The 144179-nt window shown below is 38.9% G+C and overlaps 3 protein-coding genes across 4 annotated transcripts; all 3 read left to right on the forward strand.

The window, feature by feature from the left end:
* The first annotated feature begins 14136 nt into the window (after positions 1 to 14136).
* RGS17 (regulator of G protein signaling 17) lies at positions 14137 to 84378 on the forward strand. The gene is made up of 5 exons (XM_059843368.1): positions 14137 to 14353; positions 56053 to 56196; positions 77452 to 77541; positions 79380 to 79614; positions 82674 to 84378. The coding sequence occupies exons 2-5, from the start codon at positions 56078 to 56080 to the stop codon at positions 82860 to 82862; spliced, it is 633 nt and encodes a 210-aa protein (XP_059699351.1). The 5' UTR covers positions 14137 to 14353; positions 56053 to 56077; the 3' UTR covers positions 82863 to 84378.
* Positions 84379 to 89304: 4926 nt separating this feature from the next.
* On the forward strand, positions 89305 to 100740 carry MTRF1L (mitochondrial translation release factor 1 like). 2 transcript variants are annotated; one of them, XM_059841956.1, is made up of 7 exons: positions 89305 to 89714; positions 91066 to 91145; positions 92316 to 92499; positions 96101 to 96264; positions 97205 to 97322; positions 99114 to 99250; positions 99846 to 100740. In XM_059841956.1, exons 1-7 carry the CDS (start codon positions 89432 to 89434, stop codon positions 100059 to 100061), a joined length of 1182 nt encoding a protein of 393 aa, XP_059697939.1. In that variant the 5' UTR covers positions 89305 to 89431; the 3' UTR covers positions 100062 to 100740. The 2 variants fall into 2 exon arrangements, with proteins under 2 accessions (XP_059697939.1, XP_059697940.1); XM_059841957.1 differs by lacking the exon at positions 89305 to 89714 and adding an exon at positions 89920 to 90022.
* Positions 100741 to 102437: 1697 nt separating this feature from the next.
* Positions 102438 to 108691, forward strand: FBXO5 (F-box protein 5). The gene is made up of 5 exons (XM_059841958.1): positions 102438 to 102495; positions 104319 to 105049; positions 105353 to 105443; positions 106575 to 106736; positions 107943 to 108691. The coding sequence occupies exons 2-5, from the start codon at positions 104334 to 104336 to the stop codon at positions 108192 to 108194; spliced, it is 1221 nt and encodes a 406-aa protein (XP_059697941.1). The 5' UTR covers positions 102438 to 102495; positions 104319 to 104333; the 3' UTR covers positions 108195 to 108691.
* Positions 108692 to 144179: the final 35488 nt, after the last annotated feature.

Below are 144179 nucleotides of genomic sequence, written 5' to 3' on the forward strand. Positions count from 1 at the left end.
TTTTTCTCATTCTGCTTTTTGGCTTGATTTCTGAAGGTACTGGGGCTCTTTCAGGGACAAAACTTTAATAGGGAGCGCATGTTTCTCCCACCTCACTGTTTTGTTAATTCATAGTGTTAAAGCTTGAGCTATTTAATAGCTCAAACGACCTCTACAAGGACTGCAGAGAACTGCAAGGATCACATCAAATACAGCATCTACTACATTATGCTTAGGAGACATCAGCTCTAATAACCAAGAAACTGAACCCTGTTTATTTCCCAGCTTCTCTCCTTAGCCCCTCAAATTACTGCAGGAGTTTAAAGAGTTTAAGGCTCTGGAGGAGGCACTTGGTACTTGCAGGATGAAACTATTAGAAGTCAATTGCCTTGCAGCAAAAATTATAAGAACATCACTATTATAATAACTGAATGGACTCTTGTATTCGCTTTCGTGGTCCAAGAAAGGTGCAGATGACAAATCTGACATTAACACCAAATCTAAATAGGTTAGAAAACGTTTTGATTTAGACTGTCCAAGGTGTTTTATATAGTTACAAAGCTTATTTTTACAATTTTTTGTCATAAAATTGGCAAAGGTCTTATAGGTCAACACATGGATATTAGAGAACAACTGGCATTTTTTCTCCGTATGCAGAAGAAGAATGAAGATATAAAACCCAAACTGAAAGCAGAAGGCATTGAATCTAGTATTTTCCCTCAAAGTTAGTGTGGCTAAATTCCAGCACAATACATACTACAAGCATACCTGGTATACCTGGAGTGATTTATTTTCCTTTACACAATTCTTTTAAAACCACTTATTGCCTTTTTTTACAAACACAACATGTGAGAGCCCAGGATTTCACAAACACATCTACCTATGAATTAACAGTGGGATTAAAATAAAGTGTAAATGTTTTTTAATGGACTCGCCACTCTTATTGTTCTTTATGTGAGCAGTGTTATCTCTTTACTATTGGTTAAGAAACTTACCTTAACGTTTTTAAAATGGAAACAACACTCATTTCCTTTCAACACATACTACCTTCATAGGATCAAGGTCACAGTCCTACTCCAATAAAGTCTAGGAGGAGGAGGATCCAAGTTAATTTTAGAAACAGTCAGACAAATTTTGCCTTCAGTTGGACCCTATGGATTTCTGTGGGAGTAAGAGGGTGGCACAAAGAGAGAATTACTCTGTTGTCCTTTCCTATTCATACTGTGCCAATCATCACAGCATCTGAACACTTTCCCAAATTAAGACTAAACAAAGAAGAATAATGTCTGTGGTGGGAAATTTCCTCTCTGTTCCTCACTCACAGAGAAAAGTTCTGTGAATGCTGTGTAGGAGGGATCTTGTGATGCTCACATAAACAAAAAAGGTAAATGTATATTATAAAAAATAAAGGTGAAAACCAGCAGACATGATTATTTACTGCCTGTTGGGAAAGAAAAGCTTACACAAATGAGCTTTAAAATTGAACCAGAAAGGCTTCTAATTTGTTGACAGACTGTTCTCTGAAACAGATTATCAAAGTCCAGACCTCACTGTAAACTTTCAGTAATGAACACTGGGGTCAAGATGAGAAGTCTGCAAATGTGGACCTAACAGTAAGTATCATTACTATATACTGAAGAGAAAAATATAAATGTAAAGTGCATCTCTTAATAATTTGAGTTATTCACGAAAATATATAGTGATAATGTTTATATTTGTTTAGTAAAGTACAAAAGATAATCACTGATCCATAGGACAGGGAAACTGCAGCATCAGTTCATTTTGGGGGCCACCAGTAACAATGCAGATGAAAATCTTGTCAGTTATATTTCAAGCCATCCATCCCAATATTTGTACTTACACAATTTTGGTCCAAATCTTCTGCTGATGTTAATTAACCCTCTGTTAATTAATCCCTTTATTTCAATGTCCCTGTGAATCCATTGACTGTTATCATGGGCACGTAGAGATTTGCAGGCAATTGATTTGCAGGCTTGCAGATATTTTGTGTGTTCAAGGGACAACATCCCACAATAAGGAGAAGACAATGCAGAGCCCAGGACGTACACCAGGCCAATACACATTATCAATCAGGTCATCTTACTGCTGCACTAAACATGGAAAATGCTGGACCTAGATTTAAATAGAATCTAGGCTTACATCTAATCACACTGAAATAGCATTGTCTTAGCGAGGCAGAAAGCAGAGATGCTACAAAGCTCCTAGAGAGAATTAAAACAGCCCTTTCCCTAGATATAAACTCTGCACTCTGCCTGGTTTCTGTGGCCACACTTACCACTGAACTGATTAGTGCTGGATGCCCTAATTTCAGTGATAACATCTCTTTCTCCACAAGACAAGCACTGATGTGCACAGCTGTCAGTCCTGATGGTCTCTGCTGGTTGGTCCTTGTGCTGGTTTCAGATTTGGACTTTTGCTGAACACAGACTGTTAATAACATGGAGATGTTTTAGTTATGGCTGAGCAGGGCTTTCACAGAGCCTTTTCTGCTTTCCATACTGCCACGCTGGTGAGGAAGTTGGGGGTGCCAGGGAGGTTGGAAGGAGACACAGCAGGGATGGGTGACCCCAACTGACCAAAGGGATATTCCAGACTGTATTACATCACCCTCAGAATATAAAGAGGGAAGAAAGAGGAAGGGTGGGACCCTTGGAGTGATGGCATTTGTCTTCCCAAGTCACCATTAAGCATGATGCAGCCCTCTCTCCCAGAGATGTCTGATCACCTGCCTGCCCATGGGAAGCAGGGAATTAATGCCTTGTTTTGCTCTGCTTGTGCGAGTGGCTTTGGCTTTCCCTATTTGTCTCTATTTCAACATATGAGTTTGGTAGCTTTTACCCCCCTGATTCTCCCCTGATACTGCTGGTGAGAGACTGAGTGAGGGGCTGCCTGGGGCTTGGCTCCTGGCTGGGCTTTAACCTTGACAGTCCTTTATACAGAAATGTTTAGCTCTCTGCCATCAGCAAAGCTTGATCCTCAGCTTTTTTCCTCTCCCTTTTTCCCACCTCATCAGCAAAATTATCCCACTCTTACAATTGTATTTCTTGTGTGTTGATCAGGTTGTTCTTTTCTTAAATTGGATGTTCTCAACCCTTGCTTTTTTATTTACCTTGAAAAGCAAACTTCATTCCCAATTCCAACACAATAGCTCTACAGAAAAACCCAGGGGAGCTCTGAGTGGGTAGGAATAAAACACCAGATTCACTTTAGACATATATATTTTATAAAGAAATCACATACAATAGCCTTTGGTTTCACAGTCAGGATTTTTTTATATTCTCCTATGTTTAGACTTGCTCCATCCCTGGAGTTGTTCAAGGCCAGGTTCCACGCGGCTCTAAACAACACAATCTAGTGAAAAATGTCATTGCCCATGGCAAAGGAGTTGGAACTAGATGATCTTTAAGGTCCCTTCCAGCTTATGATTCTATGATTTGACTCACAGAAAAGTGACAGATGGGGCCAGGGCTTAAGATTTTGTTAATTAAATTACTTCGCTGCCATTTTCTGTATGCACAAAGAGATTACATGGGGATGCAGAGATTCTAACAAATTATAGTCCAGTTGTCAGCATCACCAGAAAAGTCAGACACCTTTCCTTGTATTAAGTTTCATAATAGGATATTATCTAAAAATCTCTAAAAAATGCTGTTGAAGAAATTGCTCCCAAGCCTGGTCAGAGCTGGGGAGCTGGGGCTTTTTGTAAATTAGATGAGGTTTGGGAAGCACATGTGAGCAATCCCAGACACAAAAGCAGACTTATAGAAGGAGTTTTTTCTGTCCTATGGAACTGAACTATATCTTCATCTACTCGGCTGTGAAGCAGAATTGAATTTGGCAATTGACTCCCAGACTGAGCTTGTATAAATGAAAGGACAACTTTACCCAAGATCTAATTTATAAAGGGCTATTAAAAGAATGGTCTCAATAGTTGCTTGAGTAATTTTTTTCATCAAAATGTTTTCACAGAGAGCCCACGGCACCAAAGGCATTGTGCCTGTGCATGCATGTGCAATACCATTTCTATTATATTCTCCCACAGCCAGTGATTATGTATGTCTCTCAGAGGTTGCTACTGCATGCAAGACTGTGACAAACAGGGCAGAAATCATTTCTGAAATACACAAGCACTGCTTCTACTCCTTTCTTACTCTTGTTGCTGCTTATTGGCAATATCAATCTCTACTAAAAAAATGGGATTTTACAGTTCATTGTTGGTTTTATTGTTCTGTTTTGTTTTGTTTTTTAAGGTTGTATACCAAAGGCCCCTTTCTTGCCTTGTTCTTATCCATTAAGGATTCATATGAAACAGAAATATTTTCATATTACTGGCTACGGGACCTAAATGTCCTGTGAACTTCATCTTGATCTAAATTAAAATAGCACTACTGTTCAATAAATTCTATTAAATGTGGTGGTGTTTTTTTTAATTTATAGCCTTTTAATTAAGATCAGTCTATGACCATGATTTTTTAAAACAGTGAATTAGAGGAACCCATTTAAGATGTTTCTAGAAGGTCAGCATTACAGAAACTCAAGAGCAATCCATGCTTCTTCCCTGTCCTCTCCTTAAAAATGAGAGGCTTTGGAGTGTCTCAGGTTTTTGAGACAAAATAATTTCTGAAATATGATTATTTTTAATGTTGGCAGCTTTAACTACCTGCTTTTAACTACACATCAGCCATGAGAAATACCTGGATCTCATAAATAGCAGTTGGTCAGTATAAAAAAGGGCCTAGAGTTTAAGGTGCTTTGATGTTATTTCATTTTATGTCCTTTGATTTGATTCATAAAGTGGTGGTTAGGAATTCTTTGTAGTATTCCTTAGCTCAACTACATTTCCAGATGCTTTCCCTCCACTATAGCTCTGATTATATCTTGGGATAGATACAGTCCTTTTCGATTAGAGGGCGCCAGTTTTAGACATCCATTTTTCAAGATTAATTTGCTATTCAGGTTCTGGTCTGTTGCCTTCTGGGCTGTAACAAAAATTGCTCTCCAAAAAAGAAAAAAAAATCTTAAAAATACTCTCTTTTCTCATTTCTTGTGTCTAAAGTCTTTTATTGGGCAATATCAGCCACATGTAATTTTTCAAATTGTTAGACTCCAGAGAGACTTACCAAACAAGGATTGATCTTAAAAAGCTTGATTTTTGTACTTGCAAACAGTGATGCCATCCACAGCATGTTTATAGTTCTATCTTCTTGGTTATGAGGCAAAGTAGAGTTGAAAAGATGTTGGCTTTTATTGTGGGGAAGAAGAAACTTCTTTGACCACATACAAATTTCCCAGAGTTTATCAATTATCTTTTATTGTAGAAGATATCATGAAACCTAATTTACCACACTATCTTTCTGGATGGTGTTAAATTAAACAGTTTCTAAAGATTTACAGTAATATACCCTAAATTAGATTCTACAGTTTCAAAAGGTAGAGAAGGTTTTGGCTGTTTTCATTTTAGAGTCTTGCAGCGATTTTTCCAGGAAAAAAATAAAAGAGTGTGAATTCACATTCCTCTGTACAATGTTATTGTGTCATGTAGATTAGGTTCATCAAACTATTAAATAACTGATATAATAGCAAGCTTTTACCCTTTTATAAAGTGCTGTAGGGATATGTGTTAGAAAAAAAAGATGGAGTCTTGCTTAAGAGAAATGACATGTGATTTCAAAACAAGGGTGACAGAAGAAGAAAATAAACACAGGAAATTTTTGAGGGAGGGAGACTAAAAATGAAATAATGAGGTGATATGGCTGTCTGGTTTTAACTTCAGAATTGCTTTATCACTTTAAAATAAATAAAGACCTGTCTAAAAGTCTTTAAATAAACAGAGACTAATCCAGGGGTCTGCTTAGGGAAGTGAGTTTTGACAGACACATAACAACCATATATGAGAATAAGTATATATGAGAGTAACCTCATGAAGCCTGCTGATTTCCAATTAGGTGCTCAGCTGATTGAAACACAATGACAAATTTACAAGTCTTCTTATAATTTGGATTTATGTTGCAAAATTCAAATATAAATGCTTTCAGTTCTGCAAGTAATGCAAATACCTTTCTCCTTTACCCTCTAAATGAACAATAAGTTTAGGACATAAAATACTACTTAAAAAATTAAGAATACGTCTTCAGGACTTTGTATCATTAAAAATGATACATAGCTGAAATAAAAGCCTTCTTCCTTTTCTTGTTAGTGAGAGTGCAGTTTCCACTCTTCCAGAGTCATAAAGCTAGAGGTCCATAAGATTGCAAGAGTAATAACGAAAACAAAAATCCAAACAAGTCCAAATGGAGCCATAAAAATGCCACTTTGCACAAACCAGCATATTTTCAAATTAATCCCTGACAAATCACTGGATTTACACCCATTCCTCATTTTTCACCTGCAAATTTCCAAAAGCATTAGGATGCTGTTGGTCCAAACCTGATGCAGTTTGCAACAGTGACACTGGGCAAGCAAAGCTTGGTAAAAGTCACTACTTATCAGCTTGGGGTGGCCACACAAAGTGACTCTGGGAAAAGAAGAAATGGAACACATCCTACATACCCTGACACCTGCAATTGAGAGAAGAAACTAAATTGGGAAAAACAAGCTATATAAAAGCATTCAGAATTTATGCTAATTTTGGGCTGAGTGCAACAAAACTGCACAGGCACTGGGATGTTTCAAAAAATTTTAAATGGTCTTTAATAGGAAAGTTTGAGAAGCACAATTCTCTGATCAGCTCCGTGTGTCACTTGCAGGTCAACACCATTCCATTTTTCTGTGAGAAGGACACTGAGGTAAAAAATGTCCTGTTCTCTCAGCCTTTGGATAAAGCATTTCTTTGCAGACTAAACAATAAATTTATTATGGAAGAAAATGCATCAGGGAGAGTGTCTCTTTATTTTCAGCAGAGTATTTCAGAAGTCAGGAAATTGCCACTAAGTTTTTACTATCCTGTAGAAAACTTAAATTGTAAGGGAAAAAAAAGCTATTTTAGTGGAGATTTTACAAAAGCTTCTTTGTATTGACTTTACTACCAGTTATTCTCAGTCAAAGCAAAAAAGAAGAAAAAAGTGGGTGAGGGGGAACAAAAACCAGAAAATACAGGTCAAAATTTTTGCCTGATAACTGCCATGAAAGCCACAGTGCTTTCACATGGTATTTCCCTTCTGTGAGGGGGATTAAACTTACTGAAACTATTCTTGCTCAAGTAGGTGGAAAGCAAATTTCTGTTTTACCTGTGGCCTCCCTCCAGGTCCAATCCATGCCCATCTACAAAGTCTGTTGTTGGCTAGCTAACCTGAGGGCTGTATCTTAAGGTCAATGAAGACATTGATTTTTAAGGACTGATGGAGTTTGCTTTCATAACTTTTATTAGAAGGGTTTTTTCAAATAGAAAGGATTAGTTTTTTTGTTATGCAAACTCAAAGTTTTCTGGCTAGGGCTGTATCCAGTTCATTGTTCTTGCATCATATACAAATTTTGACAGCACAGTGTTTTTCAAATATTCAGACAAGGGATCAGAGACAGCCAAAAGCAATTAGTTAAGAAAATGACAAAGAAGAGCTTCAAATTTTCTTACGGCAGTCAGATTAAATAAGCCCTTGCAGTAGTACATTTTGAGGATTGTTCCAGTTTTATAAATATGTTCCAATCATTTTTGTCAGTCTTTATAACAAGCTCTTAAAATGCACGACATTATCTGAAATTATTTGTAGAAGTGCTTACAAGACAGAGGATTAAGTTCATATTTCCATTTATTATTGGCTTGAAGAGGGCATACCCCAAAAGGATATGTTACAGAATACATGAGGCATCCTCCACAAGGACAATTTAAAGATGTTTGCCTATTCTCTTGGCTACATCTGCTAACATTACTTACCCAAGCCACCCTGTGGGGACTCTCTGTGGCTATGTGCCATGTTACTCAGAAAAGTTTCACCTTTTACAGCGCAAAGAGGAAAAAGCCAGCACGAACCAGAGAGCGGCACCTTCATGGTTGTTTGTGTGCAAAAAGAAACACCATCAGAAAGATCTGACATCCTCTGAAGAGGAGGGTTAGAAGTAATCTACTGGGTTGAATCATGTAATGAAATTATTTGCCCCCACATGAAGGACTCTAAGTGCTCAGGTGGAGCACAGTAGCCAGGCCCCAGAGAGGGAGAGCTCTGCCTCCATCTCTTGGTGATGGAGAGGAAGGGCAGCCAGAGGAGACGTTTTCATCTGGATTCCTCATTGACCCCAAAGCCAGATGAACAGATGCTTGAAAGAAGAGCACAGCTGTGCTGTGACACACAGGGAAGCACGAGTAGAGGTTCATGCAAGCTTCTCTCCCAGGGTCTTCCACCACTGCTGGGGGACCCACCACAACTTCAGCCAGAGGTTGTGGTGCCACTCCAAGGAAGGAGGAAGGAGGCACTTAGTTTGTGGTAAGGAATCTTTTCAAATTGCTATCAGATGATGATTCCCAGCCATTAAAACCCATAGGAATTTGGCAGATTCTTTGATATGCAGTGACAAAGAAGGAATCAAGAACAGAGAAATGCCCTTGCAATTGGATATGGCATTCACTGCTGAAGGCAACAAGGCTGGCAGCAGAAGGACCAAAGCTGAATCCTGGTTGCAGTGCTGAGGGGTGCAGCAGCAGATGATAGGCACAGGAGACTTCCCAGCTGCCTGGAACCAAGGCTACCCCATGTGTCTGGAGATGTTGGGAATACACAAACCCCTGGCACCCGCCTGTGACTGGCACCAGAGCCAAGTAGGAAAGTTGCCTCTCTGATGCCTCTTGTTGGCTCTGGGCTGAGTTAAAAAACTCCTGTTAAACCTAGTGGGGATGACTGAGAGAGTGATGCACCATCCATAACACAGGAAGCTGCTCAGCCCCGCTCCTTTGAGTGTATAATAAAACTTCTGAGGTTGAGAGCTGTAAAACCTGCCTTACAGAGTGCTGAGGAAAGTCTCAGCCACAGATCAGACCCACAGCACCTCACCCCAGCTGCATAGTACAGGCAGAAATGTACAGGATTAAAACCACATAAACTTCAAAAGCTTCATATTAAACAACTTTTAAAGATATGCCATGACCCTTTATTTCCATAACATGAATCATTGCTATGGCATATCATGGTTTTATTCCTTGAAAAAAAATTCTTGCTTCTCTCAGAAACTCTGAGGGTTCACCTATATGCACTCCAAATCCCAAGTCTTGCTGCTACCAACTTTGAAAAAGGAATTAAATACATTTCAAAATTACAAATTAAAAGAAATGGGCTCACTTATTTAATAGACATAAAATTCATTTCTTCACGTTATACTGAGCACATTGGCTGTACTTCCAACAGAGAAGAAACACAACCCAAACTCACAAATAGGATGACCAATTTTATTGCCACACATCTACCTTGTTCTATATTTACTTACAATTCTCCACCTGAAATATTTGCTTCTTTTGAAAGGTGGGCTTATATTTACCCATACTCTGTGGTTTCAAATGCTCAGAGGTTTTAAGCCAAACCATACCATATTGAATTTCAGCAATATAAGCTTCTATAGGCACTCTTGTGCTATGAGGTGCAGGGGATTTGGGACTTTTTAACTACTATTATTTAGATTTTTTTCAAACAAATATGAAGTAGACTAATTAAGTAAAAAAAAATTATAAAGCACAAGTCCTTGTGATTTCATTTTACCTTCAGAAAAATATATGACATTATAAACTAAGTAAAACACAAAGAAAATTACAAACTTCTACTTGAGAAAGCAATCAATGTGCTATTTTTACAAAACTTCATAAGTATGGAATTACCACTAAATCTCGACATAAGTCTCATTTATTGAGAACAAGCATGTGCTCAAAGGCTTTCTTGACTCAGGATCAATTTTTAAAAGTAATTATTTACTGATAAAAACCAAAGTTTTAGGGACATCGCATTACAAGAAACCCATGACTTATAAGGGTAGGGATGATACCATAGATGTCAACATTAAAAATAAACATTAAATAAAGAGTTTGTGAATCAGCAAGCTAAGTAAAATCTAGCATGTCATTGTTTAACCTTAATCTTGATAATTTATTGTGAATTTGTCAAGATTCATAACCTTGGGATTACCAATCACTAGAAACAGACATGTTCCAAATACTTAATGCTAAATGTCATTTCTTGAGAGATACAAGTGGGGTTTATGACTCCTAGTCTTAAAATCTTACTATTGGTCCTTTCCGTTCAGTGCTGCTTAAAGAAATGTTTTCCTGCAGAGTGCAAAGATCAGCTGGTTACTGAAGCAAATCTCCATCTCCTGCTTCTGTGCAATGAAACATTTTAAAATCTATTCACTCTAGCTGTTAAAGAAGAGGAATGACATACATTTAGCTGTATGAATGGTGGCTAGGAATCTTTTCCTAGCTTGCAATGAAGGAATATATTTGGTGAAATGATAAAATGATACCACTTCACTACTGAGCTGTGATGAAGAGACCACCAGGGCAGCCCAAGCCCACATGAAGCCATCTCAAGCAGCAGAGCAATAGCTCAGTTTGGTTTAGTAGCAGTGACATTTTTCTTCTGAGTCAACAGACTTTTGTTTTTGGTGGCTTTTGGCACATAATACCAGCCTTTGAAACACTGATTGCTCAGCCAAAGTTAACAGAAACAGCTGCAAAACAAGATGCCATTATCTCTGGGTCTTGCTCTGAGTGAGCTACAAGAGCACTGCCATCTGTAAAGAGCAGTTCTTTAATAAGGGGACTTCTGAAGCTTTTGTTTCTGCATACAAACAAGCCAAATTATAAACGTCGCTTGGGGAAATCTGAAAGTGGACTGTCAGAGACAGACTCTGTGTTTGCTCAATTTGCTGCTACTGAAAAAAAAAAATCTCCCTACGACTGAGATGCTGTAGCTCTAATCACTTTTACAAGGGAGCTTTCCATCCAAAGAACCAACTGAAGATGATGATTTCTTCAACTCATTTGCTTTGGGACAAAGAAGAGTTAGGTGTTGATGTTGGTGGTTGTTCAGGCTTTTTTAATTTTCATGGTTTTTTGTATAGCAGCACAGAAAGGTCTATTTAATTCTTTATATGTTTCTTAATAGTGTCAAGTAGGTTTAGATAGCCTGATAGTTATAAAAAAACTCGACAGCTGAAAAAGGACCATGGTATTGCACAGACATAATGAAGAGGGATTCAAGATTCACTAATTTGCATGAAGTAGACAATAAATACACATAAATACATCTCTGTAACTGCAGGATATTTTTCTGACTCATTTACCAGCTGATACTACAAATATAAGTGTTTTTAAGCTGTTACAGTACTGCTGCTTACAGAGAAAAAAATATGTATATGATCTCTGTTTCAAACACATTTTAAATATTTCATTTTGTATCACACGGAAGTTATGCTGGGGTCACAAAAGAAGATCATGGCTTTATGATCAATATTAGGTCTTCAACTATTGAGTTGTTTTAATGTTAGCCTTTGATTTCTTTTGTGTTGAAGATATGCAGATACTATTACCTGACTGCCATCCTGAAGAGTTCATGACCATAACAAGTTTTAAATGCCTGGATTTCTACAGGTAAAATATGAGGTTGACTGAAATTATATAGTCAACTATCAATAGTGTAGACTTAAAACTGGAAAATAAGGAACCTAGCTTCACACCCATTAAATTCAGTAGGAATTTTACAGACATTTAACCTCAAAATGTAAAATGATTTTATTCTATTTATTTGGACTCTTTGTTCCAGAAGACCTTACCAAGTACATGTTATAGATTTTCACATGTTCTTTTATAATACATTTCTCTATTTTTTCCTTTTCTCAAAAGACAGTGAAAATTCTTTGGAAAAACAATGCAAATAGGTTTTAATTGATAAAAACAAAAAAGGAAAAAAAATGTTAATAAGAAAACCATTTGGATTAAGAAATGCAAAGAAGCATGGAACAAAACCCATAAACCAGGGAGACAGTATTGAAAGGCCTGGAAGAAAAAGTCTTTGAGAGCAATTACAGGGCTCTAAAATGGGCACAAGGATTAGGCAGTGGCCAGAACAGAGCAGCTGAACAGCTATTGAAAGGAAGTGGGTTTATAAACAGGAGTTCAAGCAACAACAAGGAATGGCTTCAGTGCAGGAAACTATGGTAAATAGGAATGGCTGGGCTTGTTCAGAGCTGTGGGAAACATCAAGAGAGTAATAAAAAGCACAAGTCTTTTATTCATTTAAAATTTCAAGCATAGCATTTTCAAATTTGTAGTATTTGGTATTTTTCTGATATATGGATAAAATTATTTTCCTTCAATTACTCAGTTTCCCATTACTGTCTCCCTTATAAGTAGAACATTTCAGTCTAGATACTAAATCTGTGGGAGAAGACGCTTGCTTTGACTGGTTTCATAGCTTTTGTCAGAGTGGAGCTGTCTTCCTAATATTAAGCAGGTATGAAGGCTCACATTCTTTACTGTGAAGTCATTAAGCTTCAACATATGAGTTTAAAGTTAAACAGCTCTTGAGATTATTTCCTAAATATTGAGGTTTTTCCTAATTGAGGTCTTAGAATAGCACTGGTGCTCTTTAAAGCTGTGGAAAGATAGTCAAGAAAGATTGTAAGCATTGCAATTAACTAATAAAAACACTGTTAATGCTTCAGAGATACATTTTATCCTTTACAATACTCTTTTGACCACTGTTTCTAGTGTTAGGGAATATAACTTAGATTTCCATAAAGACTACCAAATTGCCATGCCAATAACCTTTGGTAATCGGACTGAGTTGTGGCTTCAAGTTGAAGGACTTTTTCTTCACAAGGATTAAGATCAAAAGAAAACAGAAGTCATGGTTTTATGGGGAGAACCTTTCAGGGAGATTAACTGACTTTGGTCCTTGTGAGATTCAGAATCTGAAGCTTCTATCCCAGAAGACAAAAAGTAAGCCAGACAACCATGGCAGCTACTGTCATGTTTTAAATTAGTTGTGCTTTCAGTACAGATTCCCTAGAGCTGAGCTTGTTTTGATGTGCCTATGCTCTTACAGCTCTCATGGAAGCTAGCCCTTCTGGACTGCTTTAAATGCAATTAATTTCAGCCCTACTAACCTACGTGTGATTTTGGCTTCAGTTTTTGTAGCACTCCACTTTGGGCTCTAGATGAGATACAAAGGTGTGTTGACCCCTTTTGCAAAGAGAATTGGTACACATTGCTGGCAAGACACAGAACCACCTTAATGCAGCCTTGTGCCTTTTGTACCACCTTGCCAGGCTGTTTTAGTGAAGTGGTAAATGTAGTAATGCATCCTTTCCTGAGTTATTAACATTTCTGGATTCATGGCATGATTCAGTAGGATCCAGATGCCAAATATGTATTTTTCCAGTGCTGTTACCTGGATCCAGATTTCTAAAGTGCAGAAGGAAAGCTAAACAACATTCTCTATTAAGCCAAAATTTGGAAACTGGAGCTTGGAAACTTGGAAACATGGGACAAACTAATTGGCAAAACCTGTCAGGGTTCTGGATTCACAGTCAGATTTTCAGAGCATCCTGATCTTGATTCTCATGGTTGACACCAACAGATCCATGCAGATCCACTCTGGTTCCTTATTCCGAAATTGTGCTTCAGATGCCCAACATAAAAAAGTTACTTGGCCTCTAAATCCCTGCCTGTCCCTTGGCTTCAGAGGAGAATAAAGCGTCGGATAGCTGTTTATGGACTTTTTATTTTTTTAGATCGATTCGGACATACCGATGTGGGGACCGAAATAAAAACAACCCCGCAGCCTAGCACCTCTAGCGCTTCACTGCTGAGCGGTGCCGCGGCGTGCCGCTCCCGCCGTCACACGCTGCCGGCCCACGAGCGGGGATGCTGCCGCTCCGCCGGCGGAGTCCCCCCGCCCCTGCCTGCTGGGGAAGCGTCCTTGCGACCGGCGGCGGCGCCCGGCCGAGCAGCCCGGGGCGGGCGAGAGGCGCTGCCGGGCCGGGGCGGGCCGTGACTCCCCCGCCGGGCCGAGCCGGGAAACTCCCGCTGCCGCCGGGCTCCGCCGCCGCCGGCAGAGCGCATGTGCGGGGGCTCCCCGCTCCGCGCCGCTCCTCGCACCCTCCCGCCCTCCCTTCCTCTCGGCCGCCCTCCCTCCCTCCCAACCTCTCTCTCCCTCCCAACCTCTCTCTCCCTCTCTCTCGTTCTTTCTCGCTGCCCCTCTCCCTCCCTCCCTCCCTCCCTGCCTGCCCGCCTGCCTGCCGCCGCCTCCCTCCCTCTCCCCGCCGGCTGGGTGCTGAAGTTGGGCGGATGGCAGCGAAGCAGCTGCGCTAGGGGACGAGCCGCACCAGCCCTTCCCGGGATCGCTCAGCGCCAACTGCACGCAGCCGGGCGGGGGTGGGTAAGGCGCTCCGCGCTTATTTCAGCCTGAACCGTGATAAACGACACCAAAATGTCTGCTTTATAGCGATGCAAAGGGTGTGTGTGGGGGGAAAACCACACCGACCAAAGGGAGGGATGTGGGGGGGGAAGAGGAAAAGGAAGGAGGGAGACCATAGGGAGGATGGATGGATGGATGGATGGATGGATGGACGGACGGACGGACGGATGGATGGATGGATGGATGGATGGATGGATGGATGGATGGCGGGCGGTAGAGTGCAACAGAAAATGTATTCTCGGGGTGACAGGGTGTGTGTAAGCGTGCCTCTGTGCGTGTGTAACAACGGGCGGCTTCGGCGCCGAGGTTGCAAGGTGGAGTGTGTGTGTGTGTGTGTGTGTGTGTGTGTGTGTGTGTTTCTGTGCGTGCGTCGTGCCCGCGATGCACAAAGGGGTGGGGAGAGGTGTCGCCGGGCTCTACCCGCGCCCCCCATCTCGGCCGCCCCCCGGTTTGTGTTGGGGATGCCGCGGGGCATTCGCCGCGCCGGGCGATGCTGCCCAGCCCGGGCAGGGGGAGGGACTGGGCCGCCCCCGGGGAAGCCGGGGACACGGGCTGACGGTGTGACAGCCGCCAGATCGGAGGCGAGGCAGCGCTTCTCCTGTCTTTCCTCTTGACCTTCCCCTGCCTGTAACGTGGGTCTTCTTCGCGCCAGGAGAGGTGGTGTAATTTTTATTAATATTATCGTTGTTGTTGTTATTTCAATTCGAGGAGCCGGCGGAAGGTGAGGGTGAACAAGCGAGTCGTTGCTCTAAGATCAGGAGTTGCTTTCCCATCCCTCCCTCCGCCCCCTTTCTCGCTGTCCCCTCTGGCTGGACCGGACCGGGGTCGGGGAACCCCCGCGGGCAGTGGCCGCGGAGCCCCGGGCGGCACCCAGCCTCCCCCGCCCGCCGAACCCTGCGGCACCGCCATCCCTCTGCCCCGGCCTCCTTCCCGCCCCTCCCCTGGAAATGTCGGCGGGAGGCGGGCGGAGGCCGCGGGAGGAGCAGGTGGCCGGGCGCGGCCGGCGGGCAGGGATGCTCCCGGTGCGCTGTGCCCGGCTCCGAGCAGCGCGGGACGGCGGCGCGGCCCCGGGCGGAGCGGGGCTTCCCTGCGCCGCTGGGAAACACCCGCCGCCGCGGCGCCCGGTGCGGCGGGGATGCGGTGCCGCTGCCCGGCGCCCGAGACCCGCCGTGTGCTGCTCCTGCGGGGCTGCGCCTCTCCTCGGGATGGAACCGCCCGCAATTAGGAATGCCGAGGTTGCCTCGCTTGCTCGGCTTCCAGCCTAACGTTCATCTCTATCTCTTCTCGTTGATGTAGAAGGAAACCTTACTGGTGCTGTCAGGCTTAGAAACAGCAGGGGTGAAATTTATGGTTTTCGGTATTCGGTTTCTTCACTTCTGTATCTGGATTTTCACTAACGTGTGTCATAGGTTTGCAGCCAGATGCTTTTGCAAAATGGATGAAATCTAAAATACCCTTCTAGGTAAATATAAATAAGTTACATATTGGCTGGCAATACTACTATGGGTAACAGGTGAAAAATAGCTTCTTACAAATGTAATATTCAGGCATTACAAATGTGGGGAGTTCTATAAAGGAAGTTGCTTCTTTTTCACATCAGTTGATGCTAGTGTCATCATCCTTATATAAATCACTGGGAAATTTACCTGTGGCACAAGCCATTTACGCAAACAAACTATTCAACCTTTATAGAAAAACGGTGTTACGCACTGCTATCAGTGTTGTCAGATACATGTTTTTTCTAGCTCATACCCAGAAAAAGCAAAGTCCTGTTAAAAGATGAGTGAGCCCCACCCCAGTAAGTTTATGGCCTAAAATGCAAATGCTATGATACACTCCAGTAATTGCCTCCCTGAAATAATGTGAGCATTAAAGCATTTAAATGCCTTTCTCCATCAAGGCCTTAGATCCTTTTAAGTAGCCAAAATAAGAACAGAATTTAATTAAAAGAATACGATCAAATAAATTGCTATAGTGAGTTGAACATCTAGTCCAATATCCTGGCTCTGACTACAGTCATTAGCAGATGCTGAAGGAGAAAAATGGAAGAAACAGGACTGGCATACAGGGATCTTTTCCTTGCATATCCTTTCAAGTTTCAGCAACACACAGAACATGGATTTCTTAAACTGGAGGTTGCTCTCAGACCATCATATATAATAAACTTTGAGTTTCCCTACTCCCTTTTAAAAAATCTGTTTATGCTTTGGTCTCAACCCCGTTCTGTGGCAATGAGCACCACAATTTAATTATGATTTGTGTGAAAAAGTACTTCCTTTTGCTTGCTATGAACCTGCTGCCTGGTAATTTCACTCAGTGCTCCCTAGCTGACAAGGAGCACATATTCTGTCTATGTACGGTGCCAGGAGTGTCCTCTCAAAGCAGAGCAGGTACAGCACTGGCAGGTCAGGTCCCTTCATTTTACCCATCACCAAGCTGAGAGGCCTGCCCAGGAGTGTAAAGCTGTACTCAGCCCTTGGTCTTTATCTTGAAATCTACAGATAAGAATAGTTCTTCTTCTTCTTCTTCTTCTTGTTATGCAACATGGACACTTATGCACAAAGAATTGCCCTGAACCCTTGAACTTGTTTTAGGAAGGCTGCTGAAAAGCCGTCTGTTGAAAAATATTCCCTGCACTATTGATTTGAATTGAAATCTGACTGACAGCTTGGTGAGAAATTCCCTATCCCAATGCAGTTTTCTACCTACCCTGTATAGAAGATGAAGTATTTTATTCTTAACTGCAATTCTTATTTTTTAACAACTATATTAAATACAAAATGCAAGCTATATGTCAAGGCACACAAATATATACATATATATATATATATATGTATATGAACTCTGTACATTTGAAGTAGCATCATTTTCCAATTGTTCATTATAAGGATGTGCATTGGCATGCACAGTTTCAAAGGGAAAGTTTAAATGTGCCATAAAATGTAGCTGATTTGTAAGGAGCTGTAACACATGTTCTTCTTCAGAAGAGTGCTCCTGAGTTCAGTCCTGCTTGAGGAGGTATTGATCAGATTAACATTGCAGAATACTTCCCTGATCTCAGTGGTAGCCCCTCTTTGATTTTGTCATAAGAATAATAAAGGAACAAGAGACCAGAGAACTACAAAAGCACAACCCGGACCCAAAGACACAGAAGTTCTCACAGTTTTAATTTGTCAGCAGACACAACTTGGAGCAACACAATCACAGCAGAACGTGATACAGTAGAGAAGGGCAGAAACCCATGAGTTGTGAAATTCTTCACGAAAGATAAAATGCTGGAAACCTCAGATGTGTTAATCCCCATCTCCCAAAAGACTAAAAGAAGGAGAGGGTGAGTGGTATTGTTATGGGGACAGGATACGAGGAATGTCAGCTGCCAGTCTCAGACATGATTTTCCACTTAAAAGTGGTGTATATGTGTCTGTGTGTGTATATGTAGCAAAACACATATATATGTAGAGACATATATATATGGTATATACACGTTTGTCCACCAAAAATACATTACCCTAAATAAATGTTACAATCCTGCTTTTAAATAGCACTTTCTTACTTGTATGCTTCACATGCATGTCTTTAATTATGAACATATGGAGATTCTTAGGAACACACCAGAAGTGCACTAAGTAAAGCAGTATTAGGTCTTACAGAGATGTTCATCACTGTTCCTTTAGCTCCCTCCTGATCATGGCTTCATGGTGTTAGGGATTTATTTTGCACTCGTACCAGGATTTCAGCTTTTACAGTGAAAAATATATCCCTACCATACTAGTAGTGCTTATTCTGTGAATTTAGGATGAGTTTTCTAAGAACATAAAATTCATGTGCTAATTTGCTTCAGCTAAAATTCATTAAAAACTAAATCCTTCACAAAACTTAGGATTTCTGTTGACATACTCTTTTGTTCTAGGTAGTTTTTATAATGAAATAATGCAATCAAACTTTACATATCATTAATTAATTAAAAGCTTATGCATAGGGTATAAAAACAAATGAATAGATTAAGTTGTAATTAAGTTTATCTATTCGTGGGTATAGCTAATGGCTATGGCTATACAGGCTGTGAGTAGAGTTGTGTGAATAGCTTTGCTGCTGAATCCTCCAAAGAAGCCCAGCACTTCAGCTTGGCATTTCTGCAGGTCTTGGCTACAGAAGGTCTGAGGAAGTGAGCTGCTTGTGTGTCTCACTGTGATTCTCTGGAAAGTTAACCATTTCAGAGAGGTCTTTTCTGAGATTTTGTGTCTCTACCTGAAGTCGGGTATTTGCTCTCCAAAGGTTTCCCTTGGCATGGCTGCTGTCTCTAGCACGCACTGAGCAAGCAGCTAGGCAGTGTGACTGTGGCAGGGACCTTGGGGAATGCTTAAAGCACACAAACAGATGAACTGGGGGTCTGCTCTGCTCCTTCTGCCCAGCCACCATGTAACCTGTGCCTTGACCAAACTGACATAAGGACTCGATTCCCTAGTGTGCTTTCTCTCATTTGCACTGCTCCAGTGATGCAAAATAGATGTAAACTCGATTTAAATGACTTGTGTGCTTTGAAAAACTTTTGCTCTTCTGATATATTAATGAATCTGGACTTAAATAAGAGTATTTTAATCAATTTAAGGTTGATTCTATCATAGCATCATAAAAAAATTTGAATCATAGCTTTGTCTTTAAGTTCTTTGCTTATAAAATATAAATGAAATGCATCTTAACTTCCATACAATAGAAATATTCATACATTATTTACTTTGTAAGCAAATAGCAGCAAGTTCTTAGAAATTAGTAAATATCTAAATAGAATGTATGTGGGAAATACAGGTAGGGAGATAGAGCAGAAATAAAATTTAATGAAATCTTAAATCCAGCAGCCAAGCATTAAAAACATGCACACACCATAAACACTACATCTGCGCTGTGTAATCTTTCTTCAAACAAAACCAGTATATAGCTAGCCTAGGTTCTTCAGTGAGAAAGGGGTAAATCAGACAGTGAGGCATTAACACTGCTGTGTGGCCTCTGCTACCAAAGCAGCTTCATTTGGCTGTTCTCTCCAGAGATGCCAGCTCTGTGCTTGCTGGAATATGAGAGATCACAAGCTGAACCACAGTATATAGCCAGCCCATCTCTGTCCATACTGACTAGCACAGAGAATGTCACAGTAGCACTGCCTTTAAAGGATACAGCCACTCTGTCTCAGACTCGTGATTGATTATGCCACCTTGCTAAGCAAGACTTGAGGGGGTTTTTTTGGGGTTTTGTTTTTTTTTTTTTTTTTAGGGAGGCTGAAAATGGTTTGGGCAGTTTTGCTGTACTATGTTTTGCTGTTGTGGTATGCTGTAACAATGTCTTCATTTATCAGCAGCTCATGTAAGTTAAAGTAAAATAATCCTGTGAGAGAAAGCAATTAAACCCCAGGAAGCGTGGATGGAGGGTGTCACGGTATCCTTAGCACAGCACTTTTATACCTGCTTCCAAGGCCAAGTTGGACACGGCTTTGAGCAATCTGGCAGGGGAGTTGGAGCTAGGTGATATTAAGGGTCTGTTCCAACCCAAACCACTCAGTGATTCTGTGGTTCTCTGATACTGTAGTTCAGACAGCTTTCAAGAGAGAGACTTCAGAACAGCGAGCACCCTTAGAGGCAGCGTGTCCTAGGCACGTCGCAGCTGTGGCAAGGAGCTGCAGGAAGCCCTGACATTTCTCACAGTACCACTGCCTGATTAGTATCAGTATATATGCTGCTCTCACAGAAACTTCAATTAGAGAATCATAGAATGTCTGGGCTGGAAGGGCCCCTACATATATTTCAGTTGCAATTCCCCTTTCCATGGACCGGGACACCTTCCACTAGGCTGAGTTGCTCAAAGGCTCACCCAACCTGACCTTGAACACTTCCAAGGATGGGGCATCCCCAGCTTCTTGGGACAACCTGTTCCAATGCCTCACTGGCCTCATACTGTAAGTTTTTAACACCATCGTTACTCTTTCTGCTTAATGGGAAGAACCTTCTGAAGCAAGGAATTTCTTATCCATTTTGCTTTGTTTTGACAGTACTGCAGACAGCACATGCTCTCTGATATTCACATTGCACCAGACCTTTGGGTAGTGTAGATTCTGCTCTCAATGATTTGCATCATATGAAAATTGAGAACAGTGAATAATAACTTCCTGTACAAGAGCTTCACAAGTAGCCTTGATTTAATGAATGTAGGTGGGAAGTGTCATCCTAATTAGTCAGTGTCCAAAAGGTACTTTTATTTCCAAGTCTTATTATCTTCAGAAATTACAAAGTCCTAAAATATTAATCAGATGCTTCATAGCTTTCAAGATGGGTTTGGGAAGAGTGAGATGTAAAAGGGTTTTTTTTTATCATTCATGTAGAATGGTTTGAAAATATATCTACTGTGTTGTAATGCAGTTGTCTTACAATGGTCTGATAATCTAATGGATACAGTTTGATATATCTGATAACCTGGTAACTGGGATCTCGTGTGTAGAATTTTTTCACTATTACATGTATTATATTTGTCCAAGTATTTTTATAAACACTTACTGACCCTTACAATTTAAAAACCCCCAGATGATGATAAACAGAATCTCACCTGTATGGTAAGCATTGTGCTGACCAGAGTAGACAAGGCTGCTTTCAAATTTTTGATTATTTGATATGTAAAATTAAGTCACAGAGTAACCACAAAAGAAATAAGTACTTGTGTGGTGACAATCTTGAAAGGATAGAGGGAATACTTATAACCAGTGAATGCAGCCACTTCATAAACTATGAAGTTGTGAAGGCAGCAGCTTTGAGCTGGGACTGGGCACTGGTCAGTGATTCAGAACACAGAAATCTGACTGTTTATTGGATTTGTCCTCAGCTCTCTCTGCAGAAGGACCATCCCATATCCAGCATCTGTCTCAAAGCCTATGCCTACACTGCTGATTGCAGACTAGGATAGAGATAGCTGACTAAGTTCAGACACTTGAAAAATCTAGTGTAAAGCAGAACTAACAAGAAAGTTACCTTATTTTACCTCTATTATCTATCATCTTGCATCCTACAGTACAGACTACTCAGAAACTGAGAAATATACTCCTAAATTTTTTTCTATTTTTAAACTAAATAGCTCCTGAAGACATTTACCACCAAATATGTTCCATACTCCTTCAACCATTGTCTTAGCTCTTTTTAACCTGCTTCAATTGATCAGTAACAATCCAAGGAAATCACAGCTGTTGTTTCAATAGCAGTCAGTGCTAAAATACAGCAGTAACATGGTGTTCATGTGGCTGTCTAAGATTCTTGCTTTATGTAGTAGCCAAGGCAGCACAACTCCTGTGGGTGCATGATTGCACTGAGCACTTCTTTTAGTTGCCAAGACTCTCCGTTTTTATTAAGAGTCCCAGATTTTTTCTCTGCGAACTAACAGAAGCCTGAGCTTTTGCACCAGAACTTGATTGTCTGTGTACTGAGTTCTTAGGATGGTCCCAGACCTGATTGGAAAGTCACCACATTCCAGGGATCATTCCCAATAAAGTGCTAATGTGAGACTGTCCTGTTATGCAGAGCAGGTCACTCTAATTGTACGAATGAAACTGAATTGGGCATTTAGCCTCAGAGCCAGAGAACAAGCCCAGGAACTGTTTCTTTACAGTACAGGCCCCTCACCTCTCTCTGCCTCTGGCCTGAATTCTTCCTTCTCAGGAATATGGTATTGACCAAAGGAAACAGTGTTTGCTGAGATTTTTGAGCTTATGTTGTTCCCTTGCTATTCACCTACCACAAACAAGAACACTGCAGATTTTTATAGCTCCTTCTATTTTGTTCCCAACAGAGCGGTGTGTTGACAGGTTGTGCAAATGAACATATGCTTGAAGGATCCAGTTAGTAACACACCTGCTTAATAGTTATTCCCCATGTTTAATTTCAGATTGAGATTTATCAGCTTCTAATACATTTAATGTTTATCATGCTGACTTTTACCATGTTTATTCTAGAATCACAATGTTGTGTTCACTAACAAAAGTCAATATATTTATATTGACAATACCATCAATTTGGAAAATTTAATATATAAAATATTAATAGAACCATCTCAAATATATATTGTTTTAAAAATTACATTTAACATAACTCAGATTGAATTTCTTTAACTATACTGAGTTCACTCAAATCCTTCATGTGTTTATTACTCTTAATATTCTATCAACCTGTGGGACAAGGAGGTTATGATTTATAACCTTCAATATTTATTTTTTTCATACATAACAGGATAGAGAATTGTTTGAACATACTTTTAAAGAAAGAGTAAAGTTTAGGAAAGGTGAGGTGCTCATATCTGTATGTGCATGAGGTAATAGGAAAGTTATATATCTTGTATGACCTTACTTCTGCTGAGCGTTTTTCTTGGTCAGGCATATAATGCTGTGGCAGATACAGTGTCCTGGTTTCATACAATGTGACATTTCAGGAGCTTTTAAGAAAATAGAGAATCTAGAAAGATGAAAATAGTAAAAGAGGAGGTGACTACTCATCATCATATTATTGTTATTCTGAGAATCCAGCAATTTAGCAAGCACTAAGAATAAATAAAGAGCGCATTATGAAAAGACTATTCCTGTCATTCCAGATTTTGGTCATTTAGACCTAATAAGTGCTTTTTAATCATTCCATCATGCTGCCTTTTTTACAAGCTCACCTTTCAAACAACCACTAAATTACCTTTGCATGCTAAGACAGCAGCACTGCTTTGCACAGAACAGAAATGAAGATACATATCAATTAAGCAATTAGAGGATCCCACAGTATAATGGTGGCAGATGCAGAAATTAAACATACAGGGCAAAATTCTTGTTGATTTCAAGGGTTAAAATCTAACATTAAGAATTTTGTCTCCTACTCCAGCTTCCTTATTACCAAAGTAATGCTTGTATATAAACATCAGAGAGAGCTTAAGATCCAGAAAATCTTCATATCCAGACAATTTCCAGGATAAAATTGGGAATTTGCAGCTGAATGAGACGTCAGTCTTTCTGATCAAGTATTCTTACTCATTTGAAGATGACCAGAGTAAAATCTCTCCAATTTGCTCCTTTGAATATGTAATACATGAAAAATATGTTAAAAAAAAAAATGCTCAGTAAGCAAAACACTACAAAAACGTGAAGACTTTGGATGGTTGAACAATGTAAACCTGCATTTAAAAAATGAAAAAGAGAGAATGGAAGCATATGGCAAGTAGCATGGGATGTCTTCTGCATATACATATCCCATAACTTTCAGCTCATCAGTTCTTTAAAAAGATATGGGATTTTGGGGATCCATTAAACTGCTACCTCTAGATCTGTCATCCTCATAGAATGACTTAACTCCAGTATAGTCAACTCAGTCCTGTTCATAACAGAAAAAAAACCTGTTCTAACTTTTCCAATTTATACATTAAAAAAGAAAAATCTATGCACATTTTTTTTAGCTTGATTGTTTTCATGACAGAAGTTCCAGTAATATCATAGAAAATATTTTTACAGGTAACAAAAGGGAGTGGACAACTAGTCAGTGGATACCTAATTCTAATAATTAATGCAGCATATGACTTCTAAGCCCAAATTACTCTGAATTTTAACAACACTTCAATCTTGGATGCAATCAGAACTAGGAGAGATGATTTACTCAGTCCACATCAGCATATACTTAATATATGCTTATGTATATTCATTTGTAATTTAGCCTCAGAAACTTTTAATAAATTGCCATCTGTTTATCACTGTGAGAGGACAAACCCATGGGCTGTGGCATGACCTACCACCAATCAACTTCTCCAGGAAACTTCCCATGAAGTAGGTTGATGGCCCAAGTAAGTGCAATTTAGTTTATTTTTTAAAGAAAAGAAGTGAGTTACTGCATGTCCCTTGAAAGATGGGGGAGAGGCCTCCTTGAATTCAAGAAAATATGGTCTGAAAGAGCTTTAATGTACAAAGACTAAATTTGTCAGAAAGCGCAATTTATTGCAGATCCAGCTGTAGATGGGATGCAGTTCTTAGGGGTTTCAAGACTCCAAATAATTGAATTGCTATTAATGTTCAAGACATTTTTCCATTAAATTGAGTGGACATCTATGGCAGAAACTATTCTTACATGTAATGCTAGTCATCATTCACATTTTAAACATAGGATTGTAAGTCTCTGTTTAGGCTCTGGTAAGTAGAAATTGTTCTGATGGGCAGTGAGATCATACGCAAGGGCACTGAATGCCAGAGACACCTTGATTTTGACTGCTTAATATTCAGTGAGATACTATCTAGAATACCCTAAAGACTGTATTTTATGTTTTAAAACCAAGTTGGGTACTATTCATATAGCAGACTGACTTTTGTTCATTTGTTTGTACATTAGACCCTGAGTGATTTAGAAACTGTTTAAAACTGTGCTACAGTTCTGTTCTCTGAGGTAGAGAGTGTGTCCAGCAGGGTGCCAAGAAAATCAGCTGCTATTGAACCAGGCAGGCAGTGCATGCTCAGCAGCACTCTGGATTAGGCTGCTGTTCAGTAGCATGGCTGATTCCAGCAGGTGCCTCAGTAGCAACTTTAGGAACATTGGAAAATAGAAAAGTATGCTGAGGGAAAAACCCTAGCTAATTTAATCTCAAACTCTGTCTGTTTCCATCAACCAGTTCTTACTTTTTCTTTCCTTCTCTTGATTGAGTTGATATAAAGAGCAGGAAGTGGTTTTTGTTTTGTTTTGTTGTTGGTTTGGGTTCATTGGGCTTTTTGGGGGGAGAGGGGAGAAAGTTGTTTGGGTTTTCTTATTTCATTTGGTTTGGTGGGTGTTTTTTGGTTGTTTGGTTGTTTTTTTTTTCATCTATTCTTACCCAGAGGCTGTTCCAGATCTTCTGTTGAAAACCTTTTTCTTGTTTCCAGCCACATTCACTCAAAGACAGCTTATTCTTCATTTGCTCTTGTGCAATGATCCATATTAAATTTTTCTTCCTCCCTTCCATTTGTTCACCTGACACGTTCATATCCCTCCCCTTTAAACATTTGTCCCAGAAACTCTCTTTAGATCAAACGGACATGAAAAAATGAAGAGAACACTCAGAATGCAGAATCCATATCTTGTGAAACAAGGGGGCTCAAATGCCCTGGCCACAGCTCTCCTCCTAATCACAAAACCCCTCCTCCAGCCTTTTCCCTTCATAACTCATCTGTGGAGCTCCCTGGAGCAGGAAGACAATAAAGCCTGTGTGACTGCTCCATGAGTATTCTCTTCTGATTATGTTAGGGGGATCCCTTGATAAGGAATATTCAAGGTGCAGCTCACGCCTGAAGCAATTTTAGAAGTGTCCTGCTTGTATTTCAGTGCTGTGTGACCCAGTAGGATGCTCACTGTGGACAGTGGCAGCAAAAGACATAAGGTCATGTGTATAAGAGAAGATTCACCTACATGCCTGCATAAACTTCAGGGCAACCTAAAGGTTGTTGGGTTTTGGTTTTTTCTTAGTCCATTGTCAAAATTCATTTCTATGTTGATTTGGATACAAAATAGCTTCCATATTAGTATAATTTCTCTTCTCAGACACTTTCTCCTTCAGGAAACTTTTCTGTATGTTACTTAAAAGTGTTTCACAATCTTGATATCCTGTGGAACTAGATAAAGATGTAAATTTTTAGTGTAAACATGTACTGGTCTGGAAGAGAAGGGTTCCAGCAATAGCAAATGTATTGCAAATGCACTGGTTCACCTACATGAGATTGCACAGGACAAACAAAAATGTCAGCATTTTGATTTGTTGTGCATGACTCACCTTCTAAAGAAAAGTTAGATCACAAGAGAAAATTAAACATTTGTCAAGGAAATGAAGAATCTGGGCCACTAAGATGAACTGGTGATTGTTGATGATTGTTCTCAGACTTCAGTTCTGTTATGTTGACCCCACTTGCAAACTTGAATGGAAACTGATCATTCTTCTTTATAAGGGTTTCAGAGTCATATCTAAAAAGTTATTTTTTAGAGCCAAGGAGAAGTTTGAAGTTACAATAACCACACCGTGTCCTTTATTCGACTTGTTAACATCCTACCTGTTATTATGCACTGAAAAAATAACACTATCTCAGGACAGGCACTTAAATAGAAAAAAAAAAGAAAAATTGGCTGCACCCAAGCCTTTGGTGGCTGAATAAGGATCAAACATTTAATGCAATGAGCAGGCAGCTCAGCCTCCCACACTCTCCTGCAATTATAACATTCAGTTTACTTTTTCTATTTAAAAATTATTTTATTGTTCAAACAAAAATAGAACCATTGAGAAAATGTCTAAATTTGGCTTTCAGACTCAGATTTTGAATGCCTGGTCACTGCTTCTGAGTGATGTGTGATGGAAATGGAAAGGTCAGTGCTGTTAGTGCATGGAAAACATTTTCATCCACATCTCCTTCCTAAGGAGATGTGGATGAAAACACATGTATTATCTATGGCTGTTCCCTGATCAGAAGGAGCAACTACTCCAAGGTTGTGAGTATGCATACACTGTTTCATAAAGGCATTATGAAACTCAGAGACTCCCAACAAGCATGTTAGGACAACACTGAGATGGCCTGGCTGCCCAAAATTAGCCCTTATCTTTTGAGTGTCCAGTGAATGGTCCTCCATCAGGCGGTGCACATCCCACCCATGTGCCTGGGCCTCCCTGCTCCTGCTGCTGTTGTGATGCCACAAACAGGCCCAAGTAATCTTGTCATCTTGTTCCCCAGAGAGCAAAGGGTTCCTCAGCACATGCTTATTCTCTAATCTGCAACTCCCCCAAAAGAAAATTTCAGGTGTGTATTTAAACAGAATACTGTTGGCAAGGATATCTAACCTCTCATAGCAGGTATGTCATACCATCATCCAGAAGTCATGGGTCGTAGCACAATTATGGCAATAAAGCTGTAACTTAAAGTGAAGCCAGAGAAAGAAACTTTCAGGAGTTTTGAGACATTTAGATTGTCTTTGAGAAGCATTTAAAAATATTCTTCATGAAAGTATCACAATACTTGCCTACAGGTCTGCCCCAGTGAGAAAACATGTTAGTCCAAATCAGTAATTGTAGGGCAAAATTCCTTCCTACATTTCCCCCCATGAAACAATAAACATGAACACAGGCATTCACCCTAGCAGAAAAATCTGCAAAATCTTACTTTGTGACCAGACATGCAGGTGGTTCACTTTAATTCTCACCAATTCTTTCCGCAAAACTAAAAAAATTCCCCAAAGGAAGAAGTGCTTGAGTCAGCTCCACAGAGAACAGAAGTTTATCCTATTCACTAACTGGGATGAATCTTCTATTGAGATGCTAAGTGTTGTTTCATTGCTTTCCATACAGCCTTTCTATAAGATATAAAGAACTTTTTATGCCACATTTGTATTCATTGTGAGATTTTTGCCCCCGGCTCTCCAGCTGTTTCCTTGCTTACATCCTGAGGCAAGAACTGCTGAACTTGGGGAGCAGGAAGACTTAATTGTTGGCAGGGACAGACAGTTTTAGAGTGTGTAGACCTCAGAATTGATTATCCAGATGTTCCAGGTGAAGGGAAAAATCTCAAGAGCGGAAGTAATAACCACCACAGACTGAGAGAACACCGAGAAGTTGAACAGGACCTTTAAAATCTGAAGAAGCAAGAAACAGGCATAATGGACAGTGAGACTGGAATCTCAGTAGATAGCACTGAAGGATACTGAATGTAACATGGGTCTGGATGCTAGGTAGTAAGAAAGAAGGAAATTAGTAGAGAACTGGTGAATTTAAAGGCTACAGTGATAAAGTCTGGAAGTATGGAATAGCAGAAATGGATGCTGAAAAATAAATATATTAGAGCCACTTTTTAACATATAAGCTGATTTCTAATAGTTTTTGATTATTAGAATATGTTTGCAGCATTTGAGGAATTCAGTCTTATAAGAAGTTTTTTCAACCTGATTATTAAGAAAGGTATTACAGAAATCCTGCCTTAAAAAAGTGTTAAAATTGAAATAGTTCCTTTATGTGCAATAAATAATGACATATGGGCAACAACAACAGCAAAAAACCCACACTAAACCCAGGTTGGTTTATTTTCCTATCTGCTACTACAATTTGCTCCTGAAACACTCAAAACTGTGTGCTGTTCAGATAAATTTCCTTGATCTAGAGACAGGAGATAGGAGCCAACAATTAGATGATGCTTCTATACCTGCTTCCTCTTTGTGATCCTACACCATGGTTTAGCCTCTGGCTAAGCAAGAACAGACGATCTTGAAAAGAAAGGAGATCAGCTTTCCCAATGCTGTGTGTTCCTTGGATCTGGAGATCTGCACGTGAGGAGGAAAGAAGGCAGAAAATTTTTGATGGCAGTGAAAGGTCACACTATTTGCCAGGTGTGGCAAATCTACTGGAGGCCTTTCTTACCTGCATCACACTTTCTAGCACAAGACTATGGTCCTAATGAAGAAGATACTGTTGAGTCAACAGCAAGTCTCCAAAATATTTTATTGCTGTTACAGATAATTTGAAATTTCATTGTATCTTGATCAGTACCCTTAGCATTTAAAAACTAATTTGTTTTTTTGTTTTTGTCTTTTTTAAAAAAGAGGCAATTTTCTACTATCCCAAGTTTCCCTAAAATTATTTTCAGCAATTCTGTTTATAGAAGATGCATAAATATTAGAGTAGCATACTTATTGGCACCACTGGTGCCAAAAAAAACCCCCAAAAAACCACAAAAACCAGCCTGGTAAACAGAAAGTGGCCATTTCAGAAATGCCATAAATATACATTCAGGGATCAAATCTAAGAACTGCATAATTCAGAGGATACAGGCATTTCTAATAGCCATCTTCTTGAAGGAAGCACTTGGCTTAGATGAGAATTAAAACATGTGATTAAAATATTTCGCTTAATTTAAACATTTTCTGTAGCTCCTTCTTCCATGCAGCCTTCCAGAGAGAGGTATTTGTGCTCAAGTGGAACTGGCCTAGCATAGAGATGGACAAGGAGGAATTTATCTTCTCTACTGGGATGACAGTAGCTGCTGTGTGGCCCTCCACCCCAAACTGCTGTATATACTAGGCATCCAAACTAGGACTTAGTTGGCTTTAGTCCTCTAAAAGGACTCTGAGTTTTTAAGAGCACACAACATCCCAGTCCCCTCCCACCCTTAGGTACCCAAATTTCCCCAGTTGAGTGCATTGAGTGCCTATTACTCATGCTTGAAACTGCATCCTGCTAACTAGGTCACAACCAGCTCTCAGCAGGACGTGTTGTCTGCCAGAGATCTCAGAGGAGCTTGGTCTAGAAGGCACACTGAGAGTGTGCTTCTCATTTTCTAAAAGAGCTGAACTCATCACAAAACACTAGACACAAATGGACTGTCAGTCCAAAACACAGCCAGAAAAGGAGGCTGGTCAGACGTAAGGTTTGGGGTTATTTCATCCCTCCTGCCCTCATCAAAACTCTTTCAATTTTCTCAATTTTTCTTTCATAAAATAAAGGAGGAGGGTCAAGTTCAATCAGGACGTGATACACCTGGGTTCATCCAATTTGAAGCTGAGGGAATTCAGAACTTCCCCTTCCCACCACAAAAAGTCTGCCCTAATGACCAGTTTTGAAGATACTCCAAGGCAGAGATAGTCTCCATTTTTACCACTGACACTGTGCTGTTTTGCAAAAAAACCTACCCAAAACCCCATCAAACAATTAAAGAGAAATTAGCCAGGGAGACAGCAGAGCATCCACCATTACAATGTTCACTGGGGAGCAGGAACACCTTGATTTCTGCCTTTTTCTAAGTGCTAAAGGGTATAGGGACCCCATCATTTAATCTTTGCAATATTGAATAAAAGCAAGAGAGCACATCCACAGTCTAATTTTACAGAGCATGTTCTAGTCCATAATTTGGTTTTTTTTGAGGAATGGCTCGAGGTGCTATAATCTAGGTGAGGGCCATGGCTGCAAATCTCAGTCATTCTGCAGTCCAGGCTGGGTTTCTCCATCCTGGGAAGGGACAAGGGCCAAGCACTCTCTTGGTCACCAATCCTTCGCTCCAAGCTGTGCGGCATTTTATGCCAGTCTAAGCCAGACCTGCTGCCCCTCTCTCCCTGCCCCTTAGAAGTGACTGCAGTGGATCAGTTCAGACAGTTAATCCTCCTGACAGCCAATGATTGCTTCTGGAGCTAGCTTTCTGCCACAACACCTACTTGATTTGTGTTACCACATGGTAAAAACACATCAACCAAAAAGCAGGTGTTGAAGGACTGATGGCTTGAACTTAATTTGACCAAAGTTGCCAAGGAACTTCATGCTTAGGATGCTGCTTTCAGAATTCATTCTGAGGTCTCTCATGGTGTCAAGGTATTGCAGATGCCCAGGTACTTTACACAAGGCTGTTCTCTTCTACAAGAGGGAAAAAAATACAAATCCAACAAAAGACCTATAAAAATATGCACACACACACGCACACACACACCCCCAAACCCCACAAAAACCACTCTAAAAGCAAATGGCACATAGCCTCTCTGGACCCAGAGCTGTCTGGTCTGAGTGGGAACAGCTTTGGGGAACCCAGAATCCTGCACAGTGCACACTAGAAGCAGAACGGGCATCAGACTGGCTTTCTTATTTCCTCTTTTTGGTAAAAGTTTGCATGTAAACTGATTTTTTTTTTTCCTTCTTGTGTTCTATTTCTTGGGCTCCAGTTATAACTTTCATGGTTATGCTTGTATTTAATATTTTTTATCTTACAAAAATATGATCATATGCAATAGGACTAACTTATAATAAACTGAATCAAAAGCTAAAAAACTGAATCAAAAGCTTAAAAAAGTGTTCAACTTACCAAATAAATAGAAAAACATAATTAGGGTTCACATTAAAACCAGCACAGGTGCCTACAAGGGATAAAGAATAAACCTACAGTACAAGTTGTTTAGAACAGACAGGCTGCCAAGTTCTCTTCAAAGAACTGGACATCCTAAAAAGTGTTTATCCTTGCATAGAAGTTTGGCAGCTCTGTGATAATCCTACACCTGTTATCCCATAGCTTCTTTCTCTTTTCTGTTTACTAGTTATACTATAATCATGTCTCCTTAAGCTTCATCTGGGTGAAAATACTCACCAAACCTGGATGCTGGGGGAACTGAAGGCAGACTTTTTCTAAGCATTTCATCTAACACAGCTTTTGGTCAGGGCAAAGAAAAACTCTCCTGGGAGTTGTGTCAGACAATTTTGAAATTGTTTCTTCCTGTAAAAAAAGTACCTTTTGTTTTAATCTCTCAAGTGCCATGGGAACATCAAACAAAATTGTAAGGAAATCACTTCCTGGGGTCAAGACCCATGCTGATGCAAGTAGAGTGTAGATGGATTTAGAAAACTCCATTTAGCATTTCTGAATTATCTGTCAGTCCCTGGTTCCAGAGACCCATGGAAGAGGAAAGAGAATGTTCCCCTAGTCCATGAAATTATCAGTATGACGGGTGTCATATGTGGGAGATAAAAGCTGTTGTTTAAAAATTATTGTAGGAGTGAAACAAATAATGTACATCAGTTTTGGTAATTCCAGACAGGGCTCCTTAATACAGGCAGGTACCTCCCACACAGCAGCTTAGAGAAATGCTAATAAAAAATTTATACAAGCTAAAGTTTTTCTCTTGCTATTTACATTTCTTTTGTATCTGTCATTATCATCTTGTCCAAGTGCCTCAGAATCTTAAAGATTTTCTGCTCAAGTCCAAGCTCAACTTTTTGATTATCTAATCAAAAAGAAAATCTCCTTTCTCCTCATCATCAGTCACTGATTCTTCCACCTAGTTTTAGAAAGCAAGGTTCATGATGAGCAGAAAAGGTACTTACACCTGCATCTCTTGCATCCCCTGTTAGCTTTGGGTCTGCCAACAGCTACATCCCCTGTGATGCAGCCTACACACAAGGGAGAATTCTGGAGCCACTCACCTCAAACCTGGAAAGATTAGATATTTAAATCATATATATGTCCTTTTCATGACATATATATGTTTCATGAAAAAAAAAAATTAAGTTTTGTCAGAATACCTGAAATAAATGATTTAACAAGCTCTAGTGTCCAACTCCTATTGAAAGAAGTAGCTTACCAAAAGACAATAAGCAACAATTTAGTCAGGTTTGCTAAATTCTAGGATAGTCTTCAACTGGATCATCTTTCCTCTCCAGTTTGTTGACTGTCTCTGATCAATGTGCTATGGGCACAAGTGTTACTTCCTTTGTTAGCTATCAATTAAAGTTGTGAATGGCCAGCTGTTCTAGAAAGTTTGACGCTTCTGTTCTTTAGGGGAATCTGAACATTTGCCTTTAAAAATGCCTCTGGCTTATTTACTGAGACACTGCCAGATATGAAGGGTTGCAAAAACTGAGAAAGTGTTCACATCTCCATAAACAGGTTTTCTATTTAGTTAATATAGACATTAACTCTATGCTGTTGGATACTTTTCTTCCTTGAAGTAATGTCCTGCTTATACACTGACAAATTTTAGGATATGGGAGAGCGGTGAAGATGAACACTGAAAGACAAATCAAATAAAGAACTGTGTGGTCTGTTAGGGGAATGCAACAGCAGAGAACACTGATAAAACCAAAGTGCAATAAGTGAGAGGGGTTTTTATGCTAAATTAAACTTTAATTATAAGGATTGCACCGGGAGCTCAGAACTTACTTCTTCAGTTAAAAAGCATGCAAGCATCTTTGTGTGAGTCTAAGAAACTGACTGACCAATTTTTTGAAGGTTCTAATGAAAGTGACACAAATGGACAGAGGTGGGAATAAATAAATAAACGGGGAAGCAATATTTCTATCCATTGCTACAATAACTTAGATGGAAAAGGCCGCTCCATTAAAAGAGAAAGTGTGATAAAAGCATATCACTAGACCACTAAGTTTGCCTTGCCCTTTGTTGTAAAAGCTTGGGATCATCAGCCTGAGTGTTCTGAAAGCTTCTCCATTCATCAAGACTCAAAAAAGCAGTTCCTACATTTTGTTATGAGTCAAGGCAGCAAAATGTTTTTAATGGGCTCTCAGGCTTGATTTTGGAATTGCCATAGTGTCACTCATGGTAAAACTAGAAGAAATAATAGCATCTGTCTTGAATATAGCCATCTCAGCCCCATTACACCACAGCAATGCCATTAGAAGAAAACTGGTTTTCTTGTCTTCTCTGTCTATTAAATTATCTTCTAAAGTGATAGCATTCTTGCCAGGAAAATTTGCTAAGCATGTCTAAAGAATGATTAAATGTTTATATGTGGGAGCTCAGCACATCACTCCTGATGTCCAGAGCTACCGAGAGAACCCTTGGGGGGCTCGGGAGCCCTGGAATGTTGCCAAAAGCACTTGGTGGCTTGATTTTGATCCATCTAGAGATGTGCCACCGATGTATGAGGAAATGGAACATGCGAGAACCACTCAGGTGTAAATAGTGAAGGGAAGATATTATTATAGGGTGAATTACAAATTTTGGGGTTTCGGTACAGGGGGGTTGTAGAGACAAGATAGAGGAATCAGGGTGTGCCACCAGGCTCTTCCTTCTTCTTCCTGTCTTCCATCTTCTGGGGTGGTGTTGGCACTTGTGGATTGGTCTGGGATGAGGGTGTACTTAGTGACGAAGATGATAGGTATTGGGGACAAAAATGTAAATATGATATACGTAGTTTTTGTTATAAAAGATGCGGCCGCCTTAGGGGTGGGCAGAGTGCCTTTGGCTGCCGTGCTGGTCAGATCCTTCAGGCAGGGAAAAGGACTTTTTAGATAAGAGATAATAAACAAAACTGAAGACCGAAAAAGCCTAGCGTCCAGTCTCATCCTTTGAAGCCCAGCGTGCAAGAACCATCCTAAGCGTGTCTGGGGGCAGAGACAGACAGCCGACCCCAGATTTATATGTTACTTCATTTTCTCCATCTATTGCAGTTTCTGGTTTCCTTTCATTTATGTCTTGAACATCACATCTAAAAAGTATTTTGTTGCCCCTGTTCGATAAAAAATACCCTCTGTATCTGAAGGAAACTAGTGTTCAGCTTGCATCTAGGTTAGTCTAAGATACTTGGGAGATTATGGATTAGCAACTCCAAATTTAAAGAAATTCATCTTGTCAAGAAACTGTGGTATGTGAAGTGTGTTGCTGGACTTGGGGTTGGGGTTTTGGTGTTAGGGTTTATTTAAAACATCATCCTTCAACCCTTCCCAAAGCAAGCACACTGAAGTAACCCATGTGAACTGCAAGTGTGCCCACAGGGTAACTAATGTCAGCTGTCACTGAAGAAAACGTTCAAGTGTGCAATGGTGTAGACCATTTAGCATGGGATGGAAAACTCTGAATCTCACTCATATAATTCTGGGGACCAAATATGACATGGTGCTGAAGAACAAAGCTTTGTTCTCTTGAATTGAGTAGTGCTCTCTGCAGCTCATCCTTCATAAACTCACTTGAACTATTGGACCTTGATAGCTGAACTACCCGAAAGGCATAGCTTCAGCAGGACACCAGACTGAGGCTGTTCCTGAAATCTGAGGTCAGTCTTGTAACTACATGGCTGCTGAACCTCACTGACTCAAATCAGTTTCCTGACATGGTAAAGCATAAACCATCTTTCTTTTTGCCAGATGGCTGTGAGCTGCTCACCCGAGCCTCGCAGGAGGTCTCTCTGTGACTGAAGCATAAGCACTCACTGGATAACAAGGGAGGACAGAGAGCAGAGAAAGGGACCTGAAAAAGCTGAGACAACTGCTTTTGTAAAGGAAAACAAGGGGAGGACTGCAAACCCCCTGCATCATGGCATATGTCATTCTCTTGAGCAAGAGTGGGGAGCAAACTGTCCTCTGCCCTTCCCTGCAGTAAGTTAGAAATCTGAGTCCTGTACCATTCCCTCATTCTTGGTAGGAGTAAAAAATGCAAGTAAAAACAATCCATTCTGGTTTAAGAACTTTGTCCTTCATTACCTTAACCATAAAAAAAGAAGAAAAGAGGAGAAAAAAAATCCCAAAATTTTAACTGTATCCAATATGAAATATATTCAATTCTGTCTGGGAAACTTTGGGTCATTCAGGAAAACCTTGTGTTCTGTCATACTTAGTTGGTGATTTACTTTATAACTCTGCAAAATATCCTACCAAAGCCTTATGTACTTGCTTTTATGTTTAGATGGACAGTAACAGGAAACTGAAACTCCCCTTCCTCTAGGGTTATTTGGGAACCTGGTGTGTATCTCATGTGTTTGGAATCTGATGGAAATTCTATGCAAATGCATAAAGCTGTTTTCTTACCAAAGTGTGTCTTTGCAATGGCTAAGATGGAGTTAAACCAGAAATACATCTGGGCAGCTTTATTGGGTCACTGATTGAAATGATTATCCTTTGATCTATCCTACAGCTGCTCTTTAAATTATGCTTCTTCTCCAACAGCTCATGTAGAGCTTTTGCTCACTGTTCACTTTCTCATTTTAAAATACCAGTTTAGGTAGCTTTTCCAGTTTATAAGTAAAGGTATGGTAAATGGTGCCTAATAATTTCTAGGTGTATTCATAATTCAACAACACTAGAAAACAGCTATGCAAGTAACAGATACCTGCCTTGTGAAAGAAATACCTGGGTAATTTCATAATCTTTGAACCAGAACTTTCTAGACACCAGTCACTTTGTATCACTCAGTTTTGCTTCCCTGATCCTTTCAGCTGCCCAAAGAAAAAACCTTTCACCCAGTTCAATTGCTGAGGTGCAGTTAGGACAAAATATCTTGTCATAACATGCAGTAAATGCGATTGTGGTCATTCTATTGCTTTATGCATGAAGTGGGGTGATTTTTGTTATCATATATAAGATTTCTTTTTGCACAGGTTTACCATAAACATCAGATATTATAATTATTATAATATATCAGGTATTATGTTATTATAATATTGTATTTAACCAGATACTTCTTGACTATTTGACACTACCTGGCTGTGTGAAGCTCTAGCTTTTCCTCTCCATTATGCCCAAAGTGTCCCATCCCTTCAATTCAATCATCTACTTGTCTACTGGTGCACTCAAAATGAATTGAGTTAATTAGCAGAGGTAAAACTAGATGTCTGTAACAGAAGAGATTACATTGTCAAAAAGTTCTAAATACTGTCTTTTTTGTTCTTATTGTGAGATATTCAGAATAACAAATTTGCTTCTTGCTGCTATTATTTGCCTTTGTACATACGACTGCCATTCAAGCATAATTGTTTTATTAAGTGGAAAAGCTTTGGTAATCTAAAAACCTTTTATGAGTCTTCATTCTAAGCTAAATACTAAGCTTGCTATGGAGGAACATTTTTCTCCTGTAAAATAACCAGGTATACCCAACTGAATCAGTAGCAATCAGTTGATTAGAGACAAAATTAAAGGCGTTTATTTACATCATAAAAAGCAAGCAGATAGGGTTTGGGTACAATAAGAATTCTCGATGTATTCACTAAGTATTGGTTTGGCTTTTTTTCTTAACCAAGAATTTATGAGTTCTATAGCTTGAGCTCTGCTTTCTCCTCTGAATTGTTCACCCATTTTTAGCTACACTGCAGCCATTTTCACTATTCACGTGGAAGCACTCAGGGCGTTTTCAGCACAACTGCTTGAAAACACAATAAATTGGAATCCAGGGGAGAATGCAACTTTTGAATCTGGAAAATTAGTGGTTTATAAGCAAGTAGGAAATGGATATTTTCATAAACATTTTGTATTCTACTTTTCACTTGCTCATTCATTCTAGGAATGTGTTGACACACAGTCCTGAACAATTTCAGTCTAGAGCCAGAAAGATTTGATGTGTCCCATGAGCATATTAATATTTTCAAAACTGTTTCTGCCCCAAATAGTATAAAAAAGTCTTAAGCATAAACATTCTTCATACATGGGAAAATGTGGATATTTGGTTGGACTTATTAAAACAAGGCTTTCTTATTCCTTTACTTCAATCCACAGTAAAAATGGATTAATTTTGAAAGAAAGATTTTTTAAAATTAAAAAATGCTCTTTATTGATACAAAACAAAACTAACTAAACCATTTCAGTGAGATATTTTGGCAACTTCCAAACTTGCTATAAAAGATTTTTTCTAAGACAACATCTATAAAAAACAATTCCTTCAGCAGTCAGTTTTGATTTTGACAATTGTAGTTTTTTTCTAATAAATACTTGAGAAATTCCTGACCTCTGCTAGATTGATATGGGAGTTGGCTAGAAATTGGCACTGTGCAAGAGAAATATGATAGTTGTGTAACTCAAGGAAGAAAAGGAAGCTGGGGAGTGAGGGCATAAAAATTAAGGTGATGTTAGTTCAGGCAACTTCTTTCCCAGAAAAATCTCATAGTGAACAGAAAGCTTTATGGATTTTATTTGCTGTGACTGCAAGGGGAAGTAGCATGGCCAAACTGGAATTGCTCAATGCCCTGGCTATTTCCCTGCCCTGGAAAGCATCTGCACACCTCTGCAGGACATAGTATATCAACGTGCACAGTGCCAGTAGTTAAAAGTTGAAATTTCACAGGAGACTGGCGTCATCAGTATCTATTTTTGATGAAAATAGATTAAAATTTAGATTTTCCTTTACTCTGTGGCAAAGCCTTTGTGACAGTGATGCCCCACAAAAAGTTTATGTTCTGCCAATTGCAGGGCTACAGAAAACTCTGTACATGAACAGAGTTGCAGAGCTTCCTGCTCCTCTTGAAATGCCTTAATATAATAATTACCTTGCCAATGACAAAATAGCCCTGGTTATAAAACATCCCCTCGTTTTTAGGCTGAATTTTCAAGGAAAAAAAGGGGTTGTGCTTGGCTGCTGTTGCACCTCCCACCAGATTTATTACTGCTGCCTGAGCGGAGGCAGTGGTGAGGAGCCCTGCCACAGACAGCAGTGGCACTGGCAGCAGCAGTTGTACCAGTGGAGGTGGGAAAAGTGCAGTCATAAGAACAGTATCAAAAGAGTTGGGTAAGTGTAGGATGAGTTGGAATTCCTGCATTCCTAGGAAGAGGAAATGAGATGCTGGAGAGATTTCAAACCTTTTTATTCCTCCACATCAAATACTGTTTTTTTTTGTTTTTTTCTTTAATTCATTGTTCTTCTAGAGTACAGCAGGAGAATAGTGATTACAGTCTCCTTGTGCAATTCCATCTTTCTAGCCACAGACATTTGGGGGGCAGATATAATTAATCTTTTTCTTGTGCACTTGAGAATGCCTTGGGATATTCTCCAAGTTTCATCTTCAGCAGACACCTTTGTTCCTCAGGGGGAATTTATTCACTGCCACAAATCACTCACTTTGAACATCCTAATCGATATCTTTCAAGAGAGTTTGAATAAATTATGCTGGGAATCTCTGGTGAATAATTCTTCATCTAAAAGAAAACAAACTCTCCTTGAGAAGGTGTGCATCATGTGTAGTTCCAGAGGAGAGCTGAAAAAAAATGACAAGAGATACCTGGATACCTGGTTCACTACAGCAGCTAATCTTCAGTGTAAATTTTAGGCAACAATAAAACAAAAAGATGGAAGATACTCAGGGTTTTAGTGCAATGGCAGAGGTTGTTCTTTCAACCATAGCAGCAAAAGTAGTCTCATTTGCATAGGTCTTGCTGACTTTGCAGCCCTGGATGTACCAAGAGTATAAGAGATCACTTTCTCAGCCTCAATAGGTAATGAAACAAAGTCTGCAGTCTTGAACTGCTGAATTAGAAGTAGGTGGAGACAGAGATGGGATCATTAGAAGTGCCAAAGGGGCTGGCAGGCTCACCACACCTCTGCAAAGGAAGAACACCCACAAATAGACTCAACAGAGCAGTTGCATTTACCACTAAACAAGAAGACCAGAATTTGACCTTTTGTCACTAAAATGTCAATTCATTAATACAAATAATTGTTTCAATACAAGCAATTAAAATAATGAGTGATGAGAATATAAAATTCTCATCACTCCAGAAAAATTATTCTTCTGGATTAATTTGAATTTGAAAAGAACACAAAGCTGATAGAAGTGACAATGGACTTTCTGAGCATGTTTTCTGGCTCTATAACATAAATTAACTTGCACAAAAATTAGAATTTCAATCCAATGGTAATCGGCCTTACTTAAATATTTATGTTCATTTCAAATGATTGAAATAACTCTGCAAAGCTTCTGACCTTTAATTATAACAACTCCAGTCAAAGTATTCCAGGCATTACTTGCAGAATAGCACCTTTCCATTGCACCGAGATCTTCTCTACCTGGCACTTCCAGTAGTGGGACATCAGTGATCCATTGTGGGATTAGGCAGTGAGGGAAAAGTAGTACATCAGAGGAGATAAATCTAGCAAATGCTCCCAGCATTTGGGAAATTGATGAATCATGGCATCAGTGGCAGAAGCAGTTCTTATGTTGAACTGAACAAGAGGGGGGGAGAATTCCCCCATCCAGAAACTTAGAACATTACTAGCAAAATCTTTCCAACACTACCACACCACTGTCAACCTTTAGTGTTGCAAAAATTCTGTTTTCCAGCAGCCATAGGGAAACTTTGATTTGTCCTTGGCAGAACGATATTAGATGTTGTTCAGTAATTTGCAGCAAGACACAACCCTTAGCTTCTGCAGAATCTTTTGTGGTTTTTGAACTATATAACTCAAAATTCTCTCCAAAAGTTTGCCTAATATCTGCTATGAGCAGCAACACTTAATTTGGGTCTTATTTTTTTTCTGGAAAAAATGTGCAGTCATAGTTGTGTTGTTGAGTTATTCACAAATGTTTCAGGATAGAGTAGGTTATTTTGTAGTTTTGTTTATGGATAAATAAATCACAAGTAAGATACCTCATGAGTTCACAAGAGCCTGAGCAAGAGTGTCCAGCAACAGCATCTGAATAATTTTTCATAAGCCATTTTTTGGTTCTGCTGATTTAGCTTTCCTGTCAGAGCACATGTTACTGATGGAGTACACGACTTCCAGGTTCTCATCATTTTCATTACCTAAATTCAGATTATCTGTAATGATTAGTCAACTTGAAAAGAACTGCCAGCAACCTGCTTTTAACCAGCAGTGGTCTTGACATGGAAGGGGAGGGTGGCAGATGTATTTACAAAAAAATAGGAAAGAAAATCTCCCTCATGTTGTCAGGTTCCTGCCTCCTGCAGTAAGAATTGCTTGTGGAGTTGTCTCAGCCCATTCTGGGAGACCTTATTCCTGCAGTTCCCTCTGTGGAACAGCATCCTTCTGTGGGCTGGAAGCAGGGATGGAGCCACAGGTTGGGTTTGGAGGAGGCCAAACCCAACCTGTGGCGGGACCTCGCAAGGGATGGTGACCTCAGCCTGGCACCAGTCCAGAGATGACAAAGCAGTAATTGAAACTCTCACCCCAGCCTTAGGGGAAGAAAGGAGCATGGAGGGACCCCATGATCCCATGGAGGGACCTCGCAAGGGATGGTGACCTCGCAAGGGATAGTGACCTCAGCCAGGCACCAGTCCAGAGATGACAAAGCAGTAATTGAAACTGTCACCCCAGCCTTAGGGGAAGAAAGGAGCAGGTCATCCTCCACTGAGAGCTGGAAGTCTGGAAATGGGAAAGGCTAATAGAAAGGTTTTAGATATTCTTTTATTTTGACAGGAGTCAGTGCTATTTGTAAAGGAAGGTGGGAAGGAGCATTAAGCTTCCAAAAGTAGATGGTACCAAAGAATCTGTTGGCTTTTGTTATTTTTAACAACTCAAGTAAAGGTGGCTAATGACCTATGGTATGCTCAAACCAGGAGCAATGCACAAAAAGTTATAACAAGATATTACATGCAAGTAAAAATGGAGTTAAAGAATGGTCTAGATTCCAAAGGTAATTTGGAGAAGGTGAATTTAGATACAAAACCCCACTAAGACTGCAATTTAAGACAAATCCCTTGGCTTACTGAAAAATCTGTAATTGACTCTTATCAATAAGTTTAATAGGGAAAGGAGGGTTGAAGTTTTGAATGAGAAACAGGGCTTTGACTTCTGAATACCATTCTACTTCAGGTCTATTTCTAAATTTATGACTTTGTTTTCCACAATCTCAAAGTCCACCATGGGCAGCACCCCACAAACAACATAAGTACACCTGGCCAGTGTGGAAAAACCGAAGGAACTGCGTTGGGTTTTCCCCTTAGGATGACTCTGCAAATTTTAGGAAATGGGATGAGCAGAAGAATGCTTTGTTACAGTCCAAGACAGCCCTGAAATAAAAGATGAATGGATTATTAACTGCAGCTATATGGAACACTCAGTTATCCAATGCTGAATGCACAGTTAGTGCTGGCAGTATTTCAGAGAGAAAATCAGTGGACAGTAACAAGTAAGCAGACTCAGAGTTGTCCAGGTGACTTTTCCCCGACAAGAGGACAGCTAGACAACAAACAGAAGAAGTAACTAAAACTTGCAGTACTGCTGGGGGAAGTGCTCCTGTTAGGGTTTATATCTTTTATATCTGTTATATCTTTTCTTTTAGTCTGTGAGCTGTTCCCCTTCAGGAGAGGCTTCAGGTGGCCTCCAGTGGAATGGTGGTCCAGAGACCTCTGCAGCTCTGTGGGTGTCGTGTGTGCCTGCCATATCAGCCTCATTTCTTCCACATCTGTGAGCTCCTCTCTACAGAACAGGGCAGTTCTTCTCCATAACCAAGTAGTTCCACTGGGATTTTTTTGTTCTCCTTGTCTGTCATGTGGGATGAAGCCACTCCAAGAGATGTGTGTGAGCTGACAAGGACTGGCAGAGGGGCATTAGGCATTCTGACCTGTGTCAAGTGTGCTGGGAAGAAATGCTGAGTTTTGCTGTTTCAGTTGTGCATTAACTGAATGTACTAAAACTTTGCAAGAGGCATGAGTCAAATACAAAACATAACAGGGAAGAACAATTTCGTTTGAGAGCTCTTGAAACAAAGCAGTGGTCTCTTTATTGAGAAATATGGTGTTTATTGTCCCTCTCTGAAGCCTCTGTTCTTGTCATTGCAGTTGCACACCATTCAGATATCAACAAGGAAAGACATAAAGTAGCACTCTGAGGCTGCACAGTTGTGTTAAATATTCATCTTTTGTCTCAAAGGACAAGGATTTATTTAGCTGTAGCAAATGTAATGTTTTTTGCTTCATGAAAAACTACAATGTCAGAGGAATCTCTCTGCTCCAAATCATGAAACCTTAGAAACCACTACTATGAAACAACCTTATGTCTAACTTAAAACACAGATAGCTTTGCAGTAAATAAAATTAATTTCATGCAGTTTTCTATGATTTATGGGGTTTTTTTTAGGTTCTTTTTCTAAAATCTTTTATACCTAAGGTTTTTAGAGTATCTTCAGAAATGTCACCTTCTTCATAGTGACAGCCTTCTCTTCACCTTGCTTCAAATTAGAGAATTTTTAAGAACTGATTCAGTTCAGAAAGTACTAGAATAATATGGATGGTCTTGAAAGTCCTATCATACGGAACATTTTGTATTTTTCATAAGAGGAAAGATATGTCTTGGTCCATAACAAGCTCTGCTTGCTACAGTGCCCTAATTTCCAGTTTGCTCACTCAACAAAAGCTTCATTATTCTTTTATTGTAAAGGGGCTTAGAGGAAGATATACTAGAAATTGCTATGGTAGATTTTAAAGCAACTGATTCCAAATTGCATATAAATATAGAACATACTCTACCTTTTGACTCAAAAGAATCAGCTGAGGCAAATTAAAACAGAACATAAGAATTTTGACCTGAAATGAGAGCTAGATCAGGCCCTTCAGATGCAAAACTTTAAATGTTTATATCTTATGTGACTAAAAAAAAATGAGCCTAAAGGAATATTTTTGCCTTTTTAAAAAAGAGACTTAGGTGGTTTCTACTACTAAGCTTCCTCTTTAGCCTGCTGCAAAGCTTGGGAGCTTCAACCATCTTTTCTAGTTTTATTTCATAGCTTGTTTCTCCTCCCCAAAGCACATGACGAAGCTGCACAATTGACAGGATTGAATCTAGCCTAAATACTCCTGACACAGGGGAATAAAACCACAGAGGGGTGTAGCTCTGCTAAACTTCCTAGCTGGGCTAGAAAGCGAGCACCATTCTCCTTCCACACCTTTTTCCAGCAACAACATTCCTTCTTTGCCTCAGTAACTGGAGGTAGCTCCTGGATCAGAGCTGTGGCTGAAAAAAGCAGAAATCGATTATTCAGTGGTGGGCCAGCCAGAGCTCAAAGCTCTTCACCATTCATCTCATTTCTGACTTTTCACGTTGGTTTCCCAACAGATGGTCCTTGCTGTGTCTGCCTTTCTCTCTCCACTGATTTCTTGCATGCCATTCAATTTCAACCAAAGAACAGGTCACACTTTCAAAGACAACCTCAAAGGCAGAAGATTAAGCCAAGTGAAGCCTGGAAAAAATCAAACAACCAAGTAAAGAGGAGAGGTCCTGCTAAAGGTTTTGTGGTGAGAATCACAGCTGAGTATCTGGGAGAGGGCAAATTGTGGGGAAGGTGGAGTTGCAGATGGCTGGATGGGCCAGATATTCCATGCCCATAGTACTTTTTAATCCACGTAATGCTGTCCTTAAACATACAGTCAACAGGCTTCCCCAAGCTCCTCTTGCACTGCTCTTTTTAATTAAAACATTACCTTGTCCTCTTATCATTATAGTCATAAGTTTTCTAAAATTCAGCAAAATCCCCCTACGTAAGTATATTTCACTGCCTAGACGATATATTTCTCTTTCTGCAAAGCTCTGTATTTATTTTGTTGTTGTTGTTCTTTACATTACAAAATACTGGATAAAAGGATGCCTCTGAACTTCCCTCACAAATCTGAAACAAGGACATCAGGCTGTACTGCCAGTGAGCAGAGCTTCTATGGGAGGAGGGATGCTAGACCAGACATTCCCATCAAGCTCCTCTCAGTCATGTGACATGAGGACTCAACTGCTGATCTTCAAAAATCTATTTTTTTAAGTTAAGCCAATTCACTTTATCTCATTGCATACTCTGGTGGAAGAGCTACTTTAATGCCCTGCTGTGCACTAGCACAGGTAGTGATTACAGTCTGTGCTAGTGCTCAGCATAAGAGCAGAGAGACTGTAAATGTATGGATGTGACTATAGAAGTGAAACTTTCATACAAAATTTACATGTTTCCAGAGATTTTGAAGCTTTTAGGTTTTCACATCATGTTCTCAGCCCCTTGAGGTTTAGCAGATTTTTTTTTTTTTTTTTACATTGATATAATATAAAGATAATGAAAAATCATGAACTTCATATTATGGAAGGATAGTTTTAAGTTCCAGCCTTTAAGCTTTATAAAAGCAAATTGTTAAAGTGTTAAAGATCTTTGATGTAAGACTCTTTTGTAATTCACTTATAAGTGGTGTTCAGAAGATTTTCTGTGCTTGGATGTATTTTGCTCTTTTCTGGTCATAAAATAATTTGCAATTCTTTATCTCTTCTTAAGCTTTGAAAAAATGCAGTAGCACCACAACCTTCCACTAGGCACATATTGCTTCAAGTAAACATCATAGAAAGAAATAGGGGGAAAAAATTAAATTCTGGAATATCACTTACTGTTGTTGTTTGTCCTCCAAATTAAAATATCTTTTCTGAGAAGGAAAAATGATGGATTCTTTCTATCAAAATTTTTATTTAGCATTTGTAGAAATTATAGAAAAAATACTTCACATGCTTGGTAGGGTAAAAAAAAAAGAGAAAAAAATAAAGGAAATAAAGCCTCCTATATTGTTTTTTAATATTAAGTTTTCCATACAGCAATAACTGTCAGATTCTGCAGGAAGACATAATTTTTCATTACTGTTGGTGCATATAAAATTACATGCACAGCTTGCTATAAAAAATTTGTTTACTGGGACAGTTGGGTATTTTCAAACTGACACATTAAATAATGACCATGGGAAGAGAAAAGAGAGGAGAAGAAATAATTGGTTTTGTTTTCTTTCTGTGAACCTCCATACATCCCCTCCAACACACAACATGCTAAATAGTTTTCCACAGTAGTAGTTTCAGAACATCTTAAGCTCTCTGCCTCAGTGTGTTACTTTGGAAATTTCTGTGAACTGAAATACCACATAGCCTGTTAGGTATTTTGTGTATAATTTAGACTTTATGTCTTTTTACTTCATGCTTGCACCATGCCTCTGTGTTTAGGGGAGGGAGGCTGTGCTCCTAGCGAGTGGCTCTGGAGAAACCCATTCTTCCAGGCAAGCTAACAAACAAGACACTGGTGAGGGTTCAGGCAGCTGAGGCAGATGCTCAAGTGGCGAGGTGCACAAAGGAGGCTGCAGCTTTCTGCATGGGAATCCTTCCAGCCAGAGAAGGGATTAAATGAGGACAAGAGAAAGGAAACTTGCTTTCTCTCACTGAAAAAACAGTAAGTTCTCAAATGCTCTTATAATGGCAAGGGGATTTTACCTGGAAGTCCAAGTTTGTTTTTTTCTCCACAAATCTGTTTTTATTTTCTGTGCTGCCTAGTAAGTTGTAGTGAGTCTTGCTGCAGAAGCATTAGACAAGCATCTGCCTGCTCTGTTGCTCTGCAGGTTATCAGTTTCACAGCAGAGCTGGCAGACACTTTAGCCAGGTAAAGAACATGACCTCAGAAGAGGGACGGAGGCCATGGAAAAGGAGCTGAGCTAGGACACTGGTACAAATCAGGAGGAGGCAGATGGTGCCATGAAAGTGCATATTGTATTGAGTGCACATTGTACCATATTGTGCTATTGTACTATTGCATATTGTATATATTGCATATTGCACTCTTGGCTGAGTGCATCCTGTACCACTGCCCTGGGTTGTTGCAGGTGAGTACAAATCAAAGCTTGAAGAGCACAGTGTGGTAATTTAAAAAAAAACCCGTGGTGTTTTTTTTCTGCTGTCAGAGAACCCTAGATGCGAACAGCTTCAGGGCCTAGAACAGTGGCTTCCACCACACAGAGAAGTGTTGGGCTTGGGGCATGGCTTGTCTTTTCCATGAGATCTTTTATACATTTGACCACATAAATGCTGTTGAAATGTTCACTTTGTTGACATACAAATATAGTTCAAAACACACACTAGCTGAAAGCTGTGTGCCTGTTCTTCTATATATTAAAAAGCCTCACATTATAAGTTTGGTTTTTCAAGCCGGGTAGTTTGTGTTGTCTCAGACATCCACTCTAATTTCTTGCTCCAAAATGGTTCTAACCCAATATTTAGTCAGGAAAATTCATGGGTTTTGTCTTCCATCCTTATTTTTTCATTGTCTTCCCATTTTCCTGCTCTAGTCAGCTGCTGATTTTATTTCATGCCATTTTTTCCTGGTAACCTGCAGAATGGAAGAAAGATATAAAAGAGCCCCTGATAACTCCTCCTGGCTGTCCTGTGCTGGTGGCTGGGATCAGTCTCCCAGTTCTCCCTGCACTGGTGAAGCCCCAGCCATGTCTCAAAGTCAGCTGTAAAGGACACAGGACCTGGGGAAGGGAGAGCACCAATTAGAGTATGTAATAAAGCCTTGAGGACTCATGTGCCCACAGTGCTCACACCAGCACATCCATACATCCATGAACTATTCTGCTACTAAAGAAAAGAGCCACATTGTTTTTAGAAGTGGGAAACCCTCACATGTGACAGACCATGAAGGACGTGATGCTTAGTATCAGCAAATGGAGAAATGAGTGTTGCTATGTGCAACATCCAGGTAAACAAAAGAGCATTAAACACAGAACAAGCAAATACAGTGAACGATTCAGACAGTAGAAATATGGGATTTCAGACAAAAAAACCTTCTCCAAGCGGGGTGACAGTATCTGGTTGTAATACCAGGTGCCAGCATGATGGAAAAGCACACATCCCTTGCACAGAGTAGAACTGGTCTTCTCTCACTTCCTCAGACCAGCAAGCATCAGCACTGTCTATAAAAGCACAAGTGCCAGGAGTCTGCTATGAGTTTACCCAAAGTAGCACAGCTTGTAGGAAAGAAGTGGAGATTCATTACAGGTGGGTATGCACCTGGCCACTCTTTGCCAAGGGCAAGTATTTTTTTACTTCTATGGCCACGAAGTTCATAAAAGCTGTAACGTGAGCAGAGCATGGCACCTAGACAGACCCTGCCCCTGCCTTTCATGCTGGAAGCAGCCTATCTGAGTGTAGTGCTTGCATTCACCTTCTCCCACTGTTCCAAGCCATCAGAAAGACTTTAAGGCTGTTTTTACTTCATGCCACCTTCTCCTCTCCCTCTGTTACACCATATTAACCAAATACCTTCTCTACACTGTACTACTCTCTTAATTATGCTTATACTTATCATTGTGTTTTATTTTTTTTCCTTTTGAGGGTGGCTGAGGAAAGGAGGAGTGGAACACACAGAGATCATGTCAGAAGATATCTCAGAAGTCAGTCAGTGTAACTAAAACCAACATGACTACAAAATAATTGAGTTATTTCAAAAAGCCTGTAGTCAGGAAGCCTTTTTGAAGCTACTTCTGTTCAAATTTGAGACTTTCACTTTGAAAAGGAAATTGAAAAAATAAAGGGCCTTTGAAGTAGAGGATGCAAGTCTTCATCTTACAGTGAAAATGTGGATTCTGTCATTTCAGAGACTAGAACCATGTCCAAAGTGCTTTCAGGAAAGCTCTTCTCGCATTAAAACAATTTCCTTAATCCTCTCCTTTGTCTTTCAACCCTTAGTAGCACGTGCACCATAAACAAAATTTATGTACATTTGTTTGATTAAAAGCTCCCATTTCTGCAGATGAAAATTTTCCAGTATGGTCTTATCTGCAGAAAAAGTAGTTCACCAAAAAATAAAGCTTGTTTGACACTTGGATCTCACGTGCAAATCTGTTTAGCCTATGTTGGCTACAAATTCTTGTGCTATGTCTATGATTTTTTTTCTTAAATTTCTGCACAAATTTGTGCATAATCTTTGCAGTTCACATAACCCCCAGATGACAGCTGGCTTTTTATACAGAGAAAAGGCTTTGAGCACAAGAAAACTTATTTAGAAATTACAATGCTAATGCATAAAATAAAGCTCTCTGGGTTCTCAAGTGTCTTCTTAGTGTCCTCTTTATGAGGAATGTCAGAGACTTTAACAAAACACTTCTTTTCAGCAATATGTCAAGGTCTGTATTTCCCCACTGTAAGGAAATTATCTTCTCAGCTTTCTAAAGTGTATTTTTATGTGTGTAAGTCAGTGGAAGCCATGCTAGCTATAATGAATAGGAATATAGATGTCATGTAAACAGGATTCTTAGATGTTTTTCAAACACAAATACGAATAAAAACAATGCACTTAAAAATAAATAAAAGGTTTCCTGATGAGTTTTTTATTTTGCTTTTTATAAAATGTTCCTGAAGACTGCAAAGTGCTTTTAATCATAATTTTGTGCAGCTTAAAAACCACATGCAGCAATCTCAAACTTTTCAATAATGCATTACTGTCAGGTTTAATGTTTTGTTGCTGAACAGTAATGTCTGATTCAGAAGCACAAATGCATATTTACTTGATGATGCAAAGATTTAAGCAAGGCTTCTTCAGGATACCAAGTTCCCATAACATTACAAAAAGAAATCTCAGACATCCTTTATGAGTACAGAAGGTGTCTGGGAAAGTCATAAAAATAATATTACTGTAAAAAAGACAAGGATTTCACGGTGTTCAGCCAAATTGCACAGTTTCAATTTAAATGAATATTTGTATAGGAGTGTTCTACCCTAAATAAAGTATTTAATGTCTGAACAATTTTTTGCCGGTTTTCCACTAGATTTTATTTTATTTTTATCCTATCCTATAATGGATAGACTGTCCACTTTATGACCTTCTCAAGGTTTGTTGCAAAAAACTTTAGAAAGGGTCCTACATCTCCAGGTCAGAAGACCTGACAGGAGAAAGATGTCTGTATGGCAGTAGTAGATCATGTGTCTTGAAATTCTTTTGTTGAGCTTCAGCAACTAATAGAAGAGGAAGATATTTTGCTGCAGACACTCAAGTCCTCAGTTCTCCAAAAGCAAAAGTCAGTAGGTGCAACAACCTGTTCTCTGAGCCAACAGGTGTTCAAAACCTATGATGTCAAAAGTTCAAGATAACTCAGTTGCACTTCTGGTAGATTTCTTCTTCTCCATTGCTTTGTATGAATTTATTTGTGAAGTACTGAAGGACTTTTAGGATTTACTAAAGAAACCATGTTGAGGTTTCTCTTGTGCAGAGTGAATGCCATTGCTATAAGTGGTCAGCAGCACCCAAAAGGGTGCCTATGGTACTGCTGTCTTGATTTTGCTTCTCACTCAGCATTGCAAGGGGAGTATGGAAATCTTTTTGTAGCTCAGAGACATCTGGTAAAATCTTGTGGTCTGTCTTCATTTAGCTTGTGGTACCTTTAAAACACTCCTCCAGATGAATGAAGACAGCACAAATAAAAAATCAATGTTGTGTTAGGGCTGTCTTTGCATTGCAAGTGCAGCACATGCATCAGTGATATTATTTAACTGGCAGCTGTAGCCAGACTGTGTTGCATGGATCTGTTACTCTAGGATGTATGTTCTTAAGAAGCCCTATGGATTTCAAATAGATAGCATATCACACTGCATTTAAGACAAATAGCACATCACAGATCATTAGATGTGCCACATTGTAGCATTCTCTGAGGGTTTTTGCTAAGTGTTTCAAGTTAAAAAGTGGTCTATACATTGAAAATTAACTGACTACTGAAAAAAACGTGACTATTTGAGAAAAAAAAAAAAAGCAACAGTATTTCAGGCTTATCTTTGTCAGTCTCCTGCTGACTATTTTAGGAAACTAAAACCCAAGCAATCAATCAAAATCTTGTAAAGGCCGTCCAAATATCCCCAAACAATTCATTGAAAAGATTCAAGAAAGTGTTAATGAAACTCTATTCTAATAAACATTGAGATTTTCCAAATATATGGAATGTATTCTAAAATGGTAGTTTGAAGTCTTGAATCCACAGGATACAAAGCCTTCCTCAGCATACATTTTGGTTCTTATGGTGAAGACTGGATGGGGTCTTAAATGGATATTTTTTACCTTAATACTTAGGTTTTAAAGGCTTTCAAAACCCCTAAACTCGCAACCAATCCTTGTTAGGAATCAAGGGAATGCCAGTAAAGACAGTGAAAACAAGTACAGTTAAGAGATTGAGAGAGTCACATCTGGGTTTGAAATAAACTGGTATAAGGTATGAAATTATATAAACTACACAGTTGAGGTTTTGGCCCTGTCTCTTCCAAAATAGCTGTTAGACAATGGTTCCAGAAGATAGGATAGAAACTCTTGTCAATCCCCTGTGGAGATACACGATTTTTCTCTGATTTCATAGCGCAGGAGCTTCTCCAGGGAATGCCTTCACAATGCTAAGAGTGGGACAGAAAATATTGCATGGGTGCCATGTGCAAGGGAAGGCTCCAAAACAAGCAAAGAGGGCCAGATGGGACAGTGCCAAAAGTTCAGAAAATTGCAGTACTGTACTGGCAGCCTTTTGAGGAAAGGGGAAAAAAAAAGAAAAAAAAATCTTTTCATCAGAAGAGAGATATCAAATTAAATGACTGAAATGGTGCAGCCTGTGTTTTTTGCCATGTCCAATACCTTGGGAATCTCTGGGGGAGACACTTTAAAACCTATCTAAAAGTTAGCACAAATCCTACAGGAGGTAGAAAGTCAGGGAAGTGCAACAATTGAGAAATTGCCTTCTTTTCATTTTCTAGAGGTACTCTGTCGAATTTAAAGGGACTGTAGCCTGTATTCAAAAGGCCTTCCCAGGTATAAATGTAATAAACCAAATAATTCTTCCATCAGTTATTTCTTTTGAGCAGTCTTCCCAAGACAGTGCTCTGCACACAAGGGGTTTTCTGCAATAATTACTCCTGGGAACCTAGTGGAATAAGTGCTAATTACACTAGCTAAACACAGAAATAGATCCTTGTGCCATTGGTTCCAGAACTAATAGGAAACCTTACTCCAAATTTCTAAGGGTTTTTTAATATTCATAATCTTCCAGCACTGCAAGATTGAAGGGTTGCACAGACTTCCTTACTCTGCAACTTATAATAGCAGCTCCCTGTCTCATAACTGGTATAATAAACAGTTGCTGTACCCTTGGGCTCCTTTCCTCAGCTACAGAATAGGGCCAGCAGGTGTTATGCAAAATGAAGTCCTCCATGATTATGGGATTGCTCAAAGGACCATAATACCAACCTACCCCCAAGAGAATGAGTCAGTCCAGCCAGCCCGAATACTATTCCTATGTCGTATCTGTACAAACAGAAATCATAACACAGTTAGTAAACCATGCCACCAAATGGAGGCAAAGAGCCAGATGCAAAACCAGCAGAAGAAATTGATATCTGTGATGGTCTGAGAGATCATATGTAGTGTACCATGGAGAAAAACTGTTCCCTTGGACAAAAGGCCCACCTTCACCATCTGGTTCTTTTGCCAAGCTAGAGGGTCTGAGGAAGAGTGAAAATGGTGAAAAACTAAAAGGCAAACTGAGATCTTGGAGACAGTGTGTATTATTTGTACTATTATTCTAGAAGGTCTACTCAGAATCAGTTCACAACATTCTAGTCTTTCATAATTATGTACTAACTTTCACACTTCAGAAAAATTGTTCATTTCATCAGAGTGACTTGCTGAATCAAAGATTCTAAATTTTTTTTATGCCTTGGACCAAGGCACCAAAAATAAACCCTCTGTCTGCTCAGTCTCTAAATATAGCCAAGAATTAAGATATTCCTGCTTCTGCATCCTAGATAATCTAATGGAATCAATTACTGTTTTGCGTAGATGACATCTGGTATTTGCAAATAAAACATGAAACATGAAATCCAACCAAAATAAGCATGAAACTAAATTTTCCAGCCATCCAACTACATCCTCAGTAAATGTAATAGTTTTGCTTCACAGGCTGGGTTTTTCATATTATAAATTTCATCTTAAAGCTCTCTGAGAGTAAGCAACACAAACAGTAGAACAGGGCTGAAGACTTTGACTTCAGCCACTGGTTGAGCCAGTGAACATTTCAAGTATTCACTGAGAACACTGTCCCATTGCTTAGAGTTTCAGCCTCATGCTTTTATTGAGCAGAACACCAGTCATGCCAAGCAAAATCGCTTTCTTTGTACCATGAGACACTGCAAGGTTCAGAGTGAACACCAATGTCATCTGTGGAAAGGAGAGAATCTGAAATGGATTAAATACAACTTTTCCCCACTGTGACAGTAAGATCTTTCCCCATTATATTTGGCAGCTAAGGATAGTCCCACTATATAATACCAATGTTTACAACCCATTTCAAAATGTATCCCATTGTAGCACTTCACTGGCATTGCAATTAATGCTTTATTCTGCTAGAGCCGGAATCTCCTTGGATGTACATACAGGATTTGAGGGGTGTTGCTTGCTCTTTCTTCCTTTCTTCCTTCCTTAGGAAAAGAATTCTTTACTGCGAGAGCAGTGAGGCACTGGAAAAAGTTGCCAAGAGTTGTGGGTGCCCCATCCATCCCTGGCAGTTTTCAAGGCCATGTTGGATGGGGCATTGAGCAACCTGGCCTAGTAGAAGGTGTCCCTGCCCATGGCAGGGAGATTGGAACCAGATGATCTTTCAGGTCCCTTCCAAACCATTCTATGATTCTGACTCTATGATTCTTTTCTTTCTTTCTTTTATCTGTTTCTTTTTATTTTTCAAATACAGCCTAAATAGATAATTATAATTTTACCTGCAGTCAAGGACTGTCCTCTTCCTTCACCAAATAATGCATGGCCAGAAAGGGGATGGGTTATGTGCCTCCCCATACTCCAGAGCTTTTAGAACATAGCAAAGCAAGCAGTTCTGCTCTAAAGACTGGCTAGACTGGCTCTGAGCAACCTTGGAGGAAGTAATTTCTCCTGAAAAGCTCTACAATGGAGAGCCATATTTCCTCACAATTCTGTGTCCTGCCAAACTTGCAAACCTCTGAAACAGTTGGCCATGGTAGTTCATACCAAAAGATGAATGCTGGAGACTTTTCAGTGGTTGAGGTTGCTGTCAGGATCAAAGGTGTGAACCATTCCTGTGAAACCCCACTTCTGACTGTCCCTCTCTGCCATATTCTGTGTGTTGGGAACTGCAGTTGCAGATTTAACCTTTCTGCAGCTGCATAATTCCCACCCATTTCACCATCACTTGCTGACAGTGTGAGCAGGAATGGAAGAAAGTGGTCCCCACATTCTTTTTGCCTGCCTGATGTTCAGTTTTCTCCCCTGCTCTGTCCAAGGGCGCACATGTTCCTGAGGTAAATGAGAAAGTCACTTGAAGCAAGTTAAACCTATTTTTTTTCTTTTCCCTCTAGATTACATTTCAATCATGCCTATTCTTTTATCAAATTCACCAGGTCCCTGTACAAATGCTGCTTCCAACACAGAGAAGGGGAACAGCTCAGGTGAGGGAATGAGTGACTGAGCTGTGCAGGAGAAAAGGCAGAGGGATATTTATTTTAGTGGCAGCAGCATCTTGTGGTGTGGCAAAGTTTTTGTGAAACTACAGCAAAGTCACCAACGGTCATCATCATGTCTGAATGGATGACCTTCATCCTGTCCCCTTTATTTATAGTGCCACACATTCCAGCCATAGTACTTTAGATATATATAGCTAAAAAAGTGAAAAAAATGCTTGACTTCAGGTACACAGGTGGAATGAATGGGATTACAGCCCAACAAATCCCTAAATATGGGTAACTTACTCGTTTCTGAAACTAATAATTTGTTTGTTTGTTTGTTTGTTTTTGCTGTACAAATATTTCTAGAATCATTATCTTACTTAAAAGCAACCAACATTCCATTTGAAAATATCTGGCTTTAATTCCTTTAATCACAGAAATTGCACTTGCTGAAAAAAACACCAATTCACAGCATGACACAGCTATCTATGAAATAATTTAAATGCATCATGCACAGTCAGCAGAAGTTCTGCATTGTAATTTGGAGAAAAATACTTCACACTATCACTTACTCTCTGAGCTACATAATATGCTTCAACAATTTCCCTTCCTTCCTATCTATTGAAACAATATGGGCAGTTATCCAGTTACACCAGAGCATCACTTTCTAACCCCAGAAGTTTGCATTTGTCATGAAAAAAAAAAAAAAAGTGTGTGTTTTGTTTGCATGTCATTTTAATTTTCAAGAGCAGCAATAAACCATAAGTGATATCAATGGCACAAGCAGGTGCAACTACCTGTGATAGTTAAATAGTTCTTCATTGTTTGATTTGACCAAACACTACAGAAATTACTTGATTCTACTCAGTGACAGTATACATGGAAAAGGTAGCTATGCAAGAAGCCAAAATAACCACCAACCTTGAGGTTCTTGAGTTTTAGAGCATGGGTTTGAGTTCTGAAGCTTAGTATCCTTGCTGTGTGTGGTTGTGGGTAAGCTGTCCAGAAGGACACTATTGCAGAAAAAAAGCCTCGGGAGTTTCAGCAACCATGTAAATGGTAACTCTCACAGCTGCTGCTTGAGTGCATGTGGAAGAAGTGGCATGTCTCTTATTTGTCTGTGCATGGTGTACCCAGGTGGCAAATCAATCAGATTTTGCCTTTCCCCAGCACTCCTGGTTGTAGCAGGATGCCCTGAGAGTGTGGAGCACAGTGCATGCTGCTCACACCAGGCCATCTCTACCCGTTTCTGTTTCAAACCAAGCACCTCCCCACAGTAATCTGTTAGCACTTTTGCAAAGGCAAAAGTACCAAATTTACTCTAATTTATATGTTTGTACTAGCCATTACTCTGGGAAAATTAAAGTTGTTGTAGAAAGATGTGAGCCATTAGAAGGATCCTGACATCTAAACCTTCCTAAATAATGTAACTTATCAGTAAACGTTTAACTTCTTTTGAAGACCAAATAACACGTTGTATACTACTTCCTCCTGCATGTTTCAAGTCACTAGAAGGAAAAAAATCTTGGCCTAATAAAATCTAGGAAAAACTAGCAATGGGCAAAGAAGATCTGTGACTTTGAGAAAAGATCTTTTGAGAAAAGAAGATCTTTGAGAAAATAGTCTCAAAGGTGGAAAAGTATTTTATAAATACATATTTATTATTAATTTTATTTAGCAAGAATGACTCTTAAGTAGCAAGCTTCTCAATTATGACATATAAAAATCTTGGCCCTTACCAGAGAGCTGCCCTTGATGTAATATCACTCTCATCAATTTCATTGGTCCAGCGTGGACTAAAGAACTCAAAAAGTAAAAAAAATCAGTTTCCAACTCATGTTGAAGGTGAATAACCATCCTGCTGTATTTTTAGCTGTATATTCAGCACAATGGAAACAGCTGTGATAGTCCTATGGTAAGGAACAAGGCAGTCTCTCCCAGTTGCTACAAAAGCTGTATGGCTTGCTGTTAAAAACACTGATAATAAAAAGCTCTTTGAGTCCAGCCAGTCCAGCCAGTAAGGACAGGAGTGATTCAGCAGCCCAGGAGCATGAGTATCACTGAGATGTTTTCTTCTGGAAACTGCTTTCAACACAGTGGAGCTATTCCTTGGCTGGCTCAGGTGATGGTCCCATGCTTTTGTTGCCATGTGCTGTGAGAAGCAGTTGCATCAGGCATTGCTGTAGAAATGTGAATGCAATTTATGACGGTCTGTAGTAATTCTGTACATCTCTTATGTCTGTGTTCTTATAGCCACTTGGGCACTGAAGTAGCTGAAATGAGAAAGAGGCAGCAGTCACAAAATGAAGGAACATCAGCTGTGTCTCAAGCACCTGGAAACCAAAGGCCCAACAACACATGTTGCTTTTGTTGGTGCTGTTGCTGCAGCTGTTCATGGTATGTCCTGTAGTATATTTGCTTCCATATCCACCACAGGTAAACAATGAGAATGGAAAACACTGGGAACATGTTAACTTCTGGGAGAGGAGACACAATTTAACTTTTCACTTAAAAATTGATTTAAATATGCCCTGATTTGGTTGGACATCTTGTGATGGGGAAGAGGAAAGAATAGTAAATTCAAGCTATATTTATCCTACTTAAGCCATAACTAAATGAGAAAATTTAGTTGTAGAATATGTATTTGTGAGTGAGAGACTCGATAATGAATATTTTATAGCTTGCATTCAAAATATTTTTTTTCTGCTTGTACTTCTGATAGTGCAGTTCTCTGCATTCAGGAGAAAAAAAGGGAGATGGTCATAAATGTGAATATGTGGTGCCCTGTTATATGACTAATATAACAGGTAATATAAATAATAATACAAATTCTGTAAATCTGAAAACATGAGCCATAAATTCTGCTTTTGAATGGAGTGGCATAATTTTAATGGCTGCTTGTCCCTTCCTCAACAAAGTGTTCACTTGTAAAGTCAAAGATTTAAAGTCAGTTCCAAAAATAGCTTTAAATTCTCAGCGTCTTGAGATGCATCAGATCTTTATTTCTTATTTTTATGAACACAGTATTTAAATATAAGGTAAATGACATGCAGTACTGTTCAGAGCCTGTGCATCATATTAACCAGACAGTTCAGTTTTTTTGGAGTCACCATTCCTCTGTGTATCTGTGTTATTTTCACTTCAATCACCCCTCTGGCCCCAGTCTAAAACCTGAGGCTGTTTGCTTCAGTATGTTTAAAAATACTTACCAGTATATATGCACTAAGGATAGGGGTTTTTTCCAAGATACTGCCACATCCTGGAGGCAGTGGCAGGGTGGACCTGCTTTGGCTGCTATTTCCAGTTTCACCTGAAGGCAGAGTGTATTTGGAGCAAGGATGAGCCAGAGCTCATGTTTTACCACGTAACTTTGCAATATGTTCAATCCATATTGAGAAATAGGTGGAAGTGTATTAAACAGGAAGAGAGGGTGTTTGTCACTTTTCTTTCTGCTCTGGGACAAGGGCACAACATCAGCTATGCTGTTACAGTTCAGAGATTCATTTACTTCAGTATCCTGTTTCAGGAAGTGACCTTTATCAGATACCACAAGATAAGGATAAAACAAGCAGGAATGCACCTCCTCAAACTACCCACAGAAACACACCTCACAACTACTGTCAATCTGCAATTTAGGGATTTCCTGGCCCAGAGTTCCTTTTTGTGTGGTTTATAGACCTTGGTTGAATTTTCTTTCCTTGATTTGGCAAGCCATTTTCTGAAGCGACTTCCTAGACTCATCTAAAATTTTGGCACCCAGGGTTTCCTCTAGCAATAAATTCTACAATGTGCCAGTGTACTCCCTTTTATTTGTGTTAACCTACTCGAAATTAATTTCATTTGATGGTTCCTTGTTCTTACATGAAGAACAGTGACTAATCATTCCCAGGATGGTCAAGATTTTACAGAGCTCTCTCATATCTTCCTTCACCTGTTTTGTCTTCCACAGTCTTCTCTGTTTTAATCTCTGTGACACAGAAACTGACCCAGACCATGATTTATCCTTATCTGTCCTATTTACACACCTACCTTGTGTCTCTCTATGGACCTTTCTTATTCTACTATTTCCTGTCTGACATGTGTGACTAGATCTGTGTTGCTGAGACATGGGTGCACCATGTTTTGTGTTTGCTCTTGAGTTTTGTTATTAATTCCTAGCACTCTGCTTATTTTTTAACTGCCCCAGAGATGATGTTTTCATGGAGTTATCCACCCTGAATACAACATCTCTTTTCTGAATGAAAATAAAGCCCATCATTGTGCATGTTCAGCTAGGGTTGGCTTTTACCTTGCATGCTAGAATATCAATAAATAATATTCATATAATATCAATAGTGTTCATATACTATCAATAGTATTCAATATTATATCCATCAAATTTCTAAAAATTAATGACAACTGATTTCACTTTTTAAGCAAGCTGCAACTCAAGAAATCTTAAATTTGACAATGATACTCTAGTATGAAGCTCTTGTGACCCTTGGAGTGCCTCCAGTCCTTAGAAGGCAATACCATTATATCTGTAAACAGCTTATGCACATTAAACTTAAATTAGAGTAATTATTGATTTGAAACATAGGATGTACCTTCAGCTGCTCTCTTAGTTTTTTTAGTGTCTTTCAGGGTTTTTCAGGGCTTGAGGTTGGGATTTTTCTTTGCAAAGTAGATTAGACAAAGCATGGAGAAATCCTGTTAGCTAGTTTTCAAGATTAAGTCAAATAAATCATCAAAGGAACAGTTACATGACTCATGTTTGCTAAAATCAAAAAGACAGAAAAGGTGACGTAATAAGTATTTTCCAGCTTTAACATCTAAGATTCTGTAGTAGAAACTCCATTAGAGGAAAGATGGGACAAAACTTTGAAAAATGCAGTATGAAATGTTTCAGAATCTCAGTTAAAATTAAGTAACTGATTGTGATGCCCAATTTAATGATAACTTTTTAAAAGTAACTAACTTTATTATTCTCTCATATATAGGGGATTCTAGCTAATTAATTCTCTAGGGTAGTTCTCTGTAATAGAAAAGCCTAATCTAACAGGTTCTGCGGACCTAATGTAATTACATGCTTTCCCTAGTTCCACAGGTCTTTGTATTTGAGTAACATTAATTTCTCAAGAGATACCTGTCTGGAAATGTTTCTGGATTCATTAATGGGAAAGGCAATGTTCTATCAAGATAAGAATTTTCTTCAGCTTTTTCCACCAGTGTGTGACTGATGATAGCTCTTACATCACTAACCACTTATTGCCTCAACTTCTTCACCATTCACAGAAATGGGATGTGCAGATTTTATTAAAAAATGTTTCCTTTTTGCTATTCAAATAGCTAGTTCAGTAGCTACTCTATCCAAATAGATAATTAGAATTCTGAAAATATCTTTTGTGGATCATGTGGTGCTTGTTTTCTTCTGTTCTACCCCATGTTAAAATCAGAATAGGCATTAAGTCTTCTGTTTGCACAACAGCATAGGCAAATATTCGCACCTTTGTTTAGGGAGAAAGTATCTTGCCTAATAGACACTTGTCAAGAGCAAAAAATTTGAGAAATTATTTGGTACCTCTTATTAAAACCCTTTTTAAAATTATTTTTATCTAATATTTCTTTCTTAAAGATAACAAGTATTTGAAGGACTTCTCTACTGCTGTGGGATAACCCTTGTAGGTAGCTCAGCCCCAGGCAGATGCTTACTCACTGCTCAGAAGCAGGATGGAGATGAGAATCAGAAAAGTGAAAGTGACAAAACTCTTCCATTGAGATAAAGAGTGTAATTGTTAAAGCAAAGCTGTGTGCACAAGTAAAGCAAAACAAATAATTCATTCACAGCTTCCCATCAGTTCAGCCATGTCCTGGAAAGCCATGGTCCATCACATCTTACAGTGATTTGAGGAAACAGATGCTACAAACTCAACCTCCATCCTTTCTTTTCTTCCGCAGCTTTTACTGTTACTCCCAGTGTCATATGGTAGGGAATATCCCTTTGGTCAGTTGTGGTCAGCTGTCCCAGGTGTGTCTCCTCACAGCATCTTATGCACCCCCAGCCAGACCACTGACCAGGCAATGTGAGAAAGAGAGAAATCCTTGATGTTGTTCAGGGACTGCTCAGCAGCAGCTATAACATTAATATGTTATCAACATTGTTTTGGTCAAAAATCCAAAACAGCACCACAAGGATCCCTATGAAGAAAATTAACTCCATCCCAGTCAGACTCAGTTCATCTATTGGCACTGATAATCGTCAGGACAGTAAATTGCTCAGTTTACAGGGACAAAGCAAGACTTATTACCAAGGTTTGCTCAGATTGAAAAAGAGTGGAGATTAACAGGACTATTAAGATGGCTATTTTTTGTTAACAGGTATGCTCATGATGTTGCCCAACTGGTTTAAGCTCTGACCTTGTTTCTGAGTGCAAGTAGTGAAGGGAACACTTGTCCTCCTCAGTGGAAAAAAATAAAGCACTTCTGAAGCTCCCAACAGGAAATGCTTGTCCCCTCACAGCAGAAGCAGAAGATACATCCTTGTGAAGACCTTCCTCTCTTCACTGACCAGACATAGATCTTAGGCACTCATTTCAGGAAGACTGCCTAATTAAAGTAGCTCACAGACAAGTACCAGTCATGTACCTATGGTCTGGACTGACTCTCCCCATGTCTTAAGCTTCTGCAAAGCTCCATTTCAATAGAGGACAGAAGAATGTGCTTCTTTATGAGGCATCATTTCAATGACTTGGGCAGCCTGAGACTTGCAAAATTTGCAGTGTCTTCTGACATGACATTCCATAATTTCCTCAATTATGCTTTCTCCAGAGAGTTGCCCATTTAGTACTTAGAGCTGTGACCAAATAGTTTTGAGCTCAGTTTGACAAGGTTAGAGGAGTAAGCCTGCTATTTCACCTCCCCATCCTTATTCAGAAATCCATTACTCCAGCTTCCTGAGCAGACATGAAACTAGTTGTTTTCTCGCAAACACTTGTAAATTACACTCTTCAAAAAAACTCTTCAGGCACTAGCACAGGGAAGTTGGCTTTTCTGTCAGTTTTAGTTTGCTTTCTCATTTGTCTCCTACCCAGAGCAGGAGTCATATCTTTTTATTCCCCCTTTCATAAGGTTCTCACTGAATTCAAAAACTGTGGGACACTGATGCCCAAAAATCTGTCTCCTTTTATTGTAAACAGAAGGCTCAGAAGGGGTCTGACATCTGCCCTGCAAGAGACCTTAGCAGTATGGCAGTCTGGGGGACATGGAAAGGCTTCCAGGGGATAAGTTAAGATGATCACTTGGCTTCACCTGCAGCTCAGTTGAAGTGAATGAGCTGAAGGGCCTTTACCCAAAAATGTAACCATTAAAACTGCTGAAGACTTGTGGAAGAGAGTTTCCCACACACAAGAGATCCCAGGGAAGATAGGGTATTTGCCATCTTGGCAGTAAACAAGAGTTGGTCTTGGCAAGAAACCTCTCTCCTCAGTTCTTATAACTTGTCTATGACTGCTTTGACTTACTCTGAAATTTCTTCCTGATGATGTTGCTACACAAATATTTTTCTTTATTAAAGGGAACATTTTCCTTGCAAGAGTTTCACAGTTTACTTGGGCCTACAAGAAAATATTTCTGTCACTTGTGCAATGAATATGAAATGGCAGACAGTTCTAAGAACAATTTTAAATTGCATTAATACCCATTCTCTATGGGGTTTAGTGTTATCCTCTTCATAAACAGTGTGCTCTAAATGAAATAAAAAAAAAAAAGCTACTTTTTTTTCTTCATTTTTTTCTTTTTGCATTTCCCACCTCTCTAGTACTTTGAGAAGAATAACATTTTCCTGGCATTTTTAATCTTAGTTTGCTATCAAAAAAATTGTGTCAAGGCTTTGCATGAGTCTATACAAGATTATTTCTGGGGGCTACAGTCATGGCCACTTTATTTCATTTAACTGTGGTAGAAATTTTGAAGGACAGAGAAGAAAAGAAAGGATGGAAACAAAAAAAAAAAAAATTAATGCAATACATTATAGCCACATGTTCATAAGTATGTGGAAAACAAAACCCATATCCTTTTCCCCAAGCCTCTCTGCAGCAGAACTTTTAGACTAGGAGCAGACAAGAGGTAGACTGGTACAAAAAAAGTCACCCAGGCTCCAGGACTTTGTTAAAGCTTCTGGCAAGAAAAGAAAATCTTTACCTTTGAAACAAAAGCACTGATTTTTGAAACAAAACACTGAAAAATGTGTTTTGGCTTTTAATTTTGTTTTTAATTATTTTTTTCCTCCCTGGACAACATATCTGAAACTCAATTCTCTGTGTTTTACATTTTCAAAACAGCACATCTGTAAAAAAGCGAATATGGAAAAGTGCATCAGGAATTTTTTTACTGTAGTGCAATTACAGAAGTGCAAGTTACTGTACTGTATTTTACTGAAATAGAAGGTGATATTTTTAAAAATATTTAATGGGAAAAGATGTTCCAATCTGAGCCTTTTTGTACTTTAAAATATCACAGAACACTGTTACATTTTTACCACTTGCTATTGCAGAGGTCAAAGATGAAAACATTCCATCTCTTTCCCGGAGAATAATTTTTTCTGAGGGAGAGAAGGCTTAGGAACTTGTGCTTTGTGCAACTATGGGACAGTATCATCTGATTATCAAAGTGCAATGGGCATTACTGGTGCTTTCTTAGGAAAGTAGCACCAGTTCTTTGATGGGTAGTATTTAAAGCTGAATAAAATCCATTATCTCTCTTGTCACAGAAGCTACTGAACATGATATTTATGAAAATCAGTCTTAAATCACCTTGTCTTTAAATCCACATATCCTCAGTGCTGAACCCATGAGAGAAAGCTGGCAGACATTCCTATTGTTGATGGAAGGCACCATGGGGTGAGTGTGGACTGAGGATTTAAATACCTAGTCCTCAAAAATAGGCCTCTCAAAGTTCCCTGAGGTACTTAAAATAAAAGAATTAAATTCTCAGCATTTGTAAAAATAATCAGAATACACACTGAAAATAAACAGCTTGTCAAGCTGGTTTTTTTTTCATACTTCTGTAAATTAACAGTGCTTATTAAACACTGCCCAAGAAAAGCATTTCTTTTCCCTTTAAAGCAAAAGAAAAGGATGATCTCTAAACTGAAAAAAAAGAAAAATCAAAGCAGGGAAGCTTGTCTTCCTAATAAGTATGAAATTTAATAAGCTCTTTTTCCTTTACAATTAAGACAGGGGAAGTGATTTTGCTGGAAATTTATGGAAGTTTAGATCCTCAGGGCAGCCTGGAGACAGGTGGCTGTGTGCATGCTTGCTTACACAACTCTCCTAGGGCAGCACAGCCTGGCTGCCCAACCTCTGGGCTTGCCCCCTTCTGTGACACTGTTCCAGATTGTCAGTGTTAGCCTAATAATTCCTGGAAGCCTGCTCTCTCCTTGAGCCAGACCACAAATTTACCTCATATGGGATTCAATACACAGCTTATCTCAAAGCTCCAGAGCTGGCAGGTAAAGGCAGGTTTGACCACTTCTTGCACCTCCCTGTGAAGAAGATGTGAAATGCTGCCTTTTTTTGCCAGAGGGTGTAAAGGTAGGTAGGCTCACAGATATGCTAACTGCTCCTAACTAGTAGTCTATCATTTTTTCCTGCATCTGCTTCTAGAGAGTAAGATGTGAATACAGGAAAACAAGATGTTACTGGCAAACCAAAAGGACTTTAGAAATAAGATTTACAGAAAACAAAAATTTAATGTAAAAACAACTAAAGGAAGCTTAAAGTTAACCTATTCAATGTCATGAGAACTTGCCTTGGTCACTATGGAGCCCTCTTCTGAATCAATCAAGTATATCTCACCTCCTCTCATAAAAAAGCAGCTGAGAAATCCCTTAATCCAAGCTAATGCACCACCTTTTGTCTTCTTCCTTTCTTCTTCTCAGCATCTTGCCACATACCACCAAATTCCTGTTGGAGCACAAGCTCTTGCACAGCCTTCGAGTAGGGGCAAGGACAGTGAGCCACCAGCTCCCACAGCAGAAAGGCATTTCCACAGGAAATTTGCCAAGAAGTAGATTTGATGCAGGCCATTGCTTTCTGGGACATGTAAAGTAAATTAAAATCATGTCCTTCTCTGGGAGAAAGCTGTAAGCTACACACTGTATTTATTTTGGCAAGTGGTGCAAAGGGGTAATCACTAAGACACTGCCAGTCTACCATGAAATCATGGTGGAAGCACAAAGATACACGAGACACAACACAGACGTTCAGCATATATAAATAATTCTGAATTAGTTTCCAACCAAGAACCCTGGTTTGGAAAAAAAAATTAACACTGTAAACTAAGTCCATGCAAACTGATAAATGTTTCTATTTTCAAAGGTATGAGGAAAACTTGTTTCTCCCCATAATAAAATAATAAAAATAGAAGGCTAATGCGAAGAGTGGAGCAACAGCTTCTTCTGCAGCTGGCCTGTTAACTTTCATCACAAGCCAGTGGTAGAATCCTCATTAACATCAAAATCAGCCCTGGGCTTTCTGTGCCAAGCTTTCCTAGTATCAGGATTTTAGTCTTAATAATTTAAACTTTGAAAGTTCATTTCATTTTGAGGAACAGATGGAGGCTCATGTGTTTACTGATATTTTTTCCCCATCTGTGATAACACAAGCAGGTTAGAGAATGAGTAGACTGTAAACATAACAGACTAGCAAATTTTAAATAAATGTTTCTGAAGATTCACAAATAAAATGCATATTCCTTTGTGTGTAGTACTACTAAGATACAAACTCCTGATCAGTCAAACTGCAGAAAATAGTCCTATTTCAAGGAAACATTTCTGTAAAGAAAATTACAGTGAAAAAAAATCAGAACTGCAGTTCTTCTAAATTGAATAATAAATACATGCTGAGAAGTGATTTGGGATTACACAAGGCTCATTCTAATTCAGTGGTGCAAAAGATACCAACAGTAGTGCCTTAGAAGGAGAGAGCAGACTAAATCTAGTTAACTTTAGAACATGATCTTGATTCTGTCCTGGCACAGCACACAAGAGTGTATTCAGGGGCAACAGCTCTTGAGGAGACTGGAGAGAGGGAAAGCAGCGGCAGAATCACTTCCACTGGTGAAAAGCAGCTTGATGCCTCCTCTGAGGCTGTTTAAGAAATGGATTGCTTCAGAGCATCAGTGTCTTGGCTCTCCCTCTCCCCTCATACCCATTTCCCACCTGCCTGTGCCAAAATGCTGTTCAGCTTGGTGTCTGTGGAACACTGGCTGGAGGAAAATTCATAATGTCATGACAGATTTTCTGTCACCAGAGCACAGCTTGACTGTTGCTGTGGAGAAAATAAAAAAACATAAGGAGTGCTGAGAATGCCTGAGTCCAGCTTATGCTGTGAATTACAGATATTAGGAGTTTGGAGCCTTTGAAATCTCCCTGACAGGGTTTGGGCTGCTTTTGGTTTTCTTATGACAAATTTGCAATTAGATATTTACTCAAAGATGCATTAACTCAGAAGTCCATGGAACATCACATAAACAGAGAAGTACGTGAAAGGTCACAATGGGTCTGAGATCAAAATACCACCTGAAGTAAGGCATGTTGATAGATGGTGACATTTTAAAGGTGCCAAAGTCCCCTTGCACATCCTCTGAACTTTATTCATTGTAGAATAATAAAAAATTTAATATTCAATATGCAAAAACCATAACAAAACACCTTTATCCAAGTTAAACACACTGACAGTGTCTATATCAGTAAGTAGACTAAGAAGGGCCAGGGTCTAATGGGCTACAGTCAGCCTGTACAGTAAATTATTAGCAAGTGTTAACTCCTTGACAGAGATTTGACCAGTGCCAAAGTGCTTTCCCAGCCATTGGCCCGTGGCAGAAACCCTGTTTTGGGCATGGGCTTTGGTGGACTGGGGCTATGTGGTGCCAGTCAACTTCAGGACTCTCCCAGAACATTTTATCTGCAAGAATAAATGCAGCCTGAAGTTCCAAATTGAAAGGGAAAAAAAAAGGCTGCTAAAATCTTTCAGCAGCAGAATTTCTATTTTGCATACATTTAGTTTTAAACTGTGCATAATTCTAAATCAGTTTAAATTGCCAGTTAAAATAGGAATAAATGTCTAGCACTTTAAAGAGAAAAAATGAGAATATTTAATGGAAATTAGTCTGGACCTCTGTAAGGAAGCCCTTATTAGATGGAGATCCTCTCAGTAGAAAAGTGGGTCAGACATTCATTATGTGAGTCAGAAAGGCAAAGGAGATCTTTGTCTAGTCACCCTTAATAGTTCCATAGCACATGTATTTGTCTAGATGGCAGCTCTGGTTCTTCTGAAATACCTGTTTGAAGGCCAGATACTAGCAGATGCTGAGCACCCATTATGAAGGAATGGGTAATTTCAGTTTTTGTTGACATCCATGCTGAAAGTGCTTCCCAGCTGAGGGCCTTGTCTTACAAAATTTGGAAACCAGCACCAACAAAACAGATGTCTGTAATGTACACAGACTGGCATGGAGGGTCTCAATCCTGCTTGTTATCTGGAAGAATGTAAAGTGAATCCCCCATCTTACTTGACTGTGATGTGGATAAGCATCAACTAGTTTAGTCCACTCTAATTTCACAAAGTATGGTGTTGCTCCAACTTTAATACCTGAAAACCAAGAATAACAAAGAAAAAGTCACTACAGAAACTGAGACTAGGCTCATTTATCAGAATTAGTTGAGACCATTAGGTATGCTTGCTAGTGATTTGGAGGGCTTTTATTCATCTAGCTACCCTTTGAAAGGATACAATTTCCATTTCTTTGAACAGTACAGAACTGTCACTTTTAATTGTCTCACATATATGAAGGAATTGCTTGAAAAATAGCTGTAGCCAGGAGTGAGGATGCTGCAGATTGTCTAGTAATTAAATGTATCCATCATACAAGATGGAATATGAATGGTAATATTATTCTGAAGGAAGGAATTAAGCCAGACTAGCAATTTGTTGGATGACCTGACAAGAGAAATACATCCTTGAGTTGAATATTACCTAAAGCAGAAACCATCTCTAAACTAATGGAAGAAAGCTAGAGTAACTCCACTAGAAATCATTAGTAAAAAAACTTTGGCAAGCCTTGGGTTTCTTACCTATACAAAAATTACATTCCACATATGAGAATTAAAATCTCAAAAAAATATCCTAGAAAGGACTAGCAGTTTAACAAAAGTTGTAATTACTTCTGTTGTGGCTATCATTATGTAAAAGTAGTACAAGCTCTTTAAGGTAAAATCCAGCAGAAAGTATATTTTCTTACAGATTTTCAGAAGAACAAAACATTGAAAGTAAAAAAGAGTTTAGGAAAGTCAGATTGCTCTAAATCACTAGTCCTTCCCTCTCTTGCACAGTTATAAATTTTTCTCTGTGTTAGTCTAAGTTTGAGAGAGATATTGTCCTTTATTTCAGAAGTTCAAGTGCAGTGCACATTGGTAGGTTTCCATCTGCCTTTGAGCTCCTGCTGAGCTGCAATACCTGCAGGTAGGAATATTAAATAAGTCACACAAGAGCAGAGGAAGAAAACAACACATTCAGCGAGGCTGTCCATTAAAAGGGCCAGTCTTCTTTCGTATAACATTTAACCTTCTTTGACATTGAGAACAGTTCTCTCCTTCACTCTGAAGTCATCCTGAAGTGTAAATATAATTGCTTTTTTTTTAAGTAGCCCCCCAGAATATTCCTCAATTGGAGTCTCTTTTAAAATATGTTGTTTGTGGCACTACTGGCCATGCCTAAAACACTATATCCATTTCTGGGCTGTTCAATGCAAGAGCCCTGGGTATACTGGAGATTCCAGCAAAGGGCCTCTAAAATGATTAAAGGACTGGAGCTCCTCTCCTGTGAGGAAAGGCTGAGAGACCTGACATGGTTCCACCTGGAGAAGAGAGGGCTCAGAAGGCTCTTATCAATAGGTATTAACACTTGGAGTGAACAAAGAAGATGGAGACTGGGTGTTTTCAGTGGTGCCCAGTGACAGGACACCAGAGGCAAGGAAAACAAGCTGTAACACAGGAGGTTCCCTCTCAACATCAGGAAACACTGAACTCAGTTTTAAGACTGAAAATCAGATCTAAAATTTTTGCAAAACATTTCTGAGGGTCTTTCTGAGTATTTTAGGAGAACGTCCCTTTTATCAAGGGTTTTCCAGCAGGTTACTTTTTCCATTGCCAATACATTTCAGAACACTTTCTAAAAGACAAAAGAATCAATATAAAAATTACATCAAATATCACATTGCAAATATGAATCTATGATGGAAGAAGTATTGACATGTGAATTTTTAATTCTACAAGGCTTTTCTTTCAAATTTTTCATGGGGTCCAAAAAGAAAATGTAGTTTGGACAAATTTGACAATTTGTCTGCCAAACATACACTAATTTCAACTTTGATGGAAAATACGGAAGGAAAATATAACTCGTGGCTTTATAAAGAGACTGTTAATCTTACTGTCCCTTAAGAGGAGAAAAGGTTACCAGATTTTATGTCTATTCCATTTAAAAATATTAAATATACAGGAAAGGGAAGAGAGTGAAACACTGGAGCTTTGCTAAAACCTTTTAAGTACTTGCTTTACAGAGCACATCCCTCTATGACTTACTTTACTTTAACACTCATATTTCAGTAAGGATGATCTACCTTTACTCTGCCATGTGGGATGCAATTTAATAACCTTATATAATGATCTTACATAAACTCCATCCTGGCCAAGATTTCCCATTTGCAAAGAGATGATTATACTCTTAAGCAGTAGATCATTTGGGTTCAATTCTGCTTCTACTCAAGCTGAGGAATAGCCCAACATATATCAGGACAGAGCTAAATGTCTTAACTGACTAGACCTTAAGAGCCTGAGGTGTTCCAGATATCTTAAACTGTGATTTCCACCAATCTCCTTTTTTTTTATGGTTTATGTTGAATCTATACTGACTTTTGACAAATTAGGCTGAATGCTGCACAGTATTAAGAAAGCACAGCAATTGAAAACCAGTAAGAAATCAAACCCACTTTCCCCCACATTCAAAGTATGGCAGAAAGACACAATCTCAAATGAACTGAGAAGTTTCTTATTTTTCATGGAAAAGTTACAGCTCTCAACAAAGATGATCTGGCCTTATCATATACCTTTGAACAAAAGAACTCACAGAACTTAGTCCAGGTTTGCACAAGGAAGAAAGGTAGCACCCTATTCATCTGTAGTATTTTAAAGTGTATTTCCTTCTGAATTCTTCAGTATCTCACAGGGCTAAAAGCTATTCCATTACACAGAAAAGTTGAAATAGCACTGTAATAGCAGCACTAAAGACAAACACAGGAGAATGGGCAATGATTCTTTCAGTCCCCCTGGATTGCTGCTACAGCATTGGTGTCAGAAATAAGACAGTGAATGGGCCAAGATATCCATCTGTAGGCACAAGGGGCTTTGACTACATCTCTATTCCTGTATCCACACACTCCACAGCTATACTGTCAATGCCACTCTTCTAGAAATCTCAACACTATTTTAGGGAAACAAGGATACCTCAAACACAAGAGACAAATGCATTTTTTGCTGTGCTTTGGGATTTTAATGCTGTAAGGCATTGTTCTTCACACTTCTCTCCATAGCTCTTGGTATAAACATAATTCTGAGTGAAAAATGGAGATGCTGTTTGCAGCACTCTGAGAGATGAGGCTTTAACAAACACTCCATGTATCATGAAGTTAAGCGTTATAGCTCCTGGATTTCCTGATGAGCTGCTTTCTTAATAGAAAATCACTTGTCTCATAATCAGAAAGCCTACTGGAAAAGAAATCTGCTGTGACAGAATGTAATTTTTCTAAAGAGCTTCTTAAAGTTAAGCACAATATTTCATTTAAATCTATTCTTTTACTACATTAACTAGAATTACTCACAAAGGAGTAGTAAGAATAATGCTAACTAACAATGAATAAAATAAAGACAACTGAGTATTTCATTTTAAAATGTAATGATAATTATTTCTAGAAATATCAAAAGTAGTTATGAAATGTCATTAAACTTTTCCACAAACACTATTTTGTTAGAAACCCAATTCAGAAGTAAATTAATTTTAACTTTCAAATCTGTGCAAAACACAAACTCAGTTCCATTCAGCTGCATTCTCCATAAAACCTTGGTCGAAGGGCCTGTGAAACAGCTTCTGCATCCATCCTGGGTAGGAAAGATCAGACCAGAAAGTTTACACCTTGTGCTCCTGCTTGGCCCACAGGATTTATGGTATGCAGAAATGTGCATATGAGAGCCAGAAGTCTGCCTGCTTTTAATATTACTGGATCCTGAGCAGAGGATCCTAAGCTTTTTCATGGCACATAGAAGTGCCCAACCCTCTGTTACAGACTATTTCTCAGTTGTGTGCTCTTCAAACAAAGATGAAAAAAGAGGAGAAATATGATCTACAACACTACACGCACTACATCATAAATGGAATCAAGGGGGAAAATACAACAAAGAAAAATTGGAAAAGAAAAAATTGTAGGCTTTCTAGCCATTGGAACAGACAAAGCATTGGAAGAGACAAAGCATTGGAAGAGACAAACCACTTCATTTTACCTTACTTTTTGTGACTTAGGAGAAAAAAACCCAGGCCAGTTATTACTGCAGCCCTTGTAGTTAAAGGCTAAAAAAATGAGATTACACTGTAAGCTGAACAAAGAGCTGGGAGGTTTGTGACTCCACATTCCTCACCTGATGCTTTGAAATACTGGAGGCGTTTGAGCTGTAATACAAAATCTCTAGGACGGTTAACTTGCATTATTAAAAAACAAAAAAATGTTTGGGGTTTTAGTCACATGAGGTAAGGCTCACAGAAGCAGATGTCCAGTTTATAAATTCAAGCTGGAGTCTATGCTGGATTGATTTTTTCTTTTAAAAACAATTTGGATCATATTTGCCTCTTGCACCATCTTATCACCTAAGGCAAATGTAACTCTGGCACTTAAAAGACTCAGCACCACAGGTACCTGGACTTTTTGAAAGGAGTTTATAGTTTCAGTGGACAATGCCAAGTGGGCTGATTATAGCCTTATGGTAATTGTTGGCTTTGCCCCAACAGACTGCTTTCCTATGTCAGTCTGCTTAACACAATCTCATTATTTATTTTAAGCACAAGACAAGTAATTTTTTACTCAGAGTACAATGTAGGTTTTTTTTCATTAAATTTCTAACTTGTTTTCAATATAAAATTTTACATCCTACATTTCTTTATTGAATTCAGTGAAGAGCTGTAAATCATTGTCTTGTTAAAGAACTTGGATTGACACTAATGACAAAAAAAACCTTCACTTTTTTTTTGATCTGTTTCCTATTTGTAAAAAAATTATTATGTTCTGCCGAGTTAAGGCCATATTCAGATCAGTCTAAGCAAATGATTCCATAGGCTTTTGACCACCATTTCCCTTCAAAGTCTCTCACAGATTACCAAGGCAGACATATGGGAATAATAAATTTACTACACATCACTTATGTTTGCCTTGCAGACCTCTAGGCATCCATGTAAGCCTCCACTCTCGAATTCATGTCTTGCCACAAATTTGGCTGACATTTTGAACATACTGGTGCTATTGGAAGAGTTGTAGAGCTTTAGTCTTTCTTGCTGTTCTTAGAAGGACATAAACTCAAGGTCAGATAAGAGATGGGTCCCCTTTCTCTCTAATACAGCCAGGGACTTGAAGGATATACTGCAAGTTTATCTGAGCCTATGAAAATGTCTAGTACATGGCATTGCCTCTTCATAAAAATAACGATTCTAGGTCTAGTTTTTCTCAGATAATTATTCTGGATATTTTTCACTTACTGGAACAAAAAAGTGAATTCTTTCCTTAACTTTATTAGAAACCAGTTTTTTACCCTTTACCTCAGCTTTTAAAAAAGAGCTATAATTGGATAATATTGTTCACATAACATTTCATTCCCATCCTATTTTTGTGACATTAAAATGGAGATAGAAGACAGTGATTTGAGATTAACATAGCTGTATTGTTTTTTATGAATGGGTCACAATAATATTGCAATTATTTTTCATTATTATTGCTTTGCAAAGTGTAGCAAAATCATCATTCTCCTCTGTGCATTAACAAACACAGTCTTGACTAGTATTCAGAGACGTCAAGCTTAAATACTCCAGGTGTCAGAAAAAAAATGACAAAATTATTTTGAGTCATAAATTAAATTAGGTTTCATAAAAGAAATTGAAGAATCCCAGTATAGTTGTCTTTTCCATTATCACACAGCATATGGGATATTGGGAGCACATTTATCTCTGACATCTAACAGAGCATACCTCAGCATTTAGGAGTGAGCTTCTGAATACAATTGTGTGAACAATTGATTTTTCAGTGACTGACTCTTGAACCCCAGTATTGAAGATAGTCTGATCAGGTTGAACTGCATTCAAAAATTAAAAAGATACTAGCATGAAGATTTTTTCATCTGAAATAAAACAACATTTGTTCATATAGCATGTTTTAAGTTAAACACTTGTAATAAAATGAAAGGAATCAGAGAGCAGGGAGATCAGCCGGAGCACACCCATTTTGAATTGAAGAGTGAAGGTATTTACTCAGCTGGCAAAAGATTGAGACAAAGATGGGCACCAACACTAAGAGTTTTCAAGACCACCTTCCCCTCATTTCAGGAAAATGCACTAAACATATGCTCTTGTTTTCATGTGCAGTAATTTGTTTGTTTAAAGGCTTTTCCTCTTTCAATTAGAAAATAAAAAATATTTCCTATCTGAATCGATTTGGTAAATTTGGTAAATTGTGTTTTTCAAGACTTTTGGGGAATGGTCATTTTACGTCATCTACCACTGTAATTTTAAAATCATAATTAAATCTTGTTATCTTGAGGTCTTTTGTGGGGAGAGAGTTTTTGGGGGTTTTTAGAAAGCTAAAAAATATTATGTCTCTTCATCTGATGATAATAAAAAATTCTAGGAGTAGCATAGGGTGAAGTGCAGTGCCCATGAGATAAATTCTTTCAAAGGGTCGATCAGTGAAGGAAACCTGTCAGCACATCTGTTATCCAGAGAATCTTATCTGAATATTGACTTTCATGGGAAAACAAAATTCTGCCTTCAGATTATGTATGGACAATTGACTTAACGTGACCTTTGGCCTAGAACAAGGAAGATTTCTCTGTTACAGTTGTGGCTAGAGGGCTCATGGCCCCACTGCATGACAGAAGCACATCCAGCCTAAAGTGCAGTCACTGCCCAGCAGACTACAAATTTTAGCCAAAAAATAAGAAACTGAGCACAGATCTCCTTAAACAGCCAACTCAATAGCCATTCAGAGTGTCCCAGTTTGATTTCTACTCCTTATCTGCATGGCAGTACAAAAAAACACCATTAAGGCAAGAGGTTTTAATAGTCACACTATCTTCAGTGCCAGACATAATCAGAAAATACTGTGAGGATATATTGCATATGAGGCACATAACAGAAAATACCTGAATGAATAGTACCTGGTCAGCCATGCAGGGGCAGAATATTGATCTTGGCACCTCTCACAATGGCATGGTTTTCTTGCCATAATGAAACAGTAATTTGACTGATTTACTGGATTTAGGCTACTGGTACATGAGAACATGGGAACCAATTAAATGCCATTTATTTACTGGATTTACAGAGAATGAAAGATCAGGTGCAAACTCTAAATTACCTTCAGTTTCTTAAAGGCAGTAGAAGGTAAGTGCAGCAGTAGGGATGCAATTTACTAAAAGGCTAAAACCATCAGCTGGAGGAAGAGTCAGTGAGATATTTGCTCTTAAATTAGTTCAACTCTTGATGATTCTATGCAATTAACTTGGCCTTTTTATATTCTCATGCAATAGGGTGCTTCAGTATTGATTTAGCTATGTAATTACTCAACAGAATAATTACTTAATTGCTTAACTTGAATATTAACAGTCAAATAATAGCAGCTAAATAAATAAATATCCGTTTTCTAAATCCCAGCAGTACCCCCAAAAACACATCAGCTAGAAACCTGGACAGACTTACCCTTATTTGCGGTCATTTGTTCAATATATATGCTTCTTCAAGTAGTCCCTGATCATTAACTTTTTTATTTATAAAGCATGTGAAGTTGCAAAATAGAAAAATCTTCACTCCAAGCAGAAATAACTCATAATAATACTGTTGCAGTAGTTCAAGAAACTTATTGGTTTTGTAGCAGTCCAGAACCCAAGATATATTTGAAAGGTGCATCAAGCTCAGGCCGCTGAAGTATTTTTTACTGTACTCTCCAAAGTAATAAAATCAACATTCAACAAACAACATCAACAAACAAACAACAAATCAACATTGAACAAACCTTCTATACAAAGAGAGAACAAACTCATACCAGTGCTTTCCATTTAGACTCTGCCTTTAGACATCCAAAACTCTCCCCTTTTAAGGCAATAGTTGTTTTGTTGTGCTTTTATCATGGGTAATTTGCATCTCTAAATTTTAAAGATATCTGATGTGTGTATTCCAATTAATAAATAATACCAAAGATGTTAATAACACCAAAGATGTTTGTTTGCATCAAGTGTCTCTCTAGTGCATCTCCCTTGCATTTAACTACTTTTTGGTAAGGTGTATCAGCAATTTCTTTTTCTTAAATCCTTAACTAAGATAATTTTCTTAATGGATTAATGTATCAAGGACATCAGCTCAGGTATGCAGAACACCTTTGCTGCTGCAGACTGCTTGAATTACATAGAGAAACGTGAAGAGATAGGGTGTTTCCAGCTGAATTTAGCAACATAGGAAAGAGCAGTGCAGTGTTTTCATTTCAAGTTAAAAGTTAACAATGTCTTGTTGTGATCAGTTACTTAAAGGCTGCTTTCAAGCTAGCTTTGCAGTCAAAAATGTTTAAATATTTTTTTTTTCTTAGAGATCATGAACCAGTTCCTTGAGTGAAAATGAACACACCTGAATTGAGTGTACTTGAGAATACAAATGATGGTTTCATTCACAGGAAAAACATATTAAAAGTAATATATCTGATGGAACTCTAGCCTTGACAGATGTAGATAAGTAAAAGTTGAAATTTAGTGCTAGTTTTGTCACAGGAAACATAATGCAGAATTTAGGCCATGATGCATTACAGAAGTATCATAGTTTTAAATGCAATACCCAAACTTGTTCCAAGTCAGTGAGGTTTCTGTCTTTGGAGTGTTCTCTGTTTTTCAGCCCTGACTAACTTCAGCCATTAAACTCCAGTTATGAACGGTGAGATGAAGGAATCAGGGCCAAGTGTGTACCTTGCACTGTCACTATGGTATACATACCAAAAACTGCATACAGGCCCACAATCTGAACTTTTTATTGTTTGTTAGTTGTTTGGGAGGTTTTTAAAGAAAATAAAAGTGCATACTGTCTATAACTTATTCCTTTGATAAACAAACATTGCAATGAAGTCAACATGTCCTTCTTGCTCCTGTTCCTATTACTCTTTCACCACTCACTACTTCACTATCAGTTTCCCCTTCATCAACCCATGATGGTTTTCCCAAGTCTAGCAGAGATTTTGCATGAGCAAAGCAAACAGTATTTGATCCCAGACAACAAATTAAATTAGTATTGTATATTGACTGCTCTCAGATGAGTCACTTTCTACTTCTAGTAAGACTCTGCATCCAAACCTTGAATGCCTAGTGTCTGACAAGTAAATTATCTCAGCATAGCTTAGTTGCTGTTCCTGTGATGGAGGAAGGAAAACAGGAATGAAGGCAGCTTCATTCTCTTTTAGGCAGACTCAAATGAACACCCTATTGCATTCGCAACCTACACAAGCTGTTTCCTCCCTCCATGGTGTTATTCTTCCATGGAACCAAAGGACACTGCTTTCTGCACCCAGCAGAGAAGACAAATGCTGCTCTACCTATGGGCTGCAAAGGAGGGAAGGAGGGAGGGAGGGAGGGAGAGAGAGCTTTGTGCCTTCCCTGCTTCTCCCTCACTCCAACTTTGTGCTCTGGCCAGATGCAAGGTGACTCTAAGCAGTTACATGTGTGGACTTAAAGATTACAAGACAGAAGGAAAGTGGATGGTCCCTTTTTTTTCTCCTCCTGTATATGGAACTCCTTTCTGTCTTTCCTGGGTGCTCCCTCTATAGACTGACGAACAACAGGTCAGAGGAGACAGAAAGGCTTTTTACCTGCCAACCCCAGAGTTCAGGATGTGTTGTTTCTCCTGCAGCAGTTGATGACACCCTAACAACCTTAGCAGCACTGGAGCTGCATTCCTACGCTGTAACAGGGGAAGCAGGACCAAGGGCCTGAACTAAGGTCTTGGCAGGTAAGTGAAGGAGCAACCAGTATCAAAGAGCTTCGTTTGCAAGTGTACGTCTCTGTAATGTTTAAGTCTTAATATGTGCTCTGCTTTACCTGGAAGCTTAAACTTCCAGTTTTCAGAAGACTATTTGAGAATACCTATTAGCTCTGCCAAATGGTTGAAAAAAATGTTGAAGACACTCATAAATGCAGAGAACCTATACAGGAAGACTATTTGTGCTAAAGATGTCTCAGAGCTGAGACTTCTTAGAGCTGAGCAGGAATTATTTAGATTAGTGGGGGAGGGAGAAGCTTTATGCTACAAACATATTTATGTAGCAACACTTAGAGTGACTGAGACCATCATTGTGTGGTGAATATTTAATATTCAAAATATGAACTCTTGAGATTAGAAGGGGGATTTTTTGCCTGGTTGCTTGTTTTCTCTCAACCGGACACATAGGGAACACCTGATGAAAGGAAATTTCCATCTCCTTACTATATTCCACTTCTTAAGCTAAATTATCAGAACCAGGTTTTCCACATGAATAGCTATGTCACGCAAAACATACTTTACTTCAGTAGTTATCAGGCATTGTGGGTTTGCTGGCAATACCGTATTCCAGAAGATTCACAGAAAACACACACAGAGGAATCTTTACCACCATAACAAATCTGATTAAAAAGATATTTGCAAAAAAAAAAAGTTATTCTAGTTAGCAGTTCTAAAAAGAAGCAAAAAACCATTAAAAACATCCTTGCATAAAGGAAGCCTTTCTTTTCCTTGCTTTTTAATATGAGGGTAATGGATGCCTTTCTGCTCAGAGGCCAGTATGTTTTACTTTTTGGAATGGAAAACAAATTTAGGTCAGAAGAGGAAATCATAAGGAGCTGCCACATGCTAAGTTCTGTATCTGAGCCATCTACTGCCACTGTATCTTGGAGAGAGAAAAGGGAACATTCATATAGCCTAGAAAACTATCCAGACCTGGTGGGGCATCAAAGCCCCATCAATATCCAGTTCAGATATTCATGTCCCCCCACTCATACTGTTGCTAGTATTCTCAGTTAACTAAGTGAAATCACTCCAAAAGTGATCTCTAAGTATTTGCTCATCTTTCAGTGGATAAACTGTGAGCTTCTAAAACACTGCATGTGCTAATAGCTACTGTAAATTAATATTCATCATAGTTCAGGGGAAAAGTCATTATAAAAACTTTTCTCCAAAATTTTAGACACAAGAGTTAGACATTATACCCTACATAGGTCTATATCTTTTAAAAGTTTGCATTACTGTAGTCATTGTTTTAAATTGACTTTCTCTAGACAAAATAAAGTGTTGTACTACATTGCAGCCTCACTGTTAGGAATGAAGATAGAGGAGACAATGCAGGAAGGCCAACACATACAACCAAATTGGAGAGTATCCAGGTCATAGAAGAATGGTAAGTTGGTCAAACTGTTATCTAATAAGTGTTGTCCTTAACTCATATCGAGAATTGTCTTGGGTTTAATTCTTTGGGAATGTCCTTTTCACTGCTTTTCCTCCAAAAAATTCTATACCAAAGGAAGCAAAATCTGTCCTGACAATGAAATGACAGCAGAGACATTCACAAGTCAGGCTTATTTACAGCTTATTTGTGGGGAAGAACCACGGGAAGAAATAGAAGGTGCATGGATGGTTCCATATGTAGGTCTCTATAAGAAGCCTCTGCTGCCTGTGAGAGCACTTTTTCCTGTCTCTCCAGACAAGAAGAAAAAAATATAGTCACAAGTGTACTTCATGAGCAGATTTTTACTGTGGCTACCTTTCATTAAGCATCTTGAACTATGGCTTCACTGGAATTAGGAAAAAAACCACATATCTTGCAAACTAGGTTAAACACACAAAGTCTGAGCTTCTACTTCTGTCTAAAGCTTGGGCCCATGTTTATTGTGTGGGAAAAAATGGTAATCTGTCAGGGGCCCTGAGTTATCTAATCCCATAAAAAGGAAATTCAAACTTTAGAGGACATATATGATGACAAAAACAATCCAAACTCATTGCCTTTATTGCTAATCATAGTCTTTTATGAGAAGAAAATATCATAAATTTCTACAAAATATGATAGTGAAGAGCTTCCCAACAGACAATAAGGGAGCCTAGGTTCTTTGTCAGCCCCATTCAGCTCAGCAGGTTCTTTGCATTCTCCTCAGCGGAGAGTGCTAAGTCCTGCGAGGACTCTTCACTTTAAATCTCTGTTTAAACTTTTTCACTCAGTTTACAATTACTTTACAGTTAAACAATTTGTGATTTATCACAAATAGCTTCCCATCATCCAGTCTGCCTTGCATATAGAGTAGGAGTTGATAAATTGACTTGAACAGAAATTATATACACAAATGTCACTTTTTGTGCATCGTGATAACACAGACAGTAATGACAACAAGCTCTTGTGTTAGATCAGGAAGGAGAGGGCGAGTGCTCAAAATTAAGTTTGAAATTATATTAAATTGTTGCTAAATAATCTGGAGAATTACTTTCTTAAGCTGTTCATTGGTACATTAATGGATTAGTGATGCCAGTAAGTCCTCTGATCACTTACCCAGTGCCTCTGCTGGTAAAAGCCAGGAAATAGTTTCCTGCAGGAAATGGAAATAAGGACTTTTCCCATTTCTTCTCTTTCCTGTTTTGCCAGCAAAATCCATCACATCTCATGCCAAAAGATCATCATTCAGGTCAATGGCATGAAACAGAGGGAAGCTTAGCAACCCTTACGTACAAGCACAGAGAAATATGCTAATTTAAAACCTCTCTGAATTAGTACTTTGTTTGGCCTCATTAGTATGCTTTTGGCTGCCAAGACCTTTTTGTTTTTCTTGTTCCTCCTAAACCAAATTGTGTACAGTCACCATCAGAGGCAGGCAGGGACATCAGGTGTCATCTAAACTCTTCACGAAAGAGAGTCTGTTTCCAGCCTCCTGGAATCTCCTTTAACTGCAGAGGCAGGAATTCAGTGCTGTTGTAGGATTTTGTCTTTGAGCCACATGGCTAAGAACACCAGCAGAAAACTCATAAAAAGTTAAGTGCATTTCTTATACTATTAAACACATTTAGTGGGCTATTGGGATAATGAATGCACAAGTGAAGAGCAAACAAAATTCCCCTCTTATTGCTGAAGTTTCTTTGCTTCCAGTTTTCACCTTAGACTAAAGGGCAATTGAAAGGAAAAATTTTGGATGAATATATGAAAACACTGCTACAAAAAAAGAAGCATATTTTTAATGATATTTTCTTTTGCAGCCAAAACCCTACTGCAGATGAAATTTTGTCATGGGCTCAGAATTTTGACAAGATGATGAAAACACCAGCTGGGAGGAACCTTTTCAGAGAGTTTCTTAGAACGGAGTATAGTGAGGAGAACCTGCTTTTCTGGCTTGCATGCGAAGATCTAAAGAAGGAACAGAACAAGAAAGTTATTGAAGAAAAAGCAAGACTTATATATGAAGATTACATTTCTATACTATCACCGAAAGAGGTAAAGCTGAAAATGTTACATTTGCATTTTCTGTTATCCCAGAGCAGAAATGTTATACGCTGGACTGCCTGGTGAGGGTCTGAAAGTCTGTCAGATGAAAGTCTTAGTATGAACATTAAATCAGGAAAGGAAGGGACAGAAACAGTAGAGACGCAGGCACTGGGCCATTCAGCATTACCAGCCACAACACATCCAAGTTCTCTATAAGGCTCAAGAAACTCCAGTAAGAGAAAGCTGAGGAATAGGTTTGCCTCTTTAGTAATGCTACATGTCTGACAGAGAGAGGAAATAAGTAATGCAAATGGATTTCTGGAGAAAAAGCACCAAACTTAAGGAATTTAAATCAGAATCTTTATGGATTTATCTGCTGCTACAATTGTCTGGGAGAAAATCTGAATTTCTGCTGGTTATTCCTATGTGAGAGTCCAAGAGTGAAGCTGACATATTTTATCTAATGAAATGTATAATATCTAGGGAATTTTATAAGATTTTATTCAACCCTTTAACTGAAATAGACAAATTTTGAAATTATCTTCACTTGTAGTAAAGAAAAAGTATCCCTATCAAACCATGTTTTGTAATACAAAGAGATACATAAATATATAAGCACTATAGAGTTTTTCTTAGGCCACATCATGTACTTTTCTTTGCCTTGTTTTTGTGCATTGCATTTGAATTTCTACTCAATGGCATTATGCTAATTTATGCTCACGGTGGAACTTCCTTCCTACATTTTACTTTTTCACTACATTCAGTAATAATTTGCAACTTCATTCATATGAATAAAGCCAAAAGTGAATTATAGCTCCATCATCTTCTCTTGTGCCATAGTATCTACTTTTGCTTTGGAGTGAAATACAATTGCCAATACAGCAAGCTAATAATAAGTTTTCACTCTACTATTCTTCTATATTTTTACCAGATAGGTTTGTGATGAATGCTCAATTGTCTTTTTAAGTTAATACCAATCAGTATTTAAAATTCAAACACTAACCAAGCATTGTTTGACTTAGAGTTTAACAAAGCCACTCACAAACTTGGTGCACTGGACGCATACAAATCTCATCAATCCAGTTGCTCCTGCCCATACTGGAAATCTTAGGAGGCAAAAAAGAACTGTTTTCAATGCATTAGAACAGCATGGGAACTTAAAATTCTTGTTCATCCAGGCATCACTTTCCAGATGTTACCTTTTGGCATAAGAGCTGATATATTTATCATGACTGGTACAGTAAAGAAGCTATTGAGGCAGAAGGTCTTAGTGTTCTAAACAGATTCATCTGTTTAGCAAGAAAATACCTTTAGTAATTACAACTAGTTTTGCCATCTGGCTTTAGTGAGTCACTGAAAAAATACAATGCAAATGAACAGTTCCATAATTAATTTTGGTTTTTGCATTCTCTGAGTGCAATTAACTTTTATTATGCTCAGTGGCTCAAAATCCAGCTATCCTGCCAAATTTGAGGGGTTTTTTATCCCAGCTATTATACTTGATATTGAAGAACCAATTAGCTGCACAAACTGTTTTTGTTGATATAACTGTGTGTGCCTGGGTGTCAGGGGGAGAATTGCTTAAATCTTAGTGTCCTTTCTGTGCTCTAGAAATGCAATGGTCTGGGCCTGAAATATATTCAAACACATTCTGAAGACACATGCCACTCAAAACTACCATAGTACTGTACTCCTGCCCACACTCACTGGCTGAGTAGCACCACTGTCTCTCATAGTTGTGCCTTGTGACTGACAACCAAGTGAGAGCAAATATTAGAGGAGAAAGCCTGTCTGCTCTGTCAGTAGTGGACTCCAGTATGCCAACAAACCAACAATGCCAGATGCTACAGCTGGTACTGAAGACAGAATGAAAATGAATATTTACTTCTCAGTGCTGTACCATACTATACCACACCACACCAGCATTTTTCAAAGACTTTGCTTCACCATGTATGAAAGCACAGGCTCACACATCCAAACATATTCTGAGTTTTCATCTTGGTTACCATCCTTCATGCATCAAGGTATCTTAATACATGCAGCTTTCCAGGGTTGAAGTCAATCCTTCAGACAGTATGAATTTCTTTGTACAGTTGCAGAGCAGTACGGTCAGATTGCAACTGTAAATCACAGTACCTTAACTGATCTCTTCTTGGCATTTATCTGCTCAGGATTTTAGCCCTTTTCTTCTTAGCTGAGGAAACCCTTGCTGGTCCCAGTGGGCCTTGCTGCTGCTGCCATTTCATTTAATCCAGAACACATTATTTTACTAGGTTTTATGGCATTTTGTGGATAAACTGCACATTCACTCAAATTTCTAAAGGATATTCTAAAATCATCTGCGCATCCATCCCAAGCATATGTCCTTTCCGCCTGCCTAGGCACAGGAGTTCATCACAAATGATAAGTAAATGAGAAGCTAAAACTGAAACTTGCTAACAACTTCAATACGGATATATGATCTCCTGAAAGTATGAATTACCAGATGTTAAAGAGTTCTGACAAGAAGAAAAAATCTGAAATAGTTAATAATAATGGGGAGGTTAACACAACAAAAATTATAAAAATCCCTGGGTAATTTCTAAGGAACAAATGTAGTGCCTGAAAAAGAAACAGAAAAAAATATCTCTAGGGCAGCCAGATAAGAATGATGAATAGAAATCTTCAAAAAGTTTAACCACAAATGCTCAGAAAAAAACCCTGATGCTCTCTGAATGAGGGTAATTCAACATTCATTTCAGAAAAACATTTTTAAATGCATACAAATTATTTTTTAAGGTAAAACAATATCTTTTGGAAAACTGCAGTTGCACTGTATTTAATCTGCTATACAGCTGCATTTCACTGTACAAATCTTAAGAGGGATGCAAAGACCAAGTCAAAACTGAAATAGAGTTGATGGTCTCAGTGCATTACCCAGTAATTGTGCAATGGTTCTGAAAGAAGCTCAGAGCATTACTTGAGTAACTGATAAACTCAGCATGTTCAATGGAGCCCTGAGAAATAAAGCGACGTATTACAGCTTTTCCAATGTTATTGTTTCATTATTCTGTGCTTATCTTCTTCAGGTTAGTCTTGATTCCCGGGTGAGAGAAGTGATCAACAGAAACTTGTTGGATCCCAGCCCCCACATGTATGAAGATGCCCAGCTCCAGATATACACCTTGATGCACAGAGACTCTTTTCCAAGGTTTTTGAACTCTCAGATTTATAAGTCTCTTGTTGAAAGTATTACAGGCTCTACTTCTGAAACTTAGTTTTAATTTTCAAACAAATAACTTGATTTTTTTTTTTTTGGGTGGGTGGGATGGAAGAAAATTAGTTTAATAACATCTGGAGCTGGGTTCCTGGAGAACTACTCAGGCTACTGTGAAGAAAAAAAAATACATATTACGGTCTCTGTCTACATTTTTACCAAGGTCCTCCTTGCTCAAGATGGCATGGGAGGGGATCAATGGATTTGCCAAAATACATTTGTTTCACACTCCTTTCACCCTACTGCAGTCAAGATTGCAATGATGTATTTGTAGTTTTATGAACAGTCTCCTTGTGTATCCTCACACTGCATGTGCAAGGTAAAACTGCTTCACTTACCACTTAGTTGTTGCAATATTTAATCAAATAACATAAATTATAGCTGTATTTAAAAACTTTTTTTTGTGCAATACAGTCCTATGGTACATAGAAACAATTACAGCAAACCAGAAAGAGGCTTGCATTTTTTAACATCACTAACTAAAAAGCCAATTTTTAAGGTGTAGCATTATTCTACATGCTCTACTGAGTACAATACACTGACTTTTTGAAGCCAATATTTCTGTACAGAGAAAAAGAGCTATTTATCACTGTTTATTTAAAATAAATCAAGCGGAGGATTCCTCTGGTTGTTCACTGCCAAAACTGTGGCATTTTCATTACAGAGTTTGCAATGTCAAAGAAAAAGAAAAATAAAAGGAGAAAAAAAAAAGCACAAATCATTTAAAGGGATCCATTTCTGGGGGACACAATCTATGCGCTGATATTGTTTAATTGTTAAAAGAACAAAGATTTTCAATGTACATTTCAGATGTCAGATACTGTAATTGATTTATTAAAGACTGGCTATCCAGTTCTAACACTGTTGTATAATGTTATGTACTTCAGAAAAAAAAAAAAAAGAAACAAGAAACAACACAAAAAGCTTGATAATTTAGTTTTTTGAATAAAGAAATTTAATAAAAGATTGCCTACATGTAGCATTTTAGAGCATTTTAGAACATTTTGATGAACTGCATCTGTTCTGTAAGATATTTTTTTTGGAAAGCTAAATCCGGTAAAAAATGCTTTTAAATGAAGTAACGTTTTACGAGGTAGAGGGTTAAAGAAGACTTATCCTAGCTTCTAGCCTCATTGATTTTGAACAACTCCTTGAAAACAAGGGGTTTGGGGAGTAATATAAACCAAACTTCAAGGGCTTCTAAACCCACAGATCTTACCCAAGCAAAATGCCTAGAGAAACACAATGGGTATCTTTCCTGGGTAAAGATTCCTGTACTGAGCCCTTACTCATAGCTAAGGCAGCACAGTACTCCCATCACTAGGCTGCCATGGTGTTTTTAATAGGTGTCTGCTTGGCCTTTTTATCAAAGAATGTCCAGTTTCAGGACACATTTTGATGTTTAAAGAGACAGTGACTTGGAACTTAAAAAAACCCCATCTTCATACCTACCCTACACAAGCAAAATGAGTGTTAGCATCCCTCATAAACTGCTAAAGATACACCAAGAAATTGCTCTGAATACTTGTTAAATATATATATATATATATGTTCATGTGTGTGTATATATATATATATATATATATATATATATATATATATATATATATATTTAATACTGAAAACCATACTAAGACTTAAGAGGCAAGGTTCTTCTCACTTACGTAGGACTAAACATGGCACGAGCCCATCACTTTCGACTGGCCTGGAAGGTCTGGCAGTTGTGTCCTCGAGTGGAATCTGGCCTGAACACAGTTGGCTCCAACCCCTCAGTTACTCCCTGTGGGCAGCGTCCGGTGCCGGCTTTGGCGGGAGCTGCTGCTGCCAAGGCAGGTCTGCTGTGGCACTGTAACTGGGAGGATGCAGGTCTTAGTTTATCTTCTGGGGCTTATTTTTTTCCCTTTGTTTTACTACCTCTCATTTTCTTAATTTATTGAACATGCTTCAGATAGCAGGTTTGGGGAATTTTTTAGTCATTCTTTTTACTTGAAACCTATGTGCTTTTTTTGGATATATATGAACAATTTAACAAACTGTTTCTTAAACTGCTTTGGTTTTGTAATTTATATAGAATTCAGGAGATGATTAAAAGGGCTATTCTCTATTCCCTATGCAAATATTTTAACTGTTGTAGTGTTTGACAAAATGGGATCTAAAACAAAAATCTGCAAAGTGGAAAAACAAATCTGTTTACAGTGGCATTGCTGACTATCCTACCATACTCAGCACTTTTAAATATTGTTATTTATGAAAATGTAGTTTAAAATGCAAGACAAAATATTTATAAATGTTTCTTTTAATAAATACCTGTTTTGTCTGAAAGTGCTACTGTGTTATGACAACTTTATTCATGTTGCTTAGCTACTTACCATTATGAATAAAATATTCAATTATTACACTGATAGAATATGAGCTATGATGTTTACAAATCCTGAGGGGGGAAAATTCAGTGAGAAAGGACTGCCTCCTTCTACTGTGAAATGCTGTTAGGAAAAAAATAATTTTTCTTGCTTTTTTCTTAATTGGAATTTAACTATGGTCCTACATATGTCTAGTATCATTTGACTAGTTATATTTACCTGGTACTAAACATATACAGCATCATATATGTATATATTTACATAGTGTAATTTCAAGTTGTTGGTGTTTGAGGCACAACACATTAAGTGCACACATCTAAGCACCATGTAAGAGACAAAACTGCATGCATAAGTCTTGACAAATGTAGACTTGAATATACTTAATGTTACTATTTGATGGTGACCTGCTAGTCATAAGCTATCTTTATAAGATATTTCACACAGGTAGAACTTCTTGTCAACACAGACAAGTCATCCTTTCAAGAGAGGTTTAAAGCTAGATATGCAGGCCCTAAAATATTACCTTGATTTCTTGCATAAGGTTCCAAAATCTGTATTTGGAAACTGTGACATAATTTTGAAAAATATTACACCAATCTTCAGTGTAATACTGCAATGAAATCACGTTCAAAAGTTTATTGTCTAAAATCCTCTGTTGGGAAGGATTTAAAAATTGAACATAGCATGTAAAGTTTCTTTCTTGGAGCAAATGCTCACATTAAAACATCTAATATACATTTCATTTATCGGTTCGGGTTTCCCAAATTTTTTTATGACAAAAATGGATGTGGTCCAAATGGACAATAAGTAACATGATCTCATTGCCTATCATACAGTTCTTTGAACACAAACTGTAAAAAAGTCAAGCTATTAAACTGATTTATTGTGCATGCAGTGTACAATACACTTTGAAAAACTGCCTAAATACACTTATTCTATAGCTTGGAATAAAATAAGTATGTATTTAACTTGTATTTCAGTTTTTCATGAGAATGTATACAGCAAGTGCACGACAGAAAGTGAACTACGTTTTTTGTCACTTTTGCCCAGTGTTTTAAATTCCTGTCAGATAGAACCTAATGCCAAACAGCCAAAAATAAGCAGAATACTTCTGTACCCTCCTGTCCTTTAGGCTGAAAAGAAAGTCAATCTATGCTGTGTTACACTCGTGTTCAACTTAGCTGTTTACAGCCAGCTTTCACATAACTGAGCTTAAAGTAGTTTGGGATACCCAGAATGAAGCAAAACTCACAGACAGTATCATTAGCATTCAGATTAGCCTGAAGGCACATGTGGTGGAAGGAGACTCAAGGTTTGATGGAGAAAAGACAGGTTGAAGACACAGGTGGCTGGGCTGCAGGTTAAACAGCTACGGCACGGTACTATGGGAATGTGGTCATTGCACATCCAGGTCCACAGGCAGTCCATAATGCACTTGAGTACCCATGGAGTCCATATAGTTCATTTGCAGGACAACAGAAAGTGGACATGAACCACACTTCAGGTAGCAATTGTTACTTTTTAAATTAAAGCACGCTGAAGTGCTGCTAGGCTGTGGTCTAAACCAAGCAAATATAGGAGACCTACAGTCTAGCTTCAACAGCCAGAGTTTAAGATGTCATCTCGTGCAAACCTTGGTTCCCTAGGCAGCAAACTCAATTACAAGGAGCCAATATCTAAAATCAGGCGGGGGGCTTTTTCAGTAAGAGCAGCTTGCTGGACTGACCATGCTGTGAGCCCTTAGGAACCCACAACTTCCATACGCAGGAAGTGGTTGCAAAAGCCATTTAAGAAGCATTCCACAACACCAATTCAAAAGCAATCAAAGCTGATAGAAAAAAGCCTGTAACTTCAGCAACTCTCTACACCACAAGGAGTAAAGTCTGTATTTCCACAATATCTGTGAGCCTGCTCCTGGCATTGTTGACCCAGTCAACAGAGCCTGAGCCCTTATTAAATCCAGCAAAGAAAAAATTAAGGTTGCACATAGGCAGAGAGCTGCAATGTCTCCTCCAAGTTGATCTGAGTCATGTCCAAATGCCAACTTCCAAATACAGTTTTTCTCAGACTATAATGCTGTTATTTTTTATGAGATTCAAGAGTAGCACTGTAGCACATCATGGGACTCAGACACAGCAACAAAAGTCCCATCCTGTTTACCACTATGCTGAGTACATTTGCAGTGACAAAGCATCAGCCCTGTTTGAACACTTCTGCCACTTCCCTGCTTGCATACTTCTGCCAGTAGTACAAGTGATGTTGGTGGGATGAAAGAACAAAGCAATAACAGTGCCAAAATCAGCTGGGCAAAGACTTGACAGAAGCAGTGGCTGCATATTACTTTAACTTTATACCAAAAGCCTGATTTTGCCTCTTCCTTTGTGCAAAAACTAACCCTGTGGAAATCCACCCTTCTCATTTAAAAGAGGGGTATGATTCAGGTGATTCAAAGGCTGACCATCAGTCATTGACTCAGATTACTTTTTCTTTTTTTTCCTCAAAAGCTTTATCTTAAATTACCCCTTACTCTAAGTTTCCTGAGTTTTCCATAGGTTTCTTCACAAGCTGGGCTCACACTGCAGACAGACACTTATTCATTGTTACAGAACATCTGAATATTTTCTGCATTAAAGCATGAATTGGATCACTTTTCCTTTATGCTTCTGGAAGAAGACTTCAAGGCCCTTAATGGAAAGGCAGTAGTGGGTGCAAAGGAAGCTTTTGGTGGGTGAGATTTCACGAGTGATGGCCTGGGGTTTTTAACAGCGCCAGACAACTCTCACAGACTGTACATTCTCCACAAAGATCTTCCAGTGTGACTTTTACTTATAAATTATCGTTACACTGTATTTTGCCAACACACCTTATCCAAAGTTGGCGCTTAAAATAATAGGAAAACGTTTTTATCTACCTATTCATTTTAATGTCTAATATTTTGAATAACTAACTCACACACTGGCCTTTGGATTTCCATCATAGAACAAAAACTTCCATGCTTTCTTTTCTGACTACCAGAACTACTTAGGTTTTCAAGAATTACTCTTGCTTTTGATATTACATTCATGAAAATAACAATTTACTAATGTTTCAAAAGGAAGTAACTGTTATTCCAACACTGTATTTATTTGTAAGATATGATTGCCTGGTTCTGGTAAGACATGAACAAGGACAGAAGGAAGGCAAGGACACAACTCTGACTCCTCCAATGATTGTAATACAAAATACTGCCTAATGAAATTTTATGGATAATCGCACATTTTTATAATAAAACATTATCTTGAAACTGTTTTGAGTTTAGCCAAGAATCTCACTAAAGATGCTATCTAAAGCAAGGTAATATGCACTCGGTCTGCATTTCAGGAGGGATTTGCCCAGATCATCCCACAACAGGCAGTTCCTAAATGGCTGCATCCTCACTGCTTTCCCACTTGAAATTCACATGTAAAACACTGTACTCAGATCTGTATTATGTAAATGGACTGTCTTTTAGTCTCACCGCTAATTTCTGATGAGAAGGCACTTTGAATTGCCCTTTTTGGTTCCTCTGACAATTCATTTCTTTTCCCTCTAAATGCTTAATTTTGCACCTGCTTTCAGTACGGGGACATCCTCCCACAATTTTGGCACGGTCCTCCCCAGCGTACTTTAATTCTGAAGATTTCTTCTGGAAGGACAAGGTCTGTGAGAGTAACCCGGATATCCAAAGCCCCAGCTCACACTCCCCACCAACCTCATTTCTACCGATGCAGACTTTAAACCGCCCCGGTAGAAACCTCAGTACCCCCGAGGCTCTTGCTCAGAAGTCTGGCTATAAGCCGGGGTACGGTGGATTTGATAGGGTTTCAGGGTTTTTTTTGTTTTTTGGGGTTTTTTTAGTTCAGAATGACTAACACGCCCCGTCGGGGCCTGGAGAGGGCGCTCGGGGCGCCCGGGCGGGCCATGAGCGAGAGCCCCGCCCCGTCAGCTCTGGCCAATCATAACCCGCCCGCTCCACCGCGGGACAGCGCGAGCCGAAGGAAGCCGAATCCCTTCGGCAATTTCCGCCACCGGAGACCCGATGATTTCCGACTGCGCCCAAAGCCAGCGCCGACTCTCTTCGGCAACTTCCGGAAACCCGGAAAGGGAGGCTGCCAAGCGCGTTCGGGCGTCTCCGGAACAGCAGTGACGCCCGGGCGACAGGCGGGCGGCCGCGCTTCGGCCCCAGCCAGACATGCGGCTGCTCTCGCGGGCTCTCCGCGCGGCGCAAGGCTACCGAGCCGCCGCGCTGCCCCCTCGGAGCCTCCGGGCAGCGCCGGTGGGATGGCCGCTGGTGGCGCGGCGCGGGCTGAGCGCCCGGCCCGGCCTGGAAGAGCTGTTCGCCGCGCCCTCCCTGCGCCGCCTGCTGGAGGCGCGCGCGCGGGGCGAGGGCGGGGCGGCGCCACAGCTGGCGGCGCGCGTGCGGCGGCTGCGCGACAAGGAGCGGGAGCTGCGCGACACGCGGGAGCTGGCGCAAGGTGCGGAACAGGGCGCTCGGCGGGCTTGTTCTGCGTGCCTGACGTCACCGGAGCGGCCCCGAGGGGGCGGGCGTAGGGCGGAGGCTAATTTGCATGCACTGGCGCCATTGGGCGAGCGCGCCCTGGGTGGGGCGGGGGGCGGAGTCCCGCGCGTGGCGCCGCGCACCTGCCGGGAGGGATGGCGGGAGCGCGCGTGTCCCCGGGCAGGGGCGGGACGGTGACACACGTGTCACCCCCGGGAGCCCGAGGCACCCCCGCGGGCCTTCCGCAGGCAAAGGAAACAGCCCGAGCAGAGTCCGCGAGTACGAGTGAGTGGGGGAAGTACTTCCGCCGGCGTGGGAAGTGCTGATGCTGGAACCTATTTCATATAAAACAAAGAGAACTAATCGGGGATAGAAAACTTATAAAGTTTTGGTGCATTTTTTTTTTTTTAATCCATCATTCCCTTCCTGCCAAGACAGCTCCGTCCGCCTACCTGTCTCCGTTTTGGCAGTCATAGAAGTCAGCACCTGAATCTGCCGTCTCCACACTGCGATTTGACTTTGTTGTGTGTCAGAAGCTGCACACGTTTAGTTCTGCCAAATAATGGGCTGCTTTTTTACCGAGAATCAAACTTCGTTTTGATAGCAGTTAGAAAACTAAAATGTAGAAATGGACTACTTTAGCATCAATAAACGTTCATTAGATGATTAAGTATTCCTTAGAACTGTAATATTCAGATTTTTGCATACAGTGATAGGGGTATTAGTCCTTTTAACAAGGAGTGCTAATTTTGAAGCCACTGTGCGCTTTAAATCCTTTATGTTCTTGCCACACTGAAATACAGAAAATAGTTTTTTAGAGCCACAGAATGGCTGGTATGGGAAGGACCTTTGGACACTACCCAGTCCACCCTCCTTCTCAAGCAAGGTCATGCACAAGTTGCTCAGGATTTCACCCAATTAGGTTTTGAGTATCTCCAAAGATGGACATTCACAACCAATCTGTGCAACCTGTGCTGTTGTTTGACCACTGGCACAGTAGTTGTTTTTTTTTATGGTTGGCTTGGATTTTAGTTTTGGATGTTTTAGCGGAAATTCTTTTATTACAGATATTTCTCATGTCTTATACCTGCACAGGATTAGAAAACACTTAATATGTACTTAGAATCTTCTTTACAGACCATATTAGTAATTTGATTTTCTAACAGGTTTAGTGTTTTGGGGGAGGGAGGGGTTGTGGGGTAATATGGTTTTGGTTTGGGGTTTTTTTTTTTGGTAAAGTAAGTTCTTCATGTGGTTATTTTTTTAAAAGGTTTTCTTAGAATGGCACTGATATATGTCTGAGAATTAACCATACTGAAATATTTCAGATGAGAATGAAGATTTCCGGAAGCTTGCAGAAACAGAAATTGCTTCCTGTGAAGAAGAGATAGCTGAACTGAAACAACAGGTTAGATCTCCTTATAAAGCCCCTGTTTCCTTGCCATTCTTAAATTAACAAAGCCAAATTGTCTTCTTGGGGCTGTTCAATCCCTTCCAACCCAAACTATTCTATGATTCTCATTAAGATGTATGTGATAAGTTCTTCTTCCTCCCCACTGTGCTAGTTATAGTCCCCAAATAGTGTCCGTTAGCCAAGGAAAATGAAAAAATCAGGTGCTGTAAAGACATCCTGTAAGCAAGTGCCTGTTTGTACCTGGAAATGTTTCAATCAAAGTATATTTTTAAATAGATGCTATAGTTTGTCTTGTCTGGGTGTATCTTTATGGATGTTCAACTCCTAAGCCCTTGGAAACGTTAAACTTATATAGTGTCACTCACCCATGGGTTTGAAAAAAATGTAATACTATGTAACTACTCTGGGCTGCTACTTTATATAAATTCTACAGAGTATCTTTGTTATTTAACAAAAAAAAAATTCTTAGGTAAACAGACTGTTTCAACTTTATATTACTGTAGAAGCTGCTATGGTTGTATTCTTTATTCCTCCAACAACAATACAACAGTCACTTCATAAATATCTTCTGTAAATATTTATGAATCTGGCAAAAGAAGTCATCATCTGTGGAAAGAAACATCCCCCAGTGCTAGTAAAGGATGAGGATTTAAAAGCATTTGCAAATCATCCAGAATTTTGATTCAGCATGCAAAATTTTTATCATTTTTTAGTTTTGGTATATCTTTCTTCTGCAAATGAGGCTCTTTAAAAAAAATAAACAAATAATACATTTGTGTTGTTGTTGAAGGACTGTGCTCCTGAACATCCTTCTTAGCTCTGCAGCTGAGATAGAATTAAAGGACACTCTGATTCAGTTGTGTTGCAAGAACAGGCATGTATCCTGTGGCTTATCCTCACAGTGCTCCTGATGGATTGAAAACATCTGTGAAGCTTTGTGGCTCTCAAGAGAGGCCTGTGTAGCTCCTGTGACCCTGAACAGACACAGGGAGCCTTCCTGCAATGCAGCATCACCCTTGCACACCCTTGACTGGCTGAAGCCTGTCCTTGGGGCAGGAGAACACAGCCGGGATCAGTTACAGATGGGTCTGGCATTTTACACTCTCTCAGGTGTGGACAGCAGTGTCAGAGAGGAGTCTTAGCTGGGTGCTTTTGTATTCACAGATAGTGTTGCTTTTGATTCCTTCAGAAGAAACAGATGAGAGTGATCTTGTCATGGAAGTAACTGCTGGAGTTGGAGGGCAGGAAGCCATGCTGTTCACCTCGGAGATATTTGATATGTATCAACGATATGCTGCTTATAAAAAGTGGAAATTTGAAGTTTTAGAGTACTTTCCCAGTGAACTAGGTCAGTAATGAAAAAACTGTAACTTCCTAATTCAAGTTGAAACACACATTCATATGATATTTTAATTTTCAAAGTAAAGGAAACTAATTTGCACTATCTTCATTTTAGAAGTGGAATATTGTTTGAATGTCTGAGTACAGTTCTCTTCAGCTTCTGTATTTGGGCATGAAATTCCATTTCAGAAAAACTATTAAAATTCTAAAGTGCTACAAAGAATTACTGAAGGACAAATTTGTCCTTCAGTAATTTCATTTCTACATTTTAAAATTATCAAAAGACAAGTGCTTGGCAGAAGGAAATTTAGAAAGTGATACAGATATGTTGGTTTAGCTTTTTTTTTAATAAAGATTATGTAAAATTTATTTGGCTGCAGTGTTCTACTTAGTTATCTAATGTTTCATTGTTTATAGATTAGGTTGGTGGAAGATTGAAAAATCTGGTTTTTATTATGGATCTATTGGCATAGAAGAATCAGTTTTGTTTAAAAGTTCTTGAAGTTTAATCTAAAACATTTAAAATTTATTTGTAACAGTATCTCATCTATAATATAAGGGAATGGGATATTTGGATATAGCTTATCTGTAACACTTGTTAAAATCTTTATTAGAATTTGATTTTCAAAAGTGTTATATTTGTAAACTGTTTTAATATCTTTCTTTAGAGTTCCTAGCAAGTATCTTATTTCAAGTTCATGAACATGACCACAGGCTCCCTTCTAGAGTGGCTCACTCCTCTCTGGAGTGACTGCTAATAATTCAATTAATATACTTTTAAAGAAAAATTATGACACTTGAATTCCTTATCTTCTACTATCTAGACTTGTTAATATTAATAAACTTCTTGTATTGTTAAGAGCTCATGTGCCAAGTAAACTTATACAGTTTACTTGGTGATAGGGATAAGAAGCTTCATATTAGATTGCATCTTGTTGCTGAAGGAACAAAGTCATGTTCATCCCCACTCATGACCGGGCAAACGCTTTGCCAGGAGCTGAACCGGTTCAGCCTTCAAAGCCAACAGAAACCTGGTTTGTTTTTATGTTTTGTTTTTGTTTTTTTTTTTATGTACATGGAATAAACATTGTACACATTAGATGGGTATAAACAGAAAAGAGGAAGGGTCTGGGTCTTTTTTTTTTTTTTTTCACTTGCTAGGGGGAGAGGAGAGTTGGGTTTCCATTGAGGCAAGACTTGGATTGGGTAAACCCCAGCAGTCTCACACACTTCTCCTTCAGAGCACAGTTTTAGTCAGCTTAAGCAAAGCCTGTCTCATCTTCCAGCCAGCTGTATGTTTCTTCTTTCTCAGCTCTTGCAGTTTTGAGGCCACCGTGCTAATTGAATCAGTCCACTGATTTGGCTGAAAATTGCCTGTTATGGAATAGTTGTAAGACAGGTCTGACTCAGCTTACAGTCCTAGGATTGGAAGAAAAAGGGAGTTGGGCTTGGCTACCCTTTTGGTGAAAGCTCAGTCCTTGGACAAGGAGCCCACACCCTTAGAGATATTCTCATTAGTGCCTTAAATGGGAAATTGAACTAATATGTTAACCTAGTTTAAATCTATCCATATTTTCTCTTTGAAAGGGCTAGGTTTTTGAAATGGTAATATGTTTATTTTAGGGTCTGTTTTGCTAAGGGTTTGTTTATGCAACTTAATTAAGATTTAGGATGTAAATCTTAGGAAAAATAAAGGCAGTGCTAGCTTCTGTCAGCCTCTTGCAGGTTAATTTTTGATTTTGTGTAACCACATATTATCAAAACAGATGCTGGAGATAAATTGGGAGGTAGGGGCACTATACATGGCATGGCCAATGAAATGGATATTTGAACCCTCAGGTTCAAAGTGTCTGTGCTGTGCTGAGTAAGAGTGGGGCTAAGGATGCTGGTGGTACTGGGCTGTTACATCCTACCCGCATTCTATTTTTATTCACACATGAGCAAAAGGGACGTCCTGTGTTAAAATGTCAATCTCCCTTATTTCAGAGAACTCCTGAATTTGAAATCTGAAGATGAGCATGTGTGAACCAGGTGCATGTTAAATAAAGCTGCAGTAAAATACAGGTTACAGTCCACTCTTAAATGACTATTGACCTACCCCATGGGATGCCACTATGCAAAAATAGCATGTTGAAGATTCAGCACACGAGTTGAAGCACGAACTCACATGTCATTGTTTATCCACTGCTTCTCACCCTGTAGTAGCAGGCAGGGACACAGATGTGGGACTTTTTCCTGATCTAAGATGCCACGTAAAAAATGAGTGCAAATTCATACCCTTGCTCTGAGTAAATCAGATATGAGGATAGATTGGGACATTTTGTTTGAAAGGGGCAAACACATAGTTATCAAGAGTTAACTTCATTAAACAAGCCTACAACTTGTCTGCCAGCATAAAAAGTCTGTCAAAATTTCATTAGATTTCACTGCAGTTCTTAATAAATCTGTGTTGGTAGTAGTCAGTTTGAAGCAGTATGACCTAAATATTTGTCATGTGAACCAGTTTCTTGGTCATCTTATTCTAAGCGCTGTAGGCACACATGCCACTACAAATTTTAAAAGCAAAAGGATAAAAATTATGTGAAATTGAAAGCCAAACTGCCTCTTCCTATCTTTCATCAACATGACTGTAAAACAATATGTATTTTAATAAAGTTATGAGTGAATTAACACATCCATGGAGGTAAACAATCTGGACTGTGACTGGCAGGTGACTTTTTCCTGCTCCACAGGGCAATTTTAGATTCCATGTTGTCTTCATTCTACTTTTTTAAAAAGCTGTTGTGTTGTTCCTATGGTTGAGTTCCTTAGTCTGAGAAATAGCTTAAACCAGCATTTCTGAGAAGTGTGTGCCTCTTCTTTTTCTCAGCTGTGGTTTCATTTTGCAAGGCTTGAAGAGCAATACTCTTTCAAGGCCACCTGTGTCTTCTTCAGTTATTCCATTGGCACACCATCCACTGTGCTGAGAATGGGATTTGGGAATTGAGCTGCATTAAAAACAAAAATGGGTGAAATATATTCATTTATAATATATTATATATGGGTGAAATATATCCATTCATTTATATATAAATGATGTATTCATTTATAGTGCCATCACTTCTCTGATCCTTCATTTATACTGCACACCAGCAAACAAGGATAATCAAGAATATCATAAAATAGTAGAGCAACAAACTCTGTCCCAAAGCCATGATTGCTATGGGCCTGACTTCGAAGTTCCAAGCTGTTCAGTGCTGGTAGGATGTTGCTGTCAAGTGTTTGCCTGGAGGTATTGGTAAGAGGTGCAAGAACCTGTGTTCTGTTAGCTCCAGAAAAAAATTATAGAAATGTATATAAAATGTATAAAAAATGCATATAAACATTAAATTGCACTCTACAAAAGAGAATTTGACAGTCCTTTACTTTTTGAGGTAGTGTGTGAGTAAATATGTAGGGCTTTAAAGTTATTCTTGCATTTTTGGCATCATTTTGCCCAAGCATTTAAATGGTAAAATCATCATTTTAAGAAAGAAATGCCAGTGGTGTGTAAATACACTGTTTGATGTATAACAGCATAGTACCAGCAGTTCTTAAAGATTTACAAGTGGTTTTCTTCTCTGTTTAAGGTGGCCTAAGACATGCAGTAGCCAGTATTGCTGGTGTTGAGGCTTACAAATACATGAAGTTTGAAGGAGGAGTGCATCGTGTTCAACGGGTACCAAAGACAGAAAAACAAGGACGCATTCACACCAGCACAATGACTGTTGCAATATTACCCCAACCCACTGAGGTAATATTTATCTTTCAGTATTACAGAACTTACCAGGAGCAATGTTTGATACCAAGTGTTTTCTGCCTCTCTTGATATTCTCACATAATGACTTTTTTAGTCTTAATTTTAAATTAGATCATATTTGTTATTTTATTTTTATCACAGGAATGGAATAAAGAATTTCTGTCTTTTCTCATAATCCTAATTTCAGTAAAGTCACTGAACTATGTCACTTTAACTATTTCTTGAAAATTCACTGTTATGGTCTCACATGTTTTGTGGAAAACTACATTTTCTGCAAAGTAACAAAAGACTGAATCATTTACCAGGCTCATAGATTACTTCTTTTTGCACTTCCTCTTTCCCATTTTTGTAGAGTCTTCACTTGCCTGTTCTAAAATGTATGATAATTCAGTTTTGCTATATTTGCTTGCTTAAAAGCAGTGGGCTAAGAAAGCTTTGTTTTGGCTAAGAAAGCTTTGTTTTGATCTTAGTTTCATGTTGATGTAGCAGATTGACAAAGATGTTACTCCTTCCTGAACTTCCTTGAAATTGTATTGCTCCTTCCTCACAGAGACTATTGCTCCACTCCAAACCCAAAAAAGGGAATGTCTTCTGTTTCATTTAAAAACCATCTAATCAAGCTCAAATATTGGTTAACTCTGTCAGAAGAGACTGCAGAGCTCTCAGAAGAGAGGAAAATTAGTGCTAAGCAATGGTTATGCATTAAGTTACTCTTTGGCTGATTTCTGGGGTTCCATCGTGATGCATTCCAGTCTGATTACCAAGATTTCTTAATATGTTTATAAGAGGATTTGAATTAGTACCCATAAGCATTCAGAAGTTTGATCTTGCATGAATGTGTCTTCTAAAATAAACTGACTGTGCATATTTGATATCTGTCTAGAAAGAAACAACATAAAATACTTTTTTTCTCTTCTTCTGTCTTCCATGACAGATGAGGCTGCAAATAAGTCCAAAAGATCTACGGATAGAAACAAAGCGAGCTAGTGGAGCTGGAGGCCAGCACGTCAATACCACAGATAGTGCTGTGCGGATAGTTCACATTCCAACAGGTGCTGCTTCATCCTTTCCTTAGTACAAGATCTACATTCCAAAACTGCGGTCAGAATTTCTTTTGAAGCAATGGTTTTATTTTTGAACCTGTGCAACAGTAGGGAAGAGGTTTAACGTAGTTTTCATGTCTATTCGTACTACTCTAACTGCATCATCTTATGCCCACTCCAGTTTTTAACAGTGAAGACTACTGGCTTCATTAGGTGAGCTCTAATTTTGCTATTAAGCATGACACTCTAAAAGCAGTCAGATCAGTTTCTATCAAAAAAATGTATTTAAGCTTTCAGATAATAAAAATCACACCGAAAAATGGAGTAGGTTGAAATCTAATGATCTGAATTTTCTTGACTAGTCTCCAAAAGAGAGATTGTGCTATTTTCGTATTAAAACATTACTTTTAATTGCAGAGTCTACTCAGAATGCCAGCTCCCATTCGTCTGCTGGCTCCTTTCCCGTAGATGACACACATAATTAAGAGGCCCATCCCTCTGTCTCAGGTTAGGAAATATAGCAGGGATAAGATACTCCCTCAAATACTACCTGATTTTAGCTGTTGTATGGGGGCTTTTTATTGCCATTCCTAAGCTTTTTACTTCCCTTTGAGCAATTCACAACAGCCTTCTTGACTTTCATTGCATTTTAACTTTTCCTCTTCTCTACCACAAACATTCGTCAGGCTTTACGCGGTTTCAGGGTAATCCCAAGCCCTCTTTATCTTCATGTATCCAGATTTTTGCCACCCATTTTGTTGTATCTGTTTAAAACATTGATCCATTCTGCACTTATTGTATCACTTTAGTAAAGCAGAAGGCAAGCAGTGGAGAGGTTAAAATTCTGTTCACTATATGGTGACAAAAACATTGCCCAGATTAAAAATGTTTTGCATTGCCTATATGTTTGGATAAAAACACAGCAAACTCAAACCAGATCTTCGTTTTTGCTTATGGCAGTAATTAGGGTGTGTTATAGAAATCTTAAAGTGTATTGCAATTTTTTTTCACTTATACACAGTTAATGGGGGGGGGGGGGGGGGTTATGCCTCACATTAGCTCCAGACTTTTTCCTCTTCCACTTTTCCCTGCTCTCTCTTCCCTTAAAATTGTCCTATTGCTTCTTCTATTTCTCTCATCCTTAATCTTTTTATAAACCTTCACTGTGATCCAGAATGTTGTTTATAAATAAGTCTTTCAGAAAGTAATACTATGTAATCTTATAAAATCATCCTCTAATATTACCAGAGCTACTTAATAAGTCCAAATAACGACTTGGCTCGTACTATATTTCTTCTTCCTGCTCCTTTTTTGGCCTTTTCATTTCTTACCTTTAATTGTGTGTTTTGGGATGAGAAAGCACACCTTTCTATTTTTTTAAATAAAATAGTGCCCACTTTTTTATATTCTGATCATATGCTAAGCACTCACTATCTTATGTATTTTACTGTTCCTTAAATTCTACATTTCCTGGAACTATGACCAAAATTTATGAGTAATGAAGGTGTCTTTTATAAGTCAGATCGCATCACAGATCTTTTTTTTCATTATCCATCTATTATTCAGGTGAAATAAATTTCCACTGAAATAAATTTCTTGTCTTCTGGCTTAAAGCACCTGTACAACTCAGCCTACACGTCTCTCCCAAAATGTATCATTACTCATTAATAAACCTGGACTTCTACATTCCCAGTCCAAATGTAACAGCCTAATATAACATGTAAAAAATCTTCCAGAAATTGCAGAGCTCTTTTAGTATGTGTTAATCTTAAATGCTAAATGTCACGATATTTTTGACAGGGATTGTGGCTGAATGTCAGCAAGAAAGATCCCAAATTAGAAACAAAGAGAAGGCTATGCAAATGCTATGTGCTAAACTATACAACGCCAAACTGGAAGAAGAAACCAAAAAGAGAAACTATGCTCGAAAGATTCAAGTAAGTTTCATTTAGTTGTGATCTAATTCTGTATAAGCATATGTCTTTAGGGTAACACCTTTGTTGAACAGCAAGTAGTAAATGGAAATACAGAGCAGCAGGAGCCCAGGAAGGACTTAAATGAGGCAAAAAAAGTTAAAGAATAACTGAATGGTTTGGATTGGCAAGGACCTTAAAAACAACTTAGCTCCAACCCTCCTACTATGGGAAGGGATGCCTTCCACTAGGCCACTCTGGAGAACAAAATTTGTGGAGTCCCCAAGCTCTCTGAACAACAGCATTGCATTTTACTACAGTAGTAAAGGCTATATATTAGCCAGCCTTAAAATTTCAGAAGTAGGTAAATCCTAGAGATCCAGTGAAACAAACTGGATTGCAGCATGAAGAACCAGAATAGGATTAGAAAAAGATGCAGTAAAAATGTTTTTTCACATGTTTGAGAACAATTACTGCAGCTGCAGAAATGATCTGAGTACTATGTAGCTAACAAATTCTGTATAGTCATGTGAGGAAGAGAAACCTTTTGCTTTATATGCCTAATCACTTTTCACCATTTTTTTAAGATGATGGTAAACTGCTTCTTCTTGATCAACAGATTGGGACTAAAGGAAGATCAGAGAAGATCAGAACATACAATTTTCCACAGGACCGGATTACAGACCACAGAATAAGCAGATCAGTGCATCACGTTGAGTCTTTCATGCTAGGGGAAGAAATGCTAGATGAAATGATACAAACTCTGAGAGAATATGCTGATTATGAATCTCTAATGGAAGTTATTTCAGAAAATGAAAAAAATAATTCCTCCTGAAGATTATTCTTTCTCAGGCCATTACAACAGATGTAGACCTTGGTCTCCTAAGAAGCTTCTCAGAGCACTACCCAGAAAATGGAACTTATTTTCAGATCATGAAAAGCATCACAACTTGTTTCCTCATGAATACTAAACAGTTTTCGTACTTGCTTAGTAAAAGACTTTATTATCTTCATATATGACATTATTGCTGCAGTAGTACTTTTGAAAAGTTTATTTGACTGCACCAAAAGTAACAGCAGTTTTTAACTTCTACTGAGAACTGATACACCACTCTCAAAAGGTATGCATGTATTAAAAAAGGAGTTCTTTCTAGTTCCCGTTTTCATTTAAACTATGGCTTAACCATCACACAACAGTGTGAAATGGCTTACTTGGGAGAGCAAAAAAAAATCCCATTTTGTTTGAGTGATTGGAAAAAAGTGATAAATAATGACCCCACTCTATCTATCCACATATTTTATTAATCACTTACATGTGTCATGGGAAAGGGAGTCAAAGTGTATCTCTGTCATGTTTTCAAGGCTCTGGCCCTTATTTATAAATACAAAAGAAGTTTAAGAATATCCCTTGTTCCAGGAAAAAAAGCCATGGAAGCAAAGTGACAAATCATATGGATTGGTTTTGGAACAAATGTTTCTGTTCTCAAGTCAAAAATAAAAGTAATGTTACAATATTGTTCGTCTGATATTTTAGTATCCAGTTGACTTCAGTTCAGTGTCTCCTTTATGGTTTTAATGGAATATCCAAGTTATTGATTTTCTGAAAGTTATGTGCTATGACTTGCACTTATTGGTTCTGACTGTTTATTTAACAGCATTTTACAACATTTGATACATTTGATTTATCTTTTTTTTTTTTCTAGTAAACACTGCATGGTAACTATGATTAAGTTCCAAGTCTTTTAATTTAAGATGCATTCATTAACTTCAGATGAAGGAATGTCTGTGTGCATAAGATGAGGCATACATATTTCCTTTTAATAAGCTTGAGTCCTAGGTCTGTATTTATTAGCAGCTTTATAACTCCAAACTCGCACATAAAAAAGTATAAAGAAACATTGACTCAATGTTTGTGTAAAATAATTAGATACCTATTGGAGCAGAAACTAGGACTGAAGTCTTCATTCTAACCAGATCAGTATTGTAAATGGAGCACTGGAGTGTATTTGTGGCAGTCCTATGGACATGACTTAAAGCCAGGCCTTCTTATGCGAAGTGATATATTGAGTTTGCTGTTCAATTTAATATTCTTCCAAACAAATAAGGACCATTGACCAGGTCTGCACACTGGACTTCTGCATAAAACTTAGATAATTGTTTAGGTCTTTGTCACCCTAGACCCTCCCTGATCTTCCAGCTTGTAGCCTGTCTGGCCACATCCTGCCTCCCTATTCTCCTCTGGCTCTTGGACAAACACTAAATGTGTTGTTGCCAGGCTCTGATCAGTGTGAGAAAAAACAGACATCATGTAGCTCTGCCAGGAGGCTGACAGAGGTATTCCAAGCCTGGTGTACATAGTGCTGTACATAGGGGGATTTCACTGTCTTTGGCCGGTCATGTCAAGCTATACTGTATAAAGACTTAAAAGTCCCCCACTTGCTCTGTATTAATTTTAATGAAAGGGATGTTGTCTCTGCAAATGCAACCTGCTTGAGCTGTGAGCAGATTGCCTTTCCAGCAGTGGTGGGGATCCCTGCACTGGTGTCCAGTCAGCCTAGCTCCCAGTAGTGCTCCTGCTCATTCTGCAACCACTGGTAGCATTGGTCATATAAAATAAATACAATTCTTTTATGGGAAGAAGCCTAGATCCTCTGCCAGACTTTAATCACAGAATGGGTCACGCTAGAAGGGACCACAGTGGGTCATGCAGTCCAACATCCCTCCTTAAGCCTGGTCATCCTAGAGCATATGGCACAGGATTGCGTCCGGGCAGTTCTTGAATATTTCCAGTGTGGGAGAGAATCCTTTCCCGGTAGAGGAGCTTTGCACGTTCGGAGCGTGCCGGGGCGATATGCAGATCCCAGGCGCGTCCATTTAAACAAGCAGATGTAGCTGGGCGCCAGGCTGCGCTCAGGCGCGGATCAGTGCCACAACGCGGCAGCCTCGGGTTTCTTCGGGAGCGGGAGCGGTGCGGGGCCGAGGGCGGGAGGAAGGGGCGGGCGGGAGCGGCCAGCGCGGGAGCCGCGGCCGCGCCACTCGCGTCCCTCCCAGGCGGCCGAGGAGGGAAAGCGAGGGGCGGGCCCGGCCCCGCCCTCCACGCTAGCTATTGGCCCCCGCCGCCTGCCCGCCGCCCATTGGCCGCGTCCGGCGCTCCGGCGCCTCGCCATTGGCTGCCGCGGTTTTGGACACCAAATTTAAAGTTTTTAAAAAGCGCCCGGCGCGAGCGGGACTCACTCCCAGCCCGCGGCGGCGCCGGCGCAGCCCTGCAGGTGAGCGCGGGGCGGGCGGCGAGCTCCGCCGTGAGCCGCTCCGGGGCTCCACGGCCGGGGCGCCGCTCTCGGGGGCCGGCTCGGGGGCAGCGGGGCTCCGCGGTCAGGGCTCTTCGGCTGGGGTGGCAGGGGCTGCCGGTGTACGTGGTGGCGGGACCGTGCGGATGCTAGCGGCACTGCGGCGGGGCCAGACGGACTGGGGAGGGGATTTGGCGGCCGCCCGGTCTCACTGCTCTCCTAGCCGAGCCCCGCACTAGCCCGCAGCTATCCCGCCGGCGGGACTGGATGGTACGGGACGATGGCGCGTTGGCGGCCAGGGAGCGCCCTGATCCCGCCAAGGAGCCGCGTGTGGGGTGGTCCCGGCGGCTCGCCGCACTGGCGGGGCCGGGGCTGGCGGGGATGCGGATCGCAGCCCGGCTCCGGCGGGCGGGGAGGCGCCGCGCCGCGCTGTCTCCCGCCCGCCGGCCACGCCGTCGGAAGAGCATCCCCCCGGCGCGCTCCTGCCCGCCCCGCCACCACCGTTTTGGGGGGGGATTCTCTATTGCCGGGAAAATCCTTCATTGCGGGAAGCCCTCGAAGGAGCGGGATGAAGTTCCCGGGGCCGTGGGGCACGGCGGAGCCGGGACCCGGGCTACCTGCACCGACCCGACCGGGCCATCTTGAGCGCTGGGCGGGAGAAGCCTGACAGTGCCGCGGGGCCCCGCGGCTGAGCCCGCTCCTCTGGGGGTCGGGGCAGGCCCTGGTGCACCGAAATGTGATTTGGGAACATTTTCCAAATCATCAGGATTTCAGCCCCAAAGCCTCTCTGGCCGTTCGCATGGACGGGGGAAAGGGGAGGAGGAGGCTTAGGAAGTACTTGCATTTCTGCCCCCAGCTCACACGATACAAAGCCATAAGCCTAATTGCTCCTTTCTCCCACCAAACGTAGGTACAAAGAGAGAACTTTTTCTCTAAGTCATTCATTAAACACATTTTTCTCGTTCTTCTTTACAAAACTGCTGGAAGTGCTTAAATCCTTTAAAATGCTTACTCAAATCGGGGATCTTCTATTTCCTATGGATTGCAAAGCATGTTGAAACTTATTTTCCCTTTAGATTTAACTGGGGAGAGATGACCTCCTTCTCCCTTTCAGCTCTCGCCCATCCCCCCGCAATTGTTAATATAGATAGCACCACATTTCGCGGGGGAGGGGAATGGAACAGGGCAAGAAAAGGGCCTATCAATTCTCCTATGATATCTATCGACCTCCCATCCTCTTTAAATCATGCTTAAAGCTTTATTTCACTGACCATTGTTTAAGTATGGCTGCTTTCCTTTGTATTTTACTCACACATGTGAGCACTCAAGCCTTTCCTGTGCCCCCCAGCCTACTCCCTTCTCAAAAATGCCAGATATCTGGCTGCAGGAGCAGCATTGCTTCTGGTCTTGGATGCAAACTTCAGGCTTCTCTGGCCTGCACAGGCCTGCAGTCACTCGTGGACCCTCTGCCACTGGTGTCCCTTGCAGGGACCTCAAGTGTCTTGACTGTGTTGATACCTTTATTGCAGGAAGTGGAAGCACTGGTGTTTTTCATTTATGCTGGTGAAATGGTGACCAGTCGGTTTACTTTCCCTAGTTATATGCAACATAAAACTAGTTTTTGGGAAGATCTTACATAGGAATAATCAGTGTCTGCTCAAATCCTTAGTTCCATTAGTTGTATTTTAGATACCAAAGGGTGAGTCAGATAAAAAGGGTGAGTCACAAGGGTAGTTTTTATAAGAGAAAGAATTTGTGATCTAGTTTAGGCTGTGTATTCATTCTGCCCTTGTTGTTTCTTGCAGAATACAAGCAACAAAATGAAATCGAACCTAAACCGCTCTTGCAAAATGAAACGTGATTTTGATTCTCTTCGTGCTGGGTTTGCACCATTGAAGTGTGCTGGGGAGAAAACAAGACTGGAAAAATCTTGCCCCTTGAATTATGAGGAAGGCTTTTGTAAAAGCTATGCAGAAGAACATCAGAAAATACTCCTTAGTGATTCATACTATGCAGCCACCAGAAATCTAGATCTTGAAGATGGAGAGAGACCCATACATAACAAAGAAAACAACCAAGTAACCCAGAGACTTGATGAAGGCATCTGTGAAATAGAGGCAATGGAAAGCAGTAAACTTAATGAGGACAGTGGTTATTCCTCTATGTTAAGTACTCACTATGCTGATGCAATAGAACATGAGGATAGTTTACCTTTGGCTGGGAATCTCTGTGGTACACCAAAGCATTGTCTCATGAAGAACCAAAAACAAGAGCAGTTTTCAAAGAAGACACTGTTGCCAGTAATCCATTATGAAGAAGTGGTTTGCTCAACTTTGAAAAAAAGCGGTAAAAGAAATCTCAAGTCTTGGGCTGCTGTAGATAGAATTGTTTCTAGGGGAAAATTTGAACTTGGTAACTTAATTGGAAAGAAAATGGGGCTGGATAGAATAGACATTCTTGCTGAACTCTTCCAAAAGAACCTGAAGCATATATTAGCAAACATTTTAAGGCATCTCAGCGAGATGGATTTAGTAAAGTAAGTATGTTCATGTCATTGTATTTCTCTAGAAAGGAAAAAACCTAATCACATGCCTTAATGTGTTAGATATGGGGCTTGTGACATTTACTCAATGTTTAGTGTTATGTGTTAATATATTAAAATATGAACTGACAATGTAAGCCGTGATACATATGGAGAATGTGTCTTTTCCCTAAAAAGCAAATTAAAGACTACAACTGTGAACATATTCTATGTTTACGTAAAAGAAAAAGGTTATTTTTGCTATTTAATAAATCTCTTTCCTAGGAGGCAACTGATGTGTTTGTATTGTTGTTGCAGTTTTGCCAAAGTCAGCACAACATGGCAGAAGATTCTACAAGAAGATAAAAGGATTTTCCAAATGTATAGCAGAGCTGTGAAAAACCTTTCTGTAAGTTTCTGCACTGAACCATCAGTGTTTTTCTGCTATTTCAGGTCTCCTCCTAAGCTTAAGAGATCACAGATAAGTAAGTCTCTTAGATTGAAAACTGTCACTGGAGTGTATAAGTTTGTCCTGTTTGGATGCCTTGTCCCAAGCATTGCTAGTTACCTCAGGGACTTTGGGGACCCCAAGGAAGGTTGACTGAGAAGGTGACCCAAAGAGATGTAGATGTTTTTAAGAGCTTCCACAAGTCCTGTGTTACAGAGAAAAGCAGGAAGGAGAGAGTCATTGCCAGCACAGCCCACTGGGCAAGCCCTAGAGTCTCCCAGCAGGGACTTGCTTGCTTCAGCATATCCCCACTGATCCAGGAGGGAGGAAGACGGATAAAACGCTCAGGTGGCTCTGTGAATCAGGGTCTCTGTTTATAGCAGGAGTCTCTGAAGCTCACTATGCCTGCTACAGAAAATTGAAAAGCTTTTTGCACTCTGAGCTATTCCTATTGCCTCTGTCCTGTGAAATAAAAATACTTGATCCATCCACACTTGACTAGTGTTTTATCAAGTCAGGGCTCTTAAAACTAACAGGTTTGTTTCCTTCTTGAGAGATGGAGAGACAGAACAATCAAAGGCTTAGCATCTGCCACAGGATAAGGTCATTAACCAGTTTAAATTTTATGTAGTATTTTACAGTGCTGTCGGGGTGAAACATTTATACTGAATATTCATCCCATAAAGTTTGATTTCTTCCATGCTATTGTATGCTTTCTTGTTTAACTTGAACTGGAAACTCGGAAAATTTGTGGGCGGAGTTTCTTTTTCACAAAGAAAGCCTTAAGCATTCCTGTTCACCATAAAGAATTAGAAGTACTGATTTTTGCTTAAAAAAGTTACGATAAATAGGTTACATGCTCGAGAAGATGGCTGGGTTTTGACCAGGAACCAGGGAGCTGTTCCATGCATTTGTAATAGAAGTGACTGTGAAAATAATGGTAAACTCAGTAGCACTCCTTGGTGTGATGCTTTATTATTGTAAACCAGGAGGAAGAATCTAAAATTACTTAATTACTTCTGTTAAACAAAAAACTCCGTATCAGGTAAGTTCTCTTCCCTAATTTAAGTCTTTGGTTTTTTTTTTCATTAGAATGTCACTAAGGCACCAGAGCATGCTGCTACAAGAGAGTACGTTCTCTACAGAGTGTCCTTAGCTTCCATTCAGAAGGCAACGCCACCAAAACACTTGAACAAAAAAACCACCAGATCCAAAGCATCTAGGAATCACAGCAGACTCACAGAGTTTTCTGAGGTAAGTGGTTGTCTGGCAAACAATCGCCTTGTAAAGCATATTTTTTGACAGTAGTATCTCCAGGTTCAAGTGTTCGTAATTCTTATTAATATGGCTGCCAGCTTTTGCTTAGTGTGCCTATTTTAATGGGCACACTGTCAGAATCTGCTGGAGAGAATATTGACATACTGGGATGTCCTACATCCTTTTTTTCCTCCTTGTGAATTTTACTTAGTGAGTTTTTTTTGCTTAAATTTTGTCTTCTCAGATATGAAGAAATTTAGTAATTTCCTGTTATTTTCCATGGGTTTATAATGAATCACATATTTTCCAGAGATAACCAATATCACAAAAACTGTCAACTTCGCTTCAAAACTGATGGACAATTAGGGAAAAAAAAAAGAAAAATACCAAAGACTTAATAGTTCTTAGCTTCAATTTTTACAAAAAATTAGCAATGCATATTTCTTTCAATCATTCTGTGGGGTATTTTGTGAAGCTGGTATTAAAATTACTTTAACTACTTATTTATAGTGTGTCACAGATTTGTCAGTAACTGCCAACAGCCTGTTTCCTCTTCACCTTTCTTAAAGCTGGTTTTTTTTCCCCACATACTGTAGACCTGCACCTGTATCTTATAAGACTTTTAAAAATGCTTATTGAAAGTTATTGCTTGTTAGTAAGCAAAATATTTTCCTAACTAGATAAAAGGTTTTATGCTCAAGTCTTATTCTGCAAATTGATGCCGTAAGAGAAGATAAAAGGTCACAGGAAAGTATAATCAAAATGCTGTAATACTACTGTATAGGATTTTGTAGCATTAGGAATGTAAAAGTACAACTGTTCAGTAGCAGTCTTAAAATTCACTTCCTGATATGTGCATCTTTACACAAATACATCACTATCCTTAAATGAGGTTTGGAAGATTCAGGAAGGCCGTTATCCTTACTGAACTTGATTTAGCCTGTCCTTTAACTTTTAAATTTTAAGAATTTTAAATTTGCTGCCTCTATTCCAGTTCAAAATACCTGCAATTATATCCTGGTTATTCCTGTTCAGAACTCCATCAGAATTTGATGCAACAAGAAATAGGCTAAGTTTTTAGTTTGTCTCCTTATGTTAGGAGAAGTTGTTATATGTTTTGTGGCACTAACATAATATCATGAAGTGTTAGGAGAGTGTGTTTACCCTCTACTCATGACTTTCTGTGTGTGCTTTTTCCAACAGGCTGCCAGGAACTTGAAGAACACTGAAAGCCTTAAAGCCTGCCATCGCTGTGGCTCACCTGCCAAGTATGACTCCTACCTCCAAAGAGCAACGTGCAATCGTGAAAGTTGTGGCTTTGACTTTTGCACCAAGTGCATGTGCAGCTACCACAGCTCCAGTGACTGTGTGAGCAGCAAACCAGTGAAACACAGCTCCACACCGGGGCCGCTTCCTGGGACTAAGAAAAGCAAACAGAATCTAAAGAGATTGTGACCCATCCCCCCAGTACAAATTGGCAAATGTCCCTTAAAAGTCTTTTTTTAGTCATCCGCAAAGAGGATGCTTTCTGCTATTCCATCTTCATAAAAATGGTTCTGTTATTCTTCTGTACTATTTAAACATCCTGCTCAGAAAGGTTTTAAAAGCATTTCTAGTGCTGTTGAGTGAGGTGAGTGAAGCCCCTTTTAATGTGAAAATATGAGGGAGACTAGATTTTATGGTTTTTCAAAGCTTTGCCTTTGATTTTTAAACGTGGACATTCATAATACTATTTTCTCTGATGGCTTCTCTTATGTGTATCTGAAATAGCTCTTCATGTCTTCTTTCATTTCTTGAACCTTTTCTAAGTTCAAAAAAAAGTACTGTATGTTGGCTATACTGCTAAAAAATACTTTGACTTTTTTTGAATTCACAAGCTAATTTTAATGTTTGTATATATTTGTAAATATTATTCATATTTGTCTTGTAAATGTGAAAATAAATGATTATTCCTAGCAACTTGGTTGGTAAATCTGACCTTCCTATTTATCATCCTAAGTGTTTCTCATGCTCTTTTTGCAGGTATTCTAGTATGTGCTTCTTTAAATTGTTGATTCAACAAGGGGCAAGTCCTCCTGGATTTCTCTAAAGCAGTGTACTGAATCCATTGTCATGCTGTATTCCTGCATCTTCCCTAAAGGCTCTTATCAGCAATTGTTTATAGTGTCAATAGTACCAGCACTTCCTTTTCATTTCAATGGAAATTTTTCTTTTGGCTGGATTTATGCTGCTGTTGCCAAACTAGCTCACTGTCAGCAAAATATTCCTGATCCCACGGTAAAGAAAGGCAAGGTTTCAAGAAATAGACTAATTTTGGGGAGTTATCTGGGGTGGTTTTTTAAATGACAGACTGGGAGCACTGTACTGTAGTCCTGCTTGAACTATGTGTGGTGACAGGACAAGTGGGAATGACTTCAAAGTTAGGAGAAAGCAGGTTTAGATTAGATATTAGAGAAAAATTCTTTACTGTGAGGATGGTGAGACACTGAAACAGGTTTCCTAGAGAAACTGCTTGCCCAATTTTGGAAGTATTTATGGAGCTCTTAACCATCTGGTCTAAAGAAAGGTGTCTCTGTCTGCAGCAGGGGAGTTGAAACTAGATGATCTTTAAGGTCCCTTCCAACCCACACCAGTTCTATGAATCTGTAATCCTTTATTCTGGTATTTAGACATCTTGATACATAGATATGATACCATCTTGATACCACAGCAAGTCTTAGGCTGAGCACATACAGATACGAAATCTTACAAGGAAAATTTGTTAAAATTTTCATCTGTCTCCACTGAAATTCCTGTGTCCTGCAGAGTGCAGATAATGTGATCTGAACAGAAATGTTTTTCCTATAGTAGTTTCAAGAAATATGGCACAGGCATTCACTCTTAGACTGGTGTTGCACTGTAGGCTGCATCTTGAGTTAAAATTGTGTTTTCAAACTGTATGGGGTAAATCAAGTTTACCTTTTCCTATTTTTGTGCTAACTAAAGGATCAATGCACTTTCTAGTAGGCCTATCAATTTTTGTACATTGAGTAAAGAACAGCTGCTCTGTTTCTTCCTTTTTTTTTTTTTTCATTTTTAGCTGTAGAAATTTATCTGTTCATGAACAATTTTAAGAAAAATTCCTTGTTACCTCCAGATAGTGAAAAATGTCAATTTTTTCTCTTAACTTCTGAGTGCTAAGGAGCAACCTTATACCTGAAACCTTGTTGAAAAGGTCAAAATATTTGACTTAATGAAACTTTGGCCAAGCTGTAATGGATCTGCTGCAAACCATTGTGGCTGTTTTCACTTGCCCAAGCAGTTTTGATTGATATGATCCTCAGATACTTGCCTACGAGCTTTAGTTCTAATCAGAACAGACATTCAAGATTGCAGCCTTCAACAGGTGAGTGACATCCTCTTAAGGACCTTGTTCTGTTTTCAACACAATTTTCTTATAGCATCTGTCAGGGTGGCACAGCTATTTCTTTATCATAATCCTGCCCAGCATTTCAAACCTTACCCAATAACACATGGAACCTGAATAAAACCATGCATCTTCCTGGAAGTCGCAGGATGTTTGCTCTCCTCGTAAATAGTTTCAGTGAATGGTGAGCTGCAGAAAAAGAAGGTGGACAATCAGTCCCCACCCAGGCGTGCTAGCATCCACTGTAGAGGGAGAAAGCAGGTCCTCAGAGAGTAAGGAAGAGTAAGGGTGTTACCAGTAGTAGGTGCCCCCAGGAGTACTGAGGAGAGTGATTTGTGTGCCGAAGGTGTGAAAGTCGTAGATGCAGATGGTTGTGGATGTCTCTGCTGAGCTATCTCGGACCTGCCTTTGATATGCAATCGGAGTGAGTCATGCCGGGGCAGGAGCGCGGCAATTGCCATATGGAGATCAGTACTCCTCAGGTACTGCAGCTGTTGGCAAAAAGCACTTTCAAACGCAGCAGTTGGCAGCCCCAGTGACTTTGCAGGAATGTGATAAGCTGCTTACCCGCACTGCATACGCCTTTCAGATCTACAGAGGGTGATAAATACCTGCAGGCTGCCAGAGTCTCCTGGTGCAAGTACAGATTTCTTCCAGTGACTCATTTATCTCTAGCCATGGCTCTGCATGGTGAGGAAGGGTGGGACGTTCCTCTGCTGTGTAAATTGCTGTGTCTAGCAGCTGTTTCCCCCAGTTTGAACAGCTGCGAAGACAGATTATTCCTTCATACTAATGCTAGCTGGGAGACACACAAAGGTAGGCACTTAGGACTTTCTGAAATCAGTATTTAATATCTGCATTTTTAAGCTCTTCTTTCTTGCACTTATGATGCTATCCTGAAAAACCCAAGGAGCTGCTTGTCATTAAAGGCAATTTCAGCTCTCACCACACCAAGGAGAGAAGCTGAAGAGAAGCTGATGGTGATGATAGAGTCACTTGGATAAACAGGCACAAGTTTGGACGCAATTATCAGTTTATTGTATTCTTCAGCAGAAGCCTTTGTGCTTCTGCTGGAGGATACATTGAGAACTGTGGGAGATGTAATAATAGAAACAAGAGAAAAAACAACCCTCAACTCTGCAACCATTGGCACCTTAGCCCAGCTGGCCACCTCGGAGCCTGATTTCTAAGGTGTGGCTAAACTGCAACATGCGCCAGATATGTTCTCCCTAGCTAAAGCTTTCACTATAAGTAAGCAAAATTTTAGCATGTTGAATGTCGGCTTTTTTTTTGGTTTTTTGAATCTTTTTTTTTTTTTTTTTTAAGTGTATAAGTCGTGGCTGTGTCAGTGATCACTCTCAGAAAATTCTGTATATTTACGACTAAAATAGAAAGTCTGCCCTGACATAGAGACTTTAAAAAGAAGGAATCTAGAATAAGATTCTAATTAAAAATTCTTTTCCCACCTCCCTAAGCCAAGGACTTTCCTTTTGAGAAAATTATGCTGTAGGATAGAGATTTTTTAAAATGAAATCTGTTCTGGAAAAGGAAAACCACGAGATGGTGCTCTTGACTCACTCACTGCGTGAAGCTGAATTCATTGAGTTCCTTTTGCTGTGTTCACAGAGAGTGAATTCCCTTCTCCTCTAATAACTGTAGCTGCAGATCTAGTTACTACAGTCATGGGAAATCAAATTAAATCTGCAATCAGAAGAACAAAACCCAAACTTTGAATTCCATTACTGATTCTAAGATTTGTTTCAAACATATTTGTGTAGGACACAAACACATTTGCTAAACTTAAAAATACACAGGAGCCTTTCATAAAAGCTTTGTTGTGCTGCAAAATGCAGATGCCTTCTTCAAGGAGTGATTGACTGCCCTAAACATGGTGTTTCTTTTGCCCACTTTGTGCCCTCATGGTGACAACTGGAGAGCAAAGTCACCACTCCCAAGCAGTGGGTGCAAGCTTCCTATCAAGCCATTGCTGTAGGTCTGGAGGAAGCAGCAATCAGAGCTTTGCCTGGGATTGGATGTAGTGTTCCTGACTGGTGGAGGTTTGGTGAACACCTCAACAGCCCAACTGCTGTGCTGCCGCCTTAATGTGCCTTCTGGCAGGAGCTAATGGTGCCGACTTACAAAACATCTGACAGTCACAGCATGCGTGGGTCACTTCTTGTAGGGTGCCACCACGGTGCTTGGGAGGGGCTGGCATCTGGAGCTGACATGCATTTACCTGAATGCAAGGATGGACCAGGCCATTACTGTGATAGATGCTTGGTTTTAGAAGACACTTGCCATGATGAAAAGATCCCTATTCAATTTGAAATATGGAGTAGAAGATGTGGAGTTACAGAGACAGACAACTCCTGGATTTTGACTCTTTACCTAAGGATGTACAAATTGTGAGGGCCACTTACTTTCAGTATAACCTTGTCAGAATGGTTTCTCCTCTGAAGTAGTCCGTGGGAGCTTAAGGATAAAGGTCAAAACATAGTGCTGATGTTCCCAACACAAAACAAAAGCAGCTAGGCTCTGTGAGCCTGCTGGCACAGGCAGAAACAGTTACAGGACTTAAAAGATGGAACAGACATTGTTGTAGTGGCCACCGAGATGGTTCAGCAGCAGCTGAGGTTTTATATTGTTCTGCTTTTTGCATTCAGAGCTGCCCTCACAGTGCCTCAGTCCAGCATTCAAACCAGCCCTCAGCCAGCTGCAGTGTCAGGGCCATGGCCTGAAGAACAGCCCCGAGGATGCCACCAGCCATGCAAGCGCATGTCTGGGAAGAGGGAGGGCACCCTGCCCCTCCCCTGCCTTATTTCCCACCTCATAAGTGCTGGGCTAGCTTTTGGGATGTGCCAGTAGTGCTGTTGCCCTTGGCTGGTGTAAATGTGCCAGGCCAGGGCTGGAAAACCAAGGCTTTTGGGCATTTGATGTTTTCTTGCAGCCAGACCAAGGCAGTAATGGTTCATGCTGGTTTGGGGTTAAAAAGCCTCTCTGGCTCCATCAGGCCCTCAAGTCAGGCTCACACAGAAAGGGTCGGGAGTGTCTCGAACCTAAAGCACTTGCTGTGGGCATGTAAAGGTCTGGCAGCCCCCGGCTGTGTGCAGAGGGACTGGGCTCTGGAGGCACCACTGCGTGTTTCAGGAGGAGCTCTTCCAGGGCTAATGCATGGCAGCTACAGCTTCACACGTGGGACTTGGGATGGGCACGGCTGTGGTGGCCACCAGCTCCCAAAACTCCCCTCTGCTTTCTGCCCGTGCCTGCTCGGTGCCCAGCAGAGAGCGCAGTGCCCCTGCTCAGCAGGGATGGAAGCTGCTTCCAGAGGCTCCACTGGAGCCGGCTGATGCATGAATCATAATGCAAACATGACGACACAAGAGCTCTGAGACTTACCTCTTGTGTTTAGTGTCATTTTCTGAGGGTCTACCTTGGCTCAGTTAATTACATTGTACAACAGCTTTTTGTTAGTCATATGTAGATCTAATTTTCAAGATTGTCCCTCGGTACCAAATTAGCAGAGAAAACATCAACTGCAATTTGCTTACAAACATACTTTAAACACCAGCTGCTTGTAAAAATGCATATGATGTTTTTAAATTAAAAAGCTCTGTGTTGCCTTAAAAATACTTGCAACAGGGAGCATAACATTTACTCTCTGCAACATGTTTACTTATGTACTCAACAATAAAAAATCTGTGTACCAGTAGGAAATCCAGAAAGTTTGAATTGTTTCATGTCCCTTTCTTTCTTTGTGGCACATCATGGTTGTGTAAAAAATTGTGATACTGGTCTGTAGTAGTAAGTGCCCGCATGTAAGTTGTCGTATGTTTAAGTAAATCAGTAGGAATACCACAGGACTTCCAATCTCACTGTATACAATTCAGCAATGGTTTTTGGCAAAATAAGCAGTTCACATTTCTTCTGACCTCCTCACCTCTGGTAAATAGCAGTTATATTCTCAGTATTTGTATTTGATATACAAATGGAAAATATTTAGAATAAGAGGTCTCAATGCCTTACACCACTACCACAGCCCCACCACTCTGCCATGAATTAACAATGTAGTAGATAACAAGTGCACATTTTAGTATTTCTATTTATAATCTCAGCATGCTAATACTCATGGAGTTATTCTCTTGTCAGTACTGATACACTTCACTCTTCTTAACACTCTCTTAAATAGCTTATATCCTGAAGGCTGACTTTCTTATATAGATTAAGATGAATTTTACTGCTTAACATATCAGAACAGAAGACATATTCTTTCCTTGTAGTTACAATCAAGAACAAGATTTTCACTGTTCATACAGAATCCTTTAGACTCACTATACCAATGTTTTCACAAAGTTTCTCATGTAAATGTTAATTCAATACATTACATTATGTTTACATGCCAGTCTCAAATATGATTAAAATTCTTTCAGATTTCCTATCCATACACATTGACACTGAAACCAATGAAATGCCTTCTTTGTACTTACTTTACTGCATATCAATTTCTTAAATTCTGGTGATCAAAATAAAAGGTACCAGTTGTGCGTGTCTTAGTAAGATTTGTGGTTTGTATTATGTAGTGCTTAAACAAGCAGTGAAACTTCTGGGAATGTGAGGGATTGTCTACAAAAGAAAGATTACTGGTTTAATCCATTAATGTTTGAAATTTAGTTACTTAATTGATTAAATAATATATATATAGATACAGCTATAGATTTACAAAAGAAATTGTATGAAATTATAAAAAAACAGGCTCAGCTCATTTAAGGCCAAGTGAAGATCAGACGTAGCAAATATCTTTATTTTTCTTTCTCATAGGAAATTCACCTTTTGAAGCAACTTCTTAGTGCAGATAAGTGATGCCCACTTGCACAGCCCTCCTAAGTCTACATCACATAAGTCTACTGCTTATGCAACTGATAAATCAAGAAATTTATTCTCCTGTGCAGAACCAAGATAAATATTTATTGTTGCTGAAATAGTTGTCACTCCAAGTGAATCCACTTGACCAGTGGATTAGACTTCCAAAGTTTAACAGATGTTAATTATTGAGAGGATGGTAGAGGGTAAATACTGCTTTTCCTTTACTATCTTTCCTGAATAAATTAAGTATATGATTTAATATGGGCTTACAAGGACTATAAATTAAAAAGAAAAGCCATGCGCTAAACTACTATTTATTTCTGTTCCTTTGATCTTAAATTAGTAGGTTCTCTTTCAGAGAAATCATTAAATGTAATTGTAAAGCTCAAAAATATTTCTGAATGTTTTCACTGCCATATGAACAGAAATTCTTTCTTATGAACCACTCAATTTTTTATTCAGGGAATAAGGTTCTCCTGTTCCAGAGTTATCTGTATATTTAATTCCAGTTCACAGAAAATTTATTCTATTTCAAAACAAAATACATTACACATAGAAATTAGAAAGTCTATGTAAACTATTGTGTTAGGACTTAGTTGCAAATAGGGACATTATATAATATATTTTTTTAAATGCTGAGTTTAGTTTTAAACTTATATTTTGACCCATTTTCAAGATGTAAATTGTGTTTTATTAAAGCTTTTTTAAATTTATAAACCTATTAAAATATAAAAAGAACATGAAGCATATCTGCAGGTATATATTTTTATCTGATAAGTTGCATTTTTGAATGGGGGTTTTAGCCTCTTTTTTTTGCTTCTTCATTACCTCGGATCCTTTCAGAGAAAGGGAAAGAGAAGTGTTACACCAGCTCTTTGTTCAATCTGTCTTTCACTTTTATTAGCATTTAGCAGAAATTTCTGTGGTAACTGTGCTGAAAAGACATCAGTTTTATAAACTTGTGAACAGCAAATCATGAAAGTATGAAAAATAAAATTTGTATGCTGTGTCTTTGTTTCTACTGAATAACAAACTAGAAATAATGTGATTCAGCTTTCAGTTTGTAATCCAGCTTCCTAGGGTTACAGGGAAATACATGGTTATTATTTATTACACAGCTTAGACTAGTTGGGGAAATTTTAATCCAGTACGATAAGAGGTATTTGCTTTAAGAAATCAGATTTTAAACTGGTGTGTAGGTAGAATGTTCCCTTTCAGGCCACCACAAGTATCACAGTTTGCTGGTAGTGAGCCATACACCTGGTAGAAAAAATTTGAAGGATTAGAAATTAAAAGTTGGCAAATATTTTGGCTGCCATCTCCAAGGCCTGTTCAAAGCCAGCAAGAAAGCACATAATTTTAAAAATTAACATGGAGGGAAACGTGATCCAAAAAGTTTCTCCTTAAGCTTGCCCTTAAGGGCATGAAAGGAGCTCAATACAGGATTGTGATACACAGCCTACGGGCAAGAAATTGATCCATAAATCTTTGTAAATTAAACCAGTATTTGTGTTACTGAAAAATGGATTTCATCTGCTGGTGAACTCAGAACAGTCATAGGCACGATATATCCTCTGTAGGAGCTCAGTTTAGAGATGCTGCTATATTGTATTAGAAGCTGCTACAAAATTGCCACCAAAACCCCCCACTGTATGTATTTTCAATGTAGTTCTAGTCTTGGTGTGTTTTGTAGGTAATAAATGTTAACTCTGAGGAGGATGAAAAAGCATCATGATAATTTTTGTATTAAACCTCAGTTAGCATGATTTAAATTGAGAGTAATTAGTAGCATGTAAATCTTTATTTATGCTAAAATTTAAACACCATGAAAAGCATCAAGAATATATAATTAAGGAGATCTGAGAGAGCATAGAATTTAGTCCAGAGAGTACAGGACATCTCTATAACAAAACTTTATTGTCTTCTTTATATGTGCTGTGTAATTTCAAATTTGTCGATTTAAAAGGTTGTGCAATTTTTAAATAGTTGTCTGCTTAATATTTCTTGATTTTCATCACCTTATTCTTGCAATGCTGATGACGAATTTCAATACTTTTCAGAATATTTTGCTATCTTTCAAGCTAAGACTTTCTGAGTCAGCAGACTCAAATTTTCACAAGGTCATCTAACACAATAACCACTGGGGGAAAACTCTAAAAGAAAAACACTTATTTCTAATAGCAGAAAAAAAAATTAGTAAAACTTTCTGAATCTCAGAGAATTCAGAAATGGAGCAAAAGTTGCCATCTTGAAGTTTAGTATTTGTTACTTGGAGTCCACCAGTGTAGTGTCCACATTGTAAACAAAGAACAGGGTGTGAGTTGAAGGCAGCCTGAGTTGAAGCTGGGTGTCTCCTTAATTAGTAAGTGCTTGTCCAAGAGATTCTTTTTGCATGTCAAACTAGCCCTCAGATATCTGTTTTGCCTTCGGTATGAGTATGTAATGAGGATGTGCCTGCAGAGCCTTTCTCTTTTAATTTTTCCAGACTTGTGAATTCTCTGCCTATGCTCTTAACAACAGGTTCTGTTCAAAACCAGATATGCAACTGAGCTAGCACCATCCTGAATGCAGGCTGGGGAGTCCAGGATTGCCCCTCAGCTTTGCTCTTTACCCTGGTATGACATGGACATGGGTATCATGTGCACTCCATTTCTGTCATGTCCCATCATTCACACATGCAGGTACTGCATACACAACTCTCCTGCTCTCAGCATACAGCACTCTACCATGCAAAGCTCACAGCAGGGACACTGAAAATCATTTACTGTTATTTTAACCAAAGACAGGATTGTAGAAGGCTTGGTTCTTCTCTTGGACAGAATCATGTTCTGAGCAAACAAATGCTGAGTTTTTAAAGAAAATTTTAAGTACTTTTGTACTCCCCCATTTCTGATCAGCCAGAGGCAAGTGGGAACAGGCTGGCAGGGAGTGGTGCTGTTTTCCAGCACTGTATAAACATTCCCATAGCAGTGCTTCACTGCTTGGGCCACTTCCTCCTTAGCAGCATAGGAAGTGCAACCACCCACCTTCACACCATCGAAATCATGGTGTCAACTCTATCTTCTGAAGCAGCTGGAGACTACACATTTTAATTTAAAAATACCTGGTATGGATAGCATCTTTAAAAAAAAAAACAGAAAAAAAAAAAAACCCAAAACAGTCAGTGCTTTAACATCAGAACAGAGAAGACAGAACCATCTTCTTACCTGCTGAGTGGATGTAAAACAAGCAGGTGAAAGCACATGCACATGTAATTCTTGATCTTTGCCAGGGCAAAGACACAAACTTACAGAAATCATTACACTACTGCAGTGATACTTTTCCTTCCTGCTGAAAGGTTGGCTATAAAAAGTGTAGGAGCTCATGCCATCAGTGCCACTCTACATCCTTCGTACTAAACTTGGCCACGATTTCAAGCTTGCTATCATGTTAATCTTTCTGTGATGCCAACAGCCATACCAGTACCCACACATTCCTCCAAAGTAAGAGTCCTTTACAAAAAAGGAGGAAGGCAAAGAAAAGTGCAAAAGGCAAAATAAAGTGTGTACCAAAGATTTTTTCTTTCATTAGATATTTTTCATGCATAATATTTTTGAGTCCTATTTTGCCATGAACTAAAGCACAGCATTCCTCCATTGTTGATTATCATTAATTTCCAAAAGTAATGTCAGAAAAATATCAGAGTTCAACACAATATAGTTGAATTTATCTGTTTATTGATGCATTTATGAGTGTTGTTTAGAACACACATATTTCTTGAATTACTACCTTGCTTTATAGTCAATGCTGTTTGGTTTTAAATTCTACTTCGCTGAAGTTATTTCTAATTCTTTCAGTTCCTAGTGCTTCCTATCTTATTAAGAATGTAAAGCCATCTCTCTGCATACAGACTTGCAGGCATGATGAGGTGGATTCAAAGTTAATGAATCTTCCTCTTAATTTTAACCCCTGAATACGGCCATGACCTTCTCCTCCTACATTGTTGAATTATAATGAGGTTGGGGGTGGTTTAATCTATTGATCCTGTTGTCCATGACAGCACTGCTATATTATTAATTGCAGACACAGACTACATGTGCATACTTATCCCTTACTTCAAGAAGAGATACTTTGCAATCTTTATGTAACAGAGCCATGCTCGGCATCTAATTATCCCAGCTTCGGCTTTCTAACTAGAGTATGTTCTTAATTTGCTGTGGAATGCTAGTCACCAAAAGAGCAATATGTACTGCACTACAAGGCATTCATAACATAGCTGAATTTTTGGCATCAAATGTGTGAGGAGTATGTTACAGAAGTTTTAGAACCAGTGCTGAGTGTAATAACAGTGCCAGGACTCAGTCCTGGTTTTCAAGATGCACTTTAGTTCAAAGGCTATCCAGTGGTGTTCAGGATAATTTTTTTTGCATTGCAATATGAATGAGTTTAGAGCATACCCACAGCTACAAGCTGGCAAAACAAGAGTGTTCAGAAATGTTTACAGTAACTGAAGCTAACTAGTACAGAACAGGCCGTGCCTCTGCAAGTGAATCTCCAGTGCTTCCAAAAGAGGTTGACTATGTGCTTGAGACCTCTTTGTGGCTATGTCCATTCAGTGTTAACTTTTGAACAGTACCCAGGAATTATTTGGGAAAAAGTTAGTTGGTACATGCTAATAGCACGGTTCTAGCACTAGAAGACAGCATTCTTATGCCCAGGGAGTTCCTCAGGTAACTTATAATTTACTTGCATCAAGACAGTCACAGTGGACCAGCTAAGCTGCTGTAACATAATCAGTTGAGGTTTTAGAATACAGAATGATCTTTGCTGAAACTATGTCATTTAAAAAGTGATTGGAATTTGCCCCACAGTCTTAATTATATTTATGGCAGTGAGATAATTTGTTGGGTAACAGTCAGTTCACATTCAGATTTAAAACCAAAGGGGTAAAATTTAGGGAAATCTCTGGAACCTAAGCAGGTCAATGGAGAAAATACCAGGCTGGAGCGTTAAGACATCTCCTGGTAGTCAGAGTCACACTGCCTCATCCTATTCCTGTTTCCAGTGACTGAATCCTGTTTAAGAGAGAAGTAAAAATGCACTGATGTTGTAAGAAATGTGTGCAGTGTCTGTTGTTTCCCAAATGATAGTACACCACATAGACAGATAGATATAGATGGGCTGCAGGAACTTAAAAACCAATTTTTGTGAATAAATTACCATGCATGTATAGGTCTGATCCCCTCTTAGAAAAGATGCAGATCTCTAACAGTGCCATGGAAGAAAAGTGCAAGAATGATACACATCCTCAGATAACTGAGCTGAATTGAAGGGCTTCTGTTCTGTTTCACCCTGGGCACATAGAAAGGATGTGGTTTGTCCTGTCCTGGAAGGAGTAAATACAGAGATAAAGAGGGTTGTGTATGATGATAGAAGGGCAGGGAAAAAAGACTTCTAATGCTGAGCGATGTCAAGGAAATGAAAAGAAAGTATTTTTTTTCTGAAATTCCTGCTGCAAGTTAGGAAGAAGAGGTGGCTAAGAGCTGAAAGTATGACTTAACCCCCTGACCTTCTTGCCCTAGCTATGCCTGAGTTTAACCTGCAATATTTAGCAAGTTAAGATTTTGGCTGGTAATACCCAGAGTCTGCATGTGAAAACAGCACATAGATTACATGTCAGCCAAAGATTCCCAGGGATTTACCTCTCAGATGAAGCCTGTAATTTATGTTTGGTAAGACACATCTTTCAGCCGTTCTAAATCAAAATACCTACATGATTCACAGCATGAGGCTCTAGTCCAAATTGTGTATAGATAATTTCTGTTATACTGTAAGGATTATGGTGCTGGTTTTTCTTGCAAATTCCGGGACCAAAATTTTGGAATAACTGCAGTGCATGTAAAAGTTTTTCTTCATTGAATGAGAAGTGAATTAGCTCCAAAATGTGTGTTTCAAATATATAAATGACAGATCATGTTGCGTTGTCATTGTCAAGTTTAAACCCCTGCAGGCATATATTTAACTCCATTGATAAATGTGGTAAATCGAGCACATCATCATATTAAACACACTATAAATTTGTGGCTAAATCACAATAAATTTAGTCAATTCTTTCTTTTCAGTGCTCTTCCTGAGAAAACGACACTGATTATTCAATTCAATTGATGCTGCTAAAATACGGAGAATATTGAGACAAACAAGCTTTTTCCAAGCAGAAAAGCAAAGCAAGAAAACTATGTAGTACTCTTGAAAATGTGCTGAGAGGTTATAGTTTTGAGCAATTCAGCAAGGAGTTGTCAGATCTGTGACAGATTTTTATGAGATGTTTCCTTAATAACAATGTTAAGAACTGGTTCCCCTGTGGAGTATCTTTTGCAGCCATTGTACTGCTAACAGCTACTGCTTCTCTCTGTACAAGGAGAAAAAATTTCTAGACTGGCATAGTCCAGCTGAATATTTACAGCTAAATTCATCTAAAATTGATTTAGACTCCAGGATTCTTCTGCCTGGCTCTTCAACTTCTCCTCAAAGGAATGGTTATTCAAGTAATGCAGGCAGTCCTAGAGACACATCCAAAAATCTCCCAGCAGAGCAAGGCAAGAGGGCAAGTCTCTGTCACTGTGGGAGAGCAGGTGGAAAGGGGAGCAGGTATTGTCCTGCACCTCCAAGTGCCCTACATTTAGATTTGCTTCTGGAGTAAGCTGGTCCAGAGACACATCCCTCATCTGGAATCAGCCCCAGTGCTGACAGATTCCAGGCTACTGCCTGAAATGTAATTATCTCTGATATGTATAACTGAAAGTCTGGAAGAAGACACTTTGAATGCTGCTTTCCAAGATGCTTGTGAAGTGCTGGCATGAGAAATTGGACCCAATAAAATAAGAGGGGAAGGCTAAAATAGAAGTGATAGATATTTATTAGCCATTTGTGGAAAGTGTTGGTCATCATGCATGCTAAGTGGTGATAATGATTGTGTGGTGACTCAGAGCTGACTCCAGAAGGCTGCAGCAGCTGCTGTGCTTCCAGCCATCCTCTTCCCCACTGCTATGGGGAACTGTGCTGGTGGAGACACAGTGGCTTTGTCCATTCTGCCCAAGATAGGAGCCTGGAGGCTGGGGAGGAAAAACTGGTAGGCTGTCACGACTGCCTTCTTTTTGTATTCCCCTTTTGCTCTCATGTCAGTAACTCCCTCCAGTGACTGGAGGAACAAAGGCAGCTGAGACATTTCTACAGGAGGTCAGCACCGGCATATGGCTCTCACCTGGTGCACCTGCAAGAAGTGGCTACCGTTCCCTTACTTGTGACTCAACAGCTGGTGATTTGGCTGGGTCACTCACCCTTCTACCACAGGCAAGCTGAGGAGCTCTAAGTAGCCTCAGGGTTCAGGGAGAGCAGAAAGATTTGGTGCCCCAGAATTTTATTAGATGCTGTTATTCACTGTAAGGTGAGGTCTGCTTAAATATGACAGGCAGCTCTTTCAAAACACCTGGAGGTGGAGAGGAAGGTGGAGGAGTACAGGATGAGCTTCTTTCTTCAACTAGAGAGAGGGAGTGGGGAGGTGCATGACACTGAATCATATCTACACTCTTTTGTATTGAAAAATAGACTGAGGAGATGTTCTGCTACTGACACAGGCCTTCAGCCAGCAGGTGCGTGGATGTTCAGAGCCCATGAAACCATCTCGGGTGACTTACTACCATTAGGAGCCTCTCATGAAACACTTCTTGCTAGGTATGTCTGTCTTATGGGTTTTTTTTTGCTTGTTTCAGGTTTAGAAATTGAGACCAGAGAAGAGAAGTTGCACTTTAATAGGCTTGAGGTCTACAGGGCTGTTTCACAGCTTTGGCTCGTGGCACCTCAGTATCACAGAGTCTCTAGAGCAGAGCTTTCTCCCACTCTTCTCCTCAAATATTTTTGATTTAGTCATTTCATTCTGAAATTTTCTATCCTTCATATTGAATTTTTATAGAAATAATTTTAAACCAACACAACATTATACCTAACTTTGCTAAGTGGCTGTTGGAGTTGCCTACCAGCTCATTTCTGTCTTCATCATCCCACCCCAACCTGATCCCACGCTTTGCTGCAGTTACTGCTGCAGGAGATGGGGGAGAACATTAACACCCTCTTGTAAGTTATTTTTGATGGTCAAACTGATGCATTGTTTAAAGGAGAGATGGCTGAGGTCAATCACCAAGCCACGTTTGATTGAGGGTGTTGTGCTCATATTTTGTTCCAACACGTTGATAAGTAGGTTTTGGCCTTTGGAAGGACACACTTTGGAAGGAAGTTTTTCTTTTGACAGTACTTAGCACTAGGCTGAAGTTTTCAGTATCATCATCTCATCTCAGGGAAGTCTTTACATTTTCTAGGCTAATTATTTTACATAAGAATCTTCAATGAATAAAATCCAAAACAATCCTGAAGCAAAATTTACTGTATTGTGGTCTAATGTAACCTCATAGACCAAAAATGATCTTTCAGAGGGAAGTGCTGCAGTCACTAGCTAGGGTATAATGACAAATTAACTCAAAATACATGTGAATTGTATAGTGATATTCTGAGAAAACATCTCTCACTTCAACCCTTGGATGCTGCCTGTTAAACTTCTCTAATTGTCTTGGGAAAGCTTAGGGTGCTTTATTCCCTTCCAAGGCCTAATCCAAGGGGTGCATCAAGGGATCAGAATGGATCAGCATGGCTCCAAAGGTGTTCTATTTGATGTGGACATGGACAGCCTAAAAGGGGCTGTAGAGTCAAGAGGACACATTACATTGCTGAAATCACAACAGACATTTTACCTGATGAGCTCTGCACTGGAAGGAAGGAAATCATTAATGCCACCCAGACTTCCTAGGCTTTGCATTACAATTATCTTTCTTACTACATTTCTTTCACTTGCTTTACTGACCTCTGCTTCAGTTTTCCTAAGAAAAGTTTTATTCATTACATACACCAAAAGTTCAAGTAGACAGTTTTTGTGGAGGGAGATGAAGGTTAGAGCAAGCTTGTTTATATTTTTATTACTGGGGAACTAGAATGCTGCATTTGTGAACACAGAAAAGTCATCCAATTATTTAAAGTCAAACAGCTTTTGTTCCAGGTGAGAAAATGTAATTTCTCTATTTTTTTTTCACAGTAGTATTCTGCTGACTTCGGTGGAATTATTCTAGTTTATGGTTACCTAAAATTGGAAAGAAAAAGGCATCCGTTTTTGATTCTTCGTTCTTTCTTTTCTAGTACTTGATTCTCACACTGGTTTTCAGTGTATACTGAGGAGGAAGGAGATCTGTTGTGGTGTGTAACAAATTCTGTACAACCTCTGCTGTTTGTCTGAAAGCTTGCTGAATACAGCTCTGCAATGTCAAATGTCTTTGATTTGATTTGGACTGGACCAGATGTCAACAAATTGGAATTTAATGTTGTTGAGACAGAGGACAATGTAGGAAGCATAAAGGGTTTCATTACAAATTACAATTAAAGACATTCAGATGCAGTTGTGCAATTTTATATACCACAACTAGGAGCAATTAGGAAAAAAATCAGAAATCCTGTTTTTCTCTCATTCCTTATGAAGAAGTGAATGGGAATTTAGGACTTGCATCATAAAACATGGTCATGGAGGGTTTTTTTGTTTTCATCATAACTTTTATTTTTAAAATAAAAATTTGTGGTATATAAGGTGACATTCTTCTTTAGCTCTTTTAAATTATACATTATTTATCTGGTAGAATATTAGAAAGAAACTAAAAAAAAAGGTCAGTGTTAAGGAGCAAAAACCACCCTTTATTATAGTTTCAGACTCATCTGCAGTAGTATGTATAAAGCTGGCAATGATCTTTGCTTTCTTCATGCTACCAGCACCAAATATACTAACAATGGCATTTTACATGCAGAGGTGATTGCAAAGCATGTTCTAAAAGTCAGAAATGCACAAAAATTAACTGTTTAGACTGCCTGTGTAAGCATTTGCCAGATGATGATTTTCTGCTGCTTAAATATGTAGTAGAAAATTCAGAAGAACAATGAATAGGCAGAACTTCCACTGCAACATGGCATCTGCCTCTCTGCAGGAGAAAGCTCCTTTTCTCCAGGCTGTCTGTGGTGGAATAAAGGTTTCTTTTTCTAGTTCTGACTTACCTGTAGTACATGGACCTGGGACCTCAGAGACACTTTTCCTCTGCCCACCAGATGTGCCCTCACATTTTCTTTAGGAGAGCAGATGGTTTGGCTTTCAGCAAAATGGTTGTAATGGGATATGATATTGACTGGTAAACCTCAAGAAATTTGAAGGAGTCAGGAAGGGACTGGGACCAGTTTTCTTCAATCCTGAACAGCCATGTCCCCTTCCTGGTGCAGGCAGTATGGTTGGAATGGAGAAAGAAAAATCTCCAAGGAGTGGTTTCAGTGGTTTCATGTGCAACTGTATAAATATTTCCAGAGGGGTTTTTTCTTGATTTTAATTTGATTTTGTTGTTTGTTTGTTTATTTGGGGGGCAGGGTGTTGGGTTGGATTTGGTTTTTTAGTTTTTTGTTTGTTTGGTTCTGGTTTCGGTTTTTGCTTTCTTTATTTCTGCATAGCTGTATATATTTCAGATTGCATTAGTTCTGCACACTGTGTTAGATGCCTAAGGTTCTATGTCTATTTTTGCTGAATTTAGACCTGATCCCTCCTGGAGCCTAACCTTCAAAAAATCATAAATTCAGATAATCTATGTTGCATCCCATTGATGTTGAGGGAGGTTATAAGAAATATTGCTCCTTGGTTTGTGGAGATCTCCATGGAGATACTTCCTGGTATGTCTTCAAGAAAATTATTTTACTGGAAGAATACCTAACACTTCACTTTTTTTCTTTCAGATGAATGAAAAAAGACATTGGCCAATTATAATTTTGAGATTCACGCACCTTCTAATTGTAATTAAATGTTGCAAAGCAGTTGATAAATCCTTTAAGAACTTTGTCAAGAACAAGTATCTCTAAAAGTGGTTTTCATCACATTTTTATGTGAAGTAAAGGATAAGTAAGATTAGTTCATAAGTACTAATCTTCCCGATTTCCATAAAATCCTCATTTACCAAGAGTAGTTTTTTCTCTACTGGCAATATGTCTAGTTCTTCTGTTTTCTAGAAATCCAAATCTGGCCTGAGAATGATCTTAAAAGTGACTAGAATAGTGATAGCACCTATTAAATGTCTCTGGTCTGGTAGAATTCAGTTTAGATTGACTTCATATCAGACATAAGTGATAAAATTCACATTTTCGAGATTAAACCTCTTGAAGTGCATGACTTTATTCAGTGAGTGATGCTGAACCTAGGAGCTGCAATGCTTGATTTTGCAAGAAAGAACAGTTCTTCTGATGATCCATGGCTAATTTTCTTCCTCCTCATTTTTTTGTTATTATGTTAAATATATCCAAAAAGTCTATCTTGATGTAACTAATTTTATAGGCAACCTTGAAATTATTTAAAGCATATTCTCTCAGTATCAAGATACAATTTTTCTTACCAATTAAAATCAAAGCTTGAATTCTGTCTTTCAGACTCCCTTTTTTTCTTTACTACCCTTTATCACATTCCCAATGTTTTAGAGTAAAATAAGAAGCAGGTGCTTTATTATTGTTATGATTATTATTTATTTCAAGTACATAGAGGAGCAAGCAAGACAGAAAATACCAGAAAGATAATGCAAATAGAGACAGAAATCTATAAATGAGGCTTCATACATACTTCAGAAGAGTGAATGGGTAAGAAATAACATTTGAAAGGAAGAACATATGGCAATGGAAACTGTTGCTACAATTTAATATTATTCCTTCTCGTGATTGAAGCAAAGGGCAGATTATTCCCTTCCTTTTTGCAAGGGTCTCACAAGTCTACTCCAGTTTATCGTGTCAGGATGACTTTGCTGCTTTGATAACAGCAAAATATTGGTAACTCATGTTAGTTGTTATCTTTTCTATTCTTCAGCTTCTTTTCTGAGAATGGATAGAATCACAAGATAAATTCATCAGGAAGGGACATTGAGATGTGGGCATTCAGCCCAGCCTCCTGCTCAAGGCAGAGTCAGCTGTGTGCTCACCAGGTTGCTCAGTGTTATCTCTGCCCATTATGTCTCACCCTCCTGATGCAAAGAGCTTTACTCCATCTTCCCACTTATTTTCCAAGAGGTGCAGGAGAGCTACAGAAAAGAACATCAAAAAGGAAAGGAACCACCTCTGCTGCAGGCTGAACCAGCCTTGCTTTCTCAGTTCATCCTCACAGGGTGAGAGCTCCAATCCCTGACTATCTTGGCAGCCTTCCACTAAATCCACCCTAGTTTATTTATGTCTTTCCTGTATTGGAAAGCACAAAATAGAATGCAATACTGTAGAAACCAAGGAATGCTGTATAAAGGGAGATGATTGCTTTGCTCCATCTCTTCTAGTCAGCCGAGAATATTGTTGTTTGTCTTTGCTGCCAAGGCACACTGCTGGCTCCTGCTCACTCTGTGTCTGCCAACACACCTTACATCTTGCCAGCAGTGCTGCTCTCCTCAGTCAAGCCCAACTGGCATAACTGCAAGGAGTTCTTCCTTCCCAGGTGAAGGATCTTGCACTTGTCCTGTTGCCTCCATCTTTAGTTTGTGCTAAATTCCAGGATGTTTATAAAAGACACCTGCATGACTTAGAAAGAAATCCTCTCTGTAAATGCAGAGTCTGGGTAGAAATAATTTATAAGGAGCAAAAGCCTATCGCAGGGTTTAGAGAAAGAGAAGAACACCTTCAGTGAGCTGGGCACATATCTTCCAATTAGTAGAGCAAATATTCTCTTTCAGTTATCTTTCTCAGAACAAAATCTGTGGGCCAGTCAATATATTCAAAGAAAAAAAAATTAATCTTAGAAACATAGAATCATATAATATGCTGAGTTGGAAGGGACTTGCACAGTACAGTTCTCAACTGAGATAATTTTTTTGTTCTGTGATTTATTTAAAAACATTATGATAATACTTCCTGGGTAAGAGACTACTATGCTGGATTATGCACACTCCAAATCTGAGGATTGTCTGCAATCACATCCAAGAAATCAGATCTTGCAAAAAACCCAGGTCAAACACACATGAGCATCTTTCCTTCTGTTGTAGGAGTCATCACTGACTTTCTAGGAGAAGAGAATGTTGCCTGAAGACCCCACAGCAGCCACCCAGCATCTGAAGAGGGCCTTCAAAGAAGCTGAAGAAGAACACTTCATCAGAAACTATAGCAATAGGACAATGGGGAATAGCTTAAAACTGAAAAGCAGTAGGCTGAGATTAGATGTTAGGAAGGAATTCTTTACTGTGAAGGTGGTAAGGCACTGGAAGACATTGGAACAGGTTGCTCAGAGAAGTTGTGGATGCCCCAACTCTGAATGTGTCAAGGTCAGGCTGGATGGGGTTTTGAGAGCCCAGGTCTAATGGAAGGTGTCCCAGTCAATGGCAGGGCTGTTGGAACTAGGTGTCTTTAAGATCCCTTCAGACCAAACCATTCTATAATTCCCTGATTCTACTACTCTATGACTCCAAATTGTTATGCAAGCCTACAATGCTTTATTGATGTGTAAATTCAGTTCTGCAATGGATGCATGGTTTACTTAATAGCGCCTTGACATTATTCTCAGACTAGCAGAAATGTTGTGATAACATGAACTTCTCCCAGAAGATTCCCCTTTGTCCCTTTGTGTCTACAGTTCTGCTGAGGTTTAGAAGTTGAAATTTACTGAATTGTCTAGTTTCTTAATCTCTTTGTACCATGCTCATCACCATGGTTTGAACATTTTTTTGATTACCAAAGCTTTATTGTGTCTCAACAGCATGATAGGGAGAAAACAAGTTGTCTCTTATCATCCAAGCTTTCATCTTCAAACAGGACGCTAAAACAAGCTATCTGCCTGTTGCCCATCATCTCAAGCCATGAGTACTATATAATGATACTTCAGCTCTCACACCTTTGTGCAGCGCAATTATAATTATAATTCTGGAACCCACAAAAATGCATTCTAACGTGCCCAAGACAACAAAAGCTTTAATCTTCTGTTATTACTTCCTGTTCTTGTTGCCTTCATGTTTCTTCTGCAGAGTACATTGGATCGTTCCAATATGAAATTATTCTCTTGAAGAAGAAAAATTACTTTTTACTTTCCATTTAAAATATGTTCTTGCTTTTCTATTCATAAACGTCTTATTTTAAAGAGGTATGTTTTTGTAGAATGGTCGCAAGGCTTGAATGTTTTCAAATAGCTGCCTTTTACACAGAGGAGTTGGATTAAACATGCTTTCACTGGCCTTCTTTGAGTAAGAAATTGGAGAATTTGAGCTCCATTCTAATCTAAGCAACTATGTGGCTAGCCTGCACATCCTTGTTTTAGGAGATATCATTGTATTTTCAGCTTCAAGAAATATAATAAATCTTTGCAATAGTACAGGAATAATTTTGATTATGAAATCTCTAGATCAGCTCATTGTTAAATTTTAAATTCCTGAAGTCCTCAAGAGTCTTTCAAAGCTTCCAGAAAATATTGGAAAACATTTGAAATGGGAGATACAAAAAATTAATCCTAGGAGCTGCAATTTCTTTTTTGACTTAATGTTTTCAAAACTGTAACTTCAGATTTAGAAGTTGTTTCTTCTGACTGATAAAAAACATGGGTATGTAGGGATACAAACCTTCAGACTTGTTTGTTTGTTTGTTTGTTTGTGGAATATTTAACTTTTCATTTGTTTCATGTGGGGTTTTCCACCCAGGATGAGGTGATTATGGAAAAATCCCAACACCCTGACATGGGGTTTTTTATCCTGTTGTTAATCAGAAGTATAATCATTAACAGTTCCAAAAGCTAAGGAGCTAAGTGAGAACTGCTTCTGCTCTTATTCTGGAAGTTACAGAAATTCAAAAGCTATTATGATCAAGATTTTCCTGTTAGTAAAAATGGCTTTATGAAACGAAAAATGGTTTGTAGTCTCTGTGGCTAGCTTCTGGGAAAAAAACAGATTTTTAAATTTTTATTTAAAATGCAAGAGAAAGATAAAACATTAATATTTAATGTTAGTGGGTTAAATCTCTGCTAACCTTAGTAGGGAGTGACCTGTAAGTTCAAATGTTATTATAACAAAAAGTAAAGACATTTTTTCATTATTTGTCTTCCTTTTTTCATCTTACCTCATCTGTCCACCAACTAGGAGACAGAAGAGGATTCTGAATACTGATAGCTATAGCAGTTCATAAGGCAAATGCTTTCCTACAAAAAATTTCCCACCATTTTTTTTCTTACTTTCTTCACACATTATATGGTTTTTTAGCATACTCCTATTAAGCCTTAAAAATTTAGCATTGATTTTATAATTTTAAAAAATGTTTAACAACCACTTATTTTCTAATGGTCTATTGTGCCAAAAAATATGTCAGAAAGAAAACTAAAAGCACTGAAACCTATGCAGGAAGTGCATAGAAGATGGGAAAAATCATAATCAAATTGTTGTAAAACAGAGCTGATCACTGTTTGAAGTATAACATGCTACATGGTTTCAGAGGAGGTTGCAATAGCATGATTTCAACATATGTTATACATATGGCAAGAGGAATCAGGCAGCATTTTATAGCTCCATGCTTACAATAAACACTAGGAGCTCAATTCATTTACATGGACCCAAGTGTTACTTGCCCTTACAAGATTCTAGCGTATCTCACCCAGGGCCTTGAGGAGACCCAAGTCCTTCTCTCACAGCAGCTGGAGGGATGTGAAGATGCACAAGGCCATGCCCAATGGTACTACCTGCCTCTCTGGGGGTAACTGCATGTGGTTGTGCTGGTTCTCAGCCTCTTCCCTGCAGGCTGTTCCCTCAGATATCATCGATATGCCAGGTGTGCATGGAGCTGACAGATCCATGGGAAATACACGTCCTTCTGCAGCAGCAGTTAAGAAGCAAGTAAAGTATTGTAGAGTAGCTGAAAAGGCACTAAATTACCAACTCTGAGCAGCTGGATCTTGCCTCAACAGCACGTGCAGACAAATAAAACCTACTCATTAATTCAAACTGTTCTTTAATGAAGAAAAAAATGCATATTCTCATTGATTATACCTCTGCCTTAATTTAGGATTGCCATAAACTAATTTTGTTTCTAAGAATCCAGGGGATTTTTGACAATAACTTTATGCATTGTGGAGTGAAAAATTAACAGCAGCAGGAATTCACCTGGTTTATTTCCATGTCCCCTAAGCAGACACACCTGCACCTACATTCCTCCCGATGGAGGTTTGTTCTAAAACTTCAAATGACAGAAATGCCATAGAATATTTATTTTATTAAAAAGCTAAATTTCTCCTGCTGCAATTTAAAACATTACTTAGTATTATATTATTCAGAGCAAATTAAAAATAATAATAAAAAAAACCCAGAACATTTTCTTTTCATTTTTTTCTTTGAAACAATAGTCTAAATATTTGAAAATCTTTCTTACTAAATGGCATCTTCCAGATGTTTTATTTTTTATCATCTGGTCACATCTTTCAATGAAGCAAACCATACACTGCACAAAAGCTTTTTCCTCCCTGATACCCCATCCCACTAGGAAAAGACCTTTATGATGGTGATGGGGAGCATTGAATCAGAGATCATCTACATTTGAGGAACATGCTATTTCTCTGCCTTTGTTTTTGAGGAACATTCCATGAGATTAAACTCTGAGACCTTCAAACTTTTCACAGAAATAGTTTGTAGTGAGTTGTGCCAGGCTTGTATGAGAGGCCATCTTTTTCCTCAGGTAATAATGCTGCAGTAAGTGTTTTCAAGTTTATGCCTTGCCTGTGATTTCACAAGGACTAGAAGTTTTTTTGTTTGAAAGTGTTAGTTGTGAAGGTGCTCCTAAGTTTGTAGTGCAGTGAGGGAGCAGCAGACTGAAGCACAAGACCCTTCTAAATGCTAAGTATGTGACCAACAATTTACTAGGTTTACTGGACTCTCTTCAGTGTACATAAAAGTTAACTAACTTGCCTATACCACTGTTGGACAAAAATAAATTAGGAATTTAATTAAAATACCTTTCCTATTAAATAAAGAATTCCCAATGCACCACCTACAGAAATGCATGGCAGCAGGGGAACTTGAAAGTCAGATGCTAATGCATTTTATCACATCCTGCAGAAAGTTCATCTCTTTGAGGTTCCCTGGTGGCAGGCACAAGAACTTTGGCATGAGTGAGTCTCAGTAATGTGCCATAGCTCATCTGATCAGAGACTGGGTCAGACACTCAGTAATGGAATGAACTTCCCTGGCTGAGGGGACATACACTGTTCAAACCAGCCAACTGCCTGTTGCTCCATGCCCAAATCTGAGGAAACCATTTTGAGGAAGTCTACACAAGCCTTTCAAAGTTACTATTTCCCCCCCATTCTTTCTTACTTTTTCAGTCTCAGGGGCTTAACATAGAGAGTAGAGACAAGAATAGTAGAATGCCACTATAGGACAAATTGGGGGGATCTTGGCTGCAGGGGTATGCCTGTCACTGCTTTTAAAGTGATCAGATTTCGTCATGATTAAACGTGATGGGTTTGGGAACATAACATCACTTTAACAGCTAAAGTGTAGTTAGTGATCAGATGAAGTATTGAATTAATTTGGTGAGCCTGGAATATATAAATCACAAGGAAAATAGACACTTAAAAATAGTTTGCCAAATTATGGATGAAGATCAGATGAAAGAAATAAAAAATAGAAACAGAACAGCCTTTGGGATGTCAGTGGGATCCATCAAAGTCTAATCATTATACAGCTCTGGCATTTAGCTTCAGTGTAGAGGGTCCCCCAAGCACTTCTGGTTGGTGGCTTGCTGAGTAAATGTCAGTTTAATGCTGCTTTCCTGTTTTCGTGGAAAACTCCTGTAGGGTCTCTCATCAGCTAACCAGTTAGATTATGTCCCCAATGCATCTAGTCAAGCATAAATGTTAGTTCTAAAAGTAGCTGCTTTCTTACCTTGTTTCTATTTCACTCAGTGACATCAGGATTTTTAGCCATCAAAGGTCCAAGACCAGCTATTTTTGAACAATGAGCTAGTGGTGGCTTTGATGCTTCTTGCAAACCACATTCCTGCGTGCGTGTCACTGAATTTGACATGCACACCATTTTGACAGTTAAAATTACTATATATAGATGATGTAGCCCAGTGAACACACAGGAGACAGGTTCAGCTCTGCTTCTTTGTCATAGGCACCAACATATAGAAAGGCTTGTGCCAGTTCTTGTGTTACATGTGGTATGGGGAGAGACCCTTGTCACTTTTCTATTTGCAGGGTGTGTGTCTGATCATGATTACATGTGACATCTCTTCATTTAAACATGCTTCACACAAAACAGGGAGAAAATATTTTTATTATTATTAGTTAATTTAGAAAAGCATCATCACCTAATAATGAAAGTAATGCAGTCCATTATTCTGTTCTAAACCCTGCAAGCACCCACAGTAACTTACAGTGCCATATAAACAACATAATCCCTGCATTAGCAGGACATAGCAGTCTACAGGCATACTGAGCAGGCACAGTATAGTGACCTTTTCTTATATATCTGTTTCATGGACACTTAATTACCAGCATATGTATTATATAAAAAAATGTGTCTAGAAGAATTAGTGGCATTAAAGATGAGCAAAACAAGGGGAGAGGGCTCCTTTACTGACCTTCTGTTATAATTCTGATTTAATTTGGGGTCAGAGTGGGAACTTTTTCAAGGGGTTGAGCAGTCTTCTCTGACCGAGAGCACTAAGAGTAGAGAGAGTTTCAGTAATGCTGCCAGACCTGGTAGTTTACAGCCTAACCTCTTTCATGGTTTTTTTTTGAAGAAGTCCCTTGGTAAGGCAAGGCAGAGGCACGGCCATTCTTTGACTGACCTGACTTCTCTGTGCAACTCCTTGCCAGGCACTGTGAAAGGCTGGACAGTAAACCTTGGGACTGTGTCCATCTGTGAGTCATGGTGGGAGCAGAAGCTCTGCATTTACACAAGTACCACATTAGGAGTTTTTGTTTTCATAGGACATCAGCTTACAGAGTTCTGCTGGTGGTGAACAGAAGCTGAGGTGAAGTTGCCATAAAATCTCTCCCTTTGCCAAAGAGTGAATCTGTGACAAAGAAACAAAGCAGCCATGTTTTAATTTGCAGTCTAGTATCTCACCTGCAGATATTATTTTCTTAGCATAAGGGAGTAAATTTTTAAAAGTTGAGAAAGCATCATTACTTTGAATAACTTTGATTTAGTTACAGTCAGATTCTTATAATGTTTTTATGCTGGGTTTTTGTACATAAAATATAAATGAAAGCAGCTATTAAGATTCCGCCTTTTTACCGCATCATAACTTGCTGCTATTTTTAAATAAGCATCCCTTAATGTATCACATGCTTCATTTTCATTAAATAAACATTTGAAATGTGTAAAAATAATATTCATTAGTATTTTTTAAAATATAAGCTAATGGAAATGCCTCTCTATGAATACATGATATTTTATCTGATGTTTCATAGAAAGAATTAATTATATTAAAATAAGGGGTGTTTTTCTCTTTTTTTTTTATTTCTTCTTCTCTTTTAATCTCCCATATATGTTAAAGCAATTCAAACACAGTTAGTATTTGTCCCATTCTCTCTGTTTACTCTTGGCTCTAGGGCTCCAGCTCCAAAGAACTGAGAAGTTGCAACCATCTACACAAACTATACTTGACACCAAACTGCACTGCATATTCCATTTACAGCTTTGCTCTTTTTCCATCCTCTGCATTTGTTTTCTTTATGGTACCAGAACCCATCAAACCCAGGCTTCTTGTGGCTTCTAAGTTCCCCATGGGTGTGGGCCAGATGCCAGTGTAGCTGCTGGAAAGGCAATGGGAGTGGAATGGAACCCCTCCATAACAATTTTCTGGCCAATGGGCTATGCTTATCAAATAATAGTCTCCACAACCTCCCAGGACATCACATGGAAGTGTGGAAGTAGTCTCATTTTGCCTCTGCTCAAATGTGAGGCTTATCCCTTCTGCTTTGGGGAGTCCTGGAGCAGATTGGAGATGCAGTGTGTGAGTTAGGGGAATTCTGGTAAAATAGTAGTTGTACTGGGATGTAGCTCAGCAGGGAGGAGAAGGTCTGTACTCAGTGCATCCCTCTGTTTACTTCCCTAGCACGGGATGAAAGCTCCTGGGACACACACCAGCTCTCTAATGATGTTGGTGTCATTGAAAAGAGGAGATTTGTAAAGAGAAGTGGAAAACCCTTCCAGCAGCCTCTGCTAAGTCCTTGTTCAAAAATATTTAATAGGTGCTCCTAGTAACTTCATGGAGAAAGAGTAAAAAAGGCAGGACAGGATGTCCTAGAAAAGTTGAAACAAATAAGGCAGTGTGCCTGTAGTCTATCAGAGACACTGTTAGACAAAAAATATGCTTGATTTCCATTTACTTGAAAAACTAAAATTTTTCCAACTATTGCAGCTGCTCAAATGGTGAAGAAATACAATGTAAAGAGATTAAAGGCAAGTTCTCTAACGAAAAAAGAATCAAAAGTTACAAATGTTCTCATTTATTTTGTTCTTGCCATAGTACCATTTTTTCAGGCTTTTGGGAAGCTTAATTACTGAGATAAAAAAATTTAATTACTATATTAGCAGTAGATTAAATCAGAGGCTGAATTTTGGCTACTTCTGAATATTTAGGCTATCCGATACACACGTGTATTTTCATGTACTCTTTTCCCAGTACACCTATTCGAAGTACCATGATGTCCTAAAATAATAAGAGATAATTCTGTGATAACATCTGTCAGGGAGTTTAAAACCCAATTGTACTCTGGGCTTTGCAGATTGCTTACAAGGAATTTGCTAGAGTACCAGGTAACAAAACAATGGACCATCATGGGGACTAGGAAAGCTTCAGTTCACAAGTTGTCCATTGAAGCAACAGAGAATGCATTCTTCAGGGTTAAAGGTTGTTTGGAGTAACAAAACTTTGTTGGTTAGAAATGAAACATGATGAGAATGTTTTTTATAGCCATAGATATGGTAAATTTTTGTATAAGCCAATAGTAACCCAAGGAAAAAGGAATTGCAGTAGACATCAGTTATGGCTTGTGCATGAAAGGAGAACACTTGGGTTCACTCACTGTGTGCACAACCAATAAGTCCCTTCCTTTGAATCCCCTCTAAGTCCTCTGCACGATGTTTTCAAGGACAGCAGACATTACTCTGAGTAGACCATTAATGTTTTCTGGTTTGGGTTTGGTTTGGTTTGATTTTGGTTCTTGACTTAACCCTAGAATTGTACTATCTTTTTTTTCCCCCTTCAAATTTACTTCCATTGTGTTTGTGAGATTTTTGAAACTCATCCTTTTTTTTTTTTTCATTTCTGGGGACAGAGAGACACCTAAATCTCTCTGAAATGAGAACAGTGACTCTCAATGGAAGAGTGACTGGGAATTAGACTAGGAGATTAGAAGCCCTGGGCTCTAAGATTACTTGTTTTCTAATTTTTATGAGGCTTTGAGTCATCTATATTCTAATTTTTCTATCAAGTGAATATTTATTCCATTAACCATTAAAACAAATACACTTCCTCCTATTAGGGCAATGGTTATAATAAATGAACCATGTCTAGTTTTTATGGCCATTTTCCTTTGCATAATTGTAATTACTTTGTGCAAGTGAATACATAGTAATGAAAAACCCTCATATTTTGTACTATTGAAATCTAGAAAAAACAAGAAATGCACAAACAGTTGTTTCTGACTCCACTCAAAATGCCTACAAAATACTCTTTATGGAAATGTTAAAACTCTGAAAAAACAAATGTTTCCATTCCATAGAAACATTTTTTAAATTACTTTGTTTTGAAAGCTATTGCATTCGCACAAAAATAAGGACAATTCTGCATGGAACACCTACGATGTAGAAATAATTTCTTCTTGCTATTAGGAGCACCTTTGTAGATCTGTGCAGCTTTCCTGCTGTTATCCCTCTTGAGCTCTTCTCTTGTGTATTGATTGCTGACTGATGAGCACATTGCTTCTCATGCTCCTGAGCAAATCTAAATCTTAATTTTTATTTCTTCAGCTAGGTGTTTCTCAGAAATGTTTCCGTATGCCTTGTTATGCTTTATTGGAGGTTTTTAAATTAAATTGACTAGATTTGATGCTTTTACCTTCCCTCTTTTTACAGATTCAATATTGACATTGAGAGAGATTCAAATCCCAGAAGTTGTCACGAATTTGTGTTTAGAACATGTATGTCTAGCATGTTCACTGTAATTATCTCTGGCTAAGGTTAGTTGTGATGCCCACTTACCATGATCTACTTCTGTTTAATGTTTTAATATTGCCTCTGTAATTTTTAAAAAGTCTTTCAGGCTTCTCAGTGTTAAAGAAATCAAATGTGAAGACAGACACAAAAGATGAGAGAAGTTAAGATTCATGTTCAGCACTAGTCTCTGAAATTGAGGAAACAGAAAATTAAGGAAGAAACTTCTCAACAGTCATTCCTGCTCTATTTTCCATGGTCAGTGTGTCTTTACAAACCTCCCCAGGAAAGTGGTCCCAGCACCGAGCCTGACAGAGTCCAAGAAGTTTGGTGTGATTCATGTGGTACCTGTGCTGATCCAGGAGTTGGACTCAATGACCCTAATGAGTCCCTTCCAACTCAGCATATCCTATGACTATATGATTCCATGTCCAGACTATAAATCTATATAAATTGTATCCATTGCTCAACACCACAGGACTCTACAATGGTTTCTGCTGCAAAAGGAAATAAAGCAGTGTTGCACGCTTGTGCAGATTTGTTGAATTGATTTTTATTCCCATGCACAGATCCCAAGTGGCCCTGTCATGAATCTGCAACACTTAATTTGACTGCAGAAATCAGCCAGCTGTATCAAATGTCTGCTCTGGGTAAATCTTAAATGGAGACTGAATATTCAGCAAGCAGTGAAATCCACTGTAGTATGATAGAAATACTTTCTCTCTATATAAACATGGTCCATCTGAAGTAACTAAGTACTAAATGTCTGTTCTATCTTTGCAGCATTCATTCTTTGAGAAAAATGGGCAAATTTAATTTAGCTGGTTTAATTTCATTATATTTTTAATCTTTTTACTACAAAGGGAGGTATATGAAAAAAAACCCTAAACATGTTAGTAAGCTTGATTATTCAGTTAATGCTTCTGTTAACGACTAATTTTGAAATATATTATTAAATTTACAAAGAACAGACAAAGATATTCACATTCCTTTTTTATTTTTATACTTATAAGGGAATATTTTCTCATAACACAGATGTTAATGACCAGGACAAAGTGAAGGTAACAACAAGGGGTTTTTTTGATTGTTTGCTTATTTTGATTTTTCTATTAAAAATGGTTTAAGAAAACCATCTCACTTTATCTTCTTCTGTTGTTCCACCTGTAAGTAGAGCATCTTTCAATTGACTTTATTTAAAAATTAGAGAGCTAATCTGAGCTGTTCATTTAGTTAAAGCTTAAGCTATATATCTAGCCAACCCTTATTAACAAAAAAGGAAGTTAGATTGCTTGAGGACCAAATTCATATAATAATGGCATCAAAGTCAAGTAGGATAAATCTTTTTTTTCAATATGCATGTATCTCTTCATTGACAATAGAATCAATTGTCAACTTGCTTACCTTAGCACTTAACTTTTATGTGGCTAAAATAAGGAAAAAAAAGCCCACTCTACGATCTGTCCATCATCTGGGATTTTGGATTATATCCCTGACTATTTTACAATGTGAATTCTTCCCCCTTTCTCATTTCTGGGGCACTTTTCCTCTTCCCTGCTTTGTAGGGCTCCATCTTCTTAATCTCTCAGTTATTTCTCATGCAGCTGAAAGACAAGACTGCAGGTTTTAGTATTAGCCATAAAGAAATACAATAATACCTCAAATAACAGAGCTCAAAACCTAAGTTTACCTGATTTCTGAAAGTGGAAGCACTAAAATGTTTCTCCAGAAAATGTTCAGTAGCATAACCTGGTCTCCTGTTTCAAATAAACTCTTCTAGAGGGTATGTTTTGCTCACATTTATAGTTAAAAAGTAAGTAATCTGGTGATTTCTTCAGTTGCTGAAAGTGAACATTTAGTTAAAATGAGGTAAAGGAATTATGTATATTAAAATTTATCATATACTGTAGCATATGAGTAATGCTTCATTTGAGATTGACTGCTTTTATTATGCTGTGATGAATAACACTGGTCTATTTTAGTTACGAATTTTTGCTCTTAACTATATGTAGTTAGGTTATTCACCTTACATATTTTTTCGCTGTGTTTATTTTTCTTTTCTTTTCTTTTCTTTTCTTTTCTTTTCTTTTCTTTTCTTTTCTTTTCTTTTCTTTTCTTTTCTTTTCTTTTCTTTTCTGATTAATTTCTTTCATAAACATGCAGAAAGTATTTAGGGTGAGATTTGATGAAAATTAGAAATGGGTAAAGGTCCTTCTTGCTTTCTAACTTTCACTGAGGTAAAGAAGTTATAAAAACTTAGAGGGAGAAAGAGGAGAAAGTGAAAAGCCTTATTTTTCCCGTTACTGAGATCCGTATTGGTTGCAAGGGCTTTGTACAAAGCTGGTAAAAGTTACATAAATATTTTCTTGCCTTTGGGAGCCGTCTCTGTCAAGACAAGCAGGTACTCTACATCTGGCTGTCTCTTTTCTTGTTTTTATTTGGCACTGCTCACAACGAAACTGGACAGTACAATGTTGCTCGTGTTTTCTCTGAAACCCCTACGTACATGGTCTGCTTATGATGCTTACAAGGACCGCTGGAGCTGATGAGAGCATTTATCTGCAAGAGAGGGCAGCCAGCTTGCTGGTAAGGCTGCTGACAGAAGGAATTGATTTCATAATTAGAGCTAAATGGCACCTCCCTGGCAACAGACACGTTGAGTCACATCTGCTATGCATGTACCTCTAGGCTGTTCTCTTGGAAACTGTCCTGTATGGGATCTGCCTGCCTCTCAAAACCAGGAACAAAAATTACTTTTTTGAACAGTTCATTTCAGCCAGATTTTCCAGCAACTGAGTGTTTATAGCACCTATTGCGCCACTTATTTTTCACAGTTTCCAGATATCCTGTTTTAAGGCAGGTGTCTTCACTGTATCCCCTAGGCTGCATGGGATGTCATAAACCATTATAAACTCCACAATGTAAATAAATGTACAACAAGAACGCGATACAGCTTCCTATACAGCTTTGTGTTTAACTAGAGATAAGTGATTTCCCCAAATTTTTGAAACAATATTCTGTGATCAAGATACTGCTTGTACAAGGTAAGGAAATAGCTATTTTCAAAATTTAATGCATACAGGCTCATAAAAAAGGGTGGAAATTATCCAGCCAACAAGACTGAAACAGCAATTAGCTCAGGAGAATCCTATGAGCTGACCTGAACAGGCAAATTGACCTTCACATGTGTCTCCTACATGAAAGGAGAAATCACTGAAATTTTGTCACTTACCATGATTCCTCCTCTACACAGGAGATAATTAATCATCCTCTTGCCCTTTATTAGGTTGATGGAGCTGTGATTGAAATTATGCACTTATTAGAGTAATCAGACCTCAAAAAACACTTGACTTAATAAATTAAGTAGATCAATACATTGCTTCTCTTTTCAGTAACAAAATGACACATAGTATAAGAAATTGCAGAGTAATTAGGACCTGTATTTTCTTTCCCTTTACTCAGTAATTCCACTTTTTGTCTTTTCTCTGTTTTCTTCAAGTAATGAAGGTTCTCTGATCTTCCTAAAGAAATCTGTCAAATTATTTCATATTCAGCTTTTGAAAAAAATGTCAAATTATTTTTCCCAGGAGTACAAACAGTGATACTAAAGGAAAAGAAAAAAAACTCCAAACATCAAAAGACATAGCCCTCCAGAATTTTTAGTGATGAGCCATAACAAGTGACTTCATTTATTAAAAAGTAGATTCCAAGTGGTGCGGGAAATTATTTGGTGGTTTAAAACGGCAGTGTAGAATTTCCTGTTATTCATGTATTATTTCCTCTCTCCTTCAAATGTAATATTAGTTAAATGATAGCTTGTTTTTTCATTATGTTCAGGAAATATGATTCAACATTTCTGCAATGTTTCTTGTAAATGGAAGTAACTATACTTCTAGAAATTATAATGTTTGATATTAATCCCTGTAGATAGCATTTCATTTGGAAAAGTAAACACAAATGTGAATGGAAAATACTTCCAGCTGATTAGACAAAATGCGAAATCAAAAGTGCTTCCAAATACAGTGCTGTGATTGCTTCAACAGAACATTGAGCATAAAGAAAAATTATTTTCTGTGAAAGTAACCAAGATGTTAAGTATAACACAATCCCTAGAATATTATTCCATTTTTTTGTTGAGATCAGTAATTTGTTTACAAAATAATATCTTTGAAATAGTATTTAGATATTGAAAGATGAAAAAAAAAAAAAAAGCAATTTTGGCTAGTAAACCTCACCATTTAAAATATGTTTTTTATTTCTGCTTTTACTTCGATAATCTCAGAACAGGTCCAGTGAAAGCAAGTTGCTCAGAGCTCCATTCAGCTGAGTCTGGTCTGAATATCTTCAAGCCAATGCTGAGCTTATCCAAGGACAAAGAATGCACAGCTTCACTGGGCAACCTGTTTCAGGGCTTGATCATGCCCAAAGTCTCTTCAAAACATTTTGAAAATATTCTATTAACAGCTATTTCAGATGACTTGAGAAGTATTTATTACACACAGAATAATTGTGAAGAATGTCTGGTGCTATAGAGGATTTTTCAGAGATCAGAGTAAAAATCTTTTTCAGTGCAATTCTTAGGATACCACCATTCCATGAATAGTAAAGAGGTAACTGTGTTATAAAAATCCCTAATGACAAAATTTGTTTTTGAAAACAATAGACTGAACTAAAGTTATTTTACTTAAGCGTCATCATAAACCTTATATATCTTAATATAAAATTACTTAGGTGTGAATTTTCAATGCGTCTATGCTGCCTTCCCAGGATTGATTACATAAACATATCTCTGTAAAATTATCAATGACCAGGACCCAATGTCTCAATGACTTTATAAAGTGGAAAACCTTTCTCTGCATATCCCATATATGGTTTTGTGAAACAAAACTGAGACCTTTTGTAAAGGGTCAAGAACTTGGAAAGTTTAAGAAAAGAACAGGGTTGGAACTACTGAATTAAATTAAACTTCTTAAATTTTTCTGGAGATACAAAAATTATCTTCTAATCATTAGGGAGGCTGTATACTTACAAATCAAGATAAGATTTGGAGACAAAAATTTTCCTTTATATTTTTCTCCTCAGTGTCTTTTTCCACAAAAAAAGGGCATATAAATGCTAGTCAGACAGACAGCGCTGCTTCATCTAGAGCAAATTCCTGAGGGAAGGAAGGTAAATATAAAGTTTATCTTTTTGAGAGGCAGGGGAGAGACTGGAAATTACAGACCAGTTATCTTAACTTCAGTTTATACAATAATAGCAATATGAAAGGATACATTTTTGTAAACACCCTAAAAATAGAGTGAGAATGGGTACCAACAAATGTAAATTTGACAGGAGCATACCATAACCTCTGAATTTCCTTCTCTGTTGATCGGAATTTCTGAATATGCAGAATGATATATAGTGTATATCTTGACCTCACCACTGCCATTTGTTTTGTGTGACATTTTCACAAAACTGAGATCTTCATGAAACTGCTATGAGGCATGTTTAGGAAACCATGTTTAGTAGTTATTAATGGTTCTTTGTTTTCTAGCATTACGTATTGAGCAGTGTTCTGCAGAGATCAGTCTTGTGCCCGGTTCTTATCAATGTTCTCATTAGTGACTTGAGTCATTGAGTAGGTAGTCAATGATTAAATAGTGTAGTGTGCTTATTAAATTTCCAATGACATCAAGCTGTGAGGGTCTGTAAACATATATGAGGACAGACTTAAAAAGATCTTGAAAAATTAGGAAAATCATTTAAATAAATTGGATGCAATTCAGTAACAAGAAATGCAGAACAGTAAGTTTAAATGATCAAAAATTTCAAGATAAGTCATAATACATGAAACAGTAATTTTGCAGATTAGAATCTGAGGCAGACTTAGTTGAATTTTTCCTTAACATTAGATATCAAAATGTTCCAGACATCCATGTCTGATGGATTTATTTTATTATCCCTTTAGACATTGGGAAGAAATACCTTTTCATGGAACTTTACTTGTTCTAAAAATCTGTTTAAGATTCCTTAGAAATGCATATATGTCTCCAACGATTATCAAAGAAGCCCAGGACAGAAGCACAGATATAGATGTCCATGCTGTAGAAAGACAAAAACACATTAAGTGTTAGGGACAGATAATTTTCTCTTAAACCAAATGAGAAAAATCCTCTTTATTTGACACAATTATAAAGGATTCAAAGTGAGCTAAAGAACAGGAAGTCCTATATGTAGGTTTACCAGACATAATGATGAAGAACCACTGGTTCCTACAATTCATTGGTCAGATTCTCTTCGCCTACTCCCTGCCAAAATCATACCAAAATCACAACAAAATCTCACTATTCAGGAAAAAAGTATTTGAAGAGCAGATGTTCAAAACATTAAGTCAACAAGTCAAACAATGCAATGTTGGTGCCACTCCTCTGAAGTCTGGCCCAATACACCAAAGCACTTCATACTTCTCCATTTAGATCTTCTGGCTGGCTGCTAGAAATCGCTGTGATCAGTCAGGTCCCTTGAGTCATGCAAATGTCCATCCTGGCTACTGGCCTTGACAAAATTTCTTGAAAGGCCTAACCAAATCCTGCCAATAAGCAGCAAGAGCCTAGCTGCTTGAACAGATGCAGCCCAGATTTTATTTAAAATGGGTTCTTGTTCTGATCCATAGAATTATTTCAATTGCCCTCCACCAAGACCCAATGGGTTATCATAATGAACAAGAGCTAGTGAGAGCTGCATGCTAAAGACTTTTTGCATGTTATTGACAAACACTAACCAAGTGTTCAACAATCTGCTGAAAGATATGAATGACCTTCCTGTCTAATTATGGGGGTCATTTACATTGGCTTATGGACTATGGATTTGTAAACTGACAAACCTAAAAGTAGAAAACCTGGGAATAGCTGATAAAGCACTGAGAGTCTCTAGCTA

Source organism: Haemorhous mexicanus, chromosome 3 (assembly GCF_027477595.1).
Source record: "Haemorhous mexicanus isolate bHaeMex1 chromosome 3, bHaeMex1.pri, whole genome shotgun sequence".
NCBI classification, from domain to species: Eukaryota; Metazoa; Chordata; class Aves; order Passeriformes; family Fringillidae; genus Haemorhous; species Haemorhous mexicanus.

Bases quoted from the DNA above. Each gene is read 5' to 3' on its own strand.
- RGS17 (XM_059843368.1), top strand. From the start codon at position 56,078: ATGAGAAAGAGGCAGCAGTCACAAAATGAAGGAACATCAGCTGTGTCT. The intron at 77,542-79,379 runs GTAAGTTGGTCA...TTTCTTTTGCAG, and splicing joins ATCCAGGTCATAGAAGAATG to CCAAAACCCTACTGCAGATG. The intron at 79,615-82,673 runs GTAAAGCTGAAA...TATCTTCTTCAG, and splicing joins CTATACTATCACCGAAAGAG to GTTAGTCTTGATTCCCGGGT.
- FBXO5 (XM_059841958.1), top strand. From the start codon at position 104,334: ATGAAATCGAACCTAAACCGCTCTTGCAAAATGAAACGTGATTTTGAT. The intron at 105,050-105,352 runs GTAAGTATGTTC...TTGTTGTTGCAG, and splicing joins AGCGAGATGGATTTAGTAAA to TTTTGCCAAAGTCAGCACAA. The intron at 105,444-106,574 runs GTAAGTTTCTGC...TTTTTTCATTAG, and splicing joins GAGCTGTGAAAAACCTTTCT to AATGTCACTAAGGCACCAGA.
- MTRF1L (XM_059841956.1), top strand. From the start codon at position 89,432: ATGCGGCTGCTCTCGCGGGCTCTCCGCGCGGCGCAAGGCTACCGAGCC. The intron at 97,323-99,113 runs GTGCTGCTTCAT...TATTTTTGACAG, and splicing joins GATAGTTCACATTCCAACAG to GGATTGTGGCTGAATGTCAG. The intron at 99,251-99,845 runs GTAAGTTTCATT...CTTGATCAACAG, and splicing joins ACTATGCTCGAAAGATTCAA to ATTGGGACTAAAGGAAGATC.